General features: G+C 38.9%; 1 pseudogene across 1 annotated transcript; it reads right to left on the bottom strand.

The window, feature by feature from the left end:
* Positions 1-46,240: 46,240 nt before the first annotated feature.
* On the bottom strand, positions 46,241-90,038 carry LOC149160699 (uncharacterized; annotated as a pseudogene). Its single transcript, XR_016261468.1, has 7 exons — positions 89,915-90,038; positions 89,555-89,751; positions 54,145-54,249; positions 48,420-48,911; positions 48,057-48,318; positions 46,547-46,756; positions 46,241-46,307 (listed from the first exon to the last, which is right to left on the bottom strand). The product of XR_016261468.1 is annotated as an uncharacterized LOC149160699 (transcript).
* Positions 90,039-130,631: the final 40,593 nt, after the last annotated feature.

Below are 130,631 nucleotides of genomic sequence, written 5' to 3'. Positions count from 1 at the left end.
AAGAGAGATTTGTATTAAGAAGGATTTTTATTATTGACAATAATAATTTCAATTTAAGAAAAGAAAACTTGATGTATGAAACTTATTTGTAGGATAAGGTACTTACTTTTGAATTTATGATTTATTATAAGGAAGCACATGTTTGAATGGCACATGTTCTTAATCATTCAAACATTTTAATGGTGTGCTACATCTAGTGTCTATGGATGTGTCATCTTGTCTCTCTCATTTTTTATTTTTTTTTTAATCTCAGCTTGGCCTATGTAGCAACCCAATTTGTCTCCAATAATTTTGACAGTAGTTTCATCCCAAAAGATGACAAAGAGATGCAAAACCCTAGCCAATATAGGGGAAATTGAAATTGTCATATTAAGATGGAAATCAAAGGTCTAGTAAGGAAGAGACTTTCCCCTGGATCCCATGAAGTATGGGCCTAATCTCAATATATGATCTCCTTTCCCTTTATTTTCAAATAAGATTAGATAAAAACCTTTGCCATAATAAATAAATTGACATGGAATAAGCCATTTTTTTGTAGCCCATACGTGAACTACTCGATGGGTCGATGGGTGGGCCATAGCTCTGTAAATCTTTTGATTCAAGCTTGTTCATGCATCATAATGACTTCCAGTTTTGGATCTAGAGTCACAATATTCAACCCAAGAATATCTTTGGTCATTTTGACAAATTTACCCTTTGTTTGGTGTTTCTATCCTATCATTTAGAGGCTTTTGTAGAAATTATGGTGTAGATTTGCAACTGCTCATGAAGTTTTAATCAAAATCACAAGACACAAACCTACTCTATTGCTCAACAGAATTCAATTCACAATTTAGAACATCAATCACAAACATACAATGAGAAATAACACACATGCACACAATATTTTTTCCATGGGAAAACAATTTGCTAAAAACCCCTTACCTACATGCATTGATCTAATGAATAGAGATGTATTACAATTGCTTTGCTCAACTGAGCACAACCTGCAAGTGAATAACCTATCTCTTTGCTCACTGAGAATCTCTAACCCAGACTTAGTCGATTTCTACCTTTGTTTGAGCTCCTATTTCCTTGCGCAATTCCTTGAGAAATTATGCCCTTTTTTTTTAGGAATTTCTCCAAAACGGATTGCGCAATTCCCAAGGTTGATCATTTGACTGCATGCAACACCTGCACACTCAAGACTAACCTACAACTGATGTTACACTGCCTTGGGATCTCCACCACAACTGGGGAACTTGAATTCTCTGCATGAACTAGCTATTTTGGGCTGATTGATTAGTTAACTGGATGATCACTAAATTACATTGAATTCTCACTGCATAACTAACCTTCCACTAGTTCCTCAAACAATTGGAACTAGTTTGATTGAAAACAACTTGAAATAACTAACTTTGATTGCTACAAATTAGCAATCACACATGCTTAATTAAACTCTAACTCCTCCAACTTAAATTTACTGAGTAAACTGGGTGACACAAACCATGCCACACCAGTTAACTGCATCCAAGTTGTTTGCTGATGTGGAAATTCAAATTTTCTCAATTTAATCAAGGCAAAATCAAATTGAGAATTTCTTGCTACATTTTTCAACACTCCCTTTCAGCAAGAAATGGGTTATCAACCACCCCTATCTTGTACTTATGGAACTCGAACTTCCCTCTTGACAAAGCATTTGTCAAAATGTCAGCATCTTGTTCCTCTGCCGGAATGTATTGTAGCAATATTATCTGCCTCTGCACACAGTCCCATAAATGGTGATACAAGATATCTATATGCTTGGATCGATCGTGAAATATAGGATTCTCATAGCTTAATGCAACTCTGATTATCACAGTAGATCATAGTTGGATCCATCATCTAACCAAACAATCCCACAAGTATCTTTCTCATCCAGATCATCTCACATGCTGCTTGACTTGCAAAATGTATTATGCTTCTTCCGAGTTGAGCACCATAGATCTTTGGTTCCTGTTGTACCAGGAAATAGTTGTGGATGCAACACTGAAAATTCCACTTGATGTGCTATTTCGGTTTGATGGAATCCCCGCCCAATCTGCATCTGTGAAGCCACACAACTTCACTCCCTTTGTCCGTTTGTACCATAATCCAAACTAGGTAGTGCCTCTGAGGTAACATAAAACATGTTTAGCTGCCTTCCAAAACAATTTGGTCGGCCTAACCATAGCTTGGCTCAGCGGGTTGATTGCATAGCACATATCTGGTCATGTGTTCACAAGATACATTAGTGAACCCACTAGCTGCCAATAAATGGTAACATCCACTTCCTCACCTGAAGTGGCATCCTCCTTCCTCTAGTTGGTTGCTAGAGGTGTCTCCATGGGTTCGCAACTCTCCATGAGGAACTTCTGTAGTATCTCATTTTCAAACTTGCCTTGAGAGATACACAATTCCCCATCGCCTTGCCATACTTCCAACTTGAGGAAGTAGTGCATGAAACCCATATCATTCATTTCAAATTCCCTTGCAAGGTTCTCCTTGCAAGATCTGATCAACTACTCATCACCAGTTAAAATCAAATCATCAACATATAAGACAATAATAAGCAATTTACCTTCTACAAAGATATGATATAGGTTTGCATCTGCTTCACTTTTGGTGAAGCCCAAACCAGTGAGATAGCTATCGATCTCGATGTACCAAGCATGGGGTGCTTGTTTGAGACCATACAACGCTCGCTTGAGTTTGCACATATGAGACTCCCGATCAAATGTCTCAAAATCTTCTAGTTGCTCAATGTACACCTCCTCCTCAATAACTCCATTGAGAAATGTTGTTTTTACATCCATCTGGTGGATCTTCCACCCCATCTGTGCAACCAATGCAAGAATTGATTTAATGGATGAGTACCTTGCTACTGGAGCAAAGGTCTCCTCAAATTCAATTCCCTCAAATTGAGAATATCCCTTGGCCACAAATATGGCCTTATAATTCTCTATGCTTCTGCCTGTTGCTTACTTCACCTTGAGGATCCATCTTGAATCCAATATTGATTTATCTTCTGGTCTTGGGACCACTTCCCAAACATTGTTCTTTACAATGGGTTTACATTCCTCCACCATTGCATCATCCCATATAGGTTTCTCTATCGCTTCCTCGAAAGAGGATGGCTTAGTCTCTACAAGCTCAGTCATTAGAGCCATGCAGCTAGTGTACCGATCAGGTGACCTCCTCTTCCTGTGCAAATTTGAAGAAGCTCCCACATTCTCCCTCGCATCCTGCACAAGTCTATTAGCTTCCTTGGTTCCTTTTCTACCTTCTCTAGATGTTTTTGCTTGAGTGGATGTCTCCACTCTCTACTCCTCTACTTGTGGCTACTCCACAACTTCCAGAGGCTCCTCCTTTGGAGCTAAAAGATCCTCTTCTGGTGGGATATGAAGCTCCCTCTCAAGAGAGCACCACATCATTTTCTCCTCATCAAATTTTACATCTCTTCTCACAACTATTATTCTTAGGGATGGCAAGTACACACAGTAGTTGTGAGGAGTTTTTGTGTAACCCACAAATACCCCCAATTTTTTTGTCGACTCAAGCTTCTTCCTTGATTCTTTAGAGACATAGTAGTAAACATGGGCTCCAAAAATCATGAAGTGTGACACATCCGACCCCGAGAAAGCCTCCTTCGATGTAATCATGCCCGGGTTCTGGTGAGGAATCAGGTTCTACAAATAGACTATTGTGTTGCATGCCTCTGCCGACAAATGCAGTGGTAGGACTTGGTCATGCAACATCCCCCTCCTTTCTCCCACAATGGTATGGTTCTTTCTCTCAGCCACCCCATTCCGTTATGGGTTGTCGGGTGTTGTCAGTGCTCGTCGAATGCCTTCTTTCGCATATAAATTTTTGAATTCATTCGACACATACTCACCTCCATTATCGCTCCTGAGAGCCTTCACCTTTGTGTTGGTTTCTTTCTCAACCAGTGCCTTGAATTCTGCAAACTTGGAGAATATTTCATCTTTCTTCGGCATGAAGAAGATCCAACACTTCCGTGAGAAGTCATCAATAAAAATGACAAAATATTTGTGTCTGACCTTGATTGCAACAAATTAGAAATCACACATGCTTAGCTAAATTTTAACTCCTCCAACTCGAATTTATTGAGTAAACTGGGTGACACAAACCATGTCACACAAGTTAACTTCATCTGCGTTGTCTGTTGATGTGGAAATTCAAATTTTCTCAATTTAATCAAGGCAAAATCAAATTGAGAATTTCTTACTGCATTTTTCAACAACGTTGAGAAGTGAAGCAAAGGCTTCCTCCTTAACATTGTTGAATGCATCCATCAACTAATAATCTTCTTGGATGTAGTGTTGATGTCTCCTACAACATGACACAAACTGAAGTAAAGGGAGACTAAAGCTTGTGAGGGTGGTAGTGGCTAGGGTAAATCCTAGCCATTGAGAGGGAAAAGGTTCATCCTTATAATCACTACCCTCATCCTAAAATCCGAGGAAGTTGTCTTACATGAAGTTGGTCATCTTGACATAATAAGAACATTACATACAGTTTGAGGAAAGTCAAGGTAGTAGTAGTTAGCGTTAGAAGAAGGAAAAATAGTTACTATATTCCCTTTTTATATACATGAAGTTGGCCATCTTGACATAACAAGAACGTTACATATAATTGTAGGAAAGTCAGGTAGTACTATCCAATCTTAAAAGAAGGGAAGGCATGTGTTTTATTCCCTTTATTATATACATGAAGTTGGACATCTTGACATGATAAGAACATTACAATTTGAGGAAAACTAAGGTAGTAGTAGCCGGTCTTAAAAGAAGGGAAGGCAGGTATTATATTCCCTTTATTATATTCAAGGGTGAAACTTGCTTTATATCTTCCTTGCAACCAAAGGATGCTAAACTTATATATATATATTTCATCTTTTTGGGATCTCTTCTTGTCATCTTTTCATGTCAATTTTGCTTGACATTCAACATAAATTTATCCAAATTATAAGTTTCAACTGTGCAATATGCAGATCTAGACATTGAAATTCAAAAATGCATTTCGAACAATTAAAATTGTCTATATTCCAAAATATTGTATTATTGAATTATTAAAAAAAAAAACCAAAAAACCTGCCACTTTTATTTCCAGAGAGGAAAAAACTAAATTTTATATTAACAAAAACAATCATAATGTTTATTTTATGACAATTTTGAAAAGCTTGTAGAAACATATGTTTGAAAATGCTGAAAGTTTTTTGTAAGACCACATTTGCAAAACTATGATGGTCTACAAAGCAAAAATCTATACAACAAATATCTAATGACTTAGTTACTGGAGAATCCATAGTAAAAACCATTTTCCATCAACGTTTCAAATCCCAACCGGGATCCATCATTAGGACTTCTTGAATGTTCGTTGAAGACAATGGAGATAACATAATTTTTGCCATAGATAATAAGCCTAAAAAAACATTGCACATAGAGGACTGATTCAGGGATACAATATATAAAACTTCCTCTTGGCAAAAAAAAACCGCCCAATGCTCTGTCATGAAACAATGAAAAATTGGGACTTAATTTATTAATATTAAAAAACAACAGACATACGAGAGATTTAACAACTTCACAACTGACATACGAGAGATTTAGCTACTTAAAAACTAAATGCATACCTCCACCATGTAATTTTGTTTATCGAGCTAGAATTCATCCAAGCTTACGCCCACTATTACCACTAGCTAATCGTTGTAGTATAATGGTGATTATCTCCTGTTCGATCTCTGGCAACGACGATATTAATTTTACCAGATAACACTAATACATTCCATCCAAAATTTTTGCCACACCACACAGTAATTCTGCATTTTTTTCACTTCAATGCGGTTCACTAACTGGTCATTTCATGTTTATACTAATGAAATGATCAATGAAAAAAAGTGGTACAACACGTGAACAAGGAGATGTAGTTCAAATGGTAGGGCGCTCGCTTAGCATGGGATAGGTATGGGGATCGATGCCTGACATCTCCATATTATTTTCATTTAAACACTTGTCCTGTTATTTTAAAATTGAGGACTCCATGTTGGATGAACTTATGCATAAATTTGGCCACAGTGAGTTCGACCACTACACTGTAGTACATTAATATGCCCATTATAACTTCAAAGTGAAGAAATACATTATTGTTTTACAGCTTTAAGTTGAAACTACATGAATCGAGCTATGGTTACCCTAATATCCTGAAATTCCCAGTAATCTATTTGGAAGAGGCGGAAATCCAAATGACACTGCAAAGAAAAAAGTTCAAGAAATAATGTTCACTGATAGAGGGAAATTCAATATGGACCCAAACTCAGAGCTGAACATAGTCAAAGAAAAATCTAGAAACTACATGAATCGAGCTACGGTTACCCTAATATCCTGAAATTCCCAGTAATCTATTTGGAAGAGGCAGAAACCCAAATGACACTACAAAGAAAAAAGTCCAAGAAATAATGTTCTACAACATTGATAGAGGGAAATTCAATATGGACCCAAACTCAGAGCTGAACATAGTCAAAGAAAAATCTAGAGGCAGGGTTGATGCCCATAAATGGTTGATGTCCATAAAGGCTAGAGAAGACCCACTTGAAACTCTTGAATCAACCAAATCCAAGAGGAAAAGCCTCTCACAATAAATAAAAGGCTAGTGCCTTAAGCCAAAGTATTCAGAAGTTTTGTTTGGTAATTTAATTGGTGTTAAATTACTTACATGAATTATCAATCAAGGCTAGTAAATTGATGAAATGTATGTGCACTTTCTTTGCTAGGAGTCCTTATCACTCAAACAATTCTTAAATTGATTTGAGACACTGAAATGCACATGTTTTCTTTAACAACTATGAAAGTAAAAATGAATCAAAACTATTTCTCTTGCTTAAAAGAAAGATCAAACTCTTCTTGAAATAAACATCTCACTTGCTTCACTCTTGCTCGAAAGAAAATATCACACTTGCTTGAAATTAAATCACAAGCACACATTTGCTTGAAACGAAATTTGATAATGAAACCAGATCTAAATTACTCTGAAAGAAAGAGAAATTAACTTTATACTTAAATCTAAATCTTATTCACACAACTGTAACTCAAAACCATATTGCAAATGTATATCAATCCACACCTTATTATACTACTTTCATGTGCATAAGAGATCTCGAATTTACACATTCTTCCTACAACAAAATGATTAAAGAAATCCTATCTTAAAAGCAATCCTAAACACTCATTCAAAGATAAAACATAAGTAGTTATATAAACTAATGAAATATTATAGAGAATACAAAATTAAAATGCTAAATGTAAATAGTAAAACCTTACAACTCGAGGGGGCCCTCATGTGAGAAATAGGTGATAGCATGACTCCTTCACAAGATTATATACGCATGGATAAATCCCACAGCAAAAGGATCCAATGAAATAGAGTTTTTAATTGCAAAAAAAGAGTTTTAAAAACAATATCCAAGTCTATGACTGTCATGTCGAGAGGAAAATTTATAATCTCTTACGAATAACTGTTTCAGAGTATTACAACCCTACTCTACTCGACAATGACTAAAATTAACATGAAGAGATAACATAACGTGATTTCCTCATGATTTTCTATTAGTGAAGCAAATCATGAGGTTGAATATATGCATTCACTAATTCCTTGCCTGCTTGGTTCGCCTTCCTCGGTGGTTGACTTTCGCTTTGACTGAGATGCTACGGTGCCTTCCTTATCGATCCAGGCTATGAAGATAGGTACAAATCATTATGCCATCTATTTTTCACCTAGCCATATGTCTCGTTCCTCGGCTGGGGTTTCAGAACCTGTCAAACCTTCGATTTTGCTGCAGAATAGTGATTCATTGCAGAATTGGTACAATTCAGTAGCTTAGGTAAATATTAAGTTAAATAATAAAGAATAATGACACTTATGAAACAAAAGATGGTTAGATACCTTCTATGCCATAAACCTTGTACATTGATGCCCAATTTAGAGTTATTAGAGTAAAAAATAAGGAGGATGGAGTGTAAGAAGGTGGTCAAAAAGAGGCAATTTTGGGGTTCAAAAAGTTTCAAACTCGAAATTGGAGGTGAACAAAGAATCACCCAAAATATATGTTGTGGAATTGGACATGAGTTCACCTAAGACTATGGCTAGCCTCCCTAAAATAGGAGTCAAACTAATCTCCCTAGGCATAGCGCCAGAGACAAATTGTAGAACAAAATTCTCAAAATACTGAGAGGGAAAGGTGTCCCCACCACCTGTAAAGCTCAGAAGGTGCACTAAGAGCACAAATACACCAATACAAGTACCCAACAGACAAATCCATGAAATAAAATGAAGCCGTCATCGAAAGGAAATCCTCGTGCCATGATCCCACAATGCTTATGTCAACTTTCTTTTTGTACCTCATAAACATGCATGGGAATAAAGTGTCCTATGTGATAAGAGAGGAGAAATGGCTTCACCTTAATCTATTTATTCAATCATAGTTTGGGTTGATATATATCATCTATTTTAACTTGTTTTGACTAATTCCATGTTTTCCTGTATGTTTTGACAAGTTCCATGTTTTCCATTATCACATGATAAAAATTTATATTTGCAATTGAACTTTTAACTTGTAAAATTCATTCTCTCTCATACAAAATTGTGAGTTGATAAGAGTGGTTTCTAGAACTAAGTTCTATCCATTGTATCAACTATAACTGATTATACAACCCACCATTGGAAGGGTGCGTACAGACGGAACTATGTTTCCCTTAAAGAAATCTATTATTTCTTGTTATGGACTGGAGAGGCCCTAGATACATGTGATAACAAGTGGACAAGCCATTGTAAACAACTTAAACCCGACTAAACTACTACAAAAAATTTTAGAAAGGAAAACCCACATTGTCGGGTTACAAGACCATAGTTGAAAGCTCTACGTGGGCTGCATAGCCGCAAGCATAAAATTAAGAACAACATGTTTCATAAAACAACCAAACCATAAACACCATGATAACCATGGATGATAATAGGGAAGCGACTACAGGTCACTCCTCGATGTAACCTGGAATAATAAAATAAAATAGGAAACTAATAAGCACTTGTGCCATAACATTGAACTCCAAATTGTTCGTGGAATAATGTAACCATTCTTGTGCAAGAAGACATTAACCTACCAGGTAACAAACAAGAAATTACCCATTAGCAATGAAACAATACTAAAGAGCATTATAAAAAAGGGGGTAAATGTAAGATGAATAAGTAGCATCATTTCACCTGTTAGTAGAACTCTAGAATCGTCATTGCTCCAGACACTCTGCAAATCAATGAGGGTACTCACTATCGAATACCAATGAAGAGATGAACCAAAAATTTCTATTTAATACTAAGGTTTTAGGGAGGGACTCGTTTACCTGTGCGACGACCTCGTGCATGTCACAAAAAACCGATGGAAGTGCCTCAGGTGTGAAATCCTCTGAAACCTTAAGGAATACCCATTGGAGTCACGTGAAACCAAGCAAATTAGAGAGGAGAAACAACCTCGACTTGCAAACAATGGAACATAGAACAAAGTTTTGTGAGGATTTCACTCAACAAACATTTCTGAAGATTTTAACAGAGAAATTAAATGAATACAAGAATGCATACCTCATGACAAGAAGGTTGGGAGTATTGAGGCTTAATGACGTTGATACAACATTATTTGCAGACAAATACTCCTAGTTATGGAAGTCAAGGTCACAAAGCTCACTCGAAGGGCCGAAGGATGCAACTTAGGGCAATAACGTGTGGTAGGAGAGGGGTGGTTACCCCATAACTATACAAGCAACCTCTTCGTCATTGATCTAAACCCTAACTAAGGAATACCATGGATTAGGTCACAACTCATTTTGCAAATACCAAGACCTCCATTGTGCTACAATTAGATGCTCCAGAATGATCGATGGGTAAAGATACATATGAGAATTTTATTGATAACAATAATATGAGCAATTGATCTCTCACAAAATACACTTGTTTCAATATGAAAGACGCACTTGTCTTTCCTACTTTTTATAACCTTGAAACCTTTGCAAGACTGTTGATCTATCTTCCCTCTACTAACCTATGCACAAGCTTCTCTTGCACACTCTTTCTCTCACAAGCTCACACACACAAACCTGTGCAACTTGCTCATAAACCCATAAGCTCTATTATCTTATCTCACCAACTCGTGCTCATAAGATAATGATTAAACTTGTGCCTTCGTTCCTCCTTTTAAAGACAATTCGAATGGTTAAATTAATGAGTTTTCTAATTAAGGAATGATTTTGTGGTTGATTGAGTTAGCATGAGTTAACTACTCATGCAACTCATCCTATTTCAAGTCAACCTCTTGAAACTCAATCTTTTGTGTTTTTCCTCAATTAACTCACATTAGAAAATCAAGAACTTGACCTTCGATTTCAACACATTAGTTAACTCCAACCTATTATACTCCTATACCAATAGGTGTCATATTTCATAATTGACTGGCTGAGCTCTGTAATGTGTTCATCCCTTTCCTTGTTGCAAAAGTTTTCCATATTATCAAAAAATCAAAAAGTTTAAAAAATGTAAAGAGAGTATGCCCTAAAAGAAAAATCAAAGGGTAAAAAGAATAAAATGGTTAAAAAAGTGAAAGAAATGAACCCCAAACAAAGAAAGACCAGGAAAGTGTGCAAGTCCAAAATGCCACTACTTTTCCATTTTCTGCAAATAAAGCATTGTGTGTGCAACTTGTTAGAACTTTATGCCACAATTGATGAATGGCCAAACAGCTTAATCTTGGCTAGTTCATGTTTGAATTTCCTGTTTTAGAGATAGAGAATAAAAATCTGACCAAACTGTTTAATCTTGGCAGATAAGTAGATAGGTAGAGAAGAAAAGGAGCTCAACAGTTAAATCTGAGCCCTTGGATGTTATAAGTGCAGACTTAGGTAGGCTTACCATGAAAAGAAAAGTTGATGAGGGTTTGCTAGTCTAAGTGCACCCAAAGAAAGAAAAAAATGTTATGACTAAAGTAGGCAGGGTAGGTATATGGTGTTGCAGAATGATACTTGTGATGGATTATGTTTCTAAAAAGGGTTAACCTTCACTTCTATCACAAGTGCAATGGCAGACATTTTACTTGAAGCAGCTCAAGTGAGGCAATGTTTCATGACTAACTCCCCTTCATATTTTTCCCTAATCATTTACTAATTTTGTAGAAATTTTGAATAATTTAACACATATTCAACAGAGATTATCCTGATCATGTACTATTGCGGAATAAATACACAATACATAAGCTCCTCTACGTTGATCATCAATATAGCAGCATCAATAACAATAAAACATCAAGAGCATTCACACATTAACACAGTATGTAACCCGGGGAAAGCATCTCGCTAAAAACCCCACACTATCTGTATATTAATGATTGAGACCATGTAACATTACAAAGCATAATGCTTATCACAAGCAATCCAGTACCAGCTCCACCTGTTACACACAATACAGCTAAGATCTGATCTCCAAATCTATTCCACTGCTTGCTTGCCTCCACAACTCAATACCTGCTCAAGAATGAATGAGAATGGTCTACCAAACTCGTATTTCACCTCCAAAGAATCACTCACAATGTGTAAGACGTGAGCAGAAGCTACAAACTGGGAAAATACATGAGCAAACTCATTGGCATACTCAATCCTTTGATTGTGCAAGATCTGATGCACAACTATAGTCACAACTGATAGCAATCTGATTCTCTAACACCTGTCCCTGCTGAACTGAACATGCACTGACATGCAACTGAGTTAACTGATGTATTCTATAGTATATTATGAGTTAATAATTAGTTTAACAACTCATCATTAGTCTATCTGCAGTTAGACTAACTACAACTAGTTTAACCAAGTCAAACTGAACACAACTCCATCAACTCCACAATCAACTCCACCAAACTCAACTGATTGAGTTCTAACTGAAGTCATGCTTGCAACAACTCAACTGACTCATAAGAAAAGCGTGCTTCCTTCTGACAGCTGCATGGGCCACATCTGTAGCTCAAACTGAAGTGCTCCAAGAGAATAAGATCAAGTTTATAGTCCAAATATTATTATGAGACAATAATATTTGACTTTTCTATTTTTGACAGCCAGTCTAAAAATAGACTTTGATCACCCACACTGTGGTCACCCACACTTTGGTCACCCACATTGTGATCACTCACACTGTGATCACTCCCACTGTGGTCACCCACACTGTGATCATCCACATTGTGATCAAAAATAGAACTTGCGCCATAATTTGCCTGCGGGCCCACTTAGTGAAGGCAACTCTTTTCACTAAGCTCCATCATCTTGTTGCAATCTCAACAAATTCCCCCCCCCCCCCCCAAAGGTATTAAGATCTGCTTAATATCACTCACAAGCCATTCCTTCCATTTCATAAACATTGCCTAAGTAAAACCCTAATTTACTTAGGAAAATGGCAAATATTCTCCATAAAAACACTTTTTTAGCTCTAGCCTAAGTTTAACTACCAAAGTGCAATTATTTTTATATCTTAGCGCTAATTTTCAATTCATTTGTCATATTAACTCTAACTTTTTATTATATAAATCCCATGTAAACATTTCCCTTCCCCGTATTATGAAAATGTATAAAAAACCCCAAAAATACTACATATTCGCGCCCCCGGTTAACTATAACCATATTCGCTGTATATAAAAAAATGGATTAATAGATTTATTTGAAATTTATTAATAAACTTTCCCTTGCCGTGCAACAAAGGGTTAATTAATAGCCACCCTGCGGACCAATAGAAACGCACCCAAAACTATTAAAATCGTCTGGAAAACACATCGGCCCTGTAGGCTAACCTCCCGCCAAGTTCTAAGCCCGTCCATCGTCCGATCCCCGCCTATGCATCCAATGGTCCACATCCATTTCGCAACCCCCCTAACCGCCGAATGTTAACGCGCGATCGGCCGGTGGTTTTGCCGTCGTACCAAAGACACACATCACTCCGTCAGCCTGCTCGCTCGCCTCTGGCTCGAAACTGCCCAGGCCCAAAAGCGATGCGGGCCAAACCGCTTACCACCCTTCTGCTGACGTCACCTGCCATGTCACCGCCACATCATCTGCCCCGTACTCTCGCTGATGTCATCCGTCCTTCAAATAAAAAATTCCCGCCAAGCTTCATTTTGTCAAAAAAAAGGGTAAAATCGACATTTTTTGCTATATTTTTCTACATATCGCCCTCCAGGCATAAAATCGACTGAGTTCACGGCTCCAGTTTCCACCACTGCATGACAAGAAAAGCTCTAGTAACGAGCTCACGGCCTCAACCAAATTTCCATTTTACAGTTTTCTTCCTCTTTAATATAGCTCGAAACAAAATCGAGGGACTTCCAAGCTCGCAGAAAAAAAGAAATAAAAGATATACAGGGATACCTGCTACCCTAACCAGTAGACCTTCAGATGACACAAATTGCCAGAGGAAAGATGATCAGAAGACACGTTAGCAGCTTTATTCTACCAGAACACGATGGACAACGATGAGCAGAAGTCAAAACACGGTTAAAGAGTATCAGTTCAGCATTAAAGTGTATCAGATCAGCAATAAAGAGTGTCAGAGCAAAATTGAAGAGTAGCAGATCAGAATTAAAGTGTATCACATCAGAATTAATGTATCAGTTAAGATAGTCAACTAGCGCAGAGTTATTGCAGAGGACAGCTGCAAGTTGAACCCTAAAGACTCGCCTCCAGCAAAACATCAACCAACTGTTTCTATTTTACTTGTAAATTATTATTACTCATCCTAGATATTATCTCACAGCTGTTATGAGATATTTGTTGTACATATTTTGTTGTATAAATACCCTCTCCATTAGAGTATTGGAGGGTGGTGTGTGGATTTCTTAGACTCTGCTGTAATATTGAACTTTGGAATAAAGAGTTGTTGGAATCAACTATTGTCTGGCCTACTGGATGAAGAATTGAGGCAGAGGACTTGTCACAGACTTCTTGAATCAAACACTGGATCAATAAGTCCTCTATATCTTGTGTTTTAAAGTTTTCTAGTTTATTATATCATCTGTGTTTCATAATCTGAATGATAAAGAAAAAGGTTAATCTCAGAATATGCTTGATTGCACTCTGTTTTCAGTGTTTATTGTTCTCTGTGTTTTCTTCAGAATTAGGATAAGCAGTGAACTCGTAATTGCTCCTGTTTCCTGATTCTTTCATATTGATTACTTGCTAAAGAATTCTTAACTGCTCATTATCAGTAATCATCCATTTTCCCTCTTTGAATATGTTGAAGGATTCTTAACTGCCCTTCACCCATTTGAGCCCATTTCAGTTTTCCAGCCTTTTATTTGTTCCCTGTTTGACTATCTTGCTCTGTGAAGCCATCTTATGCTAAGAAACCAAATCTAGAAAGCCATCTTCTTTGACTCCATTAGCCCAATGGACTGAACTACTCTGTTTTACCTCTATTCTATTGAATCTCGCCACCCAAACTCAAACAAAACCCATGAACTTCATAACTAGCCTAATACCTTTAAAAAACAAAGCTAAATCATAAAGAGAGAGCCCTCTCTAGATACAGATTGGCTAGATTCTGTATCTAAAAGATTGGTCTGTGGTTACCTCGACATCCTTCCCTTTCTTACAACTTTGGGAAAAACCTAAGTGATAACATCATTGGCGACTCCACTGGGGACCTGAATAATTGTTGGTTACTATTGTTTACTTCATAAGCTACAGACAGAGCCTGAAGTTAGCCTGGTAGCCTTTGAAATTCTTTTTCTTTGCAATTGTAGAAGTAAATGAATGCTACTTCAGTCTATCTCCGGTCTAGCTTATAGATTGGACAGTTGGTTTCAAATACTTGATCAGTTCCTCTTATCAAATAAAGTCTTTAAGAAAGTTTAAAATCTCATATCCAAAGCCTCTTAAAGAAATCATAGAAGTTGTTTTGAAAAGTCATAAAAAATCAAAATAATCATAAAATACTCAAAATTTGGTTTCCTGGAGAACTAAACCTTTTCTTCAGAACTGTTTTACAGGTTTAGATCTGATCTGTGATGGTGGACAGGGATCAGACACACAAAGGTTAAAATCATCCACCTGGCGACTCCACATCAATTTCACAACTAAGACTCCACTGGAGGGATGAACCTGAAAGAACTGTATGAAAAGATCAGGCTTTTGACTTGGATTGTTATCCAAGACATTATGTTCTTCCTCATTGATAAGATTTGTCAATGTATATTGTATTTTAGAGATGATTTTAGATTAATTTTTTATTATTCTCCTTTGAAAAATGTAGATGTAAAGTCTCCTTACACATTTGAACAACAGTCTTCTAATTCTTACGAAGATCATTTTTCAATTAGGGAGAATCCAAAAATGAAGACTAATCATTCAATCCCTGAACATATTCCGGTACCTCATAAAGTTCCTAACAGGTATAAACCACTCATTTTGCCTCCTACACTCCATGCCTTCCCTAACGATTATCCCAACTATCTCCCTAGGTTTGATGGAGAGAATGGCATCACTGCCCAAAAACATATCCAAGTTTTTGAAGATTAACTTAACTTATTTGAAGTAGATGAAGAGGATGTTAGTATTAGGCTTTTTTCTCTTTCTTTGCAAGACAAAGTCAAGAGTTGGTTGAAAACCCTGCCTGAGGCAAGCATCTCAAATCTCGAGCAGTTTCTCAAACTCTTCCTTGATAGATGGATAATCAAATTCAATCTTCTCATGATCATAGAAGAATATAATCAGTTAAAAAGACATCCAGATGAAACAATACAACAATTTTTAGACAGATTTAATCAAATCTATTATTCAATACCATTAAATATAAAACCTCCCCCTGATTCAGCTCTACTGCATTACCCAAGAGCATTTGATTCAGAGATAGAATTTCATCTGAGAGAAAGAAACCCCTCAACTATGGAACAGATGCAGAACATGGCAGTGGATGTAGAGGTTAATCTGAAAATTAGAAAAGAAAAGTTGAAAACAGAGAAAGAGGAAAAACTCGACATTTTGATAAAGAAAGTAGAGGAAATGATGCAGAAGATCACAATGAAAGTTGAATGTTTTGTTCAAAATCACCATGACACATTTGTTTCACAAAAGGAAAAGGTTGATATTCATGAACAAATTCCTACCAACTCGACCTACCATAGATCAGAAGATAGATTCATAGAGCAATATGTGGAGGAGCAATCTCCTGATCTAATGTGTGCATTTGATAACATTACTTGTTTTAATGATTCACCCAAATATGATCGATATGATGATGATTATGTTTCTCAAATCGAAATTAACCTTGCAGAGGAATCATAAGCTAATTTGGGGAATAAGGAAATTCAGGTTCAACAGCTTGAAAGTAGTGATCAGCTTGTTCATTTCAGCTATGAGAATGAGGAGGAAAGCGCAGAAAATTTTGAAATCAGTGAAGGAACTTTACCATTTTGTTTTGATTCATTTCAGTTTATCAGAGATAACTATCATGCAATTAGAAATCAAATGTCAACAAGTCTTGATATTAACCATCTAGAGGGAAATCAAATCTTTGTTCAAGACTTATCATATCTAGATTTGCAGCCCCAAAATGCCATTGAATGTCAGGTTGCAGAAGAAGACTTGGAAGCAGGAACATATGATCAAATAATCCAAGTTGATTCCCTGCCTCTTTGTTTTGAATCATTTAAAATTGCTAAAGAAAGGGAGGAGTAGCTTGTTGAAATTTATGAAGTTCCATTTGAACCTATATGTGATAAGTTGCAATAATCCTTCCAAGTTCTTTATGACCCAACAACTAACAGGTTGGATGATGAAAGTAATCAGAATTCTTCTCCATTAACCGACTATGAGAGTCAAAATCGAGATGTTAATGGTTTTACAAGACAGACATTACAATCAGTAGAAATATCATCACAAAGAGCAGTTGAAAACATGCAGGGTGATAAAGATAAAAGTGATATTTCAATTTCATGGTAGGTAGGCTATCCAGAACAGATGTACAGTTGCTGGAATCAGCTCAAGAATAGTGTCTATGTTTTACAAGATCCTTTTGTACAGTTTCTAGATTTAGCAAAGGGGATTAGGAATTTCCTTATCTTCTCAAAGGTTAACACAACTATATTTGATTACAAGATCTCAATTTTAAACACCAACAAGCACAAGCAACAAAGGTCCCTAGTGTATATAATGCTTGAGTGGTTGCATTGGTTGTTTCATTTTACCTAACCAGCAATCAGAAAGCTGATTAGAGTAAGTAGGTAGGATTTCAGTTTGATTTAATTCAGTTTTAGTAGATTATGAAATAAATCTTAAAAGATTTGAATCCAATCAAAAGCCCTAAGATCTTGAGGATTTACTAATCTGGTTTGAAGATTGCAGCAACTTTTTGTTTCAGTTCAGATCTCAAGTTGTGCAGGAGAAGGTTAAGAAGATTTTGATAAGAGGACCAAGGCTAAAAGTTCCTACCCAAGTGACAAGGTGCTCAAGCAAGATTCAAGGAGGAAGAATAAATGTTCAAGTGATTGATTGGATAGTAACTTGCTGCAGTTGAAGCCTGACAGAGAAGGCCCTAAGCTTCACAAGTGTACTGTCATACATACAATAAAGCAACTAGCCGAAGGAAATTTCAAAGCACAGTCTAAGTTATTCAAAAGGCCATCTGACTTGCTGTTCTTGACTTTCAAACAGGGAAAGCCATCCCCAAGTGGAGCCACTGTTATACTCCTATACCAATTGGTGTCATATTTCATGATTGACTGGTTGAGCTCTGTAATATGTTCATCCCTTTCCTTGTTGCAAAGGTTTTCCATATTATCAAAAAATCAAAAAATCAAAAAGTATAAAAAATGTAAAGAGGGTATGCCTTAAAAGAAAAATCAAAGGGTAAAAAGAATAAAATGGTCAAAAAAGTGAAAGAAATGAACCCCAAACAAAGAAATACCAGGAAAGTGTGCAAGTCCAAAATGCCACTACTTTTCCATTTTCTGCAAATAAAGCATTGTGTGTGCAGCTTGTTATAACTTTATGCCACAATTGATGAATGGCCAAACAACTTACTCTTGGTTAGTTCATGTTTGAATTTCTTGTTTTAGAGATAGAGAATAAAAATCTGACCAAACTGTTTAATCTTGGCAGATAAGTAGATAGGTAGAGAAGCAAAGGAGCTCAACAGTTAACTTTGAGCCCTTGGATGTTATAAGTGCACACTTAGGTAAGCTTACCATGAAAACAAAAGTTGATGAGGGTTTGCTAGTCTGAGTGCACCCAAAGAAAGAAAAAAAATGCTAGGACTAAAGTAGGCAGGGTAGGTAGATGGTGTTGCAGAATGATACTTGTGATGGATTATGTTTCTAAAAAGGGTTAACCTTCACTTCTATCACAAGTGCAATGGCGGACATTTCACTTGAAGCAGCTCAAGCGAGGCAAGGTTTCATGACTAACTCCCCTTCATATTTTTCCCTAATCATTTACTAATTCCCCCCCAAAGGTATTAAGATCTGCTTAATATCACTCACAAGCCACTCCTTCCATTTCATAAACATTGCCTAAGTAAAACCTTGTTTTACTTAGGAAAATGGCAAATATTCTCCATAAAAACCCTTTTTAGCTCTAGCCTAAGTTTAACTACCAAAGTTAAATTATTTTTATATCTTAGCACTAATTTTCAATTCATTTGTCATATTAACTCTAACTTTTTATTATATAAATCCCATGTAAACATTTCCCTTCCCCGTATTATGAAAATATATAAAAAACCCCAAAAATACTACATATTCGCGCCCCCGATTAACTATAACCATATTCACTATATATAAAAAAAGGGATTAATAGATTTATTTGAAATTTATTAATAACCTTTCCCCCGCCGCGCAGCAAAGGGTTAATTAACCACCTGGGTTAATTAATAACCACCTCGCGGACCAATAGAAACGCGCCCAAAACTATTAAAATCGTTTGGAAAACACATCGGCCCCGCAGGTTAACCTCTCGCCAAGTTCTAAGCCCGTCCATCGTCCAATCTTCGCCTATTCATCCAACGGTCCACATCCATTTCGCAACCCCCCTAACCACCGAACGTTAACACGCGATCGGTTGGTGGTTTTTCCGCCGTACCAAAGACACGCGTCACTCCGTTAGGCTGCTCGCTCGCCTCCGGCCTGAAACCGCCCAACCCCAAAAGCGGTGCAGGCCAAACCGCTTACCGCCCTTTTGCTGATGTCACCCACCACATCACTGCCACATCATCTGCCTCGTACTCCCGTTGACGTCATCCGTCCTTCAAATCAAAAATTCCTGCCAAGCTTCATTTTGTCAAAAAAGGGGGTAAAATTGACATTTTTTGCTATAATTTTCTACATATTTCCCTCCAGGCATAAAATCGACTGAGTTCACGGCTCCAGTTTCCGCCACTGCATGACAAGAAAAGCTCTAGTAACGAGCTCACGGCCTCAACCAAATTGCCATTTTACAGTTTTCTTCCTCTTTAATACAGCTCGAAACAAAACCGAGGGACTTCCAAGCTCGTAGAAAAAAATAAATAAAAGATATACAGGGATACCTGCTACCCTAACCAGTAGACCTTCAGATGACACAAATTTCCAGAGGAAAGATGATCAGAAGACACGTTAGCAGCTTTATTCTACCAGAACACGATGGACAACGATGAGCAGAAGTCAAAACACGATTAAAGAGTATCAGTTCAGCATTAAAGTGTATCAGATCAGCAATAAAGAGTGTCAGAGCAAAATTGAAGAGTAGCAGATCAGAATTAAAGTGTATCACATCAGGAATAATGTATCAGTTAAGACAGACAACTAGCGCAGAGTTATTGCAGAGGACAGCTGCAAGCTGAACCCTAAAGACCTGCCTCCAGCACAACATCAGTCAGTTGTTTCTATTTTACTTGTAAATTATTATTACTCATCCTAGATATTATCTCACAGCTGTTATGAGATATTTGTTGTACATATTTTGTTGTATAAATACCCCCTCCATTAGAGTATTGGAGGGTGGTGTGTGGATTTCTTAGACTCTGCTGTAATATTGAACTTTGGAATAAAGAGTTGTTGGAATCAACTGTTGTCTGGCCTACTGGATGAAGAATTGAGGCAGAGGACTTGTCACAGACTTCTTGAATCAAACACTGGATCAATAAGTCCTCTATATCTTGTGTGTTAAATTTTTCTAGTTTATTATATCATCTGTGTTTCATAATCTAAATGATAAAGAAAAAGGTTAATTTCAGAATATGCTTGATTGCACTCTGTTTTAAGTGTTTATTGTTCTCTGTGTTTTCTTCAGAATTAGGATAAGCAGTGAACTCTTAATTGCTCATGTTTGCTGATTCTTTCATATTGATTACTTGCTAAAGAATTCTTAACTGCTCCTTATCAGTAATCATCCATTTTCCCTCTTTCAATATGTTGAAGGATTCTTAACTGTCCTTCACCCATTTGAGCCCATTCCAGCTGTTTCTAGCCTTTTATTTGTTCCCTGTTTGACTACCTTACTCTGTGAAGCCATCCTCTGCTAAGAAACCAAATCCAGAAAGCCATCTTCTTTGACTCCATTAGCCCAATGGACTGAACTACTATGTTTTACCTCTGTTCTATTGAATCTCACCACCCAAACTCAAACAAAACCCATGAACTTCATAACTAGCCTAATACCTTTAAAAACAAAGCTAAATCATAAAGAGAGAGCCCTCTCTGGATACAGATTGGCTAGATTCTATATCTAAAATATTGGTATGTGGTTACCTCGGCATCCTTCCCTTTCTTACAACTTTGGGGAAAACCTTAGTGATAACACAACCTAACTCATCCTAATTTTTAGGGATTGATTCCTAAATTATAGGAACATGTCCTTATTTATATGGAATTTCCTAATTTTTAGGAAGTCGGATAATGCACAAGAAGGAACTCATTTTGGCTCCTATGATTTAGGCACAAATCAAGGAACTTTTTTCTTGCTAATATTTTCAACACTCCCTCTTAGCGAGGAAGATGTTCTTGGAAGAACCTCATCCACCTAGACTTGTCTTCAACACCACCATGTCATCCACTGCTGCAGCTACTCCCTCTGGACTAGAAGACTTCCATGCTTCCTGTTGCAGAATTTGATCTGAAGACTTGTTCCTTCCAACCATTATCCTAGGATGTTGATCTTGAGTATCCATCAATGTTAGCTCATACCAACTAGTCCCAACGAATTTGGAAGAGGCCTCCTACCCAATCTATGTCACTAACATCGATCTTGTGCTAAGTAGTCATCTCTAAGACTATGTGTTGATCGATTCGTGTTAACACCTCTGATATCATGTAGAAAATCCATGAAACTTTGCATTGCTAATATGAACAATATAAAAACAATTTTGTTTTTACATAGACACATAATTTCTCTACCAAATTGTAGTGGAATAGGAACAAAAATAAACACAATCACACAATAAAAACCCTTTTTTTTCTAGGGAACCCAACTGGGAAAACCCTCTGCTTGTATGAGAATTTTATTTAAGTATGGTATATGTAAGTTGGATGACCCTAGTGGTCGTGACAAATTCTCTAAGTACAAAGCTCATTGTTGCATCAAGCTCTATAGCCCTAATGTGGTGGTGGTTCTCACAACATTGTGTACAAAAAATCAAAGACTAAGGTGAACTATGGTAATTCCATGATTTTTTTTGCAAATTAACATGGATTATATATGTCATTGTTATGCAGTGACATAAAAATATTATAAACTAATAAATATCAACATTTTGAAGATGGTATTTTAGATTTTCTTTAGAATAATGAGAAGATCAACTTGTTCTTTTTAAGATAGTATTTTAGATTTTTTTATAACAATTAGAAGATTACTTAGTTTTAAATTGTTGGGAATCATTTTAAAAATGGTTGGTTAATAATTTTATTTAGATTGTGCACATTATAGCAAAGGTTAAGGGATGGGTTTTATTGATATGATTTTTTTAGAAAAAATATTAAAAAATAGGTGATTTAATGTTTTAGAGGAGAAGCTTTAATGCAGATTTTACTTAAAACTTAAAATTATGTAAGCACCACACTCGCTTAATGTAGAATTTTATTATAGATTCAAACTGCAAATTGTGATGTGCTAAAACAATTGACTTGGATCTACTCTACTCATCAACAGAAATAAAAATTGATTGATGAAATCATGAAGCAGAAAAGGTAGAATTTCATAGAATTTCAATCACACATAACACAATAATTTTCTAGGGAAAGCCAAAACTAAAAACCCGTACTATCTGTATATTGCATTAATAAGAAAATATGATAAGATTACAATGCTTTGCTCAAGCTCGAGCAACCTTTGCATTATCTCTATCTATCTCATTGCTTCCCAGATAAGCTCAATCCAATACTTAGCCAATTCTACTGCCTGCCAAGCTCCTGATTCCTTGCATTGTTCCCTTGGGAATTAGCCCATATTTAATTGGGAAATTCCCCACTCATAATTTTGCAATCCATCCATAGGAATTCCTCTGATTGCATGCATCATCATTTTAATTTAGACGATTTTACAACTGATAGTACATTGTCCATGAACTCTAATCTCAACTGGGTCTTCCTCTGAATTGACATGCATGAGTTATTTTTAAGTGAATTATCAGTTATCTGATTGATCATTGCATGTGAATTAAATCCAATTTAATTCACTTGACCACTCACTAGTTCCTCCAATAGTTAGAACTAGTTAAAATTTAACTTAGTTAAACTGAATTAAATAATTACAACTCACTAAGAATTCAACATGGGCCCTAAAATTTAGGGATCACTTGACATGACTCTAGATAGACTTCCAACTTGAATTTACTAAGCCAATTAAGTCAACTTAACTTAGTTAACTGTTACAAGTTACTATGAGAATAGAATTACAATTTAATTCCCATTTTAATTCAAGGACAAATTAAATTAGGATTTTCTTATTGTTATTTTTAACACTCACTCTCAACAAGAAAGGGATTATTTGCTACCTCGATCCTGCCTCTATAAAACTTGAATTTTCATATTGACAATGCCTTTGTCAAAATATCTGCATCCTGCTCCTCTATAGGAATGTACTCCAACAACATGATTCTCCTCTACACACAATCTTGTAGATGGTGATACGAAATGTCAATATGCTTGGACCTACCATGAAAAATTGGATTCTCAGAGAGTTTGATACAACTATGATTGTCACAAAAAATCACTGTTGGATCCATCTATTGACCAAACAACCCAACACGGATCTTCCTCATCCATATACCCTCACAAGCTTCTTTACTAGCAGTCATGCACTCTATTTCTGCTGAACTGAGTGCAACTAATATTTGATTCCTGTTGTACCAAGAAACTATTGCTGACGCAATATTGAAGATTCCCCTTGATGTGCTCTTCCTGTTGGATGGACTCCTTGCCCAATCTGCATCTATGGATCCTTGAAGCTTCACTCCCTTTATCCATCTGTACCAAATACCAAACTAAGTGGTGCCTCTAAGGTATCTCAACACATGTTTAGCAACCTTCCATAGTTTGGTTAGCTTAACCATGGCTTGACTAAGCTGGTTAACTGAAAAACACATGTTCGATCATGTGTTCACCAAATACATAAGTGAACCCACAAGTCGTCTATAAATAGTAGCCTCCACTACTTCACCTGAAGTAGCATCCTCCTTCCTCCAGTTACCAGCTAGAGGAGTCGCCACGGGTTTGCTACTCTCCATGTGGAACTTCTTCAGTATCTTGTTGGCATACTTGCCTTGAGAGACAAATAATTCCTCATCTCCTTGCCATACTTCCATACCAAGAAAGTAATGCATGAGGCGCAGGCCCTTCATCTCAAACTCTCTTGCAAGATCCTCTTTGCAAGATTTAATCAACTTCTCATCACCTGCCAGAATCAAATCATAAACATATAATACAATAATCACCTATTTACCTTCAACCACAATATTGTAAAGGTTTGCTATGCTTCATTTTTGGTGAAGTCCAAATCGATGAAATAACTGTCAATCTCGGTGTACCAAGCACGGGGTGCTTGTTTCAGTCCATACAATGATCGCTTGAGTCTGCACACATGAAACTATCTGTTGAAGGTCTTAAATCCTTTAGGTTTCTCAATATACACCTCTTCCTCAATCATGTCGTTGAGGAATGTTGTCTTTACATCCATCTAATGTATCTTCCATCCCATCTATGCTGACAGTGCTAGAATAGATATGGTTGATGAGTACCTTTCTACATGAGAAAAAGTCTCATCGCAATCAATTCCCTCCACCTGAGAGAACCTCTGGCCATAAATCTAACCTTGTGTTTCTCCACACACCTATCTATTGCTTGCTTTACCTTGTAAATCCATATGGAAACTCACTACTGACTTGTTTGCTGGTTTTGGGGCCACCTCCCAAACATTGTTTCTGATAATGGAGTCATACTCCTCAACCATGGCATCAACCCACACTGGTTTTTGCATTGCTTCCTCGAATGAGGATGGCTCAATCTCTACACTCTCGCTCATTAGAGCCATGTAGCCAGTGTACCGCCCTGGTGACCTCCTCTACTTGTGTTGTGATGTGGGTGTTCCCGCATTCTCTCTAGCATCATGCAATAACCTGTTCGCCTCTCTGGTGTGCTTTCTCCTATCTCTGGAAGTCTATGCTTGAGTGGGTGATTCCACTCTTTGCTCCTCTACATGGGGTTGCTCCACATCATCCTGAGGTTCCTCCTTTAGAGCTAAAATATCCTCGACTGGATGTAACTAAATCTCCCGCTCAAGGGAACATCTCATGGCCTTCTCTTCATCAAACTTCACATATATATGAACCATTGTCATCCTATTGGATGGAAAGTACACCCGATAGTTGTGAGGTGTAATAGGGTACCCCACAAATATGCCCAAATTAGCTATTGGCTCTAGCTTTTTCCATGCATCCTTGGTAACATGACAATAGACTAATGAACCAAAGATCTCAAAGTGTGCCACATCTGGTTTCTTACTTGAAAAATCTTATTCTGGTGTACTCATCCTGAGATTTCGATGAGGGCTTCTGTTATGCAAATAAGCAACTGTGTTGCATGATTCAGCCCACAAGTGTAATGGTAGGCCCTGATCATGTAACATCTCTTGTGCCGCTCCCATAATACTTATGTTCTCGCTTTCAGCCAACCCATTCTGTTGTGGGTTATGAGGTGCTATCAACTCCCGTCGAATGCCTCATGTTTCATAGAATTTCTTGAATTCATTCGACACATATTCTCCACTGTTATTGCTTCTGAGAGCTTTAACTTTCCTGCTAGTATCTTTCTTGACAAGTGCTTTAAATTCACAAAATTTACTGAACGTCTGATCTTTCTTTTGCATGAAGAAAATCCAACACTTACGAGAAAAATCATCAACAAATATTACATAATACTTGTGCTTGGCCGTGGATGTTATCGAGAATGGTCCACACACATATGAGTGAACTTGATCAAGGATCTCTTGCACTCAACTGTCCTTATCATGAAAGGAATCTTTGGTGTACTTCCCCAATGTACACCCTTTGCATGTGTCTCTCTACTCTTGTGTACCCTTGGGAATGTTGTAGAATATAACTAGGTTCAGTCTTCATAATGACATGATCTTCATAAAGGATGTAATAAAGAGAGCAAAATTATTTTTGTATACCTTGCTGCATGGGTTTCATGAGAAAGAGGTTTATTTATTTATTTATTAGTGGATCCCATTGAGAGCCTTAGGATTTATTGATATGTCAATGAGTCAAGTTATGTATGAAGCAACTCTTCTTGAGCATAAGAAAAATATATTCATGTCATAAACAATGTCAAGCACCATCCTCTTTATCACGTCAGCTTGGAAATCAAATTAAAAGGAAATCAAGTTGGCTCAAATAATAGACACATCGATTCAGCAATACAAGTCAGCTTATTTATGGAGACAAACCCACTATATATACCCCATTAGGGTTTGCGTAGAAGAAGTGACAGAACTCAGATACATCTGAGATTTTCAGACAAAATTACAGGGTTTTAGAACTTCGCATAAACCTCTGCTACTTCAGATATATCGAAAATTTCGCTAATAATCTCAGTGATATCTTTCATAAGTAATGGAATAGGAATCTCGAATGAAGATTATGTTGTAGTGTTACAATAGAAGGAGTCTATAAGTTTTTAGATGGATATTACAGTCTCGGCATAATGAGATGACAGTGACAAAGATAATCACATTCTCAACTATTACAGTCTCGACATAATGACAAGGAGCAGTGGTGACAGTGACAAGGATGATCACAGTCTCAACCTAATGATGATGGAAGGATCTCATAGTGACACACTTTATCTCGAATTACATTAAGGTGCAGTCATGACCTCATTCTTGAAGGTTATGATATTGATGAAGGTGCAAATATAATCTCAGTGGTGATCTCAAGGAGAAGTCATGGTGAAACAATGATGATCTCAGTGAAGCAGTAACGATGATGATGATCTTAGTAGTAAGAAGAGAATTGGTGTCTTGGTCTTGGAGTGGCTTGATAGGTCAAGGATCATGGTCTTGGTATTCGTCAATTAGAATCTCTATAAGAAGAATTATGTGCGGGTTTTCCTCTCCAAGAGGGAGAGGTTTTGGCCCTGGCAGATGCCAACTTGTGTTCTTGTCTCTTTGTTATGGTAGCAGTTTGATGAAGTAAACACACACACTCATAATAACAAGAAGATCAAGATAAGATAAATAGTAAAATAATTTCACAAATTATTATCAAGTATAGAAGAATCTATCTAATGAAAGCTTCCCTAGATTCTTCAACATGGTATCAGAGGTAAAGTGCTGAAGTCAAATGAAGGGTAGCAAAAGAGACATGCAAGGATCTGTCTTCAAGGACATCAAAGAAGGTTGAAAGGATTAAAGGGGAAAGTTTACAACAAGCAGATCTACAACAGTCATGGAGTGTCAACTTTAGTAATTATAGTCATGCACTCAACTCCTGCTCAGTTTGATGGAGTATATTAGTGATCCTCACTTCTTGATCACTGAAATTTCTCCATGCCATAAAAGATAGTCTCGGGTATATATATATATACATATATTGCAGAAGTAATCCAAGGAATACCTCTCACAATCCATGATTACATCACTATCTCTATATAGTTATTACATCAAGGAAGTTTTGATGATGAGACAATCTATCTATATAGTGCCACCTATAATTTAGTTATGTTATTCATTGATAAGTTTGGGATCTCAATAAATTTCCTCTCTACACAATGCACATAGACATCATTGTGCAGTACCATATCAATATACTTGTCACAGTCTCGAATTATGTCTATGAATATGATCTCAATAACATGATGCTCGGATCATCATATAGTATCACTAACATGTCAACAGTATGTTGAAGTCAAAAATACTGTAAAGATGAATTGGGAAGGTCATGAAGCAATTTCGGTGATGTCAAGACCACTAATGTCATGGTGCTAGAAGGTCTCCAAGGAAGTCATGATGAAAGGATACTAATGATGGGTAGCTCAAGCAAAAGAAGCATCAAGGTGAAGATCTCCTCTTCACACACCAAGTAATTATCTTTCAATTTTATAATCATATTTGGTTAAATGATTTCATGATTGCAAGGGGATTTATAAATCGGTTAGATAATCGAAAGTCCTTGCATAGAATAAGGAGGATTTTCATACTCTTCATAGAAAAGATAAATCATTGATATCTATGAAAAGGTCTATGAAGGTCAAGCATTGTTTGAATCCATCAAGAGATTCATAGGATTCATATGATATCACTCAAAATTACCTTCATACCTAAATAGTAGAAGAGGAGAGATAAAGAGAGATACATGCAATGCTAGATATATTCTTGGAAATTAAAGTAAAGAAGGTCACTTAGACCTACATAATAGTAAAGGTATCAAAGAATGAAGGAATAACTTCATGAAGATCTAGGAAAGATGATAAGAAGGTAGTCATCATTTATGAGCAAGGTAACAAATATCAATGAACAAAGAAGGTTACCTCACTCGACAATTTGTGGTCTCTATGCTAGATGGAGAAAGACAAGTTGCGGTCTATAGTATTAAAGGATAAAAGAACTCAACCATGTGCAGAAAGGAAAGGCAAGGTTGGTCCTCAAGCAAATACAAAAATAGGTATAGTTAAAATTCAATGCTATAGAAATATTTTGAAAGTTCATATCACTGAAAGATGGAGGAAGCTAAAGAAGAGGGCCAAGGAAAGAGGGAGTATCAAATCTCACCTATGAGTAAGATAGTATCCCTCACAAAAGGATCCTATCATAAGCTCCTATATCTTGTGTTATAAGATATGAAAATGATAATAAGATGCATCATGGCATCATGAAAGCATTAGGAGCAAGAGCTCGTGACATCAACATGGAAATCATGAAGGACAAAATCTATGGCAATCAAACATGAAGGATATAGCTCTTAGGAATCTCATTGAACATTAAAGGAAAGAAAGATGTCATCTAGGACAAGGCTCATCATACATCAAGAAACATCTACCAGATGGGGATATGCAAGATCCTCAAGGTTCTCTGATGGAATCCTTATCGGAGGGTTCACTAATCTAGAGAGGAAGCAAGTGTTTCATCAAGAAATCCAACTTATGGAATTCATGGATAATGGTGTGATGACATGAAGCAGATCAATGGATTGAAGACCTCTTAAATCAAGGAATTTGCTGGAAGAAGCCTAGATGACCTAAAGGTAAAATGAGGTATGTATGCTTGTATTTAATATTATAATGTCATGGCATATGGTTGCAAGTAACAATGGATCATTACTTCTATATTGAGAAGCATGATCAAGAGAAAAAGGATCTTCTCCTCTGAAATAATGCAGGAAGGCATAAGTCACACTAGATGAAATCAACATAATATGTCCTCATATGAAGTATAAGGTAGTTGACTAAAAAAATTTGATTAAAAACTCCAAGAAATGGAATGTGTGAGGAAGGAAGAGATCATGAGATATGCAACCATGATGAAGGCAATCAACATCCAAAAGACCAAGGAAATCTCCCAGAAATATATAAAAACTCATATGAAAGATTAAAAAAATATGAAGAACCTTGACAATGGATATCTTTGGGAGATATGTCAATAAGTGTGCAGGATGTTGATACCTACAAGAAGATGTCATGATGAAGAGCCATATCGTAAGGTATGATTTAAACTAATATGATGTTTCAATTTCTTGAATAATATATGGATGAGTTCATGCAGGGCTACTAGAACAAGACTTGTGAGTACAAGTATAACCAACATTCATGCGATGGATGGAAACTCCTGAAAGAAGCATGGGGAGAAAAGAAGTAGTCATATGAAGAAGGTTCCAGATATGTATCAAGAATGCCACTTTCCATGAAGAAAGGAATGACATGACGAAGTAAGAGGGAAAGTGATCGATGGCTATTGACCTAAAAGGAAGAAGCTCAACTAAATTTCATGACATCAAGGACAGAAGTTGATCAAGCAGCTTAACGACCCATGAAGAAGAAATTGATGATATAGAGAAGATTCATGTTGGCCTAGGGGGTCCTAACCCAGGTTCATAGTTAGTTGTTCCAACCAACAAAACCCTAAACTATTGGCCCTTTCGGCAACAACCCGTGTAGCGCAGGATGTAGTCTCACTTGAAGCAGTATGGGGGGATGCAAGAACCAAGTTTTTGCATCTAGAGACTAGTGTGATGTCTTCCAGTGCCTTGGATCTGCCTCCATGTAGATCAATAAAAATCTAGGGCACATTATTGCAACTCAGTTAAAGCGGCCTTCAAACCTTCGTGAAGGTCCATGATCAGTCCTTGCGGACCCTTAACAGTCGATTTACCTACTTACGCGCATCAAAAAGTAACCCTAGATTGGAGTTTGTGTAGATCTACTTTATTCGCCAAAAAACATAAGAGAAATAATCGAAAACTTCACAGAAGTGGCTAAGCATTCATTTCATACATTATTAAGACATATTCAATAAATTCACGTAGCATTCAATCACTATTTCATAAAACATGTCATTCATTGGCAACATATAACATAAACATATACAAATGGAAACACTCAATAATAAAACTGTCTTTATTGATCTTTAATTCATTGATTACAGACTCAAACTACCTTGCACACGCAGCTGCAGGGTTCTACGCACGCAGCTGCAGACTCTACCTAGGCCTCCGTGCACTCAGCTGCGAGACCTTCCCTTCTCTACCTAAGCACAGGAAGCAGAGCCTTCCTGCCTTAGCTCCTACCTAAAACTCTTCAATGAACCCAATTCTCTATCAAACTTGTACTAAGATTCACTAAGACTCGACTATTTATAGACTTTTCCATACAATGCCATGGTCCACGGACCATGGGTGAATCTCAAAACTGACTCAAAACTTTACTTAAAACAAGGGGCTAAGATACTTTGATTCTTATTCATCTATATGCTTCGCTTCCATATATCACGGAGACTTTACTTCTTTTACAAAATTGTATACAAAATTTGGGTTAACTAACCCCAAACTGACCTAGGGGACCCCATCCCAACAGGCCCCCAACACAAATATTATGACTCGCCCTCAAGTCACTCAGCTAGTTGTTCCACTTTTTGGCGAAGTTCGTTGAATGCCTTGGTCTGCGCTTGAAGCTCCGCGGTACTCTGCTTGGATGTTTGTTTTACTTCTTGGACTAGTTTCTCAGTGGTTTGCCCCTCTACTTCTAGTTGCGTAGTCTGTTGTGTCTATTGCATTGCCTTCAGCTTCTCAAAAATGGTCCGTGAAAACTGGTTAGCTTCCTCTGTCCAAGGCTCAAGCCGTGTGTTGAGCACATACTTCTTCTTCTACAATTTCTGTATTTGCAACAATTTTTCATTTCCTTCCTGTAAGCACGTGAAATGCTGGACTCATGCAAATGTCCACACTGTCGTACTGACCTCATTGTACTTCTGTTGCGCTTCCCTAAGTTCTGTGCTCAATTGTTGCGGCTTAGGATCCTCCTGTAGTGTATCTTGGAGGTTGAGTGACTGAGTGAAGAGCTTGTTGCATCCTTGAATGACGACATCTAGCTGAGTCATGGATTCTTTAATCACTGTACCTATTTGTTCCGAACCTCCGGCAGTGTGGTCAACTGAAACTTCAACTGCAGCTCAGCTATCTACATTCGTAGGTCAAAAGTCACCTTGTCGACCTTCTCCTTTGAAGCACGGGCTACAGCAGCCAATTTTCTTACCTTGGTTGAATCCTTTGCATCATCAGGTATTCCAAACTTAGGTATGGACTTGTAGGCCTACTCAATCACTGTGACCAGGTTTTGACGTTGTGTCTGCAACTCCTCCTGCTCCTTCAGGGCCTGAGTCTTTTTATGAAAAGCTACTAATTTTTGACTTTGAACTCACCGACGGAAGTGAGTGCACGTTGTTCTCTGATCTTTAGCTCATTAGCGATCCCCTGATGTAGCGCATGAAGGGACTCGAGCGATAGCGTGGCAAGGTTCAGCCCCATATCTTTTACTACGTGAAGCACAACACGGTCCTCATCTGATTCCACGCAAATCAACCCCTATGGCAGAGGAAAGACTCTGAGATCCAAAGGCCAATCAATCTCCGTGATAGTGTTATGGCCCTACTCAGGCTCGCTTGCGCACCACTCGCCTTTCTGACATCCTGTTGAATCTTGTTCGCCTATATCTGTAGCTTGCGCAGATCCTTCTGGATGCTTCCTAGCATCTACATGTATTGCTGCAACACTTTTGTTGTGGTGTCCCGTATCTTGTCGTCGATCTCATCGAGATCGCCTTCTGTTAATATCATTGGATCGACATGTGTCTATTTATCATACTTTTGTTTCTTCCGCAGTCCTCCAGTTTGTTCCTGCCCTCGCTTCTTTAGAATGAACGGGGTGCTCTGCCCCCCGTTACCACCTCTGCCCTGGCCTGACAGGTCTTATTCTTTTGTTTCAAGCGAAGATGATTTGTCGTCTTCCTGGGACTTTTGTTGCTCTTTGTCTGCCTGCTCTTTAGTAGCACGCTCTTTTGCTATGTGAGCCTTCTCTGTAGCTTCCTTCTTCTTTTTCTCTGTTAGTGCGCACACAACCTTTTGAGCAACATCCTTCCACTTTTGCGCATTAGATCTCTTTGCACCTTTGCTCGTTCCTTCATCTAACTCCATAGGCTCATGCCACTTCGGCGTCGAAAACTCAATAACTTCATGCACATCCGTCTCGGACACTAAGTATGACAGTACATGCCACGTTCCTTCAGGGTCCTTCCACGCACAGATCGAGACGTTGTGAAAATCAACCTTGAACTCTGCGTAGGCTGTTAATTTCCCAAACAAGGTTGGGGACAACCTTAGTCGCTGATTGATGACCATCTGAAGGTCCATCTCCATTAGAACCCAGAAAATCTTTGTTTCTATGACACGCGCAACATCCTTTGTGGCCCAAGGTGAGGCGAACCTCGCGGCCTCAGGAAATTCTTCCTTGGGCAGAGGAAATTGGCTATCCTCCGGTAACCTCCACGGAACTAATAAAATTGATAGTAGAAGCCAAGCGTAATGGAATGGCTTGTTTTCATCCTGGGCTTCTCGACAGTTCGCAAGGAACTCTTGGAAGAGATATTTTGACTAATTATACTGCACGCCCTTCGCGCACTATGTAGCAAGCGCTATAATTGGCGCTAGAACTTCGTCCGTGCGACACTTTCTCATGATCTTTCCTGCCAGGATTTGGGCATCGAACTGAACTTCTTGGTCTTGTATGGAAAAAATTGAGTACCCTCCCGACTTCTTGACAAGACCATAATCCTTCTTCATTTTGTGAGCTAGCTCCTTTTCTCCTCTTTTCCCTACAAATTCCTTAGCAGGGTCTGCTCCTTTGTGGGGCAACCTTGTTACCCTGTGGATGAACATATCTATTATTGGGATAGGCTACCCTAGCCACAAAATCCCGTCATGAACCAGTGTGAGGAGATGGTGCACACATACCATATTTATAGGGGAGCGATGATATTGTGGTACTAATAACATATTCAGCAGCCCTGACTACTCAAAGGCGCAGACCCACTTCATGTGTTCCAACTTTGTAACCCTTGTGTTGTCATATTAGATCTTTGTCATATACTTATGCGTCGCCATATGAGGAAATGTTTCCTAATCCGAAATGTCCCAGTCCTCTAATTTCAACAGTGGGATATGCACAAGCTTAGGGCCTTCAAATGTGACCTACTTCGGCAGCAGGGAAGTGGATATCCTGAATTTTCCCAATTCAGGGTCCTTGGTTACCTTAGTTTTTCCCTTCCGCAGAGGGATGTACTCAAGCAACATAAAGAGGGGCTCAATACCCTCGACATCGACTTCTTCAATGCCTTGGTACTCATCTTCCTCTAAATCCATGACTTTCTCTGGTTGCTTGTCTTTTTTCTTCTTCAATTATGCCTCGGTATGCTTCCTCAGTGATGAGTGCACCGACACCGACTTCTTCTGTTTGTCCTTCATGGTTGGTTGCTTTTATTTCATAGTAGGCTGCTTTTCTTTAACCACAGTTTGTTTCAGCCTAGGCGAACTCGGCATCGTGGGCACAGCAGGCATAGCCTCCATAGTAGACACTTCCAATCCTGGCGCGTCGGACACAACTGCTTCCGAACTATGGGCTTCGGTAGCATTAGTGGAAGTCATTTTCGCAATGAATAATTCGCGTTCTTCTATAGAATAGTCTGCAAATGAGGGACATGACATGAATTCCTCCTAGAATGCTTGGCTCATATGCAATAGACAACAAAATGCACTAGCAATTCTTAGAGCGCAAAGTGTTCTCTGTTGGACCGGTATGCGCAATTTATAGGGGGATTTGAATTCAAATCCGACCATTCCCCCCAAATTCTGATAATAAATGATTTTTTGGGGGAAGATCTTCAAAGATTTATGCCTTAATTTCCGCCTCCCTGCCCCTCTTAACTGCTTTCTGGCCATCTCATCATGAATAGTAACTCCAACGGTCATTTTCCTGTTGGGATGCATGGTAGCTTTCCCTATTGCGCAACATCCTGAGTGCAACTTCATCTGGTGCCTCCTTGTCAATCTCTGCGTAGCCTAGTCATTGCCTTGTTCTCTAAACCAAAAAGTGTAGTTTATAGTCTCGCGCTCCCTTGCAACTTCCTGGAGCATTAAGACTTCCCTATTGCCATATAGTCATTGCGCAGGATCCCTCGTATACAACTTCAACCTGCTCCCATTCACTTTTCCTGGGAAGGGTTCCCATTCAGCTTCGCAAGCTGAATTGTGCCACCATTTGCAATTTCCTTGACAATATATGGCTCTAACCAGTGCATATGTAATTTGCCCAAAAATTTAGTGAACTTACTATCATATAACAGTACAAGATCATTTACCTTGAATGTGAGAAGCTTGATATGGTGATCATGCCATGCCTTTTCGCGTTCCTTTTGTACTTGTTGGTGGAATCCTACCAAAAACTGGTCTTCTTCGAGCTCCATGAGCTGCGCGATCCGTTCTTCCAAGGCCTCATGATCCACCATATCCGTTAGAGCTGTTATGCGTAGAGTAGGCACAATATATTCCATTGGCATTACAGCTTCGACCCCATATACTAATCTGAACGACGTTTGTCCTGTCAGCTTCTTACAAGTAGTCCTATAAGCCCATAGCATTGCAGGTACATGTACATCCCAATCATTCCGCTGCACGTTACAGATCTTTGTCAATGCATTCTCCAAAATTTTGTTAAAAGCTTCGACAGTTCTGTTTGCCTACGGGTGATATGGTGTACTCTTCTGATGGTAGACTTGGAATTCATCAGTCAACGCATTGATCGTTTCATTCAGAAAGTGCGTACCCCTGTCACTCATCAACACTTTCGGGCATCCAAACCTTGTTAAGACATATTCAAACAAGAATTTTGTTGTCGTAGCCCCTGTACAATCTTTTACGGGCTGTGCTTCCGCCCATCTGGTTAGATATTCTGTCGTAGTGATAATGTAGCACATGCCCGTTTTCTTTCCAGGGGCTGAATTGGCCCAATAAAATCAATCACCCACTTCTCAAATGCCTATAAAGATACCTGAGGATGTAGTGGTAGCTCATCCCTTCGCGACGGTCTGCCAGTTCTTTGACATGCATCGCATGCCTTACAGTATGCCTTGGAATCCTTGTGCAATGTTGGCCACCATAGACCCGTGCGCAAAATCTTCTACGCAGTTTCTTTGCCTACATAATGGCCTCCCGCAGCTCCCCCATGAGCCTCGGCGAGAATGCTATCATGCTAAAATTCTGGCACATATCTCCGCAATATTTCATGTGCACCCATTTTGTACAAATGTCCCGCAATGACTAAAAAGTTGACTATGCGCACTAATAATTCCTTCTTCTGCTGACTTGTATATCCTTTTGGCACCATCCCTATAGTTAAGAAGTGAATAATGTATGCAAAATGGTCATTTGCTACGTGCACCGCAAAGAGCTGCGCATCTGGAAACCCTTCCTCCAAATTACTGGGTTCTTCACTTGTTTCAATTCACGACAGATGGTCAGGTCCAGCATTCAACCTCCCCAGCTTCACAATGACTTCAAATTCATACGCCTAAAATAATAACAACCATCTACAAATTCCCCCCCCCCCAACACAGGCTTGTTGACCAAGTATTTTAAGGCAGAATGATTTGTATACATCTTGAAATGTCCTCCTAACAGATAATGCCTAAATTTTTGCAGCATGTAGACCATGGCCAACCCTTCACACTCAGTTGTTGAATAATTTTTCTTGGCCTTCGATAACTTCCTACTTGTGAAGGCTATAGGATGGTCCATTTCTCCTTCATCGACTTGTGTTAGCACTACACCTAGTGCAACGCAAGAAGCATCCACATGTACATGAAACTCCTTTTTCCAATCGGGAAATACCAAGATTGGCGTAATTACCATCTTTTCTTTTAACACATCTAAACTACGCTGATAGTCTTCATCCCAACAGAATGTCGCATCCTTCTTTAGCGGTTTTTCCATGGGTGCGGTTATTTGAGCATAAGCTTTGATCAATTTTCTATAGTATCCCATATGTCCCAGCATTGCACACAGTTGCTTGACGTTCCTAGGGGCCTCCAAGTTCATAATTACCGCAATCTTTGCAGGGTCCACCATCAATCCTTACTTGCACACAACATGACCCAGCAAGATCCCAAAAGGAACACACAATATGAATTTTTTCAAATTCAGTGCTATTTGGTATCTGTGACATGTATCCAACATAAGGCGTAGACTTGCTACATGGCACTTCACTGAGCCAAACACCGTCCAGTCATCAAAGTACACTTACAGGAACTTATGAATGAATTCCTTGAACACTGCTATGACTACACGAGAAAATATTACAGGCACGTTCTTTAATCCAAATGGAAAAACACTGTACTGAAAGTAACCCCACTCTCTTGAGAAGGTGGTCTTGCTTCTATCTTTTGGGCAATCTTGATCTAATGATACCTGAAAAACTCATCAGTAAAGGAATAGGCCTCTTTCTCGCCAACATTGTCTAACACTTCATCTATAAATGGCATTGGAAATGGATAGTGAATGCATGCATCATTAAGCTTCCACAGATCTACACAAATCCTTATTTCACGCTTTTATTTCTTCTCTTGGACCACCATTGGGATCACCCAATCGGATTCCTCAACAGGTTCCATGATGTCTGTCTCTAAGATTTTATCCAGCTCTTAGCAAACCTTTTCCTTATACTTAGGGTTAAGGTGATAAGGCCTATGTTTAACAGGCTTTGCGTCTGGCTTTAATGCGATCTTCATAATGCCCAAATCGCTGATTATGCCCTTTAAATCCGAAAACTTAGTGGGGAAGAGATCCTGGTATTTGCGAAGTAATTCAACAACTTTATCTACTGTAGTGTCGTCCCAATAATCTCCAATTTTCACAAACTTCGGTTCTTCTTTAGTGCCAATGTTTACTTGCTTCATTTTCAAAGGTGTAGAGATCTCTGTGTTCTCTACTTGTGGGCCTTCGACTTTGCGATGCCCTTCTACCTCTGGAATATTAATATTCCTCTGGTCTTCTTCCTCCTCTTCAACGGTCACATTATAGCATTTCAATGCGTGGCACAGCTGGGTGCTCTAGTTTGGTTGGGTCCATTCCATAGGTTCCCTCGGTGTTATGAAGATGACCGCTTTAATCTCTTGCAGCGCTTCATCGATTCTTGTAAATCCATCTTCAAAGCTGAAAGTCAATAAGAAACCTTCCTTCAATACATCCCATTCCACAGTTCCATGGCAGAGCTCCATTTCAAGATACCAGTTCATGGGGATTGTATCCAAGGTATGACAAAATATGTGTACCCATTCTGGCTGCGGTTCTGTCCCCCATGCCTTAGTCCATTTTTCCAGGTGATCGCGCAAACATCCTTTCCATTATACTTCTCAGTCATTCTGGTATTAGCACGCCCAAACTGTAGCTTCATCATTCTTCTGTAATCTCGCCATCCAACAAAACTATCCTTATGCGTACCCCACCATCGTGCAGGCGTAGCGCGCAGTGCCAACTCCAATGCTTGGAAGCGGTGGTCCTCAGGGACTTCATGCTAAAAGTCATCTAAAAACAGATCTACGTCAGTTAAACCATCATAATAAGGTAACTTTCTTACCTCTAACAAAACACAACGCAACGACTTTATCATCATATTGCATCACAATGTAGAAACTTCATGTAAGCGATTATGCCAATGCTCTAATTCCTCATCTGAATCAGAGGTGCAGGAACTCTCCCGGTCCCATGCAATCTATCCATCTACCGTTGGATTGATCCAGTCCTGATCTCGTGTTGTTATATTGTAGATTTGATCCAACTTGTCGTCACTTTCTTCATAGTCGCGGGCTAGTTCAGTATAGTGCGCTCCTTCTGCAGGATCCAGTGGTGCTATAACCTGAAGCAATTTTCTTTCAAACGACATTTTCCTTTTCTTCAAATTAATGACCCCATTCATATCAATAGCCCAATCGATTCCCAGGAGCGTGGGGTAAGGATTACTGTCATCGACAATTTCTATAACTTTAAAGTCTGCTACTACACTCGCACCTTCAATATAAACTGTTACTCCATATAACTGCCTCGTGGGGATGATTTTCTGTTGACTCGCCATCCTGAGCTGAATCAGAGACCACTGCAGTGCAAGTCTCCCCATCCTTTCCCATGTCTGTTTTGGTAGAAAATTCGCATCAGACCCCAGATCCAAGATGACTTGGTCCATTTCATAATCACCTATCTGTGTTGTTAGCCACATCTCTCGTCCTGTTCGTGCCTTATGCTTACCAATCTTTCTGACTGCACAGTTTTCATCAGGGGCCTTTTCCTTACTGGTGCATTTATTTATTAATTCTTGCAGTCCTTCCACAACCTTGCTATCACACAACAACTTCATGCATGTCTACAAAAACGTAGTGAGTACAGAAGGATCAACCTTTGCTGGTGCACTGATATCTTTCATCTTGTCTGGGCTTCCTGAGGTGGAGGCCTCAACGAAGCTCTTCTTGGCTTCCATAAATGTTTCCTTAGCATGATTTAGATCAAAGTCGACTTCTTTCTCTGGAGCTTTGCAGACCCATCCATCTTCTTCAAGTTGTTTACCTTTATCAGTGCTAGTCGTCATTCCACTTCTTAGCACAATATTAATGCTTTGATCTTCCTCGCGAGGCTCAACCCTCATCATTTGTAAATTCTGTGTAGGATGTTGAGGTTGTGTTTTATTCGCTTGCATCTTAGCTATTAACACTGGGCATTTTTCTATGGTATGGTCGAACTAATTGCAGTATTGACATGATGGTTGTGTAGGTTTTTGGACATCTCGTGCAAAGTGCCCCAGTTGTCCGCAGTTGTAGTAGATAATCTGACTGCGACCTCTACTAGGTCCTCCTTCTCGGCCTTGAAAACCTCTGCACGCTCCTCTGGCACGTTGATCTGGAGGTCGAGTCTTTGCTTACATATGGGAAGTTGGAGTTATTTCCATCATCATCTCATAGCTTCAACAGTGGCGCTCATCGTGGCCCATAGATTTGCAAAAATTATAGAACAACTATTGAGGTGTTTAAACAAACTTTTGAAGCAAGTGGCATTTATCCGTCACATGTTGCCCAGTAACTTGAAAAATGGAAAACCATAGTGCAGCTCCTGTGCTTGGCCCTGCTGGGGCTTCTAGCTTCAGGGGAATTGCCCCCCCCCGGTAATATAATTCACGAACACAGGACAATGATCGTTACCGTGCCCATGGCCCTTGCACTTCAAACACCAAACTTCTACACGCATGTCAAGTTTAGTCTCCTTGCCTTTCTTCAAACTGTATAATTCTAGATGCAGGCTTGCTAATTGTGAGTGGATCTGCTACACCCCTAGGTTCGTGCCCTGAATAGGTGATGTGTGTAGCCTCATCGCGATATCCAAGGCTTTGGCTTGTGTATCTATCTTCTGTTGTGACAAAGAAATTCTCAAATGGGGCAAAATCGATGCTGTAAACCAGTCACGATGCTGCCTATCTGAGATTTGCATGTTAGGCTATCTGATCTAGCAATTAAACCTCTGATAAAATTCCCAAGGCGTCTCCTCAACCTTCATCATGATCTCTTCAAATTCAACCACCGATCGTGAGTCAGATTTGGGTTTACTAAACTCTTTGTTCAAATCCGTCTGAGTTTTTGCTAACGATGCACGAGGATTTTTAGTACAATACTTAATGTACCAGGTTAGTGTGCGATCCTGCAAGGTGGTAACTAGCTAAGCCTTCTTTATATTATCATCGGTGATTTGTTGTGCTATCCATACAACGTTCGCAACAAACCAAAATTGCTTTGGATCTTCACTTCCTATGCCCTTGGATATCGACATCTTCATTGCGTTTGCCATGTTGAATGGTGGAGGTGGAGGTGTGGGAGAAGGTGTATGTGGTGGAGGTGGAGGTGGAGTGGATGGATGATTTTTCCTAGGAATACCCTAAGTTATTAGCTGAAAAACACTTCGTGGTGTAGTCTGTATTGCCCCTTCATTGTCACTTGAGGGAGGTCCAACCAATGGGTTATATTCAGGTCCTAATCCTGCGTGATTTCTATATAATCTTCCACTTCACGTAGCTCCTAACATAAAGGTAATGGCATTACCCATTTTTCACATAATAGATTTTTAATCGAAGTATTCAATGATCTTAAATACTTACCTCACGGTCCTTTGAAGAATATTTTCTCCGCTTCGCTGTAGATGACTGAGGTATCAACTGCAAATTCCGTAACAAATACTCCTAGAATTCGATCAAGCCAATGATTGAAAGCCCAAGTGATCTTGTTTTCAGAGGCTTCTAGTTGTCACTAATTCTGGAGTCCACACTATGGGACTATCGACCTTCTACCTTCCTTGAATGTCTTTCAATTTAGCTAACCACTCATACAGTTCAATTGGGAAGGTGCAAAAGAAGATTTCATGTATCTATGTATACAAATATCTATTCAGCCAATCTTCCTTTGATAGGCATGGATTCCTATTTTCTTGCGACGCAAACTCGTGAATCTTCCGATCTAACCACTTTTCAATTTCTTTCTTGGTCGGGTTCCAGTGATGCGACATCACACATCTCTTTCAAGCAGATCACAGTCCCAACAACGAAACCATTTGTTGGCTTAGGGGTCCTTACCCAGGTTCAGAGTTAGTTGTGCCAACCAACAAAACCCTACACTATTGGCCCTTTCGGCAACAACCCATGTAGCGTAGGTTGTAGCCTCACCCGAAATAGTATGGGGGAATGCAAGTACAAAGTTTCTGCATCCAGAGCCTAGTGTGATGTCTTGTAGCGCCTTCGATATGCCTCCACGTAGATCAATAAACTTCTAGGGCACTTCACTACAAATCAGTTAAAGCGCCCTTCAGACCTTCGCAAAGGTCCACAATCAGTCCTTGCGGACCCTTAATAGTCAATTTACCTACTTATGCGCATCAAAAAGTAACCCTAGATTGGAGTTCTCGTAGATCTACTTTATTCGTCAGAAAACATAAGAGAAATAATCTGAGACTTCGCGGAAGTGGCTAAACATTCATTTCATACATTATTAAGACAAATTCAATAAATTCGTGTAGCATTCAATCACTATTTCATAAAACATGTCATTCATTGGTAGCATATAACATAAACAGATACAAATGAAAACACTCAGTAATTGTTTGGAAAACTGTCTTTATTGTACTTTAATTCATTGATTGCAGACTCAAACTACCTTGCGCACGCCGCTACAGGGGTCCGCGCACTCACTTACGAACTCTACCTAGGCCTTCGCGCACTCAGCTGCGGGACCTTCCCTTCTCTACCTAAGCGGACGAAGTAGATCCTTCCTACCTTAGCTCCTGCCCAAAACTCTTCAATGAACCCAATTCCCTATCAAACTTGTCCTAAGATTCACTAAGACTCGACTATTTATATATTGTTCCATACAATGCCATGGTCCACGGACCATGGGTGAATCTCAAAACTGACTCAAAACTTTACTTAAAATAAGGGGTTAATCCCCTTTGACTCTTATTCATCTACACGCTCTGCTTCCATATATCACAGAGACTTTACATCTTTTACAAAACTGTATACAAAATTTGGGTTAACTAACCCCAAACTGGCCCAGGGGATCCCATCCCAACAAGTCCCTAGCTAAGAGGGAACTTTGAAAAGTCCTTGATCAAGAGGGAGTTTGAATTAGATCACCTCTGATTACAAAGGAGTGACAATTGTGTTTTTCTATTTCATGTGTCATGCACTAGACCAGGACTAACAACCATAAGTCTAAATGAAGGCCATGAATGGAAATGTAGACACATGATAGATACATCATTCTTGTCTTCACCTGGGAATAAATAATGGAGGGTTGGGTAATCATATGGCATCTGATACTCTTTGGGGATGTCTAGGCCATCCAAGATAAGAGTATGCAAGAGAACCAATATTCTTTGAGGGCTGGGAACCCAAGATAAGAATAGTCCTAGAAGGTCATACTCAGGGAACACCTGGGTGGGTATGTACCTTGAGAGACAATGATGAAGGTGTCTATAAATCATTCATCTCACCAGCATTGTAGCTCATGGTATTGTGGAGAGATGGAGATGTTAGTCAAGGCCTTGCACTATGAAAATGTTGATTGATATGATGCTATACAGATGAGATTACTAATTTGATTCTTCTTATGAGAAATTCTTTAGATTGAGAATGACCAAGTATCATTATGAATACCTCCCTAGTTAAGAGGGAGTGTTGTAGAATGTAACTAGGTTCGGTCTTCAAAATGACATGATCTTTGTAAAGGATGTAATAAAGAGAACAGAATTATTTTTGTATACCTTGTTGCATGGGTTTTATGAGAAAGAGGTTTATTTATTTATTAGTGGCTCCAATTGAGAGCCTTAGGATTTATTGATATGTCAAAGAGTCAAGTCATGTATGAAGCAACTCTTCTTGAGCATAAGAAAAATATATTTGTGTCATAAACAATGTCAAGTAGCCCTCCAAATGACAAGCACCATCCTCTTTGTCACGTTGGCTTGGAAATCGAATTAAAAGGCAATGAAGTTAGCTCAAATTATAGACACATCAGTTCAACAATACAAGTCAACTTATTTATGGAGACAAAACCACTGTATATACCCCATTAGGGTCTGCACAGAAGGAGTGACAGAACTAAGATACATCTAAGATTTTCGGACAAAATTACAAGGTTTCAAAACTTCACATAATCCTCTGCTACTTCAGATATATCTAAAATTTCACTAATAATCTCATTGTTATATCAGAAAAGTAATGGAACAGGAATATCAGATGAAGACTATGTTGCAGTGTTACAGTTGAAGAAGGAGTTTATAAGTTTTTAGATGGATATTACAATCTCCACATAATGGGATGAAAATGACAAAGATAATCATAGTCTCAACTATTACAGTCTCGACATAATGAGAAGGAGCAGTGGTGATAGTGACAAGGATGATCACAGTCTCAACCTAATGATGATGGAAGGGTCTCCTAGTGAAACACTTTATCTCAACTTACATTAAGGTGTGGTCATGATCCTATCACAGTGATGACCTCGTTCTTGAAGGTTATGATCTCGATGAAGGTGTAGAGATAATCTTAGTGGTGGTCTCAAGGAGTAGTCATGGCACAACAATGATGATCTCAGTGAAGCAATAATGATGATGATAATCTCAGCAATAAGAAGAGGATTGGTGTCTTGGTCTTGGGCTGGCTTGATAGGTCAAGGGTCATGGTCTTGGTATTCATCAATTAGAATCTCTATAAGAAGAATTATGTGTGGGTTTTCCTCTCCAAGAGGGAGATGTTTTGGCCCTAGCAGAATGCCAAATTATTGTGTTCTTGTCTCTTTGTTTTGGTAGAAGTTTGATGAAGTAAGCACACACACTCATAATAAGAAGAAGATCAAGATAAGATAAATAGTAAAATCATTTCACAAATTGTTATCAAGTATAGAAGAATATATCTAATGAAAACTGCCCTAGATTTTTCAACAAGGAAGTCCTGTAGAAATTTGTTGCATGATCGAATCTGCACCTTCTTTGCTTTAGTGCTCAAAGCAACACAATCTTCTATCTCCAACTTGTAGAGGTTCTTCAGTCGAACCTCGATCCACCTCACCTATCCTGTGGCTATGTTATGAAGGAAATCCTTTCCCTTACTAAATATCACATCATAGCCATTATCCTTCAACATGGCAATATAAACCAAGTTCTTCTTCAAACCCAGAACATACATGACATCTCTCAATGTGATGGGAGAACCAGACTCCCTCTGAAAGGTAACAGTAATGATGTAAGTCACGCTATACCTCCCATCATCTCCCATCTCAATGTGCATATGAAGGTCCTTCTCCTCCAAGTTACTAAAGAGATCTTTGCTGCCAGGCACATGGAATGAGGCTCCACTATCCAGGTACCACACACTACCCATCATCAATGACACCATGCAAGCGATGAGGGTGAAATCCAGTTTGAATTGTGAAGCAAGGGCTTCACCTGCCGCTCCTCCTAAGGGCTTCTTACCGACCTTATTGTGCGGACACTTTGTGGCATAGTGTCCTAGCGTGTGACAGTAAAAACATTTAATTTCGACACGTCATTCTTCTTGCTGCCCTGACCGGAATCTGATTTGGAATGGGATGAATTCCCCTTCCCTTTCTTCGCCTTTCTAGCTAAGGCACAATTCTTTGGTTTTCTGCTGGATCTCTTCCTGTACCAAATCAGACCACAATCACTCCCACTCCGGTAGCTTCTCCCTCCCATCACTACAACAAAACCAACAATTTGTGCTAGATTTAGCACCAGATTTTAACGCATTTTTTTTACAATTGGGATGAGAAACATGGCGCTAAATACAACTCTATTGTACAATTTTTAAAGCATCCTTTTTGGCGCATGATTTTGCATCATTTTTCATGCCATATTTTGTATCCTTTTTTATGCCAGATTATGCATCAATGTTTGTGTCAAATTTTAAACCAAGATTTGCGTCTGATTTTATGACAGGCTTTGCTTCTACTTTTGTGTTGTTTTTTGAATCTATTTTTCATCATTTTTTGCTTCCTTTTTTGTGTCATTCTTTGCTTCCATTTTTGTGCCATATTTTGCATCCAATTTAGCGTCTTTTTTGGCATCCATTTTGTGTCAATTTTTGCATCTAGTCTTACACAAGTTTTGCATCTAATCTTACACTAGTTCTTGCTTCTATATTTTGTACCTAGTTTTGCACCAGATTTGGTGCCTATCTTTGCACCATGTGTTAATTTGATTTATCACCAAATTTTGCATCCATTTTTGTGCCCATTTTTGCATATTTTTTTCGACCATTTTTTACATTCACTTTTACGTTTATTTGTCTCCCTTTTTCACATCCCATTTTGCACCAAATTTTTCATCATTTGTTGCATCCAATTTTGTATCATTTTTAACACCATTTCTTGCAGCCAATTTTATATCATTTTGAGCATCCAATTTTGCATCTATAGTTGCATCCTATGTTAATCCATGTGTTGTGTCCAACTTTGCATCCCATTTTATGTCTACTATTACATTCAATTTTGAGTCATTTTTTACGTCCACTTTTGCATTTGTTTTTGCACCAAGTTTTGCATCACTTTTTGTATCCAACATCGCATCTCAATTTGCATCCAATTTTGAGCTAGTTTTATGCCCATTTTTGCACTATTTTTTGTGTCCATTTATGTGTCCAATGTTGCACCATTATTTATGTCCACTTTTTCATCCAATTTTGCATCCTTTTTGGTGTCTAATTTTACATCATTTTCGCCATCCAAATTTGCATCATTTTTCTGCCTCATTTTGTGTCCACATTTGCATCTCATTTTGTGTCTAAGTTTGAGTCTGAATTTGCATCTGATTATGCATCATTTTTTGCATCCAATATGGCATCCTTAGTTTCACCATTTTTTAGCCCCATTGTGCAACTTGTTTTATGTCTTTTTTTACATCTTTTCTTTTTCTTTTTGTGTTCCCAAGTTTGCATCCCAAATTTACAACAGTGATTTATGATGATGGACCTTTCATGACCCTCACTATTGATGCATATATATGGCAACGTTAATTAATTGTCACCATTTCATATAAAAAAAATGATTTTTGATGATGGCCCTTTAACGACCCTCATTATTGATACATATATATGGATGAATATTGATCATCACCATTCCCCATGAATATTAGGGCATGATGGAATCAAACCACCAACCACCTACTTGTAAAGCAAGTGCTCTTCAATTGAGGTAACACCCTTCAAAGAATTAGACTTTGAAACTTTATAAATTCTAAAAATTTAATTAAATTATAAAATAATAAAATCACAAGGGAAACTATAGATACTAAACAACAATTATAAATTTATACACGATGCAAATTCCAATAGAATCCAATTAAAGTATTCTGCTAAGACACCATACTCCATGAATATAGCACTAGGATATCATAAATTTTCAACAGAAAACTTATTATCTATGTAAAGCAGTTGATATACCAACTGAACACAATATATCAGAATTGCAATCAACATCTTGACCGCCCTTCCCAACACCCTACCCCCGCCACTCCAACTATTGTAGTCATAATCAAGATTCTAATATAAGTTCACATTATTCTTCTTCTTTAGGTTCCTCCAACCATTTCACAAAAGGTTCCAGTGACTTCACAAAGGTTTGCCTGAAATTCCCAAAATCACATTAGATCTTATTTTCACCTTGACAAAACTCAAACTATAGGAACAATATTAGCTTTATGAAATCCCAAAAGTTGCTTAATCAAGAATTTCAATTCTCATTTTAAGTTCAAAACTCTCTAAATCATACAATTAGATTTGTCTAAACCTAAATTAATTGCATTTATTCATAACAAGAAGGTAAAAAAAAACAAAGAATAAAAAAATTTCAGGTTGCTAATACCCGCCCTTTGGGTTACTGCCTTTGCAAAAACCACATAAGAATAGTATCTTTAGCAAGAAATTCCTCGTCATAGAGAGATCTCATAATTTTAGGAAACAATTTCATGAGTATAGCATCCTCATAACATTGAATTTGAATCTTGTACATTATCTCCAATTGTAGTTTTGCAATTGTACATAAATTGTCAAGGCGTTTTTCCCGTCTCTTAACCTCATAATTCAACAAAGTAGAGAATAATTTTAGTAAAATATGTAAGCTTCATACAATTTCCAAAAAAATCATGTACAAAACTTCTAATAACTGAATTGTTAAGACTCGAAATAAAATAACCAGAAAACTAATGAATTCCAAATGCCAACCAAAAAACAAAATATGTTGTCATTTTACATGCAAAAGGAAAATATCCATGTCAGATGGATAAGTACATTATGGTAACCCAGTGGGTTAGCTCAATTGATTTGAATCAACTAGCTTTAAGGCAGAGAGGTCATGGGTTCAAGTCTCACAAAGTCCCTCTGGGTTAGGAGTACAACATATACACCAACAACATTTACCATGGTTTCCATTCATAGGAATGTGAGGAATCCCCTCAAGGATTTCCCCAAGGAAAATTTCCATGGGAAAAAAAGTACATGCTCGATGGAAAGCCATGGATACAAACATTGCATGTATAACTAATCCCCACATACTACATACAAGCAATGCAATTTAAAGATAGTAATTCCCTCGTACCAAAGGAGATAGCTCTTGACATTAAATGCACGCTTTGACTGTCAAGTTTGATCCTTGTAGCACCTTTGATGGAAAATTGAATTAACATCCAATATAGCACAAGCATGAACAAATTATTGACTTGTGAATTCCAAGTTTGATAAAATGAAAACACATCAACGAAAGACTTTAAAAAGTGTATCATATGTTAGAAAAGCTAGTGTAACCATATTTATGGCCAAGAAAAGACATTCACACTTTACATTGAATGAAACCTTCATGGAAACACAGGTTGAAGGATTCAATACTGCATTTGTATATATTCTGTAATTAATTTCCAAAAAAAATAATCTACTGAATTGATAGTTTGATAACAATATTTATATATACATCAATAAAACAAAACAAACATGTGCAAGAAGAAAAAACATGATATCCAGAGCAAAAAATAAAGTATCCACAATTGCATTAGATTTTAACAAATGTTGTCTATGAAATTGAAACATTCTATTTTCTCACGCACATCAATGAAAGGATCAAAGTGTGTAACAAAACATGATTCTTAAAAGTAGCAAAATGCAAGTCGTGGGGATGACACTTAAAACAATTATCCATGGACCCATTTTCCCATTAGATTCTAATATTGACTAAAAGTTGTAAACATATTAAAAACTTAACAAGAAGAAAATACTTTTCAAAATTTAGTAAAAATCCATAAAATTGTTAATGATATGATGAGGCATAACACATACGGTAAAAACAAAGAATAGTACATGGTCAGAAAAGATTAAATACTAACTTGATGCAACACCAAATTTGAATTTTTGTTTTTTGTTTTTTTCCATACCACTACAACATCCATAATAACATCCCATAAGATACGCACTACTTCAATATCAGGTAACTTTGACTCTTTATGGCACTGCTTTACAGTTTCAATGACTTTTGAAATATCAACATTCTCTGCAATCAAAGTTGTTAATGCACTCTTCATGTCCTTCAATTTCACATCAAACATTTTCTTTTCATTATATTTGACAAGAGCATCCAAACCCTCCTTACTGCCACACAAAAAGTAAAAAAGACATATGTTAGTAACAATCGACAACAAAAACATGTGACTTTAAGTAGATAGTTTGGTTCCAACAAAAAATCTTCCCACCTGAAGTGTTTTGCAAAAGCTTCAGTGGTGTGTTTTTGTATTGAGAACAAATCAAGAAGATTATCTTCTATATTCCCTCACTTCAACAATGCTATGAGATCATCAAGGTTGTTTTCAACCAGATACTCCTTGAAAAAATTTGTGATGAATGAAAGCACAATCCCCTTGGAAACATGGTTGTATTTGAGAAATGGTTGAAAAACAGTTTCTGGTAAAAACCGAGATAATTTTTGAGAGAGTGAGTGTTGTAAAAATTTCAAGTTTTTTCCTTTCATTGTCCTCAAAAAGCTCAAGGGACTGCAAAAACCTTCACATTACATTTTCAAGATTCTTGATGAGGAAAGGCCTCCTGTGAAGTATCTTATGTATATTCAGAGCATATGGCAAGATATTTTTCCTTACAAGTTCACAATTCAAAACGGCATAAGGATGTCGATCCCCTTCTTCAAGTTTTATGGTACCCGATTGTTTGTGACCTCCAATGAAGACCACCTATCAATGAACATTAGCATTAATATCTTATTATAATTTTACAAAAAATAACTTCATCGAACAACTAATAGCTAAATTGATGATTAATTATAGTTCAGGACCATACCATGCATATTTAGTGTGGGACATCTATATTTCAAATGTAAGCATATAATTCAAGATTGAGGTAAAAATGTCTCAACCTGCCTCTTTTGAGAAATGAGGGCCAAGGAAGAGGGAAAACATGGCATGCCACAAATCAAAGCCCAAGGAAGAGGGAAAGCATTACATGCCACAAATCAAAGCCTCTACCTATCATCAACCAACCCAAAACCCTCCCCATCAAACCTATGTTGTAAATTCTCTAGACCCTAGTTTAAGGGCCACATTTCCAACACTCTAAAACTTTTTATGGAAACAACCTACACCAATTCAACTCTAAATATGAACATGCAGAGGAAACTCATACTCTTCTTTGAAGAACAAAATAATGACTCAAGGGCACAAAACCTATTCCTTCCATCATTAAAAACAATAGAACCCTTTTTTTCCCTTGCTACAATCATTGGTTTGGGTAAAGTTGATACCTTCAAGTTTCATGCACATAAGAGCAGAAGCACAATGTAGCATTAAAATGTTGAACAAGAATAAGAACATAATATTATGTTTAGCATTCTGGAAAGCAATAACACACCTACAACTTCTTAAAAGCATCGGGAAGAAGAAATATGCTTAACGGTGATTCCATCCTCAAAAGAAAAAGTAATTGAGTTAATCATTATTCACTCTACCTTACAAGACCATAGGAAAATATCAACACAACATTTATCATTATAACTGGAGTAGAAGAAAATGAGAGTGCATGCAAATCTAAGGATGTACCTTGCCCTTTCAAGGTTTTTGAATTCTACCAAAGTAGAGTTGTGTCTTTTCTTTTCTTCTTAGAGTCCAGTTTCTAGGTCCTTACATTCCCTCTCAAGAACACATGCCTGAATTTGAATTCTTAATACCAACCTCTTACATGTAGCTTAGCTTTAAATTGTTTCTCAAGTATATTCACATTTCATATTAACAATCTAAGGAAGATTGTAGATATGTTCATTCAGCTATTTCATGCCTTAGTCATATGTAAAGGAATCACCCATATTTTTATCCTTTGAGTCCATGCCCAATGGGTAGGCATTAGGCTCGATCTCTTCATTTTTCCTGTACCACAACACTTGTTTTGCTAAAGTTTCCCTTCATTTCACCTTGAGCCCTTATTTCCTAAGCTTTAGCAATCCTTCCTTAGGAAATCCCCCCTTGAGTTGGAGAAGAAATGACCTAAAAAGTGAAGAGAGTTGGGGTGAGCTGACATCAACCTCCCTCTTAGTTTCCCATAGGGTAGTACCAAAATTTTGGACTTTAACATTAAAGTGTGCTAGTTTGTGAGGTAGCAGATACTGTGCTGAGATTCACAAGAGACAAAGAGGGAGAGAAACTAATGGAACCAAACAAGTAATTCTAATTATGTGCTGAGAACAAAATAAACTAGCACCAGGAGAGCCCAACTCTTGAAGATAAATTAACCAATAGGGATACAACCATAGACAGAGAAATAATTTAAGTACAAGTGAACTCAAAAGATAAAGAAACCAATGAACAAAACAAAGCACAACACGAAGGGTGCCCTTAAACAAATTAATTAAATAAGAATACAAAAAGGATTACATAATGATGATTTTTTTTTCCCTTTGGAAAAATCGTAATTTTATTCATGAGACAAAATTACATGTTGTAGATGCTAAATAGCATATGCATATGAGTTGTTCCTGTTTTCACAGGATACAAAAAAAAAAAAAAAAAAAAAAATTACAGTTGTGCCTATTCTTTTCTACCTTTCTTCTTTTCCACTTTTCGCCAACCTCCAGTGTTGGGAGTGGATGTTACAATGGCCAGCTGATTTTCATTTGGATTTATGGGGTATTCTTTGTCTGAGTCAGAGCCTTCTGATCCGTGAGCTCGTTTGCTTCCACTTACTTCCATTTGGGTCTCTTGTTGCTGTGGGAGGTTGCAGAGATTGGTGGGGTGTTTCTCTTCCTTTTGTGTGTTGTTCTGGCCCTTTTGAGCATCTGATTCTGCTTTGTTTTCTGTTGTTTCTGCTATTTCTGCTTCTTCTTCTAGGGGGTTTGTATACTGCCAACCTTTTGGCTTTTTCTGTTGCTTCTTATTCCATTTGGGGTCTTTTTTGGCCAGTGGGCAGGCACTATGGAGGTGGCTTGTTTGTAAACATCCACGACATCGAAAAGTTGTATTTTCGTAGTCTAATGGTTGGGTCCACTGTGAGTTGTTGAAATTCAATGTGATATTGTCTGGTAATCCCTGGCTGAGATCTACTTCAACACATATCCTGGCAAAAGTAAATATTCCCCTTGTAAGTCTGTCGTCATCAATCTTTAGGAATTTTCCCAAGGAGTTCCCAATGGCAATTAATACATTATGATGCCAAAAGTGTAATGGGAGGTTATGCATCCTGACCCAAACTGGCATTTTTGATACCACCATAGTGTTGGCATCGAAATCTGGGAACCAAGGGGTCATGAAGAGCCCAACATTGCCCCAGAACCATGGTCCCTTATTAAGGATATGTTCCCGTTCTTGTGTTGTGTTGAATCTGACTATGAAAAACCCCTTGGGACATAGATATATTTCACAATTTGGTGACCATGCAACATATATCCATTGGTGCAAAACATCAGATTTTGGCCAAAAGCCATTAAATCTACATATAACTGCATTGTTATAGAGATCTGAATATAAGCCATTTACCTCAGGCATTGAGACTGTGAGGACAAGATTCTCAGGTTTTTGTTCCACGATGTAGGGCCCTGGTAGATCGACCATTGTTGCTGGTTTGGTTTGTGTTTTTGCCTTTCCTTTGACTGCATCTTTAAAAGAGCCTGTGCTTCTTGTGCTGGTTCCAGAACATCCACCCCGCAGACGCAGATTGATTATGATAGTCGAATCTTTTACGATGCCATAATCCTGAAGCGTATGGTTATCCTGCAGGTTGTGTCCTGAATAAATTAGATTTTGACTGCTTGCTGGTATACCGTGGTGAAATTGTATTTCTTGCCTTAAGTCTTGAATCCTCATCCCCTTCCGGAGCCTCCAGCAGAGATGACTACCTTCCAACGTTTTGATGAAGATCTGTATCGAGTCTGCCTCTGTAGCGTGCCTGGCATTGCCCTTTGTCAGATGCCCGCCTGCGCATTCCATGAGGCCTCCCAGGTAGGGCTTTGCCCATCCCAGTGTTGTGTCTATGCAAATCTTATCATCAATGAGATCCTGTTCACGGTTTGGCAACCAATCTGGCTCTATTTTACGCATGGTTGTTGTCGTGTCAGTAATGGGAAGGGGCTCCAACAGGCATAGTGGTGATAGTTTTGAAAATAGAGGACGCAGATGGATACCCCAGGCACACTTCTGCTGTGCCTAGTCCATCAGAAAGAATTTTCTTTTATCATTTGTCGTAGAGCCATCGAGCCGGTAGAAGACAGGGAGAAAATGGTTGTGGTCGACCGGATCTGGCCAGTACATGGGTCGATCTATCGTCTGGCTGCCCTGATTAAAGATCCCCTGTTCAGATCTATAAAAAAACACCTCGTTTCAGAAAGGGAGAGGTCGTCCATGTCCATTGTGGAAGCCCCATATCCTCTTCTACATCTGGCTTCCCAATATGGCTCTCTTTTACGCATTAACGGAAGCCCCATACCCTCTTCTACATTGCCATGACCATCGAGGAGGGTTCCCCTTTACCCTTTATCCTAGGGTCTGCTAGTTGATGGAAAGCAATGGAAATAGTTTTGTAGACAGCCAGATCTGGCCAACGCAAGTGCTGATCCTCCATCGAGCTGCCCGTAGCAAAGATCCCCAGTCTAGATCTGCAAGGAGAGCCTTGTTTCAGGTAGGGAAAGGTCATCCATGCCCGATGTGTGGGTCGCTCTGCCTTTGTTGTTTCAACTCCGGGTGCACAGTGCCACCAAATGATTGGCAGCATTACTACCTTGTCCTGCATGTCTTCTGTTATTTCGCGTACTCCATTGTAGCCCAGAATGGTGGCCTGGAGGGCGGTGTTAGCATGTTCATCAGTTGTAGGTATCCTTGCAGTTCTTTGGTCTCCAGGTTTGATTATCCTCCTCGCTGACTCTGGTGTGAAGCCCCAAGCACCAAAGCCAATGCATAGCAGCCCGTAGGTGCTTTGTAGGCCGTCTTCTGGAGCAGAGCGGATCCATATCAGTAGTCTGGTTGAAAAAACAGGGTGTCTGTCGTTTTTGTGCTCTTTTAGGTATTCGGTGAGGTCTTTCATTCGTTTCCATGGAGAGACCTGGAGGAGCAAGCCTATCCCCTCCACCAGGATAGCTAGGACTGACCTGTGGCAAAAGGAAAAGTTGCCATGGGTTGCTGTATTGCGATCTATCAGTGTGTCAGCGGCCTGCTTTGCGCCTGAAAGTTGACAAACCCTAGCAATACACGCCATCGAGCTTTCTCTCTAATTTTCTCTCCTACATAATGATGAATTACAAAATTACAAATGAGTGATGTGTATTTATTCACAGCTCAAGAGTAGGGTGCTTTCCCCAAGAGGGGTTATGAGCCTATATACACAAGGCTAGCCTTAGCCAAACCTAGATATAGAATAATGACTATTATACAAGGTCAATTATGGCCGAAAGTGAGTCTTACACAATTTTCAAAAAACTTTCACACATTTCTTACATGGGAAAACTATTTTGTTCTCATAAGAAAATAACTCACTACTGAAAATCAACAAACTAAAGTGCAAAACTCAACAACTCAAATAATTTAACTGAAAAAAATAAGTAAGAATCAAATATGCATAGTTTAGTTGGATATAAATCTTCCCTGAAACATGTCATAAAGATCTTGTGCAAAGGCTTTAATGTTTATTTACCTTAGAAAATCAACAAATTAGACATCAACACCCTAAAGAAAACAAGAAGCATATTTGTACTGAAATCATTTTAAGCCCATAAAGGCCAACACAATTAAGCCAGTTTAAAGGAAAATGGTTGATTTATTGCTACCTAAATTAGGGATTTTGCACTAAGCTATGACCAATGATATTGGATTATGGATTCTATGCACAAATCTAAAAAGTAAGATGATGCTGACTTAAGATATAATGGATCCAAGCATTCATATTAAATTAATACAATCAAAGTTGTTTAAATATCACTGAAGAATTCCTTACCTGGATAATAAATATTGTAAGACCAACCGATTTGCATATGTCAATGTTATGTTCTATAAACTCTTTAATATTTTCAAACTCTCCAGTTGGATCATCCGAAATGTCCTACAATACAAAAGGGAGACAGATTAGATAATATTCGTATGAATGTGTTATTGAAAAATTTACAATAATTTTGCAACTGTAAGTCTTCCTAAAGAACCTCACCTTTTCCCAGTTATGGTTAAATAATATGTCTCCTACCAAATCCACTTCCACTAAAATGATAAGGACTACGAGGGTGGAATACTATGTTCAAGTGAAGGACAACAAACATTATAATTAGACCAAAATCAAAATGAAGTATTTAGCATCATCCATCCTGACCTCTCAGACTTAATTTTCTATTACAATAGTATGAATATAAATATCTTGAGGCTTAAGCAATAAAATATAAAGGATTTGTTTAGAAGTAAATGTTCTCTAATTTGTGGGGTTGAAACCAATTTTTTCAGTATGCACCAAGATGAAAATATTGCACACAGATTGAAAACACATGATACATATCAAAGGCAGAACCCATGGTAATCTCCACAACAACATGACCAATACAAGTAATCACACACATAATAATGCCGATTCCAAGACATGTGTAGATAAACCTGCCACGAAACAGTGGAGTACATCAGTTTTAACCTGGGTAACAATTTGATATCTTATTATCAGTATGCTGACAAAAAACCTTTTTCTACTATGTTTCAACACATATAACAAAATAAAATTAGTATATGATTCTACACATACTTGAAGTTGAATAATCCTATTTGCAATTGACTAGTTTTTTGCAAATACATGGACAAGTAACTCTCAGGGGTTTGGAATTACTTATTCCATCTTCTCATTTTTATAGATTCATGAAGTCTCTCCCATGCAAGCAGATATGTTATATGATGCTCTTAAGGTAGAGCACAATTTCAGTTCTGTTTCAATTGATTTCTTTCTATTCACTGGAATGAAGTATCTCTACCTAATAAAGAGTAGAGATCTCTACTTAATGAAGGAATATAAGAATTTATTTAACTCAAAAAATCTTAATAAAATGGGTTACTTACATATCTAGAAGTTAAACACTTTCTGTTATAAACCAGTTGCTTACATAACCAGCTCGTAATGAGAGCCCAATTGTAATTCTACTTTTGTTGCATAGTGATCTAATATCATCCTACATCTTAATATTTTTCCATTTTCATTAATTGTACACACAAAAGTACATATATAATAGTACCATACAAATTAGCCCAAACTCGTCATAACCTGGGACTGACATGCACCTCAAGATTGCATATATTAAGTTTGATATATGCATCCTATAGCTTGTGCATGTCAGATTAAGATTTAGATGGGTTGGGCTAGTGTCCTTATTCAATGCACTGCTACACAAAGAGTTGATGAACCACCCCCACGTTCACCTGGGTAGTAGAATGCATTGTGCTTCCCTCAGTGCAAAAGTATAGAAGCAAAACTCAAGCATACAATTTTTTTTTTTTGGGCAGTGATCAAATTTCCATCATCATTAGGGGAATTTTGAGGTCTAAAATCAGCCTCCTAAGAAAAATGTACAACCAAAATAAACTTTATAAGAACCAATATGATTCAAGATGATGATGTCAACCATGGGGGATGATTCACCATTTTTGGAGTAAAAAAAGTAGAAAGATTAAAAAATAATAAAATAATAAAACTACTTTTTCAACTCGTATTTTCAACTTATCTCCCTAAGGTTTTACTCAAATTTCACGCAGGAGTACTCATTGGATGAAAAATTTAATTCCTCATCCAAGGAGTACTCATGTTGTATACTTTTGATGGACCATGCTACATGAAAAATGAGAAATACATGAAAAAACGTGATTGCAATCACATTTTTCATGTATTTCTCATTTTTCGTGTAGCAGGGTCCATCAAAAGTATGCAACATGGGTACTCCTTGGATGAGGAATCAAATTCTACATCCAACGAGTGTTGTCGCTCGAAATTTGAGTAAACCCATAGGGAGATAAGTTGAAAATACGAGTTGAAAAAATAGTTTTTTTCTTTTTTCCCTCTAAAATTTGATGATGTAATATAATCTTATTTTATTATTTCCACTATTATTTTATAATTTCCTTAGGAGACCCATTTTAGACCTCAAAACTCCCCTAACGACTTAATCCTAATGCATATTCTCTCCAATGATGACAAAATAACTATGAGATTATACACTGAGAGTAACACTCAATTATGGAGGAGTCAGGCTTAGCATTACTCTTAAATTCAAGGTATTGTTGGCCTAGATCTGAAGTTTCAGGCAAGCATTTCAAAGACTATTAGAGACTGCAACATATAAGATTAGTTTGGATCAATAAAGGAAGTGTAGAGGATGGATCTATGCTTCCAAAGAAGCAAATTGCATCCACTACAACATTCATGTCAAGTAAACCAAACAACCCAAATTTCCTCTTGGCAAATTTTGAAGCTACAGGAGTAAGGATGAATCTAATTGCTACATTTGATGTGTTCATGTTTGATCCTTGGTTGAAATCTGCCATAAAAGAAAAAATAATGGATTGAATGGACAAAGTTTAGGGTCTGCCACATCTTCATATGTTAATGCTTCTTGTTGCGATATATAAAAATCGTTTATATTTCTGGTGTAAGGCTAATGGGGAGCTTGCTATAAAACAACATCATCTCTGTGGTAAAATATGTGATGTCATGGATTGCTCCATCAAAATATAGCAACCAACAAGTACCCTAAGGTGCACACAGATGAATAATTAAGAAGATCGTTGTCTATGAGTGCTGATATGGAGGTCTGGGACAAAATTATACATGCAAAATACCTTTTTGTTTAGCAGATCAAGAACTAAAAAGGAAAATATGTGATTATATATACATGTGTGATAGTATTTGGAGCAAGGCCGACCTACCTAAGAGTTTGTTGACAATTTGCTGGAGTTAAACTATAATTGTTCTTAACGTTATTGAACAAATAAAGTGGGGTTGGATTTTCAATACAAAATATAAACTGATAGGAACATGGTCGACTTGTGAAAGTGTAAAAATTGGTATGGTTTGAAGGGACCGATCCCTTTGAAAAGTCTTAAATGTGGCAATGAAACCTGAGCAACTCGTTTTAGAACCCCTTTAGGCATCCATCTTAGGAAATAGTGTAGGATGTAATACTTCAGAATAATTTTTGTAGCACTAATGTGAACACTTGTATGGTGACATGGGGTTGGAGTTGGCCTGTCAAGGCACATTGATCTACTTTGAGATTACTTCCTTTTTTGAAGGAAGGGACAACCCTTTAAGTGTCCACTTTGGAGCTTCTCGCGGGTGATGCCTTGGATGCTTTGGAGTACAATGCCCACTTTAGAGGATATGATTTGATGTTTAGTTTCCACTGAAGACACTTTAGAGGCTAGATGGTGCACCAAAACCCCTTGTTCTGAATAGGGCCACACTTTCCTCTCCTCCCCTTTCATCACTTATGGAGGTTGAAACCGTGGGCACTTTGGAACACTCCAATGGCTCAATTCTGCCAAGAAAAACCATGCCAATGCAATAGGTGATTGTAATCTTGATTGATTAATATGGATGAAAAGATACAGTCATAGAACAATGGAACAATGGACTGAAATATAATTGGAAACCTTTCATGTTGTTTAACTCAAAGGTTGAAGACACATAGCTTTCTTCTTGAGCCATATAGCAGAGTTGCAATATGGGCAATACAATAACTTTGTAGAGCATGGGAAACCCCTTTGTGTTTATGAATATCTCGACAATGGAACTCTCCATGATATGTTACACTTTGTAGATGACAGTGGTAAGAGATTGACCTGGAACTCTTAAGTGAGGGTTACACTATTAGTTTTTGGTAGCATCGGAAGTGCTCTAGCCTTGAAAATTGGTGGAGAGGCCAAGGCACATGATTTATAAAGAACCCAGAAACCGTTTGATGAAATTCCTACCGAATTGTATTTTATTAAAATAATTGATATTTTTAATGGAGTTCCTAAGTTTAAACTTAGGGAAATTAAAATATTAATGGGTATTAATCAAATTAAGGGTGAGAATGATCTAGAAGGCGGATCAAGTCATGTTTTAATCTTAGCTATTGATTAGAGACTTAATCTCGGTCGTTGAAGACTCAATGGGAAAAGTATAAGATGGAGGCTTGGGGTTCATTTGGAAACACACATAGAGGGAGAGAATCGATCTAGAATTCAATTTCTAGGGCTAGGAAGCTGAGAAATTAGAACTAAGTGATCATTCAGCAACAGAGGGGTAGTGAGAATATGGGAGAAGGACTTTCCAGAGAATACTGATAGAGAGGTGGAGAGAGCTTGCAGAGAGGCAGTGCAATAGCCAAGAGAGCTGATGCAGAAAAAATGCCTGTCACACAAATCTAGAACTGTCAGAATAGCCAAAACTGCTGGGAACTACCGAAACTGCCAGGAATTGTTGGAACTACTGGGAAATTCTAGAATAGCTAGGAGAGATGACATAGAGGTAACACAGTAGCCAGGAGAGTTGACGCAGAAAAGTTGCATGTCACGTAGAATCCAAAACTACCAGAACTGTCGGGAATTATCGAGAATTGTCGGAACTGCAGGAATAGCTGGGAGAGCTGATGCAAAGGGAAGAGAAGGTGATGCAGGGTTGACGTGGAGCCAAGGCAGAAATAATCGGGGTTAGCCAATCTTGTGCCAAATCAGCCAAAATTTTGCTGGGTGAAGTGAGGTTTAACTCACTCAGATTTTCCGCCAGTATTTTCTTTGTAAAGGATTTCTAGATGAGCATCTTAGATTTGTATTCAGATATTTCTCTTGCATAATAATAAACCCTCAAAGATGTTGCGCAAGTTTTCTCACATTGGGTTTTTCCAGGGACTATTGTGTCCAAAAGTAAGTGTGTCCTATGTATCTTGTTCTTTTCTATATTTTGTGTTTCACAAGATCAAATATTTAATTAGTGTAGGCTATAGAAGTAATTTGCTTCAGTATTAAGAAGAATAACTTGGTTAAGTTATATTAAAAATCAAGTAACTGAAGTAGATTCAAATTTGTTGCAGTAGGGGTTCCTACAGTGTAGGAATTTTCACATGGTATCTAGTGCTGAGCAGTGAGGCCAAAAGCTGCACTTGGCAGCAATTCGAATCCCCTTGAAGGGATTGCGCAGTCCTTGCTGGGAAGCAGATCCATAGAAATCTCTCTCTGAGTGAGACGACAGAGAGGAATGATTTCAAAATAGTGAGCTTACAGAGGTAGAGGGAGTGATGCAGAGCCTTAGTGAAGTGCTTGAAGGGTGCAGTTTCTAGCGGGGCAGAAATCCGATTGAAAAGAACGAAGAGACGTAGAAGTGGATTTTTCTCCTCAGAGAACTTTCCGCCAGAAAGTTTGAATTTCTCACTTATTGAGCAAGCAGTGCTAAGCAATGACTAGAGGAGTCAGTTCGATAGTTGAGTGAGATGGCATTGCATGGGCTTAAAAATCAGGATAGGTTTGTTAGGATATTCTGACAAAAAGGAAATAGTTAAGTATAACTTGGACTAGTGTAGAGTTAGGTAAAGTGTGCTTCTTTACTATGTACTTTTGTAAATTCGTACATGGTATCAGAGCTATTTAACGACCGCATCCACTGGTGATCCAAATCCGAAGCCGGTACAACTGCATCTAACTTTTGTTTCCTAGATTGAGTATTTATGGCTGCTTTTGGGCTAAGAGGACTGCTCTATTGTGTTAGGAGCATCTGTTCTGGTGAGGAACCCCTTTTGTTTCACACGAAAAGGTTTCTGGTAGCCATAACTACGTCATTTTTAAGATCTGGAGGTATACAGTCTTTATTTGAAGTTTTAGTTATTCATCTCTATGTTTATTTCGATTTATTTATCTCTTTGTTTTTTATTATTGGATCTATACCTTTCATTTCTGCGTATGCTCTTTGCCCCACGACTCTGTGCGATCTGGGCAAATTAGAAATAGAAAGGAAGGATTTTTCTCATGCGTATGCTCTTTTCTGTCACACCTTAGTGTGATCTTGGAAAATCAGAAACATTGAGGAAAATATTTAGTTTCTAGTGAAAGCTAACTTCAATCCATAAGGTTTGGTTTTTTTTGCATGTCTATGTTGGGTTGTGTGGTTTTTTATTTTGTAGGTAAAATTATTTTTTTCAAGTAAGCACGCACTCCAATTCTTTAGTGACTAAAAAAAAAAAACCCCTTCCTCTTTTCCAAAATTTACTAACATTTTAAACTAGCTCACTTGGTGTTGGCTTGTTGGGGCCTGACCTAGGTTCAAAGGTGATTTAGCCAAACAAATCCTGGTGCTACTAGCCCTTTCGGCAACAATTCGTGGAGCGCGGACTGAGGTCTCACCCGAAGTAGTATGGGAGGGTGTTAGAACTAAGTTTCCGCACCCTGGAGATGTTTGATGAGTTCAAGTTGTCTGCGGTTCGACCCTGCACGCACGTCGCTACGCGCACTTACCCACACATCACAGCTTGAGATGCTGCCTTAGCGCAGCCCTGCTCGGGGGCCGAACATTGTTAGTACCCAAGTCCTTACTAGTATTCCACTGTTAGTTGATTACCTTAGCCTACTTGTATGCGTTAAGTTATCCTTAGCAACATAAATCATTCCTACAAGTGCGCGCAGTAAATAAACAAGATAATTGAAATTTATATCAAACAGGTAATAACCCAAGAATAGATACATGGAATTAAGATAAAATTTCTCTTTATTATTATCTTCCTCGGTTACAGACTTGACTCCACCCTACGCACTCAGCTGCGGACTACTAGACCTCTGCGCACTCAGCTGCAGAGCCTTCTCCTACTCTACGACCCAAGACACACACAGACACTTAAACTCTTGCACTTCCGTTCTACTTTTTCGTCTATTCCTTCTTAATTATCTTTTACATTTAGAGCCTCACTCTATTTATACAATCCCATTGTCCGTGGACCATGGGTAGGCCGACATTACATTACAAGACTAGGGAGGACAACCCTGTGACTCTATCATACATTTCGTGCTTCGTGCCCGCAATTCGTGGAGTATTTACAACAATATTAAGTCAAAACTTGGGCTTTGAGCCCCAAAACATGCATTGGGGGGATTCCATGCCCAACAGGCCCCCAACACAAATAATGTGAATCGCCCTCGAGTCACTCGGTCGACGCAAAGTCCCTCCAACTGTTCTCGAACTGTGTTGAGATCTGCAACGCACTGAGTTGCTGTTTGCTGTATCTGTTGCATCCTCTGTTCCGAGACCTCTGATTCTAGGGTGCTTCTCTGCATTAATGTGTGCATCCCCTACATGTGTGCAAGCTTTCCTTTGATGTTTGTTGTGATAGTGAAAGCCTCGTTGATCCATGACTGAACGCGTGCTTTGAGAACTGCCTCCTTGTGTCACGCCACATCCACCTGCTCCTTCAGTGCTTTGGCTTGTTGCATCCTCGCAAGCCTCTGGGTGAGGACTACTGTCTGCGTAGTTCCTCGGACACTGTCGTATTGCTGCTGGAGTTCTCGCACTTCTGTCTCCAAGCGCTGGATGTTGGGGTCCTCCTGTAGAGTTGTGAGGACCTCAAGTGCTTGTTCCAACATGCTGGTACAGTCTCACATTGCACCTCCGATTTCCTCTAGTCCCACTATGATAGCACTAGCACATTGTTCTCTGACTTCCGGAGGAGTGGATGGTTGCGCCTTTAACCGTAGCTCGGCGATCTGAAGATTCAACTCTAACTGAACCTTGGTCGTTTCTTCCCTGGCCTCGTGGACTCCTATAGCTAACCTGTGGATCCGCACCTCTACTGGTAAGTTTGCTGGGATGGCTAGCTCCGGGACACGTCGGCAAGCGTCGTCTACCACCTGCACCAACTGTTGATTCTACAACACCAATTCGTCGCACTGCAAACTGAGTTGTTCCATGTTTATCTTTTGTTCGCTGAGAACTTGGATCGTGCGGCTCTCCCTAGCGCGCAGTTCTATCATTATCCCATCCTGTAGCAGATATAGTGTCTCACATGGAAGGGCAGCCAAATTAAGGCCAATGCCTTTGATCATGTTAACTGAAAATCTATCGGCCTCATTCGCTGCTACTAAGGCCCCTTCCGGCAACACTATTGTGTTTTCCATCCATGCGCGCAGCATCTGCTCTGCTGCGGAGGATCCTGCTGGAGGTGGGTGGACAGGGTACCCACTTGATGGGGATGCACTTGTAACTCCTGCAACTGTGCCCTGAGGGCTCCCAACACAGTTTGGTGCTCCTGCATAAAATCCTGAAGAGCCTCATTGGTGACATCGCACACTGTCTCGCTGATGTCATGGAGATCACCCTCGGTTAGGGTGATCGGGTCAATGGCCAACTTCGAGGCCTTGACCTTCTTCCTCGGTCCTGCTCTCTCTATTGTGTGTGGGCGCTTTAACTATGTGGACGCGGTCCTTGGGTCCGTGCTCCCTTCTGCTATTTCTGCTTCCTCTGCCTCCTGCTCCTGCGAGGGCGTTGCTTGACCCTCATCCACCTTCTCGGTCGCTACCTCTGCCTCTTGTGTTGCTGCTACTGCTTCTGCGGCCTTCTTCTACTCAACAGCGTTCTATGTCACTTCTCGCGCTGCCCTTACCTTAGCTGTGGCTATTTCCTTTCACCTTTTCTCGGCCAACTATGTGATGCACAGCTTTGCATCGTCCTTCTTTTTCTGCGCTACCATCCGCTCAAGTTCTGCAAGATCTGGGGCGTGCCATTCCGGAGGCCATGTCTCCAAGACAGTAAAAATGGCATCATCAGTGGCTACAAAAGGTAGCTTCGTCCACTACTTCGCTGGATCCTTACGCGCCCTGATAAAAATGTTGTGCATATCAGCTTTAAAGTCTGCAAAACTCTGCAGACTGTTGTACACCATGGGCAACAGGTGTGGCTTCCGGTTGATCCACATCCGGATGTTCATCTCCATGAGCACCTAGAAGATTTTGGTGTCGCGTATCCATTTCATGTCCTTTGTGGCCTAGAGCAAAGCATACTTCGTGGCCTCCGATAATTCTCTGTTAATGCTGGGGAATTGACTATCCTCCGGTAGTTCCCCCGCTACGAGCAATATGGATAACAACAACCATGCATAGTGGAAGGTTTTACCCTGCTCCTGGGCTTCACGACAATTTTTCAAAAATTCCTCGCAGAGGAATTCAGACCAGTTGAACTGGACCCCCTCTGTGCACTGCTCAGCCAATGCGACAACCGGGACCGGTACCTCATTGGCGCAACACTTCCTCATGACTTTGCTAGCCAGGATTTGGGTTGCTATGCATACCCATTTTTCCTTGATGCTGGAGATGGCGTAGCCCCTCTTCTTCTTCTCCAGCTTGTATTTCATCTTCATGGCTTCTGCAAGGGCCAAATCACTGCCCTTTCCTTCGGCTATGGTCACAGGGTCCTTTCCTTTGCAGGGGAGCCGAGAAATGTAGTGAATGAGGTCTACCGTGATGGGGATAGGCTCCTCCAACCATAGATACCCATCATGCACCAGGCAAAGCAGCTGCCTGATGACGAAAATGGTTATGGGTGCGCGGTGGAAATGTGGCACCCATAATAAGTTCAGCAGCCCGGCCTTTTCCACACTGCGCAGCCACTTCCGCGGCTCTAATGTTGTCACCACCCCCGTAGTGTTCTGCTTCATGAGGTTCCCGGTCTCCAGGTGAGGGAACTTCTCATGGTCAGCGAGGTCCCAATCTTCAAACTTCATGGTTGGCACGCGGCCCAGGTGTGTGCCTTCAAACACAATGTCGTCTGGGAGGAGCGGGGTCTGGAGTGAACTCTTGGTTTCATCCAGGTCCTTCGGCACTTTGGTCTTCCCTTTCCACAGAGGGACATATGCGGGCAATTTTGTTGTAGAGCATGTAGGTTGAATATCCTCCTCCATGCCTTCGTCTTCTTCCTCTGCGATGATCAGGGCCTGCAAATCTTCTTCTTCCTCATCTGTTTCTATTGTGACAGCTTTCCCTTTTTCTACCATCGATAGTTTGCTACGCAACAGGTTCCTCGAGGACACGCGTACTGGAGCCATTGCCTGTTTATCCTTCTTGGGTCTTGGCGTATGCGATGATTTAGGGATCTCTACCACAACCCTGGCACCTTCTGGAACATCCTCCACCATTGGGATCTACGCAGCCTCGCCGACGGTTACCTCTTTAATTCTCAAACCATCCTTAGTTGCGATCATTGTATCTAGGCTATATTTTGTCACTCGTGAACTCAGGGGCTCAATTATCACTTGGCTGTCAATGCTCAATCGCTTAATTCTCAATTGACCAAGTGTTGTTTGTTGAGCAGCCCTTTGTGTTTTATAGCGCCTTTTGAATTCGAATTCGACCGTTCCCCCCAATTCCGGTCCATTAATGCTTTCTTGGTGGCAGATTTTCCCAAATCTTGCCCATAAATTGCGTCTTAAATGCCCGCCGCTTGCTCCATTTGGCCTCAAGTCGCACATCCCATCGTGAATAGTGACCTCAATGGTCACTTTCTAGCCAATCCGTGCGGCAGCGCAGCCCTCCGTTCATGGACGCGGACCCTATGATGCTCTGCTTCTGCGCACATCCCTAATATCGCATAGCTCTCGGGCAGAATAGTTTATAGTCCCGTGCTTCCTTTCAACTGCCTGGAGCGCTAAGATTGTCCTTCCCGCGGCTAGTCATGTGGTCGCACCACCCGTGTGGGACTCCATCCTGTCCTCCACCATGGTTCACAGAGAATCCCCACCTTCCATCATTGTGGTCGGCATCACGCACTTTACTACTTGCAATGCGCTACCTTGGTCACTACGTTTGGCGATATGCGGTCCAAGCCAAGGCAGTAGACTAACCAATTCACGACGATAGTGCTCAGACTTGTCAGTATGATCATACGCATCTTGCCTTATCATCCTAGTTTTCTTGGCGAAAAACTCTTCCTTTATCTCGTCCTCCATCTTTTTGACCTTCATGTCTATCAAAGCGCTTTTCTCTCTTAACCGTACCCTTTCTTTTTCAAGTTCGCAAAGTCTAAGATTTCCCTGTTGGATTTCTTCCTCAAGTCTCATGTGTTCTGTCTCTTGCGGCTGTGTGATTCTTTCTTTTCGGGATTTGCGAACCGTTGTATCTACGGGTGCTACTATGCACAAACTAGGCTTTGCATCCTCCATAGGGATTACAGCCCCTGCTTCATACTTCAACTTCGGAAGTGCTTGCGCGGTCAGGGTTTTGCACATGGTCCTATAATCCCATAGAACTGTTGGTATGCGTAGGTCCCATTCAGTGCATCTCACATGGTGGACCATGTTCAGCACTTTGTACACCTTGTCAAAGGCTTCCCTGCAGATAATATTTGGCGTGCTTGGTCTTATCATACTTCGTCGTTCACGCCCTCGTCTTGCCCGCTCCTGCTTGTTGTTCCTATTTACTATCGTGAGGACAGTGTGCATTCATTCAGGTTGCGTACCATACGCCTGTACCCATTTGGAGAGGTGGGCATGCAGGCTGTTTCATCCATCATACCCAGCTTCCATCCACAACTGAGGCTTTCCAAACCATATAAGCATCACCCTTCTGCATTCGCTCCAGTCCTCAAAATGCTACTGGCGCGTACCCCACCACCTTGTGGGCGTAGCACGTAGTGCCCATTTCAGAGCATCGAACAGCTATTGTTCTGGCACCTCGCTTTCAAATTTGTTCAGGAAATCATCCACCTCACTCAACCCGTCCTACATAGGCAGATCCCTTACCTCTTTTGTTACGCAACGCAGTGATCTTACCATCATGTTGTAATTGAGCGTGGTTACCTCGTGTTACTAGTTCTGCCATTGTTCTATTTCCTCATCCGAACATGAGGTGCAGGAGCTTTTGCACTCCCACGAAATCCTACCATCCATTGTTGGATTCACCCAGTCCTGATCTCGTGCGGTGATTTTGTAGATACAATCTAGGTCGTCATCGCTCTCGTCGTCACACACTGGCTCTGTGTAGCCTAATCCTTCCCCAGGGTCTAAAGGTACCACTACACATAGTGATTTTTTCTCGAAAATCATCTTGCACTTCTTTAGATTTATCACTCCATTCATGTTAGTGGCCCAATCTATTCCTAGTAGCGCAGGATAGGGATTGTTGTCATCGACAATCTCTGTCACTTCAAAATTTGCAAGCGCGCTTACACCTTTGATATCTACCATTATTCCTTGCAATCTTCCCATCGGTAGGATCTTTTGCTGGTTCACCATTCGCAATTATATAGGAGACCATTGCAACGCAGGCCTGCCCATGCGCTCCCATGTCTGCTTTGGCAGTACATTCGTGTCCGATCCTAAATCCAGAATCACTTGATCCATTTCATTTTCCCCGATTTGCGCAGTCAATCTCATCTCCCTTCCTGTTCGCGTTGTGTGATTCCCGAGCTTTCGGACTACACACGGTTCTCTAGACCCAACACACCTAGTGATGAGTTCTTGCAGTCCCTTCACAGCCTTGCTGTCACATAGCAACTTCATGCATGTCTCCAGAAAGGTAGTAAGAATTGATGGGTCCATCTTCGATTCTAGTTTGTCTTTACTACCTGAAGTGGAGGCCTCTGTGAAGCTCTTCCTAGCTTCCATGAATGTCTCCTTCGTGCACTCCAAATCGAACTCTGTTTCCTTTGTAGGAGCCTTGCGAACCCAAGCACTCTCTTCGGGTTGCTTGCCCTTGTCATCTCCTGTCGTAATACCACTTCGGAGCACGATGTTTACATTCAGGTCCTCTTCGCGTGGCTAAGACCTCATCATTTGCAGGTTCTGAGTCGGTGGAGGTTGGAGTGTTCCTTTATCATGCAACCTCGCTATTAGTGTGGGACAGTCCTCCATCTCATGATCAAAATGGGTACAATATAGACATGATGCTCTCGTCAGATTTGTGCAATCGTGGGCATAATGCCGTGGCCCTCCGCAATTGTAATATATTAGCTATCCGCGATCCCTTCCTGGTCCCATTCCACCTCGACCTCGTCTGCACCCTTGAAATCTAGTGTGCACCATCCCTGCATTTTAATCATGGGCTCGCATTTTGGTCTGAACTCTGTAGGTAGGAGTCCGATCCATCATCAATTCATAACTCTACAGGTGCGCTCATCATGGCCTACTTATTTGCAAAAGTTACATAACAATTGTTGGGATGCCTGCATATACTTCTGTAATAAGTGGCAGTTATCTGTAGCATGCTTCCCACTGACAAATCACGCACCATAATGTAGGTGTCGTGCTTGGTCTTGCTTATGCCTCTGGTCTCAATGGCATTGGCCCTCCTCCTGCTAGGTAGTTCGCGAAAACTGGACAATGGTCCTTTTCATGTCCCCGTCCTTTGCACCTTATGCACCATACCTCCTCACGCGCCTCTAGGCGAGTTGTCCTGTCCTGTTTCAAACTCTCCATCTCCAGACACAGGTTTGTCAACTGCGTGTGGATCTGTTGGACTCCCAGGCTAAAATCTTGTATTGGGGTCTTGTGCAGTCTCATTGCGATCTCCAAAGCTTCAGCCTGATTGGATAGCTTTTGCTATGACGGCGCGGTCCTTAAATGCGGCATTAGTGACGCTACAAACCATGCGCGGTGCTGCCCATCTGTCAAGGTCATGTTGGCTTTGCGAATCATACCCTTCAGTCTGTGATATAGCTCCCAGGGGGTCTGGCCCGGAAGCATCGTGATTTCCTTAAACCCGATAATCGACTATGTCTCTGATTTTGGCCTACTAAATTCCCTATTTAGAGCAGCTTGGATATCCGCGATCCCTGTGTTTGGATTGTCATTAGAATACTTAATGTACCATGTCAGTGCGCGATCCTGCAACGCGCTTACCAACGTTGCCTTCTTTATGTTGTCATCTATGACTCCTTGCGTTTCCCGTACAACCTTTACCACGAACCAAAAATGGTCCGAATCTTCGTTCCCTACTCCTTTGAACACCGCAACTTTATTGCGCTCGCCATATTGAACTGTGGTGGTAGCGGAGGTGGTGTGGGCGGAGATGGGGGTGAAGATGGTGAAACTGGTGGTGGGGGTGGTATGCGTGGCATTCGTTGCCTGATCAGACTTATCGCACTTCTTGGTGAGACTTTCACGAGCTCTTCCTCGCTTTCTCGCCGAGGCATGACAAAATCAAGGGGCTAGTTTCTATTTCTGTGCTACCTTCGTTTCTATAGATCTTCCCACTTCACGTAACCCCAAACATCAGTTTATTCACATAACCCACTTTTCACACAGTAAAATTTTAATCCAACTGTTCAAATATTTAACGTACTTACCTCGCGGTCCTTTGAGGAAGCTTCATTCCGCCTCGCTGTAGCTGACTGAAGTATCTACCGTGAACTCAGTGATAAACCCTCCTATAATTCGATCGAGCCATTGGTCCACAGAGCACACTCTTATCTTCCGATGCTTCTAGTCTGTGCACCAACTCTAGAGTCCACACAATTGGTTTGTCGAGCCTACACCTTCCTTGACTGTCTGCTAGCTTCGTGATCCTCTCGTGCAACCCAAAGGGGAAGGATGTAAAGAAAATTTCATGGATTTCCCTATATAAGTAGTGCTCTAACCATTGTTCCTTCGATACTCACGGATTCTTGTTTTCCTGCACCGCGAACTCGTGAATCTTTCTGTCTAGCCACTCTTCAATTTCTTTCTTTGTCTGATTCCAGTGACATGACATCAGACATCCCTTATGCAGATCCTGGTCTCGGCAATGGAACCATTTGTTGGCTTGTTGAGGCCTGACCCAAGTTCAGAGGTGATTTAGCCAAACAAATCCCGGTACTACTGGCCCTTTTGGCAACATTCCGCTGAGCGCGGACTGAGGTCTCACCCGAAGTAGTATGGGAGGGTGCTAGAACCAGCTTTCTGCACCCTGGAGATGTCTGATGAGTAGAAGTGGTTCGTGGTTCGACCCTACGCACACATCGCTACGTGCACTTACCCGTACCTCGCAGCGTGAGATGCTGCCTTCGCGAAACCGTACTCGGAGGCTGAACGATATTAGTACCCAAGTCCTTACTAGTATTCCACTGTTAGTTGATTACCTTAGCCTACTTGTATGTGTTAAGTTATACTTAGCAATATAAATCATTCATACAAGTGTGTGCAGTAAATAAATAGTATAATTGCAATTTATATCAAACAGGTAATAACCCAAGAACAGATACACAGAATTAAGATAAAACTTCTCTTTATTATTATCTTCCTTGGTTACAGACTCGACTCCACCTTGCGCACTCAGCTGCAGGGGTCCGCGCACTTAGCTGCGGACTACTAGGCCTCTGCGCACTCAGCTGCAGAGCCTTCTCCTACTCTATGACCCAAGACACACTTAGACACTTAGACTCTTGCTCTTCGCTTCTACTTGGCATATATTCCTTCTTAGTTATCTTTTACACTTAGAGCCTCACTCTATTTATACAATCCCATGGTCTGCGGACAATGGGTAGGCCGACATTACATTATAAGACTAGGGCGGACAACCCTGTGACTCTATCATACATTTCGCGCTCCGCACCCGCAATTCGCGAAGTCTTTATAACAAGATTACGTCAAAACTTGGGCTTTGATCCCCAAAACATGCCTTGGGGGGATTCCATGCCCAACACTTGGTCCAAAGTTACTTTATGAGAATAGAGGTCTTGGGTTCAAGTCTTTCTTTATGTTGAGTTACTTTTTCAAAAAGCACGTGTAGCTTATGTTTTAAAGTTACTTTATGTAAAAATGTTCTCACCCATTATAAAAAGTGAGTCACTTATAATTCTAAAGTCACTTTATCTTTTATTTAAGTTACAATTTAGTGGGTAGCTCATAAAATACCATTGTAGAAGTGACATTATCATTCACTTCTAAACATTCACTTCATCGACAACTGCAACAACTTTTCTTCAAAAAACCATAACTTCTTCATCTGGAAGTCATTTTCAGAGCCGTTTTTTTTAATTGGCCTAATTTTTCGAGATCTTTCCATTGTAACACTTAGTTTCAAGATCTATAGCTTCAGTTTATGTTAAAATTTAAATTCCATGCCAAGTTATTCTTGATAGCACCAACTACTTCCAATGGGTGTCCTACATGGAGGATTTACTTAGAAGTAAATGTCTTTATAGAATAGTCTCAGGCCAAGAGTCTAAACCTAAAGATGAAGATAAGCAAGCCAAATGGGAAAATAGGCAAGATCAAGCATGTGGGTTGATAGGGATGTCTATTTCTCTAGACCTTGGATCCATATCACAAAATTTGATACCCCTAATGAAGCAATGGAAAAACTCAATAAAGTTTTTGGAATTAAAAATGAAATTAGAGCCCATCAAATTGAAAATGAGTTGCTTACGTTGGACCCCAATAAATTTTCTTCCATTGAAGAATTTTTGTCCAAGTTCAAGACCCTTATACTTCTCTTGGAAGGTGTTAAGGTTAAGAAAGAAGATGGTAGCCTTATCTATTCCATTCTTACTAATTTGGGACCAGCCTACTCTATGTTTGTTTCCACCTTCCATTATACTAGAGAAGCCTTTATTTCTTAATGACAAGACTACACGTCCCCATCTTTTGATGCCTTTAGTGATTATATAATAAGAGAACAAAAAAAATGCTTACATCTTGGTCTTCTTAATCTTGGAAACTCTTCTAAGAAAGCCTTAGCCGCCTAGCAGCAACCAAGTTCAAAGAATCCTAAGAAGCAACATCTTAAAAAGAATGGTCCTAAACCAATCAAGGGTCCTAAGCACTTTCAGTCTCAAAATGAAAAATCAATTGAACAAAATGATAAGGCGAATAAAAGCAAAGGGAAGAAGACTGATAGGCATTGCAACTTTTGTAATTGAGATGGCCACTTAGAATCCAAATGCTTTAAGAAGATGGAAACCTTGGAAGCAACAATGAAGAAGCATAACATCCATTTGAAGCACTCTTCAACTTCAACTTCATCTTCAGGTATATCACTTTCTGCATGTAGTTATCAAGCATCTCGGTCTGGTTATGCACTAAATGTATCTTCTTCTTCTCATTCTCATGAGTGCCTCATTGATTCTGGAGCTTCATATCACATGGCCAAAAACAAAGCCATGTTTTCTTCTTTAAATGATTGTAACACCAAAAATATATAAATTGGTGATGATAGATCTCTTAGTGTTGTAGGGACTAGAACTATTCATCTAGACAATGGTCAATTTAATGATGTATTATGTGTTCCTACCTTATCCTGGAACCTTCTATCTATATATCAGATAAATCATTCAAGTGAAGGTAAAGCCGTTGAATTTTCACCTCATGGTGTTGTAATTAAGGACCTAAGAGATCCTAGACAGATTTTAGCTACTGGAATTGTCGATGATTTTAAAAGGTTGTATAAGTTTAACAACTTTGGGTCATCAACTCTTCCTTCAGTATTTGTTGCTCATAATGATGAATTGAGCAAACTTTGGCATGAGCGATTTGGCCACTTAAACTATTGCTCCCTTTAAAATCTATGTAAGGAAAATATGGTGACAAGTCTTTCTATGGTATCTTGTAGAGATGGTGTTTGTTCCGGATGTGTACTTGAAAAACATCATCAGGATAGTTTTGAAAAATGTGCCTCTTGGCACGCCTTAGCCCCTTTATAGCTTGTGCACAGTGATTTATGTGGTCCACTTCCAGTTGTTTCATTCTCTGAATACAAGAATTTCTTAACTTTCATTGATGATTTCACTAGGCACACTTGGGTATACTTCTTAAAACTCAAGAGTGAAGTATTTAACATGTTCTTGGCCTTTAAGGCCTTTGTTTAGAAACAATCTAGACATCAAATTCTTAAGCTAAGATCTGATAATGGCGGAGAATATGTTAACAACAAATTCAACAAATTTTGCATTGAGCATGGAATTCAGATGCAACATATTGTTCCATATACTCTTCAACAAAATGGTGTAGCTGAAAGGAAGAATCACACCTTAATGGAAATGGCTAATTGTATGCTTCAATCGAAAGGACTTAGTCTTAATTTTTGGGCAGAATCAATTAACTGTGAAAATTACATAGTAAATCGCACTCCTACTAAGGTTTTAAAGAATATCACTCCAAAAGACACATGGAGCTCAATTAAACCAAATGTAAGTCACTTTCTTGTTTTTGGAAGTGAAGCATGGGCCTATATTCCCAATGAGAAACATAAAGCCTTAGAACCTCAGAGTGAAAAATGTATTTTTATTGGATATTCTGAAGATGTCAAAGGATGTAGACTTCTTCCACCTAAATAAAAAAATGTTATCATTAGAAGAGATGTAAAGTTTGCTGAAAATATATTGGCCTACGAGCCTAGTTCAGCGGATGTCCCACCTCTCTCTATCCATTCTACTTCTGAAAATATTTCTTCTTCATATGATGACAACGAGGATGACAATCCTCCCCCACCTTCTCAGGATACTCCTTCAGCTCCTTAGCTTTCAAAATGGGTCCATGCTACTCGGGATGCAACAGGTTCTCTTGCAGGTGATCCTACAAATCAACGATGTACATGTTCTCAGTTCGATAGAGCCTCTTCTTTACTGGCTCAAGCTTCAGCGAATTATGATCCTGACACCTTTGGAGAAGCTTTAGGCCATCCAGATTGAGATGCAACTATGAATGAAGAATATCATTCATTATTGGCAAATGATACATGGGATCTTGGTCCTCAAAGGGACGAAAACTTGTTATATGTAAATGGGTTTACATAACCAAGTTTGTACCAGATGGAAAAGTTGATAAACATAAAGCTCATCTTGTTGCTAAGAGTTTTTCACAAGTTGAAGTCATTCAATATACTGAAACCTTCTCCCCTGTTGCCAAAATGAACTCTATTCACCTTGTTCTTTCCCTTGCTTCCTCTTTCAAATGGGAAGTCCATTAGATGAATGTTAAATTTGTCTTCTTGCATGGGGAATTGCATGAAGAAATATATATGGAACAACCCCCTGGATTTATACAAACAGACTCTAGCCTTGTATGTTGGCTTAAGAAATCCCTTTATGGTCTCAAGCAAGCCCCTCAGGCTTGGTATGCCAAAATGCATAACTTTCTTTTAGATTTTGGCTTTTCTAGGTGGCATTCTGACAATACTGTCTACACCAAGAAAGTGGGTAAGTCCCTTATCATTCTTGTTCTTTATGTTGATGATCTTATCCTTACTGGTAGTGATCCCAACCTTATAAACCATGTGAAGTCCAGCCTTAAAAAGTAGTTTGAAATGACAGACTTAGGACACTTGCATTATTTTCTTAGTCTTCAAGTCTTGCAATCTAATTAAGGTATTTCCCTTTCCCAGTCCAAGTATGTATGTGATCTTCTACACCACTTTCACATGGAAGACTATAAGCTGGCCCCTTCTCCCTTTTAGTCTAGAGCCAAACTTTCAGTCACTTGCACTTCCCCTAAAGTTGATGTTACATTATACCATCCGTATGTAGGAAAACTTTTGTATCTGACTCATACCCATCCTGACCTTTCCTTTATTGTTGGCCTTATTGCTCAGTTTATGCAAAACCCACATGAAAGTTAGTGGAAAGAAGCTAAAATAATACCTTGTTATGTTCAAGGTACAGTTCAGTTTGGGATTCATTACAGTGTAGAAGCATCTCCTCTATTGGTTGGTTTCATTGATTCCGATTGGGCTGGCGACCCTGATGATCATAAGTCTACTACATGTTATGTCTTCACTCTTGGTTCTGGACCTATTACATGGGCTTGCAAGAAACAAAGTCCCATTTCTCTTTCTTCAGTAGAAGTAGAGATCATGGTGCCATAGAAGCTAGTAAGGAAGCCTTGTGGCTTCGTCAGATCCTGTCAGAGTTTGGCTTTCAACAACAACATCAGACTACACTTTGGTGTGATAATCAAAGTACCATTCAACTATGAAAAGATCCAGTCCAACATTAGCGCATCAAATACATTGAATTACACATGCACTTCATCAGAAAGCTCATTCATGACCATGTTCTTGAAGTGCAATATTGTTCAATTGATGATCAAGTTGTAGACATATTTACAAAGGCTCTCACAGAGGCGAAGTTTACTAAACTTTGATTTATGGTTGGAGTTCAAGAATTGTCACTAAGGGGGGATAGGCTCTAATGCCTCCTTCCTTCTCCTATTGTGTCATATTTGTACAAACTTCAATCATGTCCCAAGTGGTTCTTAAGGGGCGATGTTAGGATATTCCGACACATAGGAAATAGTTAAGTATAACTTGGTCTAGTGTAGAGTTAGGTAAAGCGTGTTTCTTTACTATGTACTTTTGTAACTTACGATCCGATGGTCATGATATGTTCTAGACATGAAGTGATCTGATGGTTCATTCTCCCACCAGTATTACTGACACTTGATCATGGATTAACACTTGATTGGTCCATGATCTCTACTTAAAGAGCATGGAGGGTCATTTGTAAGGTGACCGTTAATGAGAGAAGCTTATGTAAATTTTCTTTCTTTTACATTAATAATTTGCCTGAAGTGGCCGCGTTGGCTTAGGCCATGGACTCTTTCCCTCTTTGACAGTTTTAACTACATCAAGAATACTGGTGTACTGATATATGATCTGTTTGTGAGCGGTGTCCTTTGGTGTTCTATCTAAGGAACTTACCCTATAAATTCATACAAGGTTGGATGGAGCCTCCAACTATGTCATATGGAAGATCATAATCTTAGCTATTATGGAGGAATATGATCTCGATGCCTACATCAAAAGTGTTTAGATGTTCTTGCTAACAACAATCAAAAGAAGAAGTACAAGGCCTAGCAAGGGAAGGCGAAGAGGCTCATTCTTGATGGAGTTCAAGATCATGTGGTCTCACACTTGCAGAGCAAGGATACAACCCGAGAGATGTGGGAAGCCTTGTATTCTCTATACGAGGGCTCTTCCAAACAATGGAAGAAGTACCTAGAGTAGAAGTTGCAGTGGAATTTGATGCAGAAAGGAGAAGGGGTGAACCTCTATATTCAGTGTCTTCAATACACTATAGACCATCTTGCTGCAGTGGGGTCCACTCAGCCAATCGCAATCGTGAGGATAGCCTTGAATGGAGTCTCGGATGAATGGAAAGTTTTTGTCCAAAGCATATTGGGTAGAGAAAAACTACCTTCATGGGAGGATATGTGGGCGAATCTTCAATAGGAGGAGTTAAGGAGGGACGTAGTGAAGGTCAACCTCAGTGGAAACAATCGGAGTGGCACAAAGACAAAGGAGGAGGAGGAGAACGCAACTTTAGCATCGAAGGGACAGTAGAAGCTGAAGCAAAAGAAAGACATTTTGAAGGTGAAATGTTTTAGTTGTGGCGAGTTGAGCCACTATGCATCCTAGTGTCCTTTGAATTAAAAGGAAAAGGATTAGAAACATTATCCTAAGGTTGCTTCAGTAAATATTGACGAGGATGAGTAAGCCATGAGTTCCCACGCATCTCTAGGAGGGAGATGGGGCGAAATTGAGCTGTAGTCGGGAGGACTACATGTGGGCAGGATCCTTGAGGAGTCCACCTCTTGGATAAATTTCTTGCTATGAGAGTGTAGGATTCAACAGTAGCGATATTGACTTAGTGTCAGATGATGCAGTGGATAGTTTGGAGGATAGATGCAGTAGCTGGGGACCAGAGGCTGATCAACACAGAGAAAGGTTGGCAACAGTCCAATTGACATAGTGCAGGAGTCAGCAGCAGCGAAAAATATTCAAAGGGTCAGAATCAGCAGCAGTCAGATTCTGACATTCATTATATTATGCTGAACACAGTTAAGTTCAGCTAATTTTGGATGTTTTTCAGTTGCTTCTCTCAGCAACTGAGTTACAGTACAGATGCAGTGTTAGCAGTGGCAGTGCTAGCAGCATAGCAGATGTAACATTTGAGAGGGTTCTATAGTACAGATGTAGCAGTGGTAGTGGCAGTGTCAGTGTCATGGGTAGTAGTACAGTAGCAGCAACAACACATTGTTGGTGGCAACAACAATGCAGAAAGGAGGTGTTTCAGAAACAGAGCAACATGTAGGTGGACATTTTTGCTAGAGCACTTTCCTCGTTAAGAGGGAGTGTTAGTTTTTGGTAGCATCGGAAGTGCTATAGGCTTGAAATTTTGTGGAGAGGCCAAGGCACATGAGTTCTAAAGAACCTAGAAATCGTTTGGTGAAATTCCTCCCGGATTGTATTTTATTAAAATAATTAATATTTTTAATGGAGTTCCTAAGTCTGAACTTAGAGAAATTAAAATACTAATGGGTATTAATCAAAATATGGGTGAGAATGATCTAGAAGGCGGATCAAGTCATGTTTTAATCTTAGCCATTGATTAGAGACTTAATCTTGGTCGTTGAAGACTCAACAAGAAAAGTATAAGATGGAGGCTTGAGGTTCATTTGGAAACACACAAAGGGAGAGAATTGATCTAGAGTTCATTTTCTGGGGTTAGGAAGATGAGAAATTCGAACTAAGTGATCATTCAATAGCAAAGGGGTAGTGAGAATACGATAGAAGGACTTTCTGGAGATTACTGACAGAGAGGCGGAGAGAGCTTGCAGAGAGGCAGCCTAGTAGCCAGGAAAAATGACACAGAAAAGTTGCCTATCACTCAGAATTTAGAACTGTCAGAATTGCTGGAACTGCCGAGAAATGCCAGAATAGATGGGAGAGATGACACAGAGAACAGAGAAGGTGATGCAGAGCCAGTGTAGAAATAGCTGAGGTTAGCTAGTCTTGTATCGAATTAGCCAAAATTTTGTCGGGTGAAGTGAGGTAAAACTCACTCAGATTTTTCAACAGTATTTTCTCTGTAAAGGATTGCTAGATGGGCATCCTAGATTTGTATTCAAATATTTATCCTACATAATAATAAACCCTCAGAGCTGCTGCATCATTTTTCCTGTATTGGGTTTTTCTGGGGACTATTGTGTCCAAAAATAAGTGTGTCCTATGTATCTTGTTCTTTGCTCTATTTACTATTTCATGAGATAAAATATTTAATTAGTGTAGGATGCAGAAGTAATTTTCTTCAGTATTCAAAAAAAGAACTTGGTTAATGTATATTAAAAATCAAGTAGGTGAAGTAGATTCATATTTGCTGTTGTAGGGGTTCCTATAGTGTAGGAATTGTCACATGGTATCAAAGCATTGATTTTGAAATACGAAGAGCAGATCCAGTGCTGAGAAGTGAGGCCGAAAGTTGCACTTGGTAGAAATTTGAATCCCCTTGAAGGGATGCAGAAAGGAGAAGGGGTGAACCTATATCTTCAATGTCGTCAAGACACTAGAGACCAACTTTCTGTAGTGGGGTCCACTCCTCAGCCAACCACGATGGTGAGAATAGCCCTGAATGAAGTCTTAGATGAATGGAAAGTTTTCGTCCAAAGAATATTGGGCAGGGAAAAACTACGTTCATGGGAGGAAATGTGGGCGAATCTTCAATAGGAGGAGTTAAGGAGGGACCTAGTGAAGGTCAACCTCAATGGAAACAGTGGGAGTGGCACAAAGATGGAGGAGGAGGAGGAAAACACAGCTCTATCATCTGTTAGTGTTCTATAAATTATAGGATCTCAAGGTGATTGGGTATTTTGTATTTGTGATTTCATATTGTACATACTTTCAATATTCAAATGATTTCCAAAAATATGAAAAAGAAAATGAAAATAAGGTATGTTAAAAAATAAATAAGAAAAAAGGAAATAAGAACCCCACAAAAGAAAAAATAGAAAATAATACTGAAAGTGTTACAAGTCTAAGTGCCACTACTGATAAGTTAGTTCTTTTGATTCATTAGCAAATAAGGTTGTGTGCAAATTGTTTTTGAATGCCACAATGACTAGACTTTTGTTCAAATCATACAGTTTAATCATGATTGAACACATTTAAATTTTTGTTCAATAGGTTAGTGAATGAAGATTTACCAAACAGTTTAATCTTGGTAAATCAGTAGCTAGGTAGAAATAAAATTGATTCAACAGTTTAATCTGAATCAATGGCGAAATAAGTGATAGGATGAGGTAGATTTTTACAAAAGAAAAATGATTTGGGTCTGCTAGTTTAAATGCACCCTACAAAACAAGAAGAGAAAATGTTAGCTTAGAAAAAGAATTGAAATGAGAAAGGGTAGGTAGAAGCACTATGGTGGTTAGAGGAATGCATGGAGATTTTATTCTAAGTTGAATTTCAAATGTATTTTCATGCACAAAGCAAAGGAAAAAAGGATTAGATTTTGACTCTAAAGTTCATCATATCAAGTGATTTTGGTATATAATTCCCTATTCCTAAGTTTCATTACCCCACCATACACTCAAATATTTTCCCCACTATGCGTTAAATATATTCCCCGACCCCACCATAAGTCCTGTAACATCGCATTAACATCCCACCACTTCTCCCCTCATCCGTGCCCACCTCTCAACATCTGACGGCCCACGCTATGTTTCAGCCATCCAAACTTTAACATGGTTGGGGGGGGGGGGGTCCGAAATGGGCAGTATTCAAAACCGCGCCTACTGCAATGTGTTAGCACCATATGGTTTCGCAGCCCCCTCGACCGAAACCAATAACCGCCTCCCCCTCCCTTCGAAGAGAAATTTGTCCACCTCCCGATACCACTGCTCTATCTGTTGCGCTCCCGCCACTCACCCTCTGCCACATCATCTGCTCGTTGATTCCGCCAATCACCTCCGCTCCCTCGAATAATTAAACCGTTAAGCAATTAAATGGTTTAATTGTTAATCCAACGGACCTGCACCACCATCAACGATAAAGCCAGAATACTATATAATCCCTCCTTTCATCCATTCACTGGTAAATGTTCTTATACACTGATATTTCTCTGTTACAGATGTACCAATCCGAGCTACAAAAACTTCATTGGGCCAGGGATAGTGCCAGTTAATCAAATTTCAGGCCATTACCTCTATTTTTGTTTGCAAATCCCAACTCCTCTCTGTGTACTGTAAACCTGTAATCTAGACTTCACCACTATCCTTAACTTTATCCAATCATGCCTCCAAAATACAAAGGACCAAAAGAACCTGTGAGTCCTTTGATCCACCCTCCCATTGATTTTCACCACATCCCTTTGGCAGACAGAGACTATAAAATTCATGAAACTCTCTGTGAATTTGATCTTTTTGAGATGTATTGCTGGCTTGAGGACAAGTTCATAGATAAATCCAATGATATTCAACTGTGGGAATCCAATTTTCCCCACTATATCTTTCCTCGTACCCACAACACCCCTGAATTCATTAGAAAGTGTCATGCTTGCTATCTACCCAGCCAAAGAGCTATTATTGCCCCCACTAGAGAAATTTTGTTCACTATCACTCCTCAAGCTATAGACCAAATGATGCAAGCCCCTATAGTAGAGAATTCCACTCCTTTTTCCCATGAAGCACTGGTTGAATTGTATTAGAAGCTAGACTTTGCTAGGAGGGCCAAAACCCTTGAACTTTTATTGAATGAAGATGCCCCATTACCCAAGAAAAATCCTTCCTATCCATCCTCCATTTTACCTGAGAGAGCCAAACAAATCATCACAGTCATCTCCTACCTCCTTGGATATTACTCAGATCAGTGGTTAGATGAGGCAATTATATGATTTCTTTCCATTTTCTTTGCAGATTCCAAGCCTTCCATCTTGTTTAACTTCAACCAAATTCTTGCAGATTCTATCCATGAGCAGTTTATCAAATTCGAGATTGAGGAAGTATTCAAATATGATTCTGTGTTAGTTTATATGTTTTTACATTTTCAGGGAGACAACCTCAAGCTTGCCTTACAAAATTTGGATGAAGAAGGAAATCAACAGTCAGTGATCTTCTGGACTATGCTGGTAATGAAGGAACACAACAAATTTTCATACAAACAATTCATAGAGATGTTTGTACATCCAACACTCAGTCTCCTAAGCAGTAGGACAGAGCCAAGGATCAGTGAAGAAATTAGAAATTTTTTGCAGCTATCGGACCAAGTCTAGACAGGGGATTTGTACCTTTATCAGAATTACATAGAGCTGAGGGTATTTGGGTGTGAGCTAGCCCCTTAAAAGCTGCCAAAATTCCTCCCAATGAGGATTTTTTCTCTACAATACATTAGGAAAATGCTCAATATGGATGAGATTCACTTTGTAGTTGCCAAGAAGAAATCCCAATTCAAAATCAAAACTCAAATAGGGCCTTTCATTTGCAACAACAGGGCAGCAGGGGAAGAGGCAGATAAACTACTGAAAGAGATGCAGTTCAGCCTCATTTTCACCTCGTCATATGATCCATTGGGAGTCATCTCCAAGTTAAGGGTAGAAAGCAAGTCTACTGCTTATTTTCACACAACCAGACCAGAGATTGAAAGATATAAATACAAACTAGAATGGACTAAGAACACCCTACAAGAGACAGAGGAGCAGTTGGTGTCATCTTCAATACTGCAGACTCCTATCACAAAGGAGAAATAAAAAAAGGAGGAGTAGAGAAGAAGAGTCACCTTCAGTGACTGAGATTTCTAGTGAAGGCTTTAAAATCATATACAGAAAGAAGGCCAAGCTGCATTCTAAATTAATCCTAAGTAAGGATTCATAGCCAGAGAACATTATCACCAGTAAAGTGCCACTTGTTTCCTCATTAGTGGGTGATCAGAATACACTTTCTCCCACTACCTCCATAGCTTCACAAGATCAACAACAAGTTATGTAGACCAACACATCTACCACAGGGGAGACAGAAAAGAGTATATTTGAAATTTTTAAGGAGACTAAAGTGAGGAATGAGGCCTTAAAAATCAACACATACACTCATTCTGGAATTAGACTTCCAGTTCTCAAAGTAGGTTGTTTTCAACCTTTGATTCAGAGACTTAGTCTTGACTGTTGAAGACTCAACAAGAAAAGTATAAAATGGAGGCTTGGGGTTCATTTGGAAACACACACAAAGAGATTGAGGAAATCAATTTTTCGAGGTAAGAAGTTCTCAAGAGGAAAATCGATTTGGGAGATCTTGCAGCTAAGGGTCAGAGAGAATCCAGGAGAAGGAATTTCTGGAAAATACATAACAGAGAGGCAGAGAGAGCTTGTAAAGAGGCAACGCAGTAGTCGGGAGAGTTGACGCAAAAAAATTGACTGTCACGCAGAATCTAGAACTGCCGGAACAACCGAAATGCCTAGAACTTCCATAACTGCCAGGAGAGCTGATGCAGAGGCAGCACAGTGGTTGAGAGAGTTGACGTAGAAAAGCTGCCTTTCACACAGAATCCAAAACTATCAGAACAATCGAAACTGTCAGGAACTTTTGGAACTACTGGGAACTGTTGGAACTGCCGGGAGAGCTAACACAGAGGGAAAAGAAGGTGACAGAGGACTAACATAGAGCTAACATATAAATAGCTAGGGTTAGTTAGTCTTGTGTCGGATCAGCCAAAATTCTGCAGTGTGAAGTGAGGTAAAACTCACTCAGATTTTCCGCCAGTATTTTCACTGTAAATGATTTCTAGATTAGCATCCTAGATTTGTATTTAGATATTTCTCCTGCATAATAATAAACCCTCATAGCTGCTGCACTGGTTTTCCCGCATTGGGTTTTTCCGGGGACTATTGTGTCCAAAAATAAGTGTATCCTATGTATGTTGTTCGTTGCTTTGTTTTCTCTTTCATGAGATCAAATATTTAAATTAGTGTAGGTTGTAGAAGTAATTTGCTTCAGTATTCAGAAGAATAACTTGATGAATTAAAAATCAAGTAGGTGAAGTACATTCAAATTTGTTGCAGGAAGGGTTCCTTCAGTGTAGGAATTTTCACTATTATGTCAAAAAATAAGTGTGTCTTATGTATCTTGTTCTTTTCTCGATTTTTTGTTTCATGAGATCAAATATTTAATTAGTGTAGGTTGCAGAAGTAATTTGCTTCAATATTAAAAAGAATAACTTAGTTAATGTATATTAAAAATCAAGTAGGTGAACTAGATTCAGATTTGTTGCAGTAGGGGTTCCTACAATGTAGGAATTTTCACATACACTAGGCATTGTTTAGGCTCTAATTTTCCTCAATATATCTCTTGAGAACAGAACAACAAAAGAAGGTAGTTATTGTAAAAAAAAAAGGTGTGCTAGGAGCTATAAGATTCTACACTGAGTGTAACACTCAATTATGGAGGTGTTAGGCTTAGAATTACTCTTAAATTCAGGGTATTGTTGGCCCATATCTAAAGTTTCAGGCAAGCATTTCAAAGACTATTAGAGGTTGCAACATATAAGCTTAGTTTGGATCAATAGAAGAAGTGTAGAGGATGGGACTATGCCTCCAAAGAGTTGAGATTTGTCCACTACAACATTCATGCCAAGTAAGACAAACAACCCGACTTTATGTTGGAAAAGTAACTAGGTTTTGTCTTCATTATTGTCATATGATGTAAAGAATAAAGAAAAAATTATTTTTGGCATGGGTTTCAAGCTTATTACATTTTGTCATTAGGTCAAGCATTAATTAAAATGCTTCTAGGATCATCATGAGTCTAAGTGTCAATGTAAAGAACTTATTTGGAAAATTGTAATCATGTAACTGATGTATAAGCCATTATACCCCTCCAAGCTTGAGTCAACCTTACCCTGCTCAAGTTGGCCTTGAAGATGAAGCATTTTCCCTTCAAAGAAGTGTATATATTGTTGAAGAGCTCGACTCATTTTAAAAATAAATGCATGGTTCAATTTGAGGTGAATCATAGCATAAGGACAACGAGAAACATATGAAAGAAGCAACCTTGGACAATTCACTATTTTTTTTGTTGAAGTCACCCATTCAAGATGGAAGTTGTAGGATGATCCAAGTTACAGTCACTCATGTAAGACTGGAGTGGCAGTCACCCATATAGACTGAAGTGGGAGGAAATGTTTTGAGGGATGCAACCATGAAAGTGTAGAAGAGAGACTTATTGATTTGGACTTTGACTCTTGAAAGAAAGACTTGAAGCTTGGAGGGGGTTGGGACTTGGCATTTGGGTCTTAGAGGTCTCATTTTGATTTGATTGTAAAAGAAGAAGATTGTTTAGGTTTTGCCCAAGTTGTGGGGTTTTTCCTTGGTGTGGAGCCTATATCTTGTGTTCATTTGATCTTCGTTGTTTTGGCATTTAGTTAATGAGACAAACATAAGCATAATCAAGTTAAGAAGAACCTAATAATCACATATAAATGTCAATAAAGGAAAATGTAAAGTTAAACAAGCTGCCCTAATCAATTTTCCAACATGTTATCACAGCTAAGGTCAAAGTGATAGGAAGTTGGAAGATCTCTATTGATTGAGTCTCCTTGAAGAATAGGCTACAAGAAAACCAAAAGACTTCACTCGCCCCAGATGATCAAGCAGATCAAGTGTTGAAAATATTAGCGAGAAAAGGTTTCCTTGACTTGTGCCTTTAATCATAGGAGCCAGAACGAGTTCCTTCTTGTGCAAGACTCGAGTTACTAAAATTAGGAGATTCCCTATCAATTAGGATGAGTTCCTATAATTTAGGAATCAGTCCCTAAAAATTAGGATGATTTAGGTGGCAGTTAACTGATGTGTTGAAATTGAAGGTCACGTTTTTGGACTTTTAATGTGAGTTGACTGAGGAAAATCACAAGTGATTGAGTTTCAAGTGGTTGAATTGAAATAGGAAAAGTTACATGAGTAGTTAACTCATGCTAACTCATCAATCACAAAAGAACTTTCCTTAATTACAAAATTTACTAATTTTAGCCATTTGAATTGCTTTAAAAGAAGGAATGAAGGCATAAGTTTAATCATTGTTTTGGTGAGCATGATTTAGTGAGACCAAGAAATAGGAAGCACAAGGTTGTGCGTGGAGCTTATGAGAGGAGTATGATCCTAGGAAAGGCTTGTGGGAATTGGAGAAGGATGAATTCCTTGAGTAAGGAAGTAGAGATCAGAATTCTTGCACAAGGTTTCAAGTTTAGTTTAAGTAGGGAAAACAAGGTTGTTTTAAAATTGAAACAGTTGTATTGTAAGAGATCTTCTGCTCAATTTTCTTCAATAAATTCTCACTAATAAAGTAGAGGATTTTCCCAAATAGATTTCCTGTAAAAAATGTGTTGTTCATCTGTGTGATCATGTTTTTATTTCTGTTCCTAATTCCGCTACAAATTGAGTAGAGAAATTATGTGTTTGTAAGAAAAGAAAGTGTTTTTCAGATTGTTCTTATCAACAGATCATGATTTCATGGAAATTCTACATCAAGAAGGAGAAGAAAAGACAATTTCATGACTTGGTTTGAAGCACTCGAGCACTGAAGAAAGAATCTGAGCATACTTAACTTAAATAGGCCAATATGATTCTCTCTTAAAGGACAAATTAAGGAGGAGGCTAGCGAAGCTAGCTAGAAGAATTCTGGGCAAAAGCTTGAGAGATTGCAGGTCGAGGAGATAAGTTATGTACAAAATTGGTGAAGAAAATTATCTATCTTGTAGGCCAAGTTTGGATCTCTGACTATGATTGAACGCAAAATTTGAACTAAATCAGAGCTTGGTTTTAAAGTATATTTCCATGTACAAGTAGGTTGAAGGGACAATAGTATTTCATAAATATGAAATTGCGGAACAACAGTTTTAGAAGTCCAAAAGATGCAGAGGTGGTATAGTGGTACATTGGTACAATGGTTGTGTGCAAAATGGAGAAAGGTATACCCCATGTAATAGAGCCAAGTCCTGAAGGAGCCTAGAAGAGTTGTATTTCTTACATATAGAATCTCTATGGCAAGACCATAGTCCTATACTAGGAAATTATTTCCTTTGGAATCAAACATTTGAAGTAAGGCAACTTATTAAAAGCTACAAGACCGCAACATCAAAGTTATTTTATAGTAACCATGGTGAGACCTAACTAGAGGGTCGACATTGCATAATAAGCTTCATTCCTATCATCAACAATAGGGGAATATTGACATATATAACTCAGGGTTTGTTTCAAGAAAAAAGCTATATTTGGAGTATAGTTTGAAGAAATGTACAAACACCTATAGGATAACTCTAACCACTCTAACCAGGCTTAGTGGAAGAGTAGAAAATAGTCTCTTGAAAAAATAATCTTTCTTGGAATTCTAAAGATCATTGGAAGTCATACTTTTGCTTTGGCATCTTGGAATCAATAAGAAATACCATGAAATCAATGGAAGTGACTATGTCTTGTGAGAACAAGTAGAAGGCATTTGTAGCAGATTCTTGCGATCATGGAGGACTAAGGTATGCATTCCTTGAGGTACGTATAATTTGTTTTATGCATATAGGGTCTAACATGAATTGTATTAGGGCTTTTGTGACATTTTTTATTCTAGGGTTTTGTAGTCTTCATCTTGTTGAAGGTTGTTGGTAACTAGGATTTGTAAACCCTAGTTGGTATTTAGAAACCTTATTCATATGGAAACACTAACCCTAATCTAGTTGTTCCCTCACAAAAACCCTAACTCTTGATTTCTAGGGTTTGTAGGTAGTCTAGGGTATATAGCAAGGATGGAATTAAATGAAGTCTAAGGTATGACATCATGTCCCTAAATATGGTTAGGGTTTGTACTTGGAAACATTAGGAACTCACCCTCTAAGATTCCATGAAATCCCTGGATTAACAAGACTGGTCATTATGCTCTTGTGCTTGTACGTTTTGCTTGGGGTGACTAATGCAAGCACACCATGAAGGAAGCAAAATGAGAAGGATAAGCAAAGAAATCTTTTGCTTTGGTGAGCATGATGGATAGAGGGAATTGTAAAGACCCTGTAATCATGTTCATTAAAGGAGTAAGCTTGCATTATTGTATTTTTTGATTTAGTATGGCATCATGTGATAGTAGCATGTCTAGAGTCTTCCTAGTTAAATCATCTAGTCTTTTGGAAATGAAAAAATTGAGATCAACTTGCATAATGATCATCCTTTCATTGTCTAAAATTATGTTAGAGATAATAATTTTTGCTAAGGGGGGTCCTCAATATCCTATAAAGAACCATCACTTTGGAGGTTCTTGAAGAAGCATTGTGACACATAAGGATGATAAGGTGCAATTGGTCAGGTTGTAGCCTCACAAGGATAGATATCCATTTCTCTTTGAAAATGAGATGTTGAATCATTTAAGGTCTAATAGCTAGATGATTGAAAGAAAGCATAGCAATGCATATTTAAAGATAACTTTTTGATAGGACTTATATAAATCTTGCAAAAAAAAATTATGATGCCTAGAAAAATGAAGTTGACTTACTTTAGAAAGAATGAAATATTGAGATTTTATCATTAGAATCTAAGCGTTCAACATCTAACATGATCTCCAGAAGAATATGGTAACTTGGTAATCAAGTTGGATCCTTGGGAACTCTGATGCATAAAGGTAGACTCGTGTGGAGATGGTCTATGAATATGTTGATGCCTTATTGAGAAGGTCGTCATGATGAGGTAATTATGTTGTTAACATCTATTATTGGTTATCTGGTTAACATTTTGTTTTCTACCTAGATAAACGTTACAAGTATTCATGATGATAAGTGAGGCAAGTTCAATTGTGTGGATGAAATACTTGAAGAATATTAAGAGAAGTTGAATCTCTCGTACTTGAAAACTATGAAGATCAAGATGTGCTCATCTTGGGATTGGAAGGTAGCAATGTGAGAAGATAACTTGAAGGTCAAGAAGGAATATCACTTTCATGAGGAAGCCATGACTAGCTTGAAGTTTGGGAAGGCCCAATAGAAAGCCTTCATTGATAAAGCCAAGACAAAAAGTGATGTGCAAGATGGATGACCCAAAATCTATCATGAGAAGATGGCTCCATAATTCAAAATACCATGAAAGGAAGCGTGCTCTATACTATGTGATGCGGTGGAAAGAGGGAGCCATGTGATTTTATGAAAGACAAGTAAGAGGACTTGTGATTATGAAGTCGGGAATCTCCTCTAGGTTAGAGAGGGAGTAAAAGGAGTCTCCTTGGAAAGGAGTATGGTCTATTCTCTGATTAAAAGGAGAATATGGATATCCTCCCTGATTGAGTATGGTTGGACCTTGGTTATCCTTGTGTCATGTACTATGCCCAAAATAAAAACCGTAAGTCTAGTGCATGCATCATAATATGGAGAATGATTACTTGTTTGGTTCTCCTTGTGTCAGGTACTATGATGGATTAGGATTGATGTCCTAAGTCAGGTACATGGACATGGGTAAGGAGAACGTTGGATTGGATAACCATCTTGGATAGGCATTCTTGAGTCATGTAATGTGCTGGATTAAGATGAATATCCTAAGTCACATGGACTTAGATAATAATGGCCTAGTGGTAGGATTACTCCAGGTATCCTAGGTGGAGTATGTACCATGATGAGGCGGTATGGTGTCCTATGAAATTCCTCCCACCATTGTGCTCCAATATTTTGAGAGATAGAGTGTACTTGTCAAGGCCTTGGGTAATGTGACAATGTTGGCTATGAGGAGTGAGGTTTATCAATCTGGATCCCTTCTTATGAGAATATTTCAATTTGAGATGGACTTGTAGAGTCATTATGAATACCTCCCTGGTTAAGAGGGAGTGTTGGAAAAGTAACTAGGTTTGAGCTTCATTATTGTCATATGATGTAAAGAAGAAACATAAATTATTTTTGGCATGGGTTTCATGCTTATTGCATTTTTTTCATTAGGTCAAGCATTAATTAAAATGCTTCTAGGATCATCATTAGTCTAAGTGTCAATGTAAATAACTTATTTGGAAAATTGTAATAATGTATCTGATGTATAAACCATTATACCACTCCAAGCTTGATTCAGCCTTACCTTACTCAAGCCGGCCTTGAAGATGAAGCATTTGACTTTTAAATAAGTGTATATATTGATGAAGAGATCAATTCATTTGAAAAATAAATGTGTGGTCCAACCTGAGGTGAATAGGATCATAAGGACAACGAGAAACATGTCAAAGAAGCAGCCTTAGACAATTCACTATTTTTTCTGTTGAAGTCACCATTCAAGATCAAAGTTGTAGGATGGTCCGAGTTACAATCACTCATATAAGGCCAAAGTTGTAGTCACCCATATAGACCAAAGTGGGAGGATATGTTCAGAGGGACGAGACCCTGAAAGTGTAGAAGAGAGACTTATTGATTTGGACTTTGACTCTTGAAAGAAAGAGTTGAATCTTGGATGAGGTTGGTCTTTGGTGTTTGGGTCTTAGAGGTCTCATTTTGATTTGATTCTAAAAGAAGGATATTGTTCAGGTTTTCCCCAAGTTGTGGGGTTTTTCCCTAGCATGGAGTCTATATCTTGTGTTCATTTGATCTTCATTGTTTTGGAATTTATTTGATGAGAAGAACATAAACATAATAAAGTTAATAAGAACCTAATAATTACATATAAACGTCAAGAAAGGAAAATGTAAAGTTAAACATGTTGTCCTAATAAATTTTCCAACATTTTCCTCTTAGAAAAGTTTGAAGCTACAAGAGTAAGGATGGAACTAATTGCTACTGTTGATGTGTTCATGTTTGACCCTTGGTTGAATCCTACCATGGAAGAAAAAGTAATGGATTCAATGCAAAAAGTTTAAGGTCTACCACATCTTCATATGCTATTGCTTCTTGTTGTCATATATGATAACCATTTATATGTCTGGTGTAAGACAGCTATGATATTTCTATCCAACAACAACATCTCTATGGTAAAAGGTGTGATGTCAAAGGTTTCTCCATCAAAATATAAAAACCAATAGGGACCCTAAGGCACACACAATTGATGAATTAATAATATTATTGTCTATGAGTGCTGATATTGACGTCTGGGACAGAACTATGCAGGTAATGGGCCTCTTTGTTTAGTGGATCAAGATCTAAAAAGGAAAATATGTGATTATATATACACATGTGTTAGTATTTGGAGCAAGGCCAACCTAATCCACAAATTTGTTGACATTTTAATTTTTTTAGAGCTGACCTATAATTGTTCTTGAAGTTAATGAACAAGTAAACTAGATCTAATTTTCAATACAAAATATTAAACTGATATGAAAAAGGCCAACCTTTGAAAGTGTAAAAATTGGTATGGTTTGAAGGGACCAATCCCTTAGAAAAGTACCTCTACACCAAGTATATCCCTGGAAAGCATCTATATCTCAATGTTAGTAACATCTCAACACATTCACCAATTTCAAGAACTTTCGTAGGTCGGAAACGACGTATGCAAATCATCTAGCTTAGTGGGCCTCGTTGTTTGTGAGAAAGAATGAGAAAATCGTAGATTATTTGTTTATTTCACTCCTTGCAAAAGATCTGCAATTTTTTAAAAGTAATTTCTACTTATGAATCAGACATTTTAAAAGTAAATTCTACTTATTTTCATAAATTTTAAGGGGTTTCACCGATCATGAAATAGTGAATGAATTAATGGAACATGATCTTACCAATTGTGACAACATCGTCAACGCTCTGGAGCATCTTGTCCATTCCCTTAGGGTTGGATGAGGTGTGGAGGATTCTCGCAATGGCCCTGGTGGCCGCAATTTGGCCTTCTAAGCATCTAAGCCTCTTACTCGAGTCTTTTGTTCCTGCTCCTTTACGATGTTAAATGACCTGAACTCATCAAATTCCAATGCCATCCCTACAAACAGTAAAAGAATGCAACACCGAAATTAAAGCCTAAAGATTCAAGTGTGGCTGCAAAAAAAGCAATGGATTTTGAACGAGAGACATGAAGTGCATGTACTCTATTTGTGGAAGACTGAATGTGGGGTGGAAATTCATTGAAGTTAAAAATGGAATACCTTGGCGCCACCAATGTACTGAAGATCCCATGGTGAGGTTTGATATTGGGTCTGCTAATGGTAAAACCCCAATTCACAACTCTTTGCGATCTCATTTTCACTTCATCTTTGTGAAAAGTGAATAGATAACGTAAATGAAGCTAGGTTGGGAGGTGTTTTGTAAAGAAAAATTAACAAGAGGGGTTTTGTAAAAAAAAATTAACGCTCAACTTTTTCAAAAACGTTGAAATTTCCCTTCGTGAAAAAACAATAGAGGCAATATTTTAATTTTCACTTACATCAGATTTTTGTTGTATTTGAGAAACCAAGGGTTTTTACACGTTTTTGTTAACATATTAGGTGGTATTTATAATAATCTAATTTTAAGGTTATGGTTTCTATGTAATGATTCTTAAATTTTATGGAAGCAAAGCCTTAGGGAAACAAATGTTGTTAACTTGGTTGTATTGAAAACATTTAAGTGTTCTTGCATATTAGGTGGGTGTAAATAAAAGAGAGTATATAGTAAGTGGATTTAATAGTTAGAATCAAGTGTTAGTTTCTTAAAAAGTCATATGACAAATTTTGAAGGAATAGGGTATGTATCCTTCTTTAGGTTCAAAACTAGAGCGAGGTAGAGTATGTATGTCTTCGTAGACTTAACATTCAAATTGATACGCAGAGCTGGGTCCTTGTCCCACAAACAAGGGGGTCTCATACACCAATTTTGTGTTTGGCTTGGCTGTGACCTTAAACTTTGATAATAATAATAATAATATTCAAATTGTTGTGTGAATGGGGTTGTAAGATCCTATGTTTTCATCTTGAGAAAATGGAGTTCTCTCCTAGTCACTCACATATTTTAGGTTGTCATAAGCAAAGTAGGTGCTTTGCCTTAAGATGTGAACATTTCATTTTAAGTAGTGTGATAATGTGGTTTCCATGAGGCATTAAAATATGGAACGAGCATGCACATTTGGGATGCTAGTGTTATGTTTTGCTTGAGGCATGAATGCACATCTAAGAAGAATCTAACAAGGGTTTAATAGGTGGAATACTTAGAGAGGTTGGGGGTGTAGTCTCACTTAGAGGTGTAGACAAGTAAGTTAAGCACCATGAGAAGTTGTGAAGCAAACTTAAGACATTTGATGAGTTGCATGAAGGAAACTTAGCAGTGGTACTAAGTGAACATTCCTTGATCGAAGTTCATACCCTCTCCTTGGCACTACCACTTTGCAAGATGAAGAAGAAATGTGAAATAGATGTGCAACCCACTAAAGAATTTGGCAAGGTTGTTGCAACATATATCACTAGTTATTTCATGTTGCAAAAGGAGGTGTTGGAACTTGGAAGGTGACCATTGGAGTATATTTTTCATGGAGTGCCAAGGAGTTGCAAGGATTGATAAGGAGAAAATTATAAAAATCCAACAAATAGGCCATATTGGGTAAGAATATTACTATTTTCAGATCTCCAAAGTGGAAGGTACATTTTATAGGGGTGTAATCTAAGTGCTCGCGTGTATGCCACATCTTAAGGGTATATTAGACTTTTGGTGTGTGTTAGTGGTGTTAGTGGATTGTGTTTGATGAGCACTAGCTAGAATGTGTTCCATTAAGGAAAAAAACCCACAAGTTTGGGATGACTTAACCATTTGGCATGTAAGGTCTCTTATGCCCTAGTTTTGAAGAGACAACTGGAACCATATTAGAGTGTGGTGGCTTTTGTCATGGACTTAGGTCCAATTAAATGGGTTAAGGTGTAATGGTACCCAGTGATTTGAGGAAAATGATTGCAATTCTTACTTATATAAAGTGTTTATGATATAAGATTAATGATTTTTTTTTGGAGAATGGAAGAGAAATATAAGGAAGAAAAGACACTAAGGTTTGTTGTAAATCAATCAAAAGGAAGGGAAAATACCTCTTTTTAGGAGGATTGTTCAAGTTTTCTCTTCATTAGGACTAAATTTTAGTTGGGGTTAGGGAGTTGGACTCAAAAGCATTGATTAGGCACTCAAAATCCAATACCTGACATATCCAAGCTAGTCCATTAGATAGATTTGTCTTGGGAAAATGTTACAAAGGCTAAGGTGTGAATCTCCACTCTTTAATATGGGTTTTAATATTTCATTTAAGAATGCTAAAACAAGATCACAGTCTTGAAAGGAGGTCCTTGATTTTACCAAAACTCAATGTGAATGCTTAATCCATAGTGTGATTCTTTCTATTTGGGTTAGGCCCTGAATAATGAGATCTACCTTTCGGTCCATGTAATAAGTTTGTTGTTTCATTTATGTGTCGAGAAGGTCTTAAGGGTTATAGGGGACAAGATGGTTATTTTTCAATATCCCTCCCTTGAAACCTTGTAAGGATATGGTGTGTCTCGTTTTGTTGTTGTAATATTTCAACCATGAGATCTTCTTGTGAGGATCCCCTTGAAGGGAGGGTATGCAAAGGAAATGGAAAAAATCATAACTTCATATTGAGTCAAAAAAGGAATATATATTGTAGGTGCCTCTAAAGGTATTGACAAAGGTGAAGGGGAATGGAGTTTACTTCCTATTGCAACGCCTTCTATTCCACCATTCAAGGTGCTAGAGGCATTACTTATCTCTACTTGGTAATCTAAAAAATATCAACAAATTCACAATCTCATATATTGGTCATAAGAGGTCATCATCAAAGTGAAACAAATACCAAGAATGACCTATGTTTATTAAAACCTATAATAACATTGTTTCCCTAATAGAAACTAAAAAATTCTATAATCAGTTGTTGAACTTTTGCAACCAATTATAAATCTTCAACAAGAAGTTGTTTTCTGATGAGGATTATTGCCATATCTTCCTTGGTTTGATGAGGAAAAAGAAATAAAATTTCATTGATTATCAAAGGTAGACCAAATTAATTATTTGCATACTTCCAAAACCTAGGGTTTCTTATCCAAAATAGATCCTAAGCACATCGATAAAACCAACTTTGTTTTGATGTATCATCCAAACATTTTGTACAATTACAAGCTCACCTCTAATCCATTGTTACTAAAAATGTTGAATATTTTCACACATGATATCCTGAACAATTGGACAATACAAATAGTTGTCATTGCTATTCTTCCATTTATATGCTCTTTGCAACTTATTTGAAAGCTCAATTTTGTCCCAAGAATTAGACTTGTAGCACAAATAAAATGGTTAATACATATGATTTGACCTAGAAATAGTTAATACCAAAATTTAACATAAACTTTCTTATTGCAAAAAAATATAATTAAAAAGAAGATAGACAAAATAAAAGGAAAAAAACAACTTTATCAAAACTTTAAACAAAAATTTAACAATTTTTTTAGTGCTAATACTAACACCACCATTACAACAGGATATCTTTCTAGTGATAATATTGCTATTACAACAAGATATCCCAATAGGGATAGAAAATGCAAAGAGTTTAATAATAATATGTATGTAGAAAATGGTCTTGAAACTCATGATTTCATGAAAATCCATGGGACTGTAGTCAAAATAATTGTATGTTATTTAGTTTTTTACATAGATTGTCCAAATAATTACATAAATCAATGTTTTAAACCAAAATTTAACAAAAAAATTTATGGTGCTAACATTAGAACCATCATTACAACAATATATATTTCTAATGTTGACACCACCATTGTAGTAAGATATGCCAAGAGAGGTGGAAAATGTAAAAAGTTTGATAGTAATGTGTATGCAGAATATGGTCTTGAAACTAGTAAGTTCGTGAATCCATAAGACTGTAAGGTCATTGGCATCATCATAATCATGGTCATCATCTTCATTATTATCATCATCATCATCATCATTGCCATCATTTTCATCTTTATTGTCATGATTGAATTATCATCATAATCACCATTCATGCCATCATCATCATCATCATGATTATGGACATTGTCATCAATTGTTCATGATTATAGGTGTCGCAAGAAATATCATCAACCCAAAAAATGTGATGAGTGCTAGAAAATGGTAGTTTAGGACACATATGATATATGCAAGAGAAATAACAACTCTATTTTTGAGAGATGATCAATGATGACGATCATCACCACCATTGTCAACATCATTATCATTTTCATCATCCCCTTCATTGTCATTACTATAATTTCTATCATCATTGTTGTCATCGTTGTCATGGACATCATCATCATTGACATCGTCATCATCATTCATGCCATTATTGTTGTTGATCATGACCTAGATGACAATGATGATAATGATGATGACTTGGATGATGATGCCAAAGATAATGATTATGATTATGATAATGACAACATTTAAAAATTGGGAAGTTTGGCCAAGGTCATTAGCATCGTCATCATCATAATCATTGTCACTGTAACCACCATTGTCTTTATCATCACAATCACAATTGATATCATCGTCATCATCTTCATTATCATCATTGTCATGATTATTGACATTGTCATCAGGTGTTCATAATTATCAATGTCATAAGAAATACCATCAATGCAAAAAAAATGATGAATATTGGAAATGGGAGCAAAAATAGATGTAAAATTGGATGCAACATAAGTAGATGCAATGCAAGACACAAAACCTGATGCAAAAGTGGATGCAAAAGTAGATGGAATAGTTAATCCAAACTTGGATGAAAAATAGGATGCAAACACAGATGCAAAAGTGGAAGCAAACATGGTTGCAATATTAGGCGTAAAACTTAACACAAATTGTGGTGAAACAAATGTGAATGCAACAATAGAGGCAGAAAATGGCACAAACTTGGATGCAAAATAAGATGCAAAAAGGGATGTAAATGTGGACACAAGCATGGGTGCAACAGTGGACACAAAATTAGATGCAAAAGTGGATGAAAAATGAGATGCAAAACCCGATGTAAAAGTGGATGCGACAAGGGGTACAAAAACATACACAATATTCAATGCAAACTTGGACACAAAAGAGGATGCAAATGTGGAATTAAACGTGGGTTGCAAAAGTAGGTGCAAGATATGGTACAAATTGTGGCACAAAAAAAGTGGATGTAATAACAAACACAAAGAAAGATGCAAACTTGGATGCAAAACAAGATTAAAAAAGGGATGTAAAAGTGGATGCAAACATAGGTGAAACAAACGAAACAAATTTGGATGCAAAAATGGATGCAATGGAAGTAGATGCAAAAGTAGATACAAAATGAGACCCAAAACCCAATGCATAAACCTGACGCAAAATTTGATGCAAAGGAGATACAATATATGATTCAAATAGTGGATGCAAAATTGAAAGCAAACGTGGGTACAACAATAAATGAAAAACATGGTGCAAATTGTGGCACAATAAAAGTGGATGTAATGATAGATCAAAAAAATAAGAAAACTTTGATGCAAAAAGGGATGCAAAAGTGGACGTAAACGTGGGCGCAACAATGGATGCAAAATTGGATGCAACAAAAGTCAATGCAAAAGTAGATGGAAAACAAGACACAAAACTTGATGCAAATCCTGATGCAAAAGTGGATACAAAAAGGCATGCAAAAAATAGATGTAAAAGTCGATAAAAACCTAGACGCAAATGAGGATGCAAATGTGGATGCAAAATTAGAAGCAAAAGTGGGTGCAAAGGGAGGTGTCAAACTAGGCGCAAATTATGGCACAAAAAAATTGGATGCAATAGTGGACACAATAATAGATGCAAAAGGTGATGTAAATATTGATGCAATTTCAAGATGCAAAAGTGGATGCAACAAAAGTAGATGCAAAACTAGACACAAAAATCAACACAAAACTTGGCGTAAAGGGGATGTAAAAAAGGTTGCAAAGATAGATGCAAAAAATGATTTAAAAAATCATGCAAAGGAGGGTGCAAAATTTGATGTAAGTGTAGGCACAAAAAGTGGATGCAATAGAGGATGCAAATGTAGGTGAAACAAAATTAGGTGCCAAACTTGATGCAAAATATGGAACAAAACCTGGTGCAAAGGATGGCACAAAACTTGGCATAAAACCTGGTGCAAAACTTGGTCAAAACCTATTTCAATACCTAGTGCTCAACTTAGTGTAAGAATTGGTGCAAAACACAGTGCAAATTTTGCATCAAGTTTTGTACCAAAATTGATAAATGGACGCAAATAGCACCAAAAATGGGCTCTAGATGCAAAAAAGGAAGCAAAAAGGGACGCTAATCACATAGTTTTTTTGTAGTGCATTAATTGAGTCTTGGTAGCTATGCTAGCTCTTGGGAAGTCCTAGAAGTGTTAGGCTCACCAGATCTTCTTTCGCAATAGTAACCCTAACACTTCCAATCTCATCCTGACATTGGGTGAACTTGTTTAAGTACTTAAGAATTGCGTCACCCTTCTCCATCTTGATCTTTCTGAGTTTATCCTTCAGTGTTAGCTTCCTGTGGTCACTGCTGTTTTGAAACAAGTCCGTCAATGCATTCCACTTTGCAAATGGAGTTTCCTTACCGTGGATATTCGAGACAATATGATCTCGAATTCCTTCTAGGATAATCCTTCTTGACTTTGCCACAAACTTTCTCCATTCTGCCATATCTTTAGCATCAAATGTTGGAGGTTTCGAGATATCATGATCAATGAATTCCTTCAGCCCGTTGTCTTCCAACATTACCTCCATCATGTCCTTCCAAGTTATGTAATTCAAGCTACCCTCAAGGGCATACTCAAGTCTCAAACCGTAAAACGACATCCTGCTAGCTCTGAAGTATGAAACTGCAAATTTGATTTCACCTGCACAACAAACTCATATTCTCCTCTTCTATAGTGATTTTAGCTCTGACACCATGTAGATTTTTATTGTAGATTCAAACTGCAGACTGTGATGTGATAAAAAAATTGACTTGAATCTACTCTAATCATCAGCGGAAACAAAAATTGATTGATGAAATCACGAAGAAGAAAAGGAAGAATGTCAATCACACATAACACAATAATTTTTTGGGGAAAGCCACAGCTAAAAACCCTTGCTATCTGTATATTGCATTAATAAGAAAATATGAGAAGATTACAATGATTTTCTCAAGCTCGAGCAGCCTCTGCACTATCTCTATCCATCTCACTACTTCCCACACAAGCTCAAGCCAATACTTAGCCAATTCTGTTGCCTGCCAAGCTCCTATTTCCTTGCACTATTCCCCTGGGAATTATCCCATATTTAATTGGGAAATTCCCCACTCATAAATGTGCAATCCATCCATAAGCCTTCCTCTGATTTCATCCATCATGGGTTTAATTTAGATGATTTTACAATTGATAGTACATTGTCCCTGAACTCTAATCTCAACTAGGTCTTCCTCTGAACTGAAATGCATGAGTTATTTTTTAGTGAATTATCAGTTATCTGATTGATCACCGCATGTGAATTAAATCCAATTTGATTCACTTGAACACTCACTATTTCCTCCAAAGTTAGAACTAGTTTAACTGAATTTAACTCAATTAAACTGAAATAAATAATTACAACTCACTAAGAACTCAACCTAGGCCCCTAAAATTTAGGGATTACTCTACATGACTCTAGATAGACTTCCAACTTTAATTTATTGAGCCAACTAAGTCAACTTAACTTAGTTAATTGTTACAATTTGCTATGAGAATAGAATTACAATTTAGTTCCCAAATTAATTCAAGAAAAAACATTAGGATTTTTTTGTAGCCTTTTGAACTGGAATTTCTTGGGTTTAAAATATGGTTACGATTTTTACTTTTCACCTTATCTAGAGTTGGATGTTTTAAGTTAACGTGTTGTTAAAATCCTACACTTTCAATCTTTAAGATTAAGCAGATCTTGGTTTGAGTGGAGGAATTTCACAAGGAAAAAGACCCTTTTAGCCTTAGATAGGTTGGCAATTAGAGACCTACAAAAGGTTATCCCCATATATGAGTGGTACAAAATAAATGTTTAGGTGTGAGGGGCATACTTGGAATAATTGGTAGTGGTATTTTAATAAACCAATTTAGAAGATTGATCCTAAGAAGTTGCATTTTATACTACATAGAAGCATTTCCCTTGTGCCTACGTTGAATGCCATATGGATTTCCTCTTACTCCAACAATAATTGGATTTAAATGCTTTACAATATATGTTCGCGATGTCTTTCATACAAGCTACCCTTATTTTACTAGATTGTTATTTATCAAGGAATACCATGAAAAACTTAATTGGCCAAAAGAAAATTAACAAATAATTAGTGTCTTATTTGTGGCAAGTTGGAAACTATTGAGCAGGTTTTATGGGAGTGTAGAATAGCTAGGAGTTGTTGGCACTGGAAACGTTCTCTTTGCATTGGTAGGGGACTCCAAACATTTGTTCCCATCAATAATTAAGGGTCTTTGGCATTGTATTTGAGTGTTTACTTTGTTCTCAAAGAAAAGATGTATCTCTAAAAATTATGAGAACTTTAATACATATTTTTTTAGGACCTAGAGTGAAGAGGTATGCTTGAGGCTATTAGCTAAAGGCTATTTAATGATCAGTGACACTAAAAATGTTGATAAAATTTCCTATTATAAAATGATCTTAGTCCTTGCAACATTGATAAAGAGGTTGCATTGGTTATTGTTGGAAACCTAATCCTCACAGATTGTGGTAAATTTGTATTATTCACTTGAGATTTTATTTATTTGTACCATACTAATGGGAAATTTCATCATACCCTTACTAATCCATAAACTATTGTGGATATTCCATTGGACAATTCATCATAACAGATTTGATAAAAATAGACAAAAATCTATACAATGAGGGTTAATTTCCTTAGATTCCATATTTATTAATTATTGTTTTCTACTCATGCTTGTAATAAATAAAATGTGAAAAATAAGGAACAATAAAATATAGTCACACACTATGCTATCCCTGCGGGTTAATTCCATTTGTAAAACTTTTCCATGTAATTATATAATTGTTTTTAAATCGTTAAGAAAGGGACACAGATTCCAGTGCTTGAGGAGGGAGATCTTTTGAGATGAGAAAAAATAAATAAACCAACCATGGTTGGTTGAGGTAATTAAATAAGATGATTCATCATTAAATCTAATTTCAAAGACAAGGACTAGCTCAAATGTACTTAGCCTCTAGCAACAAGCAAATAGGACAAAAACTTAATGGAGTTGGCATAGTTGCGTTGTTTAAGAGGAGTGGGTTGCATGGAGTCTGGGAAAAGGAGGAACGATCTTGTTAGTTAGGGGACATGAATGAAGGATATTTGAAGACTCCCGAAGAGGAACATGGGGGGGGGGGGGGGGGGGGCGGGGGGGAATTGCTAATTCACCATAGACAATGAGCGTGCAAGGAAAAACACAGGAGGAAGAGCGTTGTGAAGAGAACTGAGTAAAAGTAAAGAATTCAAAGACTAACTGAAGAAACCTCGTGAAATGGTTTGTTGGGAAGGAACTACAAAGTGACCAACTGAAGAAACCTCGTGAAGAGGCTTGCTGGGAAGGAAAAATAGAGTGACCAACTGAAGAAACCTTGTGAAGAGGCTTGCTGGGAAGGAAACATAGAGTGACCAGCTAAAGAAACCTCATGAAGAGGCTTGCTGGGAAGGAAAAACATAGTGATCAACTGAAGAAACCTCGTGAAGAGGCTTGCTGGGAAGGAAACACAGAGTGACCAACTAAAGAAACCTCGTGAAGAGGCTTGCTGGGAAGGAAAAACATAGTGACCAACTGAAGAAACCTCATGAAGAGGCTTGCTGGGAAGGAAACATAGAGTGACCAACTAAAGAAACCTCGTGAAGAGGCTTGCTAGGAAGGAAACAGAGAGAGACCAGCTGAAGAAACCTCGTGAAGAGGCTTGCTGCGAAGGAAACCTAGAGTGACTAGCTGAAGAAAACTTGTGAAGAGGCCCGCTGGGAAGAAAACACAGATTGACAGGCTGAAGAAACCTCATGAAGAGGCTTGCTAGGAAGAAATTATAGAGAGAAACAATTGACTAAAGGTTGAAGGAATCCACCAGAAGCATGGGAATTGAAGAACCTACTATGTTCGAGAAGAAACATTCCAGTGTTGTGAGACTGAGGAACCACCAAGAGTTTCCATGGGGATGAAAATTTGGTGTTTGTCTCACTGATGAATCACCTAAAGAAGTGGTTCTTCTTTCCAACAATAGATTATCCACTAAAGAAGCTTCGTATAGTGTGTATTCTCATCCCCTTGTAATGAATCAATAATTCTTTGCATATGTTATCCTGATTAAGATGCTACTCTTAGTTGTAAGCCTAGAAGACTGGGAGGAAATCTGTGTAGTTGGTGGGTGAAGGTGTTGCGTCCTTGTAACATCCTGTTCACCTAAGAACATGGTTTGGTTTCCTTTCCAAAAAGCACTCCACCTCAAGCACTAGACTCTGGCTCGAGCGTGACAGCTGCAAGAAAGACTTGGCTGCAGCTTGTCCATGGTTGGGTTGAGAGTTGAAGCCCCCATCTCAGTTGCTAAGAAAATTTAATTACTTAAGTATATTCAATCCTTTACGCATTGGTTTTTATGCATATGTTTAATGTGGGGTTAATCCCCATGTTGATATTGGTTCATTGTGTTAGTTAATGCTTATGACATAGTGAATTAGGCATGAAGAATGTATTTGTAACACCTTCCTCCTACATCTACCCAAGTAACTGGCCAACAAAGGTAAAAATGTGACAAAGAGTTCCTATGATATGATTCAAATCCCTATGTATCAGTTAAGAAGTGGAACTGATGGAACACAAACAAATTGACCTTTTACGCCTGCAGTAGAACCCCCATGAGCCATCCATCCCATCTAGGTGACTAGATCCTAAGAATAATTGAAATTTTTCTACATTAAATCCTCAGTCACTCCCTTGACATGGGCATGCATGTGGCTAGGACCCTCCAGTCGCTCCCACAACAACACATGCATGAAACAAGGGACTTTTCTAGGTAGTTTTGTCCCAGTGACTTTAGATTTTGTGCCACTTTTTCATGACCAGGACTCAGTCCACTGTCGAAAACTCCATGAAACTTCCAGAAATGAAAAATAACATTGAAACAATGATATAGATGCAAATACTTGAACAAGGAATTTATTGGACCCCTACTAGCCATGATAGATATTTCGTCAAACATGTCACAAATATGTATTCTACAGGTTTAAACAATCAGATCTGAGCATAGGGCTATCATACTTATCCAAGAATCACTAAGAAACATTGATGCCTCATCATAATAATTGCATCACCATCTATTAAGTCACATATTAATTGTACATTCAGTGATTAACCAAAACATGATGAGAAGCATACATTATCAATGTCATAAAATTACTCATAACCAACATATAATCAACATAAATATCAAGGATATAACAACCATATAAACCACATATAAACAAGTATATTTACCCATATAATACCAAGTAGAAGGAATTATTAATAATGAATGCAACGACCAACCAGGTTCAGGACTTCCACATTCCACCTAACGATAGATTGGTTGAACCAAATATCTCTTCAGCCAATCACCCCTGTGTCATATTCCAAGCATGAATGTGGGATCTCAGAGAACAAATCCATCAAAACCAAACCAGGGCTTCCAAAGGCCAAACCACCTCAACCCTCAACTAGTGATTCCACCTCATGGTCAGACATCACTAACATTCACGAGATTGGTCTCTACCTAAGTTGTCCAAGGCTCCAAAGTGTTTTTTCCAACCAAGGCTCCAAGACTAGTAACTCAACCCACAACTACTGTCGAGCTCCAGAGCATTTGTCCAACCAAGGCTCCAAGATTAGTAACTCAACCCACCAAGGGCTCTAGAGATTTCATCCAACCAAGGCTCCAGGACTGATAACTCAACCCAAATTGTTACAAGGCTCCAGAGAATTTGTCCAACCAAGGCTACAAGAACTAATAACTCAACCCACAGTCAAAGGAACATGAGAACCAACTAGAAAACAAAAGGGAAAGACTCCCACAACACCATGGCTATCCAGAAAATGGTAAGTCTAGGAAAACCCACTATCAATTTAGGAAATCCTCCATACCAATGATAGATCACGACCAAGAAATCACATGCATATGCCATGAATGCCAAAACTAGTAAGGAAATCATAAATGCAACTTGGTACCTGCAAGAAAAACTCATTGTAGATGTTGATCTCAATGTCCTCTTGTACTTTCCTACTCTTCCTTTGCCTTCTTACTCCAAATCCCAAGTATGCCACTCTCCTCCAATAGTGCACCAAGAAAACTCTAAGTATCCAAAAGTATGAGAGAGAGAGATAATAGAATGAGAGCTCCAAAATTGAACTGACAAAAGCAATGAACTGATCCTCAGAAGCCTTTTTATCAATGAGACCTCTATTTTCTTCATTTTACATTATTTTCCTTCATTTTCCTCCTCACATGCAACCTCTAACCTTTCATCTTCCTTTTCTCCTATTTTCCATTATTTTCATAAATGAATGCCACTTTTCCTTTCCAAATCCTTTGCAAATTTCCAATAAACCAAATGAACACCCACACTAGGAAGTTTTTCCCAACATTCAGCTTGGAATACATTTCCCGTGACCATGGTTATTATTTTGCCTTTACTAACTTTTATTACGTGGATTTTTGACCAAGGTTGTTACAGAACCCTCCCCCTTGGGGGAACACCGTCCTCGGTGTTCATTAACACCTACAACCAAAAAAAGTATTGAAAGAAAAACATACTTACCATGGAGATTTATAACTTAGCTCGTTGCAGTATTTACAATGATCAACCCGCTGAGAAGAAAACCAACACGACAACATAACAACATGACAACCATAATGACATGATGCACATATTCCTTATTAGAGCTTTATAACACAACTCATGGTGGTATTTACATCCATATGTACATAAACCAAAATATCACACCAACCCATATACCAAAACATTTTCTCAAGCAACGAATAGAGAAGGATACATAGCATGCATTTGATCTGCGATCTCCCATGTAGCTTCATCGGGCCCAAAGTGCTTCCACTGCACTTTAACCTGCTCGATTGCTCAGTTTCAGAAAATGAGCATATTTATCTGCAAAATGCACTAAGGTTCCTACTAAATTTCTCCTTCTGGTTCCACCTGCAATTTAGACAAGTCAATCACATGATCAACATCTTTAACATACTTCTTAAGAAATGACACATGGAAAACATCATGGACTTTCACTATCAGAAGAAGTGCAAATCGATAAGCTACTGGTCCAATCCTTTCAAGAATATTGAAAGGTCCACAAAACCGAGGTGCCATCTTGGCACATGATCCAATCCTCAAGGAGGTTTTACTAGGCTTGATGCGCAAATACACCTGTTCCCCAACTTGAAACTCCTTAAACAACCTATTCTGATTTGCATAAATTTTTTTCCTATCCTGTGCTGCCTTTAGATTCTTCTTGATTACCTACATTTTCTGTTCCATATTTGCCAACATATCTGGTCCTATCAATACACTGTTAACTGGATCACTCCAACTAATAGGAGTATTACAACTCTACTCATAGATTGCCTCAAATGGACTCATCCTCAGTGACTCCTGATGCCCATTGTTATAAGCAAACTCTACCAGTGGAAATACTCTTCCCACTTTTGATGATGATGTGACACATACATCCTCAACATATCCTCCAATATCTTGTTGATACTCTCTGTTTGTCCATCTGTCTGTGGAGGATAAGTTGTGTTGAAGGCAAACTCTGTACCCAAACCTGCAAGTAACTCTTTCCAGAATCTCGAAGTAAGCTTAACATCCATGTCTAACACAATCTTCTTCAGGACACCATGCAACCTCACTACATATCTGATGAAATCCTGTGCTACATCACTAGTTGAATAGGTAGATTTCACCAGAATGAAGTGTGTTACCTTAGTTAACTTGTCTACCACAACCATGATGGAATCATGTTGTCTAGATGTTCTCGAAAAACCTGTGATGAATTCCATGGAAATGACCTCCTATTTCCACTCTGGAATCAATATTGGCTGTAGTAACCCACCTGGATTCTTACACTTTGCTTTTACCTGTTGAAAATCCAAGCATCTGGCCACAAAATCTGCCACTTATTTCTTCAAGTTTGGCCAGTAGTAGAAATTTTTCACCGCTGTCAATGTCTTATGATATCCTTGGTGACATGAATATGGTTTCACATGAAAATCCCTCAAGGTAAGCTTCTTGAAATCACTGTCATCTAGCACATATATCCTGTACCTAAATCTGACCAAGCCATCTTTTGTGAGACAATAGTCCACATTTTGTGCACCTGTACCTCTACTCTATTGTAACCTATGTCTGAGCTCCATGTACCTGCTATCCTGCTGACCTGCATGTAATATCTGAGCCTGTAAATCTGTCCCATAAGAACTCATAGTTTCTATGTGGTTCTCTTGTATCTTCCTGTTAAGAGCATCTGCAACCCTGTTATATTTACCTTTAATGTAGTTGATCTCAAAGTCAAACTTGATGATCGTGGCCAACCATATAACTTTCCTAGAATTCAGATTCAGTTGTTCAAATAGATACCTCAATCCACAATGATCGCTCATCAATGCAAACCTCCTTCCAAGAAGATAGTGCCTCCACATATTCAATGCATGAATGATAGCTTCCAACTCAAGATCATGTGTCAGATAATTCTACTTGTGCTCATTTAGTTTCCCTGATTCATAGCATACTATATGTCCCTCCTACATAAGAACTCCACCAAGTCCTCTTTTGCAGGCATTTGTGCATACCACAAACTCTTTGTCTGAATATGCAATCTTTAGCACTGGAGAATTTATTAACACCTATTTCAAATTATCAAAACTTGTTGCACATTCTTCTGTCCATTCAAACTTCTTACCTTTTCGTTGCAATAACGTGATATGATATGCAATGTGAGATAAGTTCTTGATGAACATCCTGTAGTAACCTGCTAACCCCATAAATGATCTTACCTCATCCACATTCCTAGGATCTGCGCATTCCATGATATCCCTTATCTTCTGTGGATCTACTACTATGCCTTCCTTAAAAACCTCATGTCCCAAGTAATGTACCTTTGTCTGAAAGAAACTGCATTGTTTAATCTTGGCATACAACTATTGTTCTCTTATAAATCTCAATATTGCTGCTAAGTGTTTAGCATGCTCTTCTTCATTTTTAGAATATACCAATATATCATCAATGAGTACAATAACAAACTTGTCCATATAAGGACACAACACACTATTCATCAAGCACATAAAAGTAGTTGGAGCATTAGTCAAACCAAATGGAACTAAAATAAACGCATAATGCTCATACCTGGTCCAAAAAGATGTCTTGTGAATGTCATCTTCTTTAATGCGTACTTGATTATATCTTGATCTCAGATCAATCTTCAAGAACATTGTTTCTCCCTTCAAATGATAGAACAAATCATCAATCCTCAATAGCTGATACCTTTTCTTAACGGTCACCTCGTTCAACTACCTGTAATCAATGTACAACCTGAGAGTACCATCCTTCTTCTTCACAAACAATACCAATGTGCCCCATGGTGATACACTTGGCCTAATGTATCCTTATCCAACATTTACTTCAACTGCAACTTCATCTCTACCAACTCTAGAGTGCTCATCCTCTATGGTGCTTTTGATTCTGGTGCTTCCCCTTGTACCAACTCGATAGAAAAATCCACTTCCCTGTGAGGCGACAACTCTAAAATCTCTGTAGGAAACACATTCTAAAACTGTTGTAAAACCAGGTACCTGCTCAAGACATTCACATCCTCAACTTCCTTACCTTTGTCACTCAAAATATTCATTGGAAATAACACACACCCTTTTTTGCAACTGTGCTTTTCTTGCATAGCGGTCACCATCCTAACTGATGTTGCTTTCTTCTTAACTTGCAATATTCTTCATTCTCCATTATCATCCAAATACTCAATGGATTTTTCATAACAATCCACCTTGGTCCTATGAAGATATATCTAGTCCATACCCAAAAGAATACTATATGATACCAACAACAATATATTCAAATGTGTTGATGTAGGCATACCATTCAACTCAAATGCACAAGCTCTTACCCAATGATGAACTCGCTTCTTTGTACCTGTAGCCAACTGTACTAGCCAATACTCTACATATACTTTTTTATTCAAACCACACTTAACCACCAGGTCAAGGTTAACATAACAATAATTAGATCTAGGGTCAATCAAAATAGAAACAAATTGATCATAAAGCTTACCATCCATCTTGATAATAGATGCAGTGGAGTCGCCAAATAGATGATTACAACCAAAAACTGTGCCCAAACCTTGTCTATCATCAAAGCTTGGAACTTTGTCATTCTCCCAAGGAAGTTGAGCTTCAATTCTTCGATCCCAGGCAACGACGCCAATTAATGTTATCACCCCGAGAAACTCTCCTAGGTTGTATATCAGAGATGCTCAGGAACATTAAAGACTCAACAAAAATGTTGGAAAAATGGTGGATGAATGAGAGAAATGATGCATGTTCAAGCCAGATAACCACTTCTACTATGTTTAACCCCAGACATGGGTGAAAACCCCCCAAACTACAGGGCTTTATACCACCAATTACTCACAATTTTAGGGAAAATGTGAAGATGGAGAAGACTGATCACACCAGTAGATGCATAGGACCCTGATATGGCTAGCTGCAACCAGTTAAAAGGTCTGTAAATCTGTTTTCTAATACACAAACAGGATGACAGCTCTCTGGCATTAAAACAACGAAACCTGCATACAAATTCAATGATACAACTAAATTCTAACACAGAGGTGGGCTGACATCTCCTCTAATGCTAAACATCTACAACACATGAAATAATGCATAACAGGCACAACATGGAACAAAGAAGAAGAAGTGGAAAGTGAGCAATTAACAACAAAAGAAGCTTGTATTAGCTGGAAATGAAGACCAGAAGCTGCCGGTTACACAATAGCCACAGTCTCCAGAAGTTGAAGCTTACAATAGAATAACACTCATCAACCATTACATTCTGTCTTCTGGAAATATATAGACTTTGTTTACAAAATTTCTCTGCTAGGCTATGCAGGGAGGTGTCTTAACTGACCACCAACCGCATTTACAGATAGATATGGTCTCTGCTGCACATTGTTGATTTTAATGAACAAAATCAACCTTTTTAGATAGTCTGATGTCCTTCTTTGGCAGCTGGAGTGAATTATGGATTAAATTCCATGCCTAATAAATGCTCTTCACTGCTCGAGGTCATCCTGTTTGTCCTTTGCCGTGCTGCCAATTGAATGCAGGTAGTTGAAGCTTTAACGCACAGAGTACAGGTAGCTGATGGCTGAACGGTGAAGAGCGATGGCAGGAAACATTTCGCAATGGTTATCGGGAAGAACAGAAATCAAATGTGGGCCGTCGGATCATATAGATCAACGACGGAGATCACATCAGGAGGAGCTATCAGGAGGCAGATAGGTGAGGACGACGAGGGCCGTCGGATCTGGATGCGGCAGATCCGATGGTGATCGTACGCGGAAGATGCACGACCATTAATGAGCGGGGAATCGGTGGTTTCGCGGGCCGGCGGTTTCCCTACACCACTTTACAGCGTCGAGCGGTTTACGTACATGAAGGTGTGATCCAACAGATTCGTGACGCATGGCAGCCCAAAACTACCGCCCCATGGCTTATCATGTGCGTAAGTCGCGCGATTGGGGGATGTGTCAGCCGTCGGATCTGAATTGGACGGTCAAATGTCGAGGAAGAAGCACAATGTTTAATGTGCTAGAAAAGGGCTGTGAAGGGTTATGGAGGGGTGGGTCACATGAGCGCAGGCTCATAAGTTTAGCGCCCGGGGCCTAGATAAAAGGAGCTATATAGAGTTTGTAAAGTAAAACAAAGGCCACGTGGGAAAGAAGAAATTTTGGAAACAAAGCAGAGAAATCGGGGCTCAGAGAAAACACAGGATTAAACAGAGTTTTAAAGGAGAATGAGGGGCAAAGGAAACAAACAACTGTGAGCACCCTTCTCAGTACAAACCAATCATCAACCCTGAAGTTGACCTTTAAACACTGAAAATTATAGCAGAGCTAACACACCCTAATAAATTAGGGTTTCCATACCTATACTAAAACCCCAAACATGACATCGTCAAGGCAATAAACAATTTTCTTTTGAATTCAACAATAACCTGTTGATGGTGTTGGACCCGCCAACATGTTAGGGGATCTCCCTAGCAAGATGTCCCAACTAGACCTCAGACCATTTGGTGTAGGAGTTCCAGCAGTGGGTCATACAGTATCGCCTTCACTATGGTTGCATGTAGAGGCAAGTAAGATGTCCCTGTTGGTAGCAAGGGTGTGACATGCGAAGCAAGCCAAGGAAGGTGTATGAATTGTTCTAACACACAGAAAGTGAGGTGAGTGCACCCCTTGGAAACCTGTGGAAGCACACGACTTGGAAGGAAACACACGAGCGAAGATGCATCACAAACTGGAAAGTAAGTAAGCTAACAATCCAAGTGATGGTTAAACCAACAACACATTTTAGTAAGATTCATACATACTTATACAGAAAGAGTCCATAGATGCATGCATAAGAAAGCAGATACATATATCATTAGAGTAACCAAGATAGCTGAAATACAATAACAACATATGCATGAAACGTTTTGGCTATGTTATATTAAGAAGTGAAAGTTCCAATCATATAGTACAACCATGACCAACCACTAGTCCTGATAGCGGAACATTACAGTCACTGCCGCCTAATCCTCCAAAGAGATATACTAGCTCTACACTACGGAGAAGCCAAGGCTCATTACAATACTCTCCAAGCTTTCTCTAAGATACTCCTATTGGAGGCTTGGCTGACCAAAAGCCTCTACAATGAGTTATGAGGTGCTATAACTAGCAAAGGGTGGGGTGACCCTTGACATTCCCCTTTGTGACTATTCACCTACCCTTATGACTCTTCAACTACTCTATGACTGTTACATTCAACTATCGACACTTGGACTTCCACTCTACAAGATGTTACATCCAATCTACACATGTACCCATGTGAGTCAAAATAGGCTTGAGTAAGCCATGCAAGCTATCACTAACACTCGGACAGTTGTGGTGAGACCAAATCTTTGACATCCTTGCGACGATCAACGGTGGTGAATTGGTGCCAAGCTTGGTCGTTCGTGATGGTGTCCATGTGCTTCAATGGTGACATCCGAAAGCGAACTCTTGCCTCTGTTGCATCCGGGTACGCTAATCTTATAACATAAGCATCATTGTCTTGAGTGCAGTTGGACTAGCAACATACTAATGCACAGTTTCTATGCTAATCTATGAGTGTGTGCTGGTGACCATGCACATCAACTGGTCAAAATACATGTTCAGCTCCAGTCGGACTTGCTTCTTGTCTTTACCTCGGTGAGTGTGCCAAATGGGTGGGATCGCATGCGTGCACTCACTGACATCCATGTTCCTGAATACCCTTGCATGCAACCGACAACACTGCTCACCCTATCTACTCCATGTTAGCTATTGAATGGATATATAACCTATATGGGCACAATTTCATCAGTCTGTGCATGTTGCGCCTCCTATTGTGCCTATTCTCGCTACAACTCCTTCTGTTGTCTGTGCAGCTCCTGTTCTTCCTTGAGTTGCTACTTCAACACCTACAACTCCTTCTTTGTTTCTCTCTCTGCCTTCGCATGATCCTCTTTTCATGCCATCACCTCATAGCCTCAATATCTAAAACTTCTTTCATCACAGACGGATCTACTTGAGCTTGCAACTTTGTTTCGCCTCTTCATTGTTAACAACCTTCCTCTTGCATTTGTCGCATGTAGGTGTGCTACCTTCTGTTGTTGTTTATGGTGTTTCTCGTTGTGATGTTGTTGTTATTTAATCTTGATATCCTTGTCCATGAACAACTTGATGTCTTCATAGATAGGCAATTTCATAGACACTTGATCGACTATATCCTGAGTTATGATCTGAACGCTGTCTTTGACTCTGCTCTCCTAGAAGACATCGTACCTGTGCTGATGAGAGGCAGACGAATACCTGTGATACCTGGAGACATAGTAACACTCATGACAAGCAATCTGTCAGTCGAAAACCAAAACAATGTGAAGGACTGACATGCAACATAAATGTGTGACTATCTGTGAATATTGCGCAATTTTCACCGGGATGCTGGGAGACTGACTGCCAAAACTGTGCAAGGCACATTCCAGGCTATTAGGAGGCTGACTAACTACTAGAACTGCACAATTCATAGTCTAGCCTAGCCTACTGAGGACTGAAACTGCGTAATGCGTAATTTCAGCCAGCAGTGAAATGCATTTCACAGTTTCTGGGGCCAACAAGGCACTGCCTCCTAGAATTGTACAATGCAAGCTTGGAGGTTAGTGTTGGGCCAAATTTGCACAATTTCTGGAGGGAAGGTAGAGCCTTCACTTCTAAAAATGAGCAACGCTAGCCGGGCAAGGCAAGGTCCAAGCTAAGGCAGCCCAGACCCACGGGCGATTGAAAACATGAGAAGTCTGAATGCATGGTGAAATTGAGTGTAATCAAGAGTGAATGATCATGCATGAAAATAGCAAGTGCAATATTCAGAAAATGAGAAAACATGCATGTGTGTGAAACAGGTCGTCGTCGGTGAAAAAACAGTGTCATGCATGCAACAATAATGAGATGCGAACGAAAACTGAAACGGTGCTTCTACAAGCTAACATACATTAAAACGATAGAAAGTGCTCGTTGGAATCAAGCAGAAATCACTCACACAAAGAGAAACACAAAAAGCATCAGAAACGCAACGCAAGACATGAAAAGCAAACTTATCCTGAAACAACTAAGTTGAAAGTGTTGAAGAGTCCTAGATGCAATGTGGGATGTCAAAGCTGCAAGATCGATGTGAGGAATGAGCTCTGTAGTGTCCGGTTGATGAGTTTTGATAAGATCGAGGTTATGAAATGCATGCCCTAAATCTAGGAAGAAGCGACACTTGGCGAGAGGTTTCTAAAATGATCTTTGCATGTAACCTCCAGCTACTAAGAATAGATCCCTAGATCTAGGGATGCCTTTTGCATGCTTCCTTTTGCTATTTTGCAAATTAGTTTTGCTCGGTCCCAGAGGGAACTAGTCAACCTGAAGGCACATGCAACAACTGGCTTGACTGAGAGAGGGATTTACGCAATTTCTGAGACGAACTAGGTTGGATGTCCTAGAGGGATTGCATAATTTTTAGGAGGAGCAGGTGATTGTTGCGCATAATTGTGTAATTTCTGGGAGGAGTTGGACTTGTTGTACCAGAGGGATTGCATAGTTTCTGGGAGGAGCAGGTGATTGCTACCCAAAATTGCGCAATTTATGGGCTAACCTGCAGTGCTAGCCAGATTGCGTAGTTTTTCCAAGGAAGCCTGTTTGATTGCTCTGCGCAATTTTGGAGCTCAACAGTCTGCCCAACTGATTTTCACAATTTCTGGGCTGAGCCGCAATGCTGGGCTAGATTGCACAATTTTCCCAAGGAAGACTATCTGACTGTATTGCACAATTTCTAAGCCCAGTAGACTACCTGGCTGATTTGCACAATTTCTAGAGGGAAGGCTGGTTCCCCTCCAGAATTGCACAATTTTGTGGGGGTGTCTTAGCCAGCAACTAGCCCAAACACAGAATGGCAACCTATGAGAGGAGTGAAGCAAACTGACATGCACAAGCTGGCAAGTTGTTGAAAAACTAATGAAGCCTATGTACTTGACAGTGTAAGACATGTTGCCAGGATGGTTGGTAGGGAGGCTCCAAAACGAAGCTAAGGCAAAATTTTGGAGGGTGGTTGTAGCCACTACAACATAACCCTAAGTAGTTTAGGTTTTCACACATAATCATCAACAAACTCTTAAGTTAGGGTTTTTCACAAAGAACCTTTCTAGGGTTCCACAGGAGTAATCAAAGATATGAGGAGGGTAGATTTATCTAATGATGAATCACCCAATCAAGAATATTTATGATTCATGAGAGCTAGACACAATGATGTTAGTAATAGTTTATCAAGAATGAATATCATGAAGAGAGAAAAAACTTATAGTTTAAGACATACCTTTTTGTTTCTTAACAAACCTTGTAATTCAATGCTTTGTCTTGTGAGTCCTCCTTCCTTGAGTCTTCAACAAGTTTTTCCTAAACAAGGAAAATATGAATATAAATGTGATTAGTATTTAATGCAAACAAACTTAGATAAGTAAGGAAAACTAAAAATGAAAAGGTAATAAGATACTTATCTTTTGGAAGTTGGTAAGGGCTCCCTCCAAGCTTGAGGGATACTTAGAGTAGAAGGACATGCAAGGGATAGAGTCCCTAAGAGTTCCTAAAAAATAGGTCATTGACTTTGGGTCCTTCCATCAAGTTCTTCTTTGGTGAAACTTCTTTGGAAAAGTTTGCTTGGTCCTTGTCCTTTTTTTTCTTGGCCCTTTAGACCTCTTGATTTTCTAGACTTCTTCACTTTTCCTTTTACTAGATCCAAGGCTTTATTCTTTTTAAGGATGAGATCTATCCTCTTCTTCTAAGCATTTTAATTGGATGCTCCTTCTAATTTTTTCTCTCCATTTATTGTGTTAGACATCATCCTTGAAGATAGTAAGCTTCTTTCCTTATAAGGTCTCCTTATATGATCGTTTAATCAACTTCTAGAGGTTCCTTACATTCCTTTCTCCATCTTCAATGATGTTGATCCCATGCCTTTTACAACATATCTTTTGTTGTCTTCCAATTCCACTGTATGAGAAAATGATTCCTTTGATAGAGTGTGAAGTTTTTATCTATTCCCTATCATATGCCTAGATGCTTCACTATTAATAATCCATGCATTATCTTTATTAAGAGAACATGTAAGAGGAGTGTTGGTTTAAGGGGGATGGACCCAAGTTCATAGTGTACTGTGCACCAACGAAACCCTCAACCACTAGCCATTTCAACAATGACCTGCAAGCAAATTGCAATCTCACCCGAAGCGGTTATGGGAGGTTGTAGAACCAAGTTTCTGCAGCTAGAGGGATATGTGCAATATGGTGCCCGTGTATTCGCTTATGTTTTATCTCTACCTACAACTTCGCGTACATGAATAGCTTCGCGGTGATGATTAACCTGATAGCTTGGTACTTAATGCATAGACATAACAAGAAACAATATAACATGTATTATTTTGCATAACTCAATTTAAAGCATCCATAATGATATCAATAACAACAAAGAATGAACACAGAAAGATACACTACACTTCGCCAAAACTTCTTCTTTATTCATAAGGATCATCAATACCTACTCTTCCCTGACCTGCACACCCAGTTGTAGATGGTATGCGCACTCAACTACTGACTCTTCAAGGCCTCCATGCACTCAGCTGTAGAGCCTTCCCCAAAAATACAAACTCAAGAGAATATGAGTAAACTATGCTTAGTTAGTCATTATATTTTATATTTGACAAAGTATTACATCTTCTTTATATAAAATTCCTTACTACAAGAACATGATCCACATACCACGAATCCAACAAAACAATGGACTAATACCCGAAACCCGTTACAAAATAAGGGACTTTTGACCCACCCCAAAGCCCCAAAACACTACGCGATGAATAGAACTTTGCCAACTCCGTGTGCTCCGTTCCTCAAAATGTGGAGTATTTGACCAAAACTTGGACCAAGTTGGGTTGCACCCAACAGGACCCCAACGCTCACCCGTGACTCATCCCGAGTCACTCAGCTGTGATTCCCTTGATTTTCGTCACAATTTCGTTGTATACTGCATTATTCTGCTGGACTTTCTCTACCATTTGTTTCTCTTGTTTGCGCACCTCCTCCAATAACGCCTTTGTAGTTGGTCCAACAGCCTTTTGCAATATTTATGCCTCCCTTTTATTCAATTCTTTGAGCCTTTCATCCACTGCCTGAGATAGTTTGAGGGTGTCATCTTGCCATGGCTGAGTCCTTGCTTGCAAAATTTTCTCCTTCCTCTGAAGATCATCTATATACTTTTGAAGGTTCTTCCCTTCAATAATACTGGTGAGTTTCTGTAAGAATGGTAGGGTCTTTACAACTGCCAATATTTCATTGCGCTTCTTCTGCTTCACCTGTAATTCCTCCTTGATCTTTTGGATGTTTGGATCCTCCTATAGTGAGGTCCAAATCTACATCATGTCATCCAATAATTTCCTGTAGTCTGCCATTGTGTTTGAGATGCCTTTTAATGTTGCCTTTAAGTATTTCTGCCTTTGCTCCCACACTTATAGTGGTGTGGTTGGTTGCAACCTTATTTTTAGCTCTGATATCTGCACCTCATACTAAAATTTTATTTTTACCATTGTGTTCTTTGATTCCTTAATCGCCAGGGTGAGCTTTGTGACCTTATTTGCTGCTGGTTCCTCCTCATTGACTTTCACATATGGGACTGTGCTACCATTATCTTCGATGGATTTTTCCAATTGCTGTTGTCACTTACATGCCTCGTCTCTTTTCTTAGCCACTTTCTCCAGCTCCTTCTTCAGTGCAACTTTCTCCTTTTCCACCTGCATCGTCAACGCCGAGGTTCGCTATTCCTTCTCCTGCAACTCGATTGTTAAACTTTGATGGAATTTGTGTAGCACCTAAATGGGTAGTGAAGAAATATTTATGTTGACAATCTTCCATGCTTTGACTTTTTCTTTTTCCTCTGGTGTGTGCCACTGAAGTGCCCTAGTTGGCACCTGCAAACTTATAACGTTTAATTCTGTTTCTATTCTTTGTTCTACCAACATTGGCCGAGTTATTTGTTCTGGTTGTTTTTCTACTTGCGAAAATGCCTTCAGCTCTGCGATTCCCTGCTATACTTGACAACATAATCATTTGTTGGTTTAAGGGGGCTTGACCCAGGTTCAAAGTGTATTGTGCACCAAAAAAACCCTCAACCATTGGCCCTTTTGGCAACGACTTGCAAGAAGATTGCAGACTCACCCAAAGTAGTTATGGGAGGTTGCATAACTAGGTTTCTACATACAAAGGGATATGCGCATTGTGGCGCCCGTGTATTCGCTTATGTATTATCTCTACCTACAACTTCGCGTACATGAATAAATTCACACTAATGATTAACCTTATAGATTGGTACTTAACGCATAGACATAACAGGAAACTGTATAAATGTATCCTTTCGCGTAATTAATTAAAAAGCATGCATAATGATATCAATACCAACAAAGAATGAATGCAATAAGATACACTAGACTTCACCAAAACTTCTTCTTTGTTAATAAGGATCTTTAATACATGCTCTTCCTTGACCTGTGCACCCAGCTGTAGGTGGTCTGCGCACTTAGTTGCAGACGCTTCAAGACCTTCATGTTCTCAGCTATGGAGCCTTCCCCAAAAATACAGACTCAAGAGAATATGAACAATCTATGCTTAATCAATAATTCTATTTTATATTCGACAAAGTATTACATCTTTTTTATATAGACTTCCTTACTACAAGACCACGGTCCACATACCATGGATCCCATAAAACAATGGACTAGTACCCAAAACCTGTTACAAAATGAGGGAATTTTGACCCACCCCAAAGCCCCTAAACACTGCACAATGAATCGAACTTTACCAGATCTGTGCGCTCCGCTCCTCAAAATGCGGAGGCTTTGACCCAAAATTGGACCAAGTTGGGCTGCATCCAACAAGCAACCAAGAACCCTTGACTTTCGACTTTGTTGAATAGGTAGTAGAATATTTTCTTGGTACAACTTCTTGCAGTATTGAATCCCATTCGATCCCCTAAACTAGCCCACATGAGAGAGAGAGATACCAAAGCTTCAATTTTGTCCTTCCCTTCTTCACCTTCACACTTTTCCTAGCTTCCAACTTCTAGCTTTAGATATCGAACTATGTGAGATAGAGTGAGATTCCCTGAATGAAGTCGAACTGCCTTGTATATATAGCCTTCCAATGAGGTCGAATTGCCTTCCTTGAGGTTGACTTGATCTTCTTGAGGCCGACTTGGTGTGGAAGTTACATAATTGATTTTTACTCAAAAATAATTCTATTTACATCAATCGAAAGCCCAAGAAGGGTCTCATAAAATATACAATGACATTAATGACTCTTTACTAATCCTAGGAGTCCACAATGAGGAATTTGACTAATAAAATAATGACCCAAGCATGAAACCCATGCTTTAATAACTCATTGTAACAATAATAAAAATTCTTTTGAAAAATACATTTTATGAAGACCGAACCTAGTTACATTTTTCAAAAAATCTTTGCCACAAGTCCAACACCACATGAGCTTGTTATCATCACCCTTGTTCTGCTCAGATCAAAATTCCTATCCTTTGTCAGATGCATTGAAATTCTTGTGCAGTGCTTCATTTTATTTGTTACTTGTGTCCTGAGGCCTTGTCCATTTCTTGTCCCATTTCCCGTTATTCTTATTATTACCCTTCCAATCTGGTTTTTTCTTAGATCTGTGCTTTGATTGCTCATAACAATTCTTTAGCTTCTAGATGGCCTCCTCCAATGATCTAGGCTCATCAAACTGAATCCCACCCTTAAATGTTATCAAAAACCCACTCATGAGTCTATGAATCTTGGCCTTCTCCTCCTTGAGGTAAGGCACATACCTCAACAACTCCAAAAATTTGCTAGTGTGCTCCTCATCAGTCGTAGAACCCATCTTTCTCTCATAAAACTCTTTTTCCCTGTCATCATAGTACCTCTCTAATAGATACTTGTTGTTGAATATTCTCTCGAATTCACTCCAAGTCAAATCCTCCTCATAAATATATCTGACATTCTTTACGTCTTCCCACTAGGTATTTGCTTTACCTTCAAGACCGAATGTATCTATTTTGACCTTCATGTTCTCTGAGTAATCACGTATCCTTAAGAACTTATTCATTCCAAGTAATCATGCTTCTGCATCCTGTATTTTCTTCATTTCCCTGTCAAATGTAGGTGGATTTGCTTTCTTGAACTCATCTAACAAATATTCCCTATCACTCCTCTTGTAAAGACGATAACAATGATGACCATGATGACCATGATACATGTCAGAAACAATACTGGAATAGTACCTGTGTCGGTTGTTATCACTCAGGTTTTCCTTAAGCTCCGGAAAAGGATACGGCCGAGGTAACCACAGACCAACTTTGGACTGCAGGTTCTAGCCAACCTGCAATCAGAGAGGGCTCTCTCTTTTAGATTTAGCTTTATTGAAATGGATTTTAGGCTAGGTCTTGAGTCCAAAGGGTTTTTGTTTTGTTTTTGGTGGGAAAATTGGTGTTTTCAAACAGAGAGGCAAGGCATAGTCTGGAAGTTTCAAACCATTGGGCGTGGAGTCGAGGAGGGGGACTGCTGCTGCGTTTTTTCTTGGTCACAACAGAGGGAAAATGGAGCAAGATAGCTGCGCATGAAACAATGTTTCAGTTTTAGGTGATGGAATGAAATGCTAAGTATTGAGAGGCAGTTAAGAATCTCTCAATCAGCTTAACAGATGGAGGTAACAGAGCTCTACCTAGGGGCAGTGAAGAATCCCTAGATAATTGGCCAACACAAGTGAATCGGGGTAAACATGAGCCAGGAGGAATTCATATTCATAACCAATTCATTCAGAGGAAAACATAAAGAAATAGCAGAAATTGAGCATAGAGAGTATTTAAACTAATTCTAGGCTATTCTTTCTTTCTGCTATTTAGATAGTGGTAAACAATAAACAGAGGTAAGATGCACTTATTGCTTCAGGCTGCAGCACAAGAATTCCATCTTCATATCTCCAAAAACATTCATTTACAACAGTCAGTTTGCTCTCCAAGCTTTCAGCAGTCTTTGATTATAGAAAAACTCAAGTATACAATGCGAGTCTCTAGTCAAAATTCTCAATTAACCAACACTTGAAACAATGTAGAGGGCGGTATATATAGGGAAAAACTCTATACAACTGCTTTTATTACAACTTGACCTAAACAGGTCTGAAAGAAAGATGATCACTTAACCTAATCCTATCCAGAAATAAATGCAAAAAAATATCTTGGGCTGTGCTCAGGGCTGCCGTATTAAAACTGAGTAAATGATGTAGTCCTTGGCGGCTTGGTGCAGTGGTATGGGTTTCTGCTTTTTTGCTGTCTGTCTGCATTTAAAGCTTTAACTGTGATTTGAGGGCAAGGATGGGCTTATGCCTCTTGATTTGAATTTCTGGGGGGCTCATCAATGTTCAGGTGCTTCGAGCCCCTAAAAAAATCTTCGGCTGATATTCTTTGGCTCTTCTTCTTCCTCTGATACTCTTTGGCAATAAACCGATGCTGTTCTGACGTGTTGTGGGTCTAATCACAAATTAATGGCCACTGTTCGGCCTTTGTTTCCTTCAAAACTGTTTTTTGCTCCTTTCTGAGTGCTTCGCGAAGAACAATGGTTCATTCGGCGCCTATCGGGCTTCCTGGGGGCTGCAAAATGAAAAGATTCCCTAAAGATTCCCCATTCTGGCCTAAAAAATCTAGCGATGAGCGCAAATCGCTCATCAAAAACTGCCTCAGAAACTGATTCCGGGGCTCCGAAGTGCGATTTTTGCTCCTTCGCGCCAAAAAAGTGCTGATGACGTTAGCATGATGTCAGCATGACGGGACGTTGTACGGCGGGTGACGTCAGCATGATGACGTGGCGGGATGACATCAGCGGGTGACGTCATCATGTATGGACGGTGACGTGGCATGTACGGTGGTAGGGTATGGTGGCAGGAGGCCACGTGGCTGGTGACTTGGCGGTACGGTGGCAGGGGGCCACGCAGGCGGATGACGCGTCATGGTGATTGGGCAGGGGGAGTGACGCGACAGGTGACGTGGGGCTTACGTCACAGGGGAGGGCGGTAAGCGGTTTTGGGCGCACCACCTTAGCGCCTGGGCGGTTTTGGGGGGGGGGGGGGGGGGGGGGGGCTCCGCCACACCCCAGAGCTTGACGCGTGGCGGGAGTACGGCGGTAATACCGCCCATCTCCCGGACGCTAAGCTTCGGGCGGTTCGGGGATGGGAGGGCCCGTTAGCCGTAGATCTGCAGGGCGGATGATCCAATGGCTGGCGGCGATGGTGAGTCGGCGAGGGTATACGGGCGGGGAATATGAGTGGAATATTCCAAATTTAATACGGCGCAGCGGTAGGGTTTTAAAACTTAGGTTTAGTGGGTTTGGGGGGTTTATGGAGTTTAAAAATGGGCGGGTTATGATATTTACAGTTAGGACTTAGGAAAGAGGGGTGGAACATGGGTTTTTTGTGCGCGGGTTTAATGATTTATGTACAAAACTTTGGTTTAGGGGCGGAAAGAGGGTTTTTGAGGGTTTTTAGGGCTAGGGGAGAGGTTGTTAGCATGACCAGGTGTCATCTAACCCCTGTTATGACTCGGATGGGCTAAAAACAGCCCCAGATGGACCATTTTTTCCCGGACTTGTAAAGAATATGGCTATATTGCCAGGGAGGGGATATTTACATAGGGGAATTTTATATACAAAGTTGTAGTAGGGGAAGGGGGAAAACTGATAGGGAGTTATATACTAGAGTTAGTAGTTAATATGGAGATGATAAGCAGGCGCCAAGGTCAGGGACCTTAGGCTAATTTTGGGGAAAAGAGTTTGAAAAGAAATAAAATTCTTGAGTGAAGCAGATCTTCACCAAGGCAACTGATATGGAGGATGATGAAACTAAGAGGAATCAAGCAGATCTTGACCTCTTTGGGAAGTTAGTAAGTGACTTGGGAAACTAGAAGAAGGGGGAGTTAGTTATGTCCACCTTTGAGCTCCTTTGCATAAAAACTGCCTGTACTGTCATCTGTAAAGATAAAGCACTTTGTAACACAAAATTGATCATAAATTATCATTCTGCAACCACACAGCTACCTACCCGGCCTACTCTCCTAACATTTTTTCTTCTTTTTGGTTTGGGTGCACTTAGACTTGCAGACCCAGATTTACAATTTTTCTTTTGAATGTTTCCTATCTAAATCTACACTTATTTCTGCCAGGGCCAAGATAAAACAGTTGGGTCCCTTTGATTCTCTACCTATCTACAGATCTGTCAAGATTAAACTGTTTGGTCAGATGCATTCTCTATATTCTAAAACAGGAAATTGAAACCTAGGGAGACCAAGATTAGACTATTTGGACCTCCCTTAAATGAAAGCTCTTCAAAACTGGAACAACTCATCAAAAATGGAATACAGAAGTGCATTTGGACTAAGCATACTTCATGGCACCTCGTGGAAATATGGAACACTGCAGCCTGCAGAGTATGACATATTTGGCATGTAAAAATGTCAATCATGAAAGATGATACCCTGTTGCAACAGGAGGCTAACAGTGGCTCCACTTGGGGATGGATTTTCCTTGTGAAAAGTCAAGAACAGCAGGTCAGACTGCCTTGATTTTCTATTTGTTGCTGTAGATTGGAAACACTTCTTTGTTCTGGCTGCTGAAAATATGAAACTTTGGAATCTGAACAACCTCCTCCTCAACTGAATTACTGTGAACTGTACAACATCGCCTGCTTTCTTCTGCGTGCTGGATAATTATGTACAATGCTGCTGGAACATGCCTATGATTGCGAACAATTCTTTTCTACCTTGAATTGCTTGTAATGTGACAATTTTCCTTTTGTCATTTTGTGCATAGGTGCAAAGACAAAGTTTTCAGAACTGGGGCACTTGCATCAGCTACGTCTTCATAGAATTTATTGTTGTTCTTTAAACAATCGACTTGCTTATAAAAATGAAAACAAAGTGCTGATATATACAAATAAGACTGTACAAAGATATATACAAAACTGCATTGTGTCCCTTTAAAAGGGGTCATGGTAATGCTTCAGCATGCGGCCATTGACAGGGCCTTCTTCAGCAGAACAATCCTCTACAGATCTGAGAAAATAAGTGTTATTTCCCTGAACAGCAGAAATAACCAATGGACCTCTCCATAGAAAATCAAACTTGGCATGTTTGCCCTTGTCTTCCCTTCTTGAGTCCCATCTTAGAATTTTGTCACCAACATTGAAATCCTCAGCCTTAGCTCTCTTATCAAACATCTTTTTGAGCTTTTCTTGCACACTTTGAGCTCTGTCATAAACTTGTTCTCTGGTTTGCTGTAGATGGATGGTCTGATTGATTCTTCTTTGAATGTCATTCGGTTCAGCCTGAATCTCTTGTAACAGATTGATAGTAGGAATGCCCAGGGATGAAGGAAATCTGGCCTCCATGCCAAATACTAGCTCATAAGGGCTCATCCCAATTGGTCTTTTGCTCGAAAGTCTGTCTGCCCATAGGGCATTTACCAGTTTTTTGTGCCAGTTCTTCTTGTTTTCTTCCAGCACTTTCTTTATGATGTTGATGAGGCTTTTGTTAGATGATTCGGCCAAGCCATTACCTTGAGGGTAATAGGCTGTGGAGTGGCCCAAGGTAATATGAAATCTGTGGCAAAAATTAATCATCTTTTTGGACTTAAAGGCAGCGGCATTGTCAGTGATGATTTTCTCAGGGCAGCCAAATCTAGAAAGGATATTGCACTCAAGGAATTGGATAATGATGGTGTCATTGGCTTGTCTACAGGGAATGGCTTCAACCCACTTAGTGAAATAGTCGGTGGCTGTTAGGATCCATTTGTGCTAGCCTGAGGAAGAGGGATGAATTTCTCCAATGAAGTCAAGACCCCATTGTTGAAAAGGTTGCTCGGTTGAGATGGGTTTATGGGGCAGGGGTAACAGCTTTCTCTTGCCCTCAAAAATTTGGCATTTGTGACATGACATGGCAAACTTCTTTACATCTGCAAAAATAGAGAGCCAATAGAAACCAGCCCTTAAAATTTTATCAGCAGTAGACTTCCAATATAGATGTCCTCCACAGTCACCTGCATGGAATTCTTTCATGACATTGTTAGTTTCATTCATGGTTAAACAATTAAGCAATATACCTTCATGATTTCTCCAAAATAATGCACCATCTATAACACAAAACTTTAAAGCCTTCATTTTCAAAAATCTTTTCTTGGTTCTGGACAATCCTAGGGGAGCACACAGGTTTAACAATACAAAGCATATATCAGCGTACCATGGGGATTGTAAAAAGATTTCACTGATCTGTGGAGTCGCCAGCTCCGGTTCATTGTCCAGCTAGTTAATCTCTAAGACTTGAAAATTTGTTTCGGACATCAGTTTAGCTAAACCTTGTCCCTTTATCAGCTTGGTTGGTTTTATTTCTATGTCATATTCAAGGATGTTTGCAATCCACTTGCCTATTTTGCCTTCTAATCCCTCTTGGGTCAATATGTCTTTTACAGCAACATGTGGGACATAGGCAATCACGTGTGAATATAAAATGTACACTCTGAAATCCTTGATGGCCTTTACAAGTGCGTAGGCCTGTTTTTCCATTATTGGGTACTTCAAAGGGGCGTCTCTTAAGGCTCGGCTGAAAAAAGCGATTGGTTTTTCAACTCCCTGTTCATCCTTTTGTAGCAGGATAGCTGCTATAGTGTGATCAGATGCAAACGAAAATATGATAAAATCTTTGTCAAACTGTGGGCTAGTTAGGACAGGGGTTTGTGTTAAGGCTGATTTGATACTCTCAAATGCTTGCTTGGTTTCAAGAGACCATTTTACCTTGGCATCCTTCTTTAACATGTTGCTTAACAATCTTATCAGCTCAGCTAGATTTGGAATAAATCTTCTCAAGAAGTTGATTTTCCCAAGGAATGCTTGTAGCTCTTTAATGTTTCTTGCAAATGGGATTTGGAGGATGGCTTGTATTCTTTCGGGATCAATTCTGATCCCATCCTTTGATATGATGTGGCCAAGTAATTTGCCTTCTTCAAGGCCAAACAGAGACTTCTTGGGGTTCAAAGAAATGCCATATTTCCTACATGTCATGAAAATTTGCCTGAGATGCTTGAGGTGTTCTTCATCAGATTTGGAAAATGGGGTTAAGTCATCAAGGTAAACAACTAGGAAGTCATGTATTTCTTTGGTGAAAGCAATATCCATTGCACGTTGAAAGGTAGCACCAGCGTTTTTAAGACCGAATGGCATCTTTACATATTTGAACGTTCCCCAAGGTGTAGTAAAAGTTGTTTTGTCTTGGTCGTCCGGGTGAACAAGTATTTGGTTGAAACCTGAAAAACCATCTAGCAAAGAGATTCTAGATGATCCCACTACTCTTTGCAAGATGTGGTCCATTTTAGGCAAAGGGTAATGGTCTTTTAGGGAGACTTGATTTAAATTTCTGAGATCTACACAAAGTCTGATTTCTCCTGTCTTTTTCCTCGTAGGAACAAGATTGGATACCCATTCGGAGAATCTGATAGGTGCTATGATGCCTGCTTCAAACATCCTCTTTACTTCCTTCTCAATCGGGGGAAGAAGCATAGGGTTAATTCTTCTAAGTTTCTGTTTGAAGGGTTTTTGGTTTGGTTTTAAAGGAATGGTGTGTTGGATCACCGAGGTGTCATAGGATTTCAAATCCTCATAGCTCCAAGCAAATACATATTGGAACTCTTTGAATAAGTCAATATACTTGGGCTTTTGATCAGGTGGTAAATTTTTGGACAATTTGATCATTTTTGGCTTTTCTGCTGTCCCAATGTTGTGTTCCTCTATATCAGTGTTTATAGGCTGCAATTTTGGCTTTTTGGGAACATCATTAGCATCAAACATGTCTTCTAATGGGGTTAGGCCAGCAGGCAAAAAGTTATCCTTTATGTCAATGATGTCTGCCTCTGTTTTGGCTATATCTTCCAAGTGTATTTGTTTCAACTGTTCTATGTTTTCTTTGTCAAAAATGGTTGGTTTCAGGATTTGCTTGACCGTTGCAGCTGTTATATCTTGATGATTTTCATTTGTTTGGTGTTGGGAGCCATTCATAGCATCCATGTCGATGTTAATATTCGAAAACTCATGCTCAAGGGTGAGGAAATTATTAATCTGGGCATCATTTTCGAATACTTGCCAATCTTTAACGTTATTTGGCACAGCGGGCCTATGTTTTATTTCAGCTGTGAAGTGATGGTTTGGGTCAAAAGGAAGCTTGCATGTACTAGCAAAGGTGGCTAGGCTGTGTGCATGAATGTTGTGATTTCTGGAAATCTTGTCAAGCTTGAATTCAGTGAATGCCTGGAGTATATTAGTAGTTGCAGTTCTATAGGCTCTCATTCTCTTGTCATTGGTTACAAAATTTCCTTTCATCTGTTGTATGATTAAATCAGAGTCTCCTAAAATAGACACTTTTGCAGCTCCTAGAGCTTTGAGGAGTTTAAGGCCTAAAAGCAGAGCTTCATACTCTGCCATGTTATTTGTGCATTTGAAGTTCAGTCTGTAGGCATGGCCTTCTGCATGGTTGTTATATGTGTTGTGAATCCATACACCTGCCCCTACTCTTAACTTGTTGAAAGAGCCATCAAACTCTAAATACCATATGATTTCTTGCTTATGGTCAGTATCAAGAGATTGAGCTGTTTTAGGATTGGGCAGATTTAAAATTTCTGTTTGGGGAACTTCTTCTGGTAGGCTAGTTGCATCAACTGCTGTGACAGTTTCATGGGTATGTGCAACCGACTCTTCGTTGATGTGTGCTTGTTGCTCTAGAGTAAAGGGCTCATTATCCATTGAAACATTTGTATCATCATTAAACAAAATAAAGGAATCCATATCAGAGTGGATCGAGTAAATGGGAAAATTTTCAGGCTTGCTCTCACTACTTACCACATATTTCATGAGCGTTTCTCTATACAGTCTCTTTGGTTGCCCAAAGACTGAAATGGTGGCATAGGAAAGGTCTAATTGAAGGGATCCTTGAAGCTTTGCTCCCCATGATCTTGACAGGAGCATACCGTACTTTGGTGAAATGCCAGCAACCACTACATCCATGAGGATGGTCTTGTTGGGATATTGGACTAAGGAGACACACAAGTCTTTGATGAGGCCTAAACATTTCACTTGACTTGAGTCAAATGAGTATAAATCTTTGTAAGGTCTTGTAACATCAAGATTCAGTTTTTCCATAACTGCTTTGGGCATAAGATTGTGCGATGCCCCTGAGTCAAACATAGCATTGTGCAAAACTTTGTCATGTATATGAAAACTGACATAAAAGGGTGGGACCGGTCCATGTGTTGATTTTCCATTAACTTCTGGGCCAAATAGCAGCTCTGGGGTGTCATCTAAAACATTTACATCATCCTTAACCTCTGGCATTTGAAGTGATCTTTGAATTTGCTGCCTATATACATCGTGTTTGGCAAGTTCTGAGAGGGAATGGATATTTTTAACTTAGCTATTTCTGTCTCTAAGTTAAATGGCTTTTCCAGTGGAGTCTTGGTGTTGATAATGGCAGTTTTTTCTGTTTCATTTGAATTGTCTGCGTTTTTCTCTTGTTTATTACTACTATGGGAAGTTTTAGCTTGTGGTTTTTCAACTTCAGGAAAGTTTTTTGGAACCCTGTTCGAGCTTTCTTTCGAGGAAGAAGGTGACAAAGGCTGATCTTTGGAAGGCTGTATTTCTGTTATGTCTTCTACAGTCACTTGATGCGGGTTTGGAACAGGTATATCAGCTAGTTCTGTTATGACAACCTTGCCTTTGATCTTGTTGGGCTGTTTGCTATCCTTTGTTTTGCTAGGTTCGGAAATGTCAATGGTCCTAGTTCTCAGCTTATATTGTTTGTGTACTTCATACACAGTGGTATCATAACCTTGTTTAAAATCAAAAGACTCGCCAGACCTAGTCTGAAACTGATTGTAATCGGGTTCATTTTGGTCTTCTTGGGACAGGACAGTTTGGTGCTCGCCCTTTAGATCCATTAAGTTCATGTGAGTGTCCTCTATGGGTTCACTAGAAGTAGATCCTTCAACATAATTATCTTGGAAAGGGGGTCTTATATCATGGTCTAGATTAGGCCTACCAGCATTTGTGTTCTGCGTTTTCCTAAAATTTGGGTTCCTTATGGTATTAGACTGTTGTCCTTCCCATGATGCTTTTCTCTCAACATTTTCTACTCTTTCTCCCAGCCTTTGCAGGCCACTGATGATAGCATCAAGCTTTTGATCAAAAGCTGAGGGTTCTTCCTTAAAGGTGGTTCTTCTTTCCATTCTATCTCTGTTTCTTTTGGCATTTAAATTGGCTTCTACGCTGACATCAACATTTTGCATGTCCGCAAGGGTCTGAGGAGCTCTTTCTTTTAACTGGTATGCCATATCCGGGTTGAATCCATCGGGAAATTTGTACAAGGCAAGGTCAGGTGGAGGCCTTAAGTTCTGTGGTATTGCGTTATATACATTATTGAATCTTGCACAGTACTCCAAAACAGTCTCTTGAGGACCTCGTTTGATCGTATCATATTCAGCTAGTATGTGCAAGGGGTCTTTCTTTTTCTCCCATCTGTTGGTAAACGATTGGTAAAGCTCATCTGGGGTGGTTATGGAATTTGCAGCAAGTGATCTGAACCAAGTTCTTACATCACCTGTTAAACTCTGAACAAAAATTCTCATTCTTACGCTATCATCATCTATTTCGTAATTTTCAAAATAATCTTGCATCTTTTTGGTATGCTGAATGGTTGTGAAAGGACCGATGCTATCAAAATATGTGATTTTAGATTGGTACTCTTGAGGTAAAGCCCCAACATTAGCAGGTAATTGCAGGGGTGCATATCTATTAGCCATATTGGCAGGTATAAGTGGAACAACGGGGATAAGTGGAACAACTGGAGTAACGGGGATCACAGGAGTAACTGGAACGTTGGAAACAGCAGTAGTGTTAGTATGTACAGTGAATGAAGGTGTGGAAGGAGTACTACGAGATGTAGATGATGAACTCAGGGAAATAGGGGTTGAACGGAACAAAACCTTGACAGGAGTCGGAATACAGCTAAGGTAAGCTGTTTCAGGGCTCAAATCAGAAAAATTTTCCTGTCTTTCTTGCTTCCTAAGGATTTTCGAGATTATGTTAGGGTTTTAAAAAACAGCTGGAGGGTTGGGATCTGGATTTGATCTGGTATATCATGGATTTTTCTTGGGAGCCAGCTTCCGAATTGTTTTTTGGGTATTTTTCTTGGGAATGTTTTTGTAATTGACAAGGGACTATTTAAAATTTGGGACAGCTTATTTGTAACTTAAAACTAGCATGAAGATTGACTGAAGCAGCATTTATTTACTCCTGTTAATGCAAAGTAGAAAACAGTTTCAAAGGCTTCCTGGCTGACATTCAGGCTTCATCTGTAGTTTTAAGAGATAAACAGCAATTGGAAAGTTTGATTTATGGTCTCAGCGAAGCTTTCTTACCTTCTTTGTGAAACTATTTGAGGAAGGTCCCCAGCGGAGTCGCCATTATGTTATCACTCATGTTGTCCTTAAGCTCCGGAAAAGGATACGACAGAGGTAACCACAAACCAACTTTGGACTGCAGGTTCTAGCCAACCTGCAATCAGAGAGGGCTCTCTCTTTTAGATTTAGCTTTTTTGAAATGGATTTTAGGCTAGGTCTTGAGTCCAGAGGGTTTTTGTTTTGTTTTTGGTGGGAAAATTGGTGTTTTCAGACAGAGAGGCAAGGCATAGTCTGGAAGTTTCAAACCATTGGGCGTGGAGTCGAGGAGGGGGACTGCTGCTGCGTTTTTTTTTGTCACAACAGAGGGAAAATGGAGCAATATAGCTACGCATGAAACAATGTTTCAGTTTTAGGTGATGGAATGAAATGCTAAGTATTGAGAGGCAGTTAAGAATCTCTCAATCAGCTTAACAGATGGAGGTAACAGAGCTCTACCTAGGGGCAGTGAAGAATCCCTAAATAATTGGCCAACACAAGTGAATCGGGGTAAGACATTCGCATCCTCAACTTCCTTACCTTTGTCACTCAAAATATTCATTGCAAATAACACACACCCTTTTTTGCAACTGTGCTTTTCTTGCATAGCCGTCACCATCCTAACTGATGTTGCTTTCTTCTTAACTTGCAATATTCTTCATTCTCCATTATCATCCAAATACTCAATGGATTTTTCATAACAATCCACCTCGGTCCTATGAAGATATATCTAGTCCATACCCAAAAGAATACTATATGATACCAACAACAATATATTGAAATGTGTTGATGTAGGCATACCATTCAACTCAAATGCACAAGCTCTTACCCAATGATGAACTCGCTTCTTTGTACCTGTAGCCAACTTTACTAGCCAATACTCTGCATATACTTCTTTATTCAAACCACACTTAACCACCAAGTCAATGTTAACATAACAATAATTAGATCTAGGGTCAATCAAAATAGAAACAACTTGATCATAGAGCTTACCATCCATCTCGATAATAGACGCATGGTGATTTGCTTGCATGTTATCCAACACTGCATAGATCCTAGGAACACTTTGTCCAACATCCCGAATAGTCTGCGCCTCCTGGGCACTGTAAATCTACAACCTACCACCCTGATTTGTGGACAATCTCTATGAGGATGATCTTGTTGAGAAATCAATGCTAGTAGGATTAGGGTTAGCTTTCTCTTTCATGATAATTACTTGTGAATTATGTTGGTTTCTTTTACTTATTTATTATATTATTTTTCATCAAGAAATTACCAAATTATGTGTGCATGAAGATCACAAAAACACAAGACACCAGATGTAGGCACTATGCCAGGGAAAAACCCAATCAAAATCTCTTCCTTTAGTATTTTTTCTTGAGACCCTTCAACCTAGACAAAGACCTCCTCCACATCAAGCCAACCTTTCCTTATTCGATTCAAACTTCGAATTAGTAGCAACAACACTTTGACACTAGAAACTTCGACTTGGTAGCTTCCAGCATCAGCAGCTTCAGCAACAGCTTTGAATTTGTAGCTTTCGGCATCAGCAACAACTTCGACTTTGTAACTTCCAACGTTAGCAGTAGCTTCGACTTTGACAAGGAGAATTCGATCCCCTAAACTATCCCACATGTTCGATTTTTTCCTTCCCTTCCTTCTTTATCAAACTCGCACTCCTTTTAGCCTCCTTCTTCACCTTCGCACTTTTCCCAACTTCCAGCTTCCAGCCTCAGATATCGAACTATGTGAGATAGAGTGAGATTCCCCAAATGAAGTCAAACTACCTTGTATATATAGCCTTCCAATGAGATCGAATTGTCTTCCTTGAGGTTGACTTGGTGTGGAGGTTACATATTTCATTTTTGACTCAAAAATAATTCTTTTTACATCGTTTTAAAGCCCAAGAAGGGTCTCATAAAATATACAACAACTCTAATGACTCTTTATTAATCCTAGGTGTCCATAATGGGGAATTTTACTAATAACATAATGACCCAAGCATGAAACCCATGCTTTAATAAGTCATTGTAACAATAATACAAATTCTTTTGACAAATGTATTTTATGAAGACTGAACCTAGTTACATTTTTCAACACTCCTTCTTAACTAGGGAGGTATTCATACAAAAGATCTCAAACTATATGAACTATGCATCACAATGCCATGGACTAGATTCCTGACCAGGGCAGTCTATCCAAGGTCTCTCAATAGTTTAGGCATCACAATGCCACAAACTAGATTCCTAACCAGGGAAATATATCCAAGTGGGACTAAGATGGACTAAAGATTTCAACCTCTCTAGGTACCATCATGCTTACTTACTAACCATCAACTCAGGGATCTATGTGTGTATCTGAGGTTAGAGCTCCATGACTAATGCAACCCTCCCCACTTTGGGAGCTAGGCATCAACAGAAAGTGTCAGTGAGATGTCCTCCCAGGCAATGCGTCTTACACACAAAGCCTTAACTTTCCCAATTATTACAATCGGTAACAAATCTCTCCCAATCAAATTGATTGATAACACTAAGCATGTAAAAACATGCTATCAAACCTCTGAGAGATTTACATGTACAAACACAACCCCAATTAGTAACAAACTTTCAAATGTACATAAGTAAACATAAACCTCTGGGGTATTTCAAACAACTGATGTTGCTTCTTAATCATAATAGGACTTTCAAATGAATCTTAATAGAAGATTCCTTAATCACACATCTTCCTTTCCTACTTCACATGCAACAACATATTCTGCAAACATATCTGGCTTTTCTTATCTTAGCAGCCCCTCAAAAATACATTCTCCAATTTCTTCTTTCAAGGTGTCCATCATGACTATAGTATGCCCTCCCTCTTAACTCGGGACTTGTTTCCATGAAGACAAGAGTGATGTGTCCTTCTCTCATGTATGGTCTTCACTAAGACTTACAACTATTAGTCCTGGTCTAGTGCATGGCACATGAAGTAGAGAACCATACCCATCGCTTCCTCTTAACCAGAGAGGATCTAATCATTCCTATACAAGGAATATACCCAAGCTCCTTCTTAACCTAGGAAGATCAACTTATTTATCGAAGAATCTTTCATGGCTTCCATCCTTCTCATCAAATTTATCATGACCATCATCATTCCTATAACTTTCTTCATCATGCTTATCATATCAACTTTACTTACGAACATATTCACCATGTTGAATATTATGTACCTGAACAACTTAGGTATCAAGTAAAACCAAATCTATAGAATCATGAAGTTAACCTCATCAAAATGATACAATAATGGAAGTATTAGAATTTAAGAGGCTTTACTTCTATACTTCAAGTTCTTGCCCAAGTTTTGTTACAAACCTTAAATCACATCAACAACTCAAGATATCAGTCTCATTATATATAGGGCTTCAATATTTCTTCCAAAGATATGAAAA

Source organism: Pinus tabuliformis, chromosome 5_2, assembly GCF_031772625.1.
Source record: "Pinus tabuliformis cultivar Carrire ecotype Pingquan chromosome 5_2, CPIR1, whole genome shotgun sequence".
Lineage (NCBI taxonomy): Eukaryota > Viridiplantae > Streptophyta > Pinopsida > Pinales > Pinaceae > Pinus > Pinus tabuliformis.
The sequence above is the reverse complement of the archived record's forward strand: the minus strand, read 5'-3'. Positions and strand labels throughout refer to the sequence as shown.